Below are 144,179 nucleotides of genomic sequence, written 5' to 3'. Positions count from 1 at the left end.
TTCATAAAATCTCTACAAACAGCACTGGGATTAAGGCCAGTATTATTTCAACCCTTCTACTAATTTAATTCTTATCAACTTAGAAAAGGAAGACCACCAGCTTTCTAAGAGTCAGGGCGGCATCTAACAACACGACTGGAGAACGTTTTTACGGCAATATCTCCAACGGCGAGGGTTTATAATCAAATCATCTTCTATTACGTTTTTTACAAAATTTTATGCACGTACAACTATTGATAGTAAGTATACGGATTGATGTGTTTATTACCTTTCTATGTGAAAGGTTAACACTATCTCGTGAGGGTTTTTATGTGAAAATAAGCATTTCCCACGTGTGCAAAGAAATCGGTAATATTTTATGACAGAGCGATCTTTGGTATACAATAGTATAACTACGTGAATGTATTCACACCATAAAAAACCTCTTTTTTTCTTATTATTTTTATCGACACGATAATAATTTTTATGATAACTTGATTAGTTTAGTAATACCATCATTAAACATCCACGAGTTGAATGATCATTGAAACATTTCAACTTTACAAAAATGCCACATACGATTCACATATTTTTTTCAATTATAAAGGAAAGGGAACATACCGCGTTGCAAGAAGCGGGTAAGTGACGTAACCGTATCTGCGATTTGTCAATAAATGAATCTCACAGTATACAGACAACTCGCATTCATTTAACTACTTATTTTTATACATAACTCTGAAACATTAATTTCACTCACACACATAAACTTCTCACTTATCAGATAATATAATATTAACAGTAAAACACTTAAGCCACTAAAATAATATTAAAAAACACATTTATTCTTCGTAGTTTAGTGATAATTTTCCTCGGGTGTTATTAGCTCAATTAGCCTAACTCTGATAATATATCCAGGGGTAGGTACTATAACTTTACCCCAAAATAAAATTCCAACCCTAATAAATTATTGGTATGCTTTTGGTAGGTAATTTATTTGACTTTAATGCTTTAATTTGTATGTTTTTCTGGATAGAAAATGCAATAATTATAATAGCGTATTATCTAAGGTTGATATTTTCAGTTGCGAACTTACCACATACAAGAGGACCATAAAATAATATTTCTCTGATGGTTTGTGAATAATGTTTTTGTCTCTATTGTTTATATCTCTATTATGATTTGATTTATATCTACAACCTCTCTCCATGGCTATAAATGTATTGTTTTGTAAATTTTTCATTTTATATAATTTTGTTTTGTAAAAATTTTTTAATTCATATTCCTTTCTCACAAATTTAAATAACTTATTCCATATTATGTTGTCTTAGTTAAAGTTACAAGGAGGAAATCAATAATTGGTTTTATTTTACTATATAATACTTATGTACAAACTGATTAAATGTAAACTGTCGATTTCCCGAAAATGAATAAATAACATTGATTGATTTAAAGCCTTCGAATTATGTATTAACCCATGCAACACAAAAAATATATATTAATAAAATAAATGTAATTTTTTTTCTTGTACCTACGTATTCTACCCATTAATCTAAGATTTTCACAAAGAAAAACATAATGTTAATAAACCCAGGTGATGGAAATACATGTAGTCAGTAATCTAATGAAAATAATTTGAGAACGTTTTAGAAGAAATTTAAAAAGTTTTTCCATAGCCAGAATATCAAACAAAAGAACAACAGGCAACAAGGAAACAAAATGCGGCTTATAATTATTATAAATACATGTCTTTGAGTGGCAAGAGACAATGTATGATAGAAAACAATTCACACTGTCTCCAAGAACACGAAATATTGTTGTTTTTTTTTATGAGAATTCCATAAGAGTGGAATTCCACAATTCCACAAGAGTCCCAACTGCTCCCACCTTTCTGGAGCCAGAACACGAAAAAAATTAATGATATAAAATATTGTTAATTTATTAAAAATCTGGTAAAATTATTCGGTTTTCTGGTAAAAACGGGACTGCAGGCCCATTACGAATGAATTGAGAAATTTCATAATAAACTATCTGTAGTGCACGAATTAGGAAGCCGGGACAAGTGTTCTTAAAAATTATAATATTATCGAATCTACTCCATTATATTTATAAGGAAAAGGCCACCTGCGTGAACACGTATTCAGATATATTCTGAATGACTAATATTTTATTAGGATGTGGGCATGCAGTTACATTTTCAACAGTATTTTGATAAAAAAAAGACGTACTCATTTTTCTCCGTGTAAGACTACGACAATCCCAATTTATTGGAGTCACTATGTTGTGGGGAGATGATAGTACCTGACTATATAGCTCTGGTTACCAAACACGGCTAAAGCCACTTCAATCAAAGCTTCAATTCTGAATGAAGGTCCTTCACCAGGGCGATTCTGAGAGCATCTTCCACTCTGGAAAATATGCTATATATATATATATATTATGGTCCTCTTGTATGTGGTAAGTTCGCAACTGAAAATATCAACCTTAGATAATACGCTATTATAATTATTGCATTTTCTATCCAGAAAAACATACAAATTAAAGCATTAAAGTCAAATAAATTACCTACCAAAAGCATACCAATAATTTATTAGGGTTGGAATTTTATTTTGGGGTAAAGTTATAGTACCTACCCTTGGATATATTATCAGAGTTAGGCTAATTGAGCTAATAACATCTGAGGAAAAAAAAATATTTAAATGATATAATTGCGAAAAAATAAAAATTGATAAAATAAAATTTACTTCCGCTCCTTCGGATTCCTAGTCGAGAGTCTCATCCCTTGACTATGCCGACGGATGCCAAAAATAACTATTAACAATTTTAAATCGGCTCTTCAAAATCTGATTATCTGATTTTCTCAATATCTCCCTTTTTTCGTAAATCTCTGAGAAATAAATAGCCTTTGAAAACGACGCTCTTTTTCGAAAATTGGCTTGACAACTGCTTCGCCTTCACAACATTGGATTTTTTCAAGCGTATAATCGAGTAGGTACCGTTAGCAATTCGGGAATAATACGTAGGCGATTATGGAAAATGTAATATAATATTAAATAGCTACGTCCGTCCGACTCACTAAGCCGCTCCCAACTTGCAAATAAATTAATTAATTAATCAGTGAAAGGGGGAAAACACGTGTATCAAATCAATTCTATCAAAAAGTGAGTATAAGCATCCTTTTGATGGCATCAACCAGTTGTAATAGTAATAATATTGCAAATAAAAATAACTATTTTGCGTTCAGTCACTCGAGCTGCGTCACTCTTAAAATATATTTCCCGCACAAAGCCATCACTTGCCTATTCAAAAAAAGGTAAAACGAATAATTTACCAATGGTCATGATTCACCTAATATATTCCTTCGATCCATACTTTTCTACTTGCGGGCGGATTCAGACCAGCGGGATCGGGACGAGCGTCCAGAAGTAACATTCTCTTCCCCAAAAGCGCTGCACTAGTTTGCGGTAAAGGGTCGAAGGAATGTATGAGACGACCCCTGACTGAGAGTACATTTGCTATGCCCTTTTAACAATAACACAGCTCCAGCAGTGAGTAGTCAGTTGAACGCCAATAGTAATAAGGTTTGATAATTTTATAGGAGGGCACGAACACACTGTGAATACAAATAAATTGATTTCATACGTTTTATGTTGCCCTTGTGTCTGCTTATTTTCTTATTTTAAAGTTCGGAGCGGTTTGAGGTATGTTGTGCGCCAATGTGTACGAAGCTTTAATATAATAAATAATAAAAATTTATAATTTTGTGCATCAACCCAATAAAATGTATTTATTATATCGATAGTACATTCATTCGGTTATAATCCAGATGATTAATACATAAATTGCACAGATACTTTACTGATAGTAGGTATTTAGGTAGGTACTCTCAATTCTCGAGAGAACACCTGTGAAGGTATTGCAACAATTGTACTCCCAAAATAACTGGAGCAAATAACGATTATTAACCCAATACATACCATTATTACGCAAAACTAACACTGCAAAATTCTAGTGTTGTGGTTTTGTGGTATACAAAATTGATCGATTTAAACCACACTTACTATTTATTACTCATCGACCTTCGATTATAATCGTCTATCTTTCACTTGGACCGTACTTGTTACAAGCATAATATCCTCTGACTCAGTCAGTCGATTAAATAAATAATTAAGACGATACCGATTTAAAAGTAACTTGCATATTGTATGAAAAACACGAATTGAATATTAGTAATATATGGCCTCATTTTTCAAACTGCAGGTGTCAGTCAACTAGCTTTACTTTCAAAGTGAATTCGAGCAGATTTCAAGGTAAGAAATTTGGACCGAAAGTGTGAATGCTGGATAAACTGTGATTATACAGCAATAATTAAAAGTTACTTATGTACCTAACCATTAGAGACAGAAATAAGTACATTAATATTCGTAGATCTTTATATTATATAAAGTAATGAGTTTTTTTTTTATTTTTATTGAATAAATAATTAATACATATTTTTTTTTTTTTTTTTAAAAGACAAACATTCCCAGGTTACGAATAACCCAACAATGTTTGAAAATCTCCTACTACCACCACAGAAAGCCGAAAATGTTGCTTGTGTTGTGATGGAGGACTTAGCCAGCCGAGGAATCGAACACGCGACGCTCGGGTGAGACCCAAGCGCTATGCCCACTCAACCACTGACCGGTCAATAAACAAATATCAACAAACAAGTCCTGCTAAGCCAATTGAATTGGCTTGTCAACAGGTGCTAAATGTTTAGTTTCATATACATTTTATAAGTTATAATTTACATCTTATATCTACAGAATGAACAATTTTTTCATACAATTTTTCATCCATATTAAAGTAAATATTTTTTTTCCGATAGCCAATTTTTCATCATATATTTAACCTTATTCATAGATTTACATTGCTTTATAGTGTCAGGTAATAAATTAAATATCTTCGGTATGTTGTATTCAAACGTTCTCTGTCCGTATTTATTATTAAATTTCGGAACTATTAACCCGTCATTTAATTATTAGTACTGTATTTATGTTTTTTCTAATTTTTCTTTATGGTGCGGGGTAAATATATACTGAGTTATGATTTTTTGCCATAGAATAGCCTTAACAGGTACAATTTTGGCACTCTGAAACAGCAACGGTGTATTATGTCTCTGTTTAAAAATATTAGGGACCACTAGTAATTTTACAATTGCGTTTTGTACAACTTGGACTTGTTTCAGATTGGTTATACTAGTATTTCCCCATATGGTTAATCTATATCTTATAATAGATTCTGCCATTGACATATAAATTATTTTAAGTGTTTCAATTGATAGGAAAAAATTTAATGTGTACATTCTGCCAGCAATTGATCTGAGTCTTTTACAGGTATTTTTAATATGTTTGTCCCATTTGAAAAAGCAATCTACTGTAACACCAAGATAGACATATTCTGTAACTAATTCTAAGCTTTCACATTTACAATTAGTCGGGATATTTTTATGGATGCAATTAAAATTATGAGATTAGGATTAAATTGAAATCTGGCATTAGGTGATCTTATATGCATAACTTTGGTTTTTTTAGCATTTATTAATAGTCCTGCATCATGAAGTTAATTGACTTTAATCAAACTTGATTAAAGTCAATTTGCATAAGTTCAATTGCAATTTTTAGATCTTTATGTGATATGACCAATGTCGTATCATCTGCAAATACAAAATGTTTAACAAAAGAGAAAAGTTTTTTCATTATAGTTACATAAATTATATACAGTGTAGGTCCCAATATGGAACCTTGTGGAACTCCTGCAGATACATTCTTTGTTTTACTAAAAGTATTATTTATTTTGGTACATATTTTGGTACTAATTTTTGAAGAGTGATGTGTAAGGTGGTAGTATTTGTTTACACTAGTTATAATACTTAGAACGGGTTGTTTTTCAGATTTTCAAATTTCAGCACCATTTTGGTTTTTTTTTACGTTTATAAGGTCCGTTTCAGCTTTCGAACAAATTACGATCATCAGAAGACGACAACTATCATGTTGTTAAGCCTGTAAATTAAATTTAATTACAATTACAATTTCATAGAAGCTGAAATGCACCTGGAAATGTCGTTTAATGGGGATTTTTAATGATTTTAAAAATGGCGCTGATTTGCCATTTGATGACTTTGTCAAACGTGAATTTTAAGATACAACTGGGTCTTAATAGGTGTTATAGTCATAAATATCAATTAGTCTTAAGTAATAAGTGAGAGGTAATACATTGTTTAGACGATTTTTAATTTTAAAAAGTTATTTGTTACTAGCACAGATCCGTGAAAAATTAAAGGATATTATAATTGTAGGATTGATAATAATAATTGCATGTTAGTTGAAGAGCGCAGCCCCTTAAAAATAACATACTCTGACATTATTTGTCACGATCACCACTAAGAAATTTAAACAAAAGAAATACACATTTCAAATATGTAAGAAATTTAAAAAAAACTTCCGGTAAAAAAATATAACATTATAGATTGGCTAACGCTTGTCTGCGTTATAAGTAGGTAGGTACTAACGACACTTAAATTCAAAAGAAATTAGATTTTTTTATTTAGATAAAGATATTAATCGTTATTTAATATTTAGGTATGTGCAGAACTTAAATGAATATAAAAAAACATATTATTTAACCAACTTTCAAAATCGAGTAAAATAGGAAAGAGGAAAGATGGAGGTTTATGCTTACTTACAAAAATTGGTTAAAGTCATTACAAGCAACGCTTCCATCCACCATTTAAAAAAGGACCTCCCGTTAGGCCACAGGGGCGAAAACCAAGCACTGAATTTTTTTTGTGTTTGTTGAGTGTTGTGTATCGTCCTATTGGCAGTATTAAACATCATTTCTTACCTTTAATTCATTTTGCTTCATTTCCGTCTATGGGGTATTTTACTTTAAATTTCACGTCTGTTTCACATTTTATTTTCAGTTAAATACATCAAAATTGTCTTTGTATCATTTTGTCTACGCTTTTACGGGAACAAAGTGTCAAATCGTTCAAATCTTTGAAAAATATTCTCGTTAATTCCGTGCCAAAATTCTTCGATTCCATCTCTGAAAGCCGTACAGTCAGCATCTAACATCATCCCACTTTTATTGCAAGTTCATCTGAACTACTTCTACGTAATAAAAGATTAATTTTTTTACATCAACCCCACGCAGGAGGTACTGAGGAAAATAATTTCTTACAGGGCCTATGTCATCTTTGGGGATTCTGCGTGGAGTATCTTTTTAAGGAAAGGATGGAGATGAAATTCTTGGAAGGTAAAAGGTAGGGGGTTGGGTAGGAATCTAGGGATCAGTATGATAAATATATCCCTCCCACTGCGGCGCAAAGCGATGTGCCGAGAGACAAAGGGTCTCCCCAACCGCCTCTCCCGAACTGGCACGTCACGCAGTTGGTGGGAAGGCGCATCCTGAAAATACCTCACCCGATACCTCAAACGTATCAAACCACTTAAGGTGACGCATGGCAATGGGTACCTAAACCCGCATCGTTATACTATGCGGAAAAAACCCTCGTTTGGAAGACATAGGAAATTATTCAAGGAGCTCGATTTACGCCCGACTCAAGACCTCCTGAGACCAATAAGGGACTGTACAGAAATCACTGAAGCCTACTGAAAAGGAATAAGGTTTGTGCTCAAATTTTTATACCTTCATTCAACGGATTTCAAAAACAATTTCTTTACATGCTGTAAAAACTTTTTCATTTATTAATATTCATTGCTTAATTCGATCATGTACTTATATACTTATCTGGGTCATGTACTTCGAGGGGAGAAGTATCACTTGCTCCAGTTAATATTGAAAGGCAAGATAGAGGGTCGCAGAGGGCCTGGTAGGAGACAAATGTCTTGGCTGCGAAATAAACGAGAGTGGACCGGCATTAGAAGTGTTGAGGAGCTATTCCGGGCAGCGCAAGACAAAGAGACATTTTCTAGAGTGATCGCCAACGTCGGGGGACCTGATACGACAAATGAAGAAGAATTCGATCAATGTTCATGCCTATAATGTTGAATGATCTTTTCATCGTACCCATTCCGATTTTATTCTTTTATCTTATTCAATGATTCTTTACGTATTTTTAGTAATTATTTCCTTTAATCGTTTCACTCCATACTCAGTTAATTAATTTAAAGTATAAATTACATTTGCCGATGAAAACATTACCTGAACATCTTTTGTATTTAACTGGGAATAAAACTGACATGGTAATGCAAAAAATCCGAACGTATGCTTTGCGCGAGCCAATCTCATCTCCATCGGAACTTTCTGCAGTTCAAACTATACTATTCTGATAAAAAATCGAATAAATTTTAAAAATAAAATAATTTGAATTCAATTATTACCACCATCCGATTAATCAATATCGTATACGGGGTGTTCAGAGATGTATCTGACTTATTTGGAGTAGAAAATGCAGACCATATTTTGGGGTCTGGTAACTTTTTATTGTTCAACTAAAATCATTTAAAAAATCTGTAGTAATTAGATTGTTAGGATCTGGGTGGGGGGTTGGGCGTGTTGAGTGTTGTATTGTCTGATTTACTATTTAATTTTATGTTTTCGTATTTATCATTGCAAAATTAACTTTTTCTAATCTCGATGTCTAGAATACTTTACATTAAATTTGCGTCGGTGTGTCACCTTTCCTTTAATTTTTTCTATGTATTGTCTGTTTATGCTACGTTTTGTCTATGGGCTTTATGTCAAAACAACGGGATTGGGTTGAAATATGCAAATCACTGTCATATTATTGTATCCTTACCTTTTACAAAACTCACTTTCATTCGAGACCTTAAAGCCTCTGAGCTAACAACTCGAATCATTGCAATTCATCTGAATTAAAACACAATAAATCAATTTATTAAAACACAAGTGTTTTTAATAACAATATCTCTCATCCATCTCTCTGTGTGCGTATCCCTGCGCAAAAGAACTTCAAGAAAAGCAGCTCGCCTTACAACCGACGGTAGAAGTCCTGGAGACGAACGCAGGGAGCGTCCAGGGCGGTTACGCGGCTGTGTTACCGGTGACTTTATATTAGAAAAAATATTTTGTGATACACAGTAAGTCTTCAAAACAACTATCAATCAATAGTCTTTAACCCTAGATTCATAACCATTCGTCCCACAGACCGCACAAAACGTAAATTTGTTTCTAGTGTCTCGAGTGAAAGAGATAGAATGATGACCTCTCAAGTACCTTCCTAGATCGCTTGTTCATTAGTAACGCGGGTGTGCTTGCCTCGCAGTGAAGTCTTGTGGACAAGTTATAGACCTTTGAACGTCTGAGAGACGAATGTTTATGAATAGTGTAACTTTTGACGACACTGCAAGTTATTTTGAAAACATTGTTTTTGATGAGTTCTGGTTATACAGAGTAAAAGTAAGTATATGATATTATTCTATATGAGTTATTATTTATAGTTACATCTTATTTTATCGTTAAAAATGTATTATTGTGTGTATTTTACATCAAATCTTTTTATTTTATTTTAGATTGGATGATCGGCAAATTGATGACTATTTGAATCGTTTATCTGATTCTGGTGATGATGATTTTACCAGTCAGCAAAAGGATGTAGAAATCAGTGATGTCGAAGATCATGTGGAATTAGATGAAATGGTCCCGACAGATTCCGACAGTGATAACGACATGGTTACGTAAAAGACACGAAATGCCAACATTGAAGAGATGCCTAAAAAGGAAAATCGCCGAAGTTTTAGATGAAATGCCTACCATTGCCACACCTGGTCCAAGTGCTACTCAAAAAAATGTTTGTGGTTATTGTGATTATAAAAAAACGGCATATGACAAGGTTCCAATTCAAGCAATGCAAAAAGTATATGTGCATGGACCATCGCGGCCTCATGTGTGTGGAATGTACCGATGAAATTTAATTTTTACTTGTTTATTATTTTTTTGGTTACCTTATTAAACATATTAAAGTGTGCCATACTTAATTTATTTATTTTATTTACAAGTACCCCAAAACTCGTCACTTAAATTTAGTCGTCTGTGAGACGAATGTTTATGAATAATGCTCCTCTTAGATAAGGTTATGAATCTAGGGTTAAAATACCAGCCCAATTAATTTTTCTCATGGACCATTTTCTATTTAATATTTATTTGGATGAACATACCTACTTATTCAGTTCGTTTTTGAATTTTAAACAACTGATAAAGGAGCAATTTTTTGCAATTATCAGGTTTGTAAAACTTAAAACATGTTTATTAGTATGGACCTTTGTATTTAAGTTATAGGTAGGTAGCATTGGAAATACCTTAAAAGCATAAACACATTTAAATCGAAATACGTGCGTATTCATTTAGCTAAAAAAATCATTAAAATTCACGCTTCAATTAACTGGGCAATAGGATTTACTTAAGGCGAAGCTTAGTGCCAAATCACTATTTAGATTCATCTTTATAACGAATTGGTGTACCTACATTATGAATACCAAAAAATATGCTTTAGATAAATTAATAAAATTCATAAAGGAAACAACTTTGAAAATACAGTTTTATAGCTAAGATTATCTGTGATAGTTTCACTTGATTAACTTTTTTGCTTTCTTATAAAATTATTTACAAAATAAATAAAAACCAGTTTTGTGCTTGAAATCAAACGTTTCTAGACTCCGTTTGTCAAGCGATTTTAATGCCTATTACCTACAATATAAGGTATACCAAGAATATACACATTTTTGGCTTGTAGCTTCCTCTTAAGATAGGTTAAAGGATATGCCTTGGTACTGTCTAGCAACATTAAAAAACTCATCATTAACATTCCAAAACGACAGCTTTATAAACATAAGTGAAACATCCTGGAACATTCGTTTATCACGGACGAAGAGAATTTCATAGAAAAAAACTTTATAAAAAGTCATTAATATTACCTACATAGGTTAAACGATTTGTCTACCTACAGGGTTATTGCAAAATTACTTCAGCTTTGAGAAGAAAATATTCCAATACTCATTTTTAGTTATATTTCAATAGGCAGCCGAAAGAATGGACTTTGCAAAGAACGATAGAGTACTACGTAGTAACTCAAATCGGGTGTTTTTGTTTTGAAAATTTTATCGTTTTGAAATATTTAATATGCTTATATTAAATACCGCGAGTAGAACACATTGTAGACTTTGAAACAACTGAGCATTATTTTTATAAATCTTTCAAGTCCAGAAAAAAATAAGACATTAAAAAACTGCTTTAAACTTCAGTATCTCCTACTTACTCATGCATTTTCGGTTATGGTTTTTTGTATAATGTGACAAATTAAATTCTTTAGAAAATGATCGCAAACAAATGTGCCAAAAGAACAATTTTTTGACAATGTTTCTTTTATTGCATGAATCAAAACTGGCGGCAGAACAGAACAACAGAAAAATTTACTACAAAATCAATTATAAGTTAAAAGATTATACATGTAAGTTTTATTTCTGTTACGTCAGCATACGAATCGATATTACAACAGAGAATCGAATGAAGAAAAAATGGTCTTTCTTTTTCAAATTTCTAAGTCAATTTTATATAAGTACCTACCTCGTGTATGCAAACAACCTGCCGTGTTTAAATTACAAACATTAAGAAATAGTTGCAAACACACAGAAGAGGTGTGAAATGAGTGACTCTTGACAAATTATGTTTGCTTTATACAATATTCATGGAGAAATCAAATCTTTCGAATTTGAGAGCTATCGGTCGGGGAACCTATCATTGAGGAGAGTTGGAATGCTGATAGAAGAATTTTTTGGGTTTTATCCAAATCTTCCGATCTAATCGATAGAGAACGCAAAAAATACAAATAATTTTACAATCATGTTTCCAGTCTCCTACGTCATTTGCCTTTTTGAGTCAAGTCAGGCTATAATCACCAATTTATTAAATTACTTTGTATTTCATCGGCTTTTCTAACTCTAAGGCAGGCCAGGTTTGTAATAGAAACATTGCAATTATTATTCATTTTTCAAATGAGGATTAAAAATTGTTCCGTTTCTTCTCACCTTTTTTAAATTTACGTGACTCTTCAGAGTGTACATTCTGTGGTATAGAAGTGGTAACTTTAGATCATATATTTTTGGTTGTATCTTTCTAAACAAATATCCTCTCTTCTATAAAGCTTTATCTAAAATTGTCTTCACTCCATTCAACATCTCATCTTTCATGTTATTTTGAAATGTTTTTAGTGCTTTTCCGTTTTTCAAATCTTGGAAGTATGTTAGTGTTCACTTGTCCTCTCTCCTTAAGAAAGTTCTGAATTCAAACAAGGTAAGCATTCCTGTATTAGACTTGTATTTATCTCTTTTAAAAAAGGTTATGGTTCAAATAATTCATCATTCATTTATTTTTATATTCTCTTGTGCCCTTTAATATATATTATGTTTAGCAAGCATCTGCTTCCTACTTACTACTAGTAGATGTATGTCAGTCATAAAATAACTGTTTGATTTAATAACATAAATTGATGCTCTCTACATTTTTTTTATATTTTTCCTCAGGAAGCACTGAGTAAAATCATTCCCCTCAGGACCTGTGTTATCTTTGGGGATGCTGTTCGGAAGGTTTTTTTAAGGAAAGGAAGGAGAGGAAGATCTGGGAAAGAAAAACGTATGAGGAGTGGGTAGAAATATGGTGGTCGGTGTGTTCAGGTGTGACGGACTTTTGAATTCATCCCTGCTAGGCTATGGGTCTAGAGGGTCCTGCATGAGAGGTAAACAGATCTCCCTCAACCAAACTCTCCGAATCTGGCCCACCACAGTAAGAAGGCAGATGCATCAACTGCCAAGACCTAGACAATCATACCTACCCCATGAACCCTGGCACTTTTTTATGTGAAACCGCAAAAGAATCCCAACTGCTCTGAGACTATGGCATCTCCAACTGGGGTATGTTTTGAGACTTAAGATAGTGGGGAGGGGAAGGAAATGAGGTAGAGGAATGTGGGGAAGTACCTGGCTATTCAGATCTGGTCACAAAGTACGGCTAAAGCCATTTCAAGCAACGTTTCAATTATAATTGGTGTTCTTACACCATATCTTCAACTCTTGAACGTATACTGTATATTATTTTAAATGATCAATTTGTGAAATAACAAAAACTAGTCAAATAAAATTTACTTTCGATTCGAACCCGCAACCTCCAGCTTGCTTTACCCCTCGACCACGGAGGCCCGCTTGGCTAAGTTATCAAACGTTGCAAACCACCTGGTTTGAACCCCACCTTACACCTGCAGATCTTTTAGGACAAGAAAGGTATACCTCAGGATCTTGAAAATATACCTCTCGTATGAGTGGGGAAACACAGATGCTGGCTGGCTAATTAATAGACAATCAATCTGTTGAAGATTAGAACGAAACTTTCTGGGGAATAGATTTCAATTTAAAATCAAATACTTCGACCAGATTGTTTTATGTAGACCGCAGACCGTCAGAAAATTCTGAAATTCGACAACAATAATATTATTAAGTGTTTTTTCGCAATCCCAAAATTGCACTATAATTCTTTACACAAAGATTGCATTGTTCATTTTCGAAACACTTTTTCTATTGTTAAACAATTTTTGAATCACACAATGAGCGCGTCATGAAGTTCAAATTAGTAAGTAACCTTGACAGTCGACATTGATAAAATTCAATATTCGTTATTATTTGGGAAGAGTTAAATGCTAATTACTTTAAAAAGCATTACCTTTCCATAGAAAAAGCGTAGACTTTGCAAAAACGTGGCTACCTGCTTTAATCACGAATAATAGTCGTGGAGTTCAAATTAAGAGTTAAAAACACGACATGTTTTATTATTACTGACTTTGAAGGTACCTCTAGGATATATTTATATTGAAGTATTTGACTAGTGCAATCTTAGATTACTTACGTATGAATTCACAAGCTTTGAAACTTGTAATAAATTAGATTAAAAAGTGAAACGTGAACTTGGATGCAGTTTAGCATCAACTGAATAAATTAAATACAAAGTTAATGAACGAGGAAGTTAATAAAGAAACGAGTGATTCGACAAAAAGGTGAATGGCATTGGGAAGGAGACATCCGACGGGGGATCAATCTAGTTCAGAGGTTCCCAATCTTTTTTCCCCGTAGAGCACTTGCCAATTTTTTTTTCCGTAGACCCCCTGCCTGCTGAATATTGAGTTTTCCTAAAGCTATTAACGTCCCATGTGAAAATCATTTATTTTTTTCGTAAAAAGACTCCCTTCCCTTGCCTGCCCAACAACCGGGTAGCGATATAGTTCCTCTGTCTTTGCATCGTGCAGACAGGGGCGCCCTTGTGAGGTATTACACCAAATGAAAATGGAGCAGGATAAGCAACGGGAATTTCTTTCTATAGCTGGTCCTACAGAACTGCCCCTTAAGCTCTTTGTTAGTACTTATTCCGATCAGTTCTTCTCGTCACATGATATCCGATTCTTCGACGTTCCATTTCCATAATCAAAATGTCCTCAAACTTAGTTTTGAAGTCTGTGTGAAGTACATTTAAATGTTGAACGTCATTATTACGCTGTAAGTTTTTCAAAAACAAGTTGGAGAACTAGGAAAATTCGCGGCTTCCGATGTGCAATGTTCTGCTTCAATATATTAATTCTGACAAGAAAAGGAACGTAGACTCTATTTATATTCCAAAATTAATAATTTTACGAAATATAAAAATACAAATATCAAATAAGTAATTTCTTAGTCTATTGTTAGTATTACGTAAACTGTGTTATTTGTGTTAGGTGTATTGTGTCATTTACAGAACTCCTACATGTTGACTTGAGGTTAATGGGGTTCCGCTTGTATGTACCCCCATTTGAATCTCGTGGACCCCCAAATTTTTTTCTCGCTGACATGGACCCCCAGCAAGCCGATATCGACCCCTGGGGGTTCATATAGACCACTTTGGAAACCTTTAATCTAGCTCAGAGGTTCCCAAAGTGGTCTATATCGACCCCCAGGGGTCGATATCGGCTTGCTGGGGGTCTAAGTCAGCGAGAAAAAAATTTGGGGGTCCACGAGATTCAAATGGGGGTACATACAAGTGGACCCCCATTTACCTCAAGTCAACATTTAGGAGTTCCGTAAATGACACAATAGACCTAACACAAATATAATAGACTGAGAAATTACTTATTTGATATTTGTATTTTTATATTTCGTAAAGTTGTTAATTGAGGTATATAAATAGAGTCTACGCTCCTTTTCTCGTCAGAATTAATATATTCAAGCAAAACATTGCACACTGGAAGCCGCGAACTTGTTTTTGAAAAACGTCCAGGGTAATAATGACGTTCAACATTTAAATGCACTTCACACAGACTTCAAAACTAAGTTTGAGGACATTTTTACTGTGGAAATAGAACGTTGAAGAATCGGATATCATGTGACAAGAAAAACTGACCGAAATAAGCACTGACAAAGAGCTTAAGGGGCAGTTCTGTGGGGCTAGCTACAGAAAGAAATTCCCGTTGCTTATCCTGCTCCATTTTCATTTGGTGTAATACCTCACAAGGGTGCCCCTGTCTGCACAATGTAAAGACAGAGGAACTATACCGCCACCCGGTTGTAGGGCAGGCAAGGGGAGGGAATCTTTTTACGCAAAAATAAATGATTATCACATGGGACATTAATAGTTTTAGGGAAATTCAATATTTGGCAGGCAGGGGGTCTACGGAAAATGTTTTTTTTGGCAAGTGGTCTACGGGGCAAAAAAGTTTGGGAACCTCTGATCTAGCTGAACGTAATGCCGTACCGCCCAGTAGGAACCTTGAGCTAAGACCGCTCAAAAGCCACTGGATCCACGAAATTCGTTCATCATAATATATTATGGATGTAAGGCATAGACTCTTGATTAAATTAAAAACCTGAAAGGTTTTGGATGCAGTTTACAAACGAAGAGATAGGAAACAAATATTAATGGTTGAAGAAGCAAATAAATCAAACTGACTTAATGATATTTGCACGTCTCTTTGTGTTTGGACAAATATGACTATTTTTATGGTTAACACTTGTGCGCTGCTCGTAGCCACACCTTTTCAACGACCTCAGTTACTTTCTTTTTCTGACGGAAACGTTCGCTTGTTTGATAATTGTTCCACGACCATGGTAAATTGCACATCCTTTATTATATTATCCTATTACTTTCTGTGTCATTTTAAGTCAGTCATACTCAACCTGCGGCCCGCGGGCCGCATGCGGCCCGCCAAGCTATTTTGTGCGGCCCTCAATTCATTTAATATCAGGAACACGATTTACATAATCTGGCATTCTATATCACGTTAATTTGAGATTAATTGCGACTTTGACGTATAGACATTTAAACCCGAAGAGGATAGTCGTTGTCGTGTCAACATCAGATCTGGTATAAGAGTGTTGCTACTGCACACGCTAGATCTATCTAAAAAAACAAATTTTTTGAAATTGAATTCCGTAGCTACACCCCCCCCATGGATTTCGAAAAATTGTTGTGGGGAATTCCCCCCCCCCCCCCCCCATGGATTTCGAATAATAAAGGGGGAATCAAGCTCACGTAGAATATTTGTGGGGAATATGTGGGCAGAATTTATTTGAGTTCATTAGAATTACTGCAACTGAAATTCGGCTACTTAATGTTTGAAAAACGGCGACATTAGGCCAAGATCCGTTGGCAAAACTGATGGTTACTCAAATGGATTTCCAAAAAAACGGGGGTGGTGGGTTTCATGATATTTTTTGTCATACCAGTATAGCGTTGCGGCCCGCGTAGCTTTACAAACATATGAATATGGCCCGCAGAAGAAAAAGGTTGAGTATCATTGTTCTAAGTTGTGGGTTCTTAATCTTTAAACGCAAGACTTTTTAGATTAAAAAAAAACATTTTAATTATATTTTATCTATGTGTGTGTTCAGATTAAACGAAAAATAATAATATCAATCTCCACAATGTTCCATTTTTCTTAAAAATTATATTTGCAGGAAATATGTGTAAAATAATATAATAAATAATTTTAAAAAATATTCAAGAAAAGTTGATAAAATCTACGATTCATTTGTATTGTTTGTTTTATTTTTTTAACGATAAACTAATGTTTATAAGACAAGGTTTATTATGCATAGCATAAAGGATAAAAAAATATTATAAGCAATAATAAGTCGCCTGAAACATCTATACGAATTAAAAAATATCTCGAGTAAAAATAAATGCAATAAGCAGTAATTTTTTTATTGAAATACTAGTACATATTGCATTATTTGGCGTGTTGGGAATAAGCCGAAGTAGCTCAGTGGTTCAGAGCATCTGACCGGACATCAGAAGGTGCGGGTACATTTCCCGTTGGCGGCATTCATTTTTACTCTGGAGATATTTTCAATTTGTATGGATATTTCAGGCGACTAATTATTGCGTATAATAATTTGTATTGTTTTTTGGCATACAAATTTAAAGATTTGAACACTCGCCAGCACACAAAAAAACAACTTTTAAAAAGTTTTTAAAATTTTGTGATGCTGCGTATTTATATGCAAATTATGTAGAAATACAATCTCAAAAAAAAAAAAATTCCAAATAAAATAAATTTCTGCAATAATGTGTAGTATGGTGATATTTTAATTTGAAAAAAAATGTAGACGATATACTAACTGTGTATTGTAGTTCTAACACAAGATGCATTTAAGGGTTAACATTTTGACACTTCTAAATCTAAAGTGTCCTTCCTGTTCCTAAACACAGGGTAAAACTATGTGAGCACATGTAGAGGAAACCTCAAAAAGTCGCAGACAAGACAGACTCCGTTTGTTTTTTCTCTGATATTTTCCTTTACCGGTTTAACAAATAATAAAATGACCTAATTTTATTAAACTCGACAATGAGCGTTCATAATTACATCTCCCTTTGTACTTTTCATAACACACTTACATATTCTTTTCTTAATTCAATCACAGAGTGACAGTTCAAAAATGCATGTTAGTAATGATTGCTTTGAAATGCCGAGATTGCTCCGGAGGATATCCGTTAGCACAGTGAAATAATTATACCTGTAGAAAGATTAATTCGGCTTGTATAAAATTCTACAGGTATATTAAGAAATGTTGTCGGTTTTTTGTTGAAGCAGCAAATTAAAAATTTAGAAGCGTCAGACCAAATCAGAGTTATTAGAAACATTACACATAGTCATTAGATTGCTTCAAAATACTTCTAAATTATGTATATTTAGAATAAATAATGGTATTTAATGGATTTTTCTAAAGTGTGTTTTCGTAAAATCTGATACAAATTTTTCATTCTATTATTAATTTGATTTGGCCGTACAATGCAATCATTTAAGTAAATAAATCTATTTCTGATGATGAAATTTTGATTAACGATAACAATACTTATTGTTAAATAATGTTACGACTGCGACTTCATTTTTGGTAAATTGATCAACTGCGAGATCAAAAATTCGACAAATTCTTCTTTCACATCATATAATATAATCAATGACGCAATCTTACGATAAGGTGAACGATTAACACAAAATAATAATTTGCAAGTATTTAGGTACAACCGGAATTGACTTCAACACAATTTTATCTAAAACATTTTTTTAAATTTAATTTAATCTTGCTCATCTCAATAGCTACTCTCTCTTTGACCTCTTCCTTTGAAAGTTTAAAGTGGTTTTTAGTAAACTCGAGTCAGGTACGTCAGAAATGTATCAATGTTATGTGTAAAATATAAATATTATATATATATATATATATATATATATATATATATATATATATATATATATATATATATATATTATATATAATATATACATATTTTTTTTAATATAAGTTTTTTTGGAAAAAAAGTTTGATTTTATTTATTTGTTCTTGTTGGTTCGTAATACAGCGCAATTCGGAAGGGAGATTATTGAAGTTTTTTATGGCTTGGTAAATATAATGGTTTTGCATTTGAGTTGTTTTAAAGATTGGCGTAATAAATTGATTTCCATTTCTCATCAGTTTGTAAAATTCTTGATATTCTGTGTTATTTTTTTCTTTACACATTTTTATAATGGAAGTTTGCTTAAATATATCATCAATATTTGGTACTGGAAACAATTTAAAAGGCAATTTTGTTGGGAAAGTAGAGTTTTTTTTAAGTATTACTTTTATAATAATTTTTTGTGAGACTTTTACTGAGTGTAGGTTGTTTTTATAAGATCCTCCCCAACCTATGATTCCGTAAATAAGCAAGGAGTGGACAAGAGCATAATATACATTTTTTAGTATTTTCACATTTAAAATATTTCTTAACCTAACAAATATAGGTATATATACATTTCCTTATTCTCTTTACTAACTCCATAATATGGCTTTTACATTTCAAATTTTCATCGATGATCACACCAAGATATTTAATTTCAGAAGAAGAGTTGATTACAGTACAAATAGAATTAAGTAGTTTACAGTTGACATTGTCACAATTTTCATTATGGATTATGATATTTACTTTGTGTTTAGGTATTTTTTGTAGTGAAAATAATACATATGTTGTTTTTTTGGCATTAAGTGTGAGTAGGTTATTATCAAACCATGATTTTAAGATATTAATACATTCATTTGCAAGTTTGTTAACTAGTTCCCATGTTTGACCTTTTATTAATAAGACAGTATCATCAGCATAAGAGATTAATTCACCTTTGATTTTCTGTTGGAAAATGTCATTTACATATGTACTAAAGGTTTGGTTTAATTTTACAATTTGAGGTCTCTCTGTTAAGTAGCTTTCTATCCATTTAAGAGCTAAGTGGTCAATGCCATTTTCTTTTAATTTTAATATAAGTCTTTCATGGGAAATGCTGTCAAATGCTTTCTTTAAGTCAATAAAAATTCCTATACATTTATTTGATTTGTCCAGGGCACTCTGAATACTAGATGAAATTTTTGCAATGGCATCTTGGGTACTTTTTTCCTCTGTGAAACCGAATTGATTTTCATTTATAATCGAGTTTTTTAAGAATGCAGTTAGTCTTTTTTTAACAATTTTTTCAAAAATTTTCGATATATTTGATAAGAGTGAAATGGGTCTATAATTAGAAATGTCCTCCGGGCTACCGGACTTAAATATTGGAGAGATTATGGTTTTCTTATACGTGCTCGGGAAAACTCCTGTCTCAAAGCTATTGTTTATAATATGAGAGATTGGTGTAGAAATACAATTTTTAATGATTTTTAGTGTTTTTACAGAGAGACCGTCAAATCCCGGAGCAGAACCACCTCGCATTTTTGATATAATTTGTACAATTTCAGACGAATTGGTTGGTTCGAAGAGTTCAAGTTTAGTTTCTACATATTTTCAATATTCACAACATAAATCGCGTGTTTCATAGCTTCATGTTTTACTGTATAATATCGATTTTGTTTTTAATTTACGCCGATTACAGCAAGTGAAAACGAAAGTAATCAATTCTTTATACTTTTGGTATCGAACAATTATTTCATTGAAATATACTGCAAATTAACACAAGTCCCCGCACAGAGTTTTGGCGGCCGGCAAGAAAGAGCCGACGAGCCACGAGGCTGGCCGAATGAAGCTTAGAAGCGCGAAGCTTCCTCACAAGAACGTCTTCCAATCTTGCCACGCCTGCTACGCAATAGTTGGTTTTATCCCCCTACACGCCCAAAAGATCATCTTCAGGTTTCACATAAAAATGACATAGAACTAAATATCATTATGATCAGAGATTAACATGAAAACGATTTAAATAAACTCTATATAAAAGCGACAGAAGTTTGACGTGGGCGTGTCCGTGTGCGCTAAATTAGTTCATTTTTGCTAACTTCTGGTGAAATTCATCAAATAAAATATTGTAAGCAATAATTACTCGACTGAAATATCCATACAAATTGAAAATGTCTCCCGTAAAAATAAATGCCGCCGACGGGAACTGAACCCTGCACCTTCTTATTGCCGGTCAGGTACTCTGAACCACTAATCTAGGTTGGCTTATTCCTAACCCACCAAATAATTCAACATGTACTAGTATTTCAATCAACAATTATTGCGTATTATATTTTTTCATCTATAAAATTCGTCAAACTTCTTCAAATATTGAAATTCTTTCCTGAGCAGGAAATTAATTTCATTGGTCTGTCTGATGTAGGTAGATTATCTTAAATCTGTAGATCACACTCCTAGTGATTTTCTATTCAGTACTTGTAACATTTTTATAACTTGTTTCATGTGGTCATTTAATCGTTCAGTTTTCTCTACTCTCATCTGAGTTAAGCAATCAATATTCACACCTTGCATTGCTGTGACGGGAATTCCGTTCTTAGCCTTTTTAAATGCCTTACCTCTTATCTTTGAAATCGTAAGATTTATATTTACATTGGCGACCGCAAAAATATATTTTTTATATCACCAAACTCTTATACATATGTGACTATGACATTTTATGTATTTGTATAATAATAAAAAAACTAATTGACTAACTAACCATCACGTCATTTCTCCGCATGGGTAGGCAGAATGGATGGACTGCAAACAACTTATCCTAATCCTTGCTTCATTCCATTTCATACGTCGCCTCAAAACACCGTTCTGTTACTCTGACTCTTGATATGGCTCAACTCTATTATTTGGGTCACTTGATCGTGCCATTTCTGGGACCGTGCCTATTAGTGGGAAACTGGTGAATTTACATCAAAATCTGCAACAAAAGGGTTTAAAATGCTTTTCGAGCTGGGTCTACGTGTCGACACTTTAAAATACATTTAGGACGGGTTGTTTCGGAGAATTTGAACAATTCATCAAATTTCAACGTTCATTCGGGTTGTGTGAAAGTCCTATTAAAGTTCTGTTATTATATCATTATAGGCTAGTTGCTTGACATAACTGAAATAATAATAGAACTTAAAAAAATCTTTCACAGAACGTGAAAATTAACTTTGAAATTTGAAGAAATAAACAGCTGATATTAACCCCCTAGCGACCGATTTTTTTTCAAATTTAAGCTGAAAAATATCAACTAGGGACTCGATTTAGTCGAAAACGAAAGCTGAAATAAAAAAAATAAAAATTACCGCCCAATCGTCTTCAAAATGTAGGTATTAGGAAACAGAAAACAGAAACCAGTGTTAAATCTCAATGTACCAAAGCGTGTATTCTTTTATTAACTATATTTGGGCCCGGGAAGGTTTCTCAGATACATCTATGAAACGCGTAGAAGACTGATTGAAATTTCTTCGTTTCTGTGCTGAAAATGTGAGAGAAATCAAACATACTTAGAAATGCATTTTATTCCAAATTTAATTTATTTTAACTTTTATTTATTTATTTTTTATTTATTTATTTATTTATTTAGTACAGGTGATGATACAATGACACATGTAGATAAAAAATACTTTGACTGCCCAACTAGGAGGAATTCCCGTTTTAGGACTCCTTCGATACTCTCTCTAGGATCCTGTTACAAATGTATCATCAGGTGAATTCTGCAGTAATCGGAGAAAGACAAGAGAAAGGTCAGAATGCACCGAAATTACCAAAATATGGTAATCACTACTGCTTCTTCTTCCAAAGAAAGCGATAAAAACGTCCGGAATACGAAATGACCATATAAAAACAACAACTTAATCTAACAACGCTATAAAAGCGGTATTAACATATTTAATGCACTGTCCGTTGAGTTATTTGATGTTACAGATATGTTTATGACTTTGGGTATGATTAATTCATGAATTTGTTTATCTCGTGCATTTAACAAAGCACCCCAAATTCGTTGAACCTGTTTGAAATTTCTTGTAAATAATGTAACAACCACAGACATAGGAATTAATAGACGAGAAGATAATGGCGAGGGGTAAAATCAACTGTTGAAGAACGAAGGGAGTGAAGCTGACTGTGATTCGTCAATAAATCAATCTGACAGTAAATAGGCATCTCGCATTATAATATCACCATTTACTTCTTAAAAGTAAAATCTGCTTTTGAATGAATAGACATTTTCACATGGGAGCGCAAATTACTCGCCACGTTATGAACAAATTTGCGAAGTCCAAATTCGGCAAAAAAATTCGGTTCTATTTTCAGAGTCGAATATTTCGTTTAAGTATTTAGTTAAGACACTTTTATAAATGTTCATAATTTACTTCCCAGCAACCAACCAGCTTTGTGTTTCGCGTCCAGACGTTTCTCGATGTGATAGTAACAACTGATTCATATTATACGATGTGAATATGCTTAAAATAAAGTAAAATAATGCTTATATATGGAATGTAATACGACAATTGGGTTTATTCTCTTTTTCACATCTATTTTTACAAGTTTTCATAGTACAAGTCAACATTTTGTCGTGTTATTTCGTAAAATGAACCGATGATGCCTCGACCATAGTTCGCACAAGAATGATGACGTCACGTTTTCAAATTTCACTTGAGGCCATACGCGAGCACAGCCGGCTCCAATGGAACCGGTATGGGGAGTGGGGATAATACGCTTTTAATCACTTAGGGCAGGTCTACTAATATTCATATGTCTATGGTAACAACTAAGTTTTGAGAAAAATCATTATAAACCGGTTGGTTTAGGTTACTTTATGTACGAATTTGTTATAATTATTCAAAAAAATTATGTTCTCTTCGATAATTGATTGAAGAATAAGGCTAGTTTATTAATTGCCTTACTCTTTTACCTAATTTAGTTGGCTTTGATGCTCATTCTAAGGTAACCGATAGAAAAATATATTTATGCTTCGGTAGCGGAGCTGCAATATCCAAAATTTAGATACTTGTGTGAAAGACCGTTAAATGGAAAAAAAACATGCTTTTTAAAAATTTTTAACGGACCATTGTTTTAATTTTTTTCACAGTGTTGTTTGAGGTATATTTATATTTCACGGCTAGTGTATAACATCTAGCTAATGTCTTCTGTCAATATTGCTTTTAGTGAGATTAAGCCAAATGACAAACATTATTTTAGAAGAAGAAAGTACAAAGAGAAAAAATTCCATCGTTATGTTACAAGTTAGTGAATCATTCCAATGTAGACGACTTTCGACATAAAAACCAACCGTCGAGTTATTACGGCCCGACCCAATAATTTGAATCACTTGTGTCATCTCTATCTGAGACTCCCCCAACCTATTCAATCAACCTGGAGTTGAGACTCCTTTTTCCGTGCATCTCTCTAAAAATTTACAATAATATTCGTTTCAAGTATGTTTATTAAGTTTTCTTTAAATATTAGAATAAAAGACAAGTTAAAGATTTGCATACAGAAAACATGATCTAGGGCAAGTCCGTTTAATGAATCGCCCGCAATTATTGGACAGCACGTGTTGTCTAATACATTACACGTTTAATTTTATTCAATATTAATAACAGTATTGATATGACATCATACCAAATAATATAATACCGTCATATATATGCTAATTCAGTTTCTCATCGGGTAATCTATGGCATCATTGATTCTTAGAGAAATTCATTTGAGCTCAGAAGTTCCTCAGTTTGTAGAAGATAGGCATAAAAATTTTGGAAGAAGATCTCTCTTTTTGAATTTTTTTTTCAAAAAAAAATACAGGGCCGTATACTGCTCGGGTTAAAATATTTACTCATAATAATAATCATGCAAGATTTATTTAGACTGGCACCACTTTGTTCCAATCCTCAAAAATACAGTCATTTTCGCATTTCGGGTTTAGTTGCTAACTTCACATGAGATTTGCGATGGCTTTGACCTGGTAAGCTTTGGAGTGCTTCGAAATTTAGCCAATTTTATCCTGGAGTTCGGGCGGTTTAAAAAATGTTCAGCTACTAATACTGCGGTATTACGGCCTGTATGCAAAGTACGCACGCGCGTGATTTTGAGTAACGTTTTCTACTAACCTGTTCTATCCCTCCGTATTATCTATTATAAGTAAGACGGTTGGCGTTTAGTCTTTACTTGTTGCAACCTTTCTATTCGATAGACTCACCGAGATGATATCTATTAACTCTAAACAGGTGTAGGTAAATTCATAAAGCTACATTTTCTTTTCAATAGCTACAGTAGAACAAAGAGTCACTCTGTTCATCTACAAATGATTATACAATCGAATGTTATTTACAAACACGTTCACGATATTTTTTGGAAGGAAGCAAACTTTGTGCATTCTTTTAGAATTGTGTCATTTTTTACTTTCCAGCATTATTGGAACAATCTAACATTTTGTGGCAATCATTTTTAAAATGCAGATGAATGTCTTTTTCTTATCTGATGATGTGCTCTGAAATGTTAGATAAAGCCTGGTAGTAAAACTAATTAAGGAACATCGTAGAAGAATTTTAAATCTCAAACATAAAAATTGCATTTATTTATAGTTTTTGTGTTTAATTCGTAGAACTTCTTTTAATTTTTTTTAATTTAATTAAAATCAAATTTGATAATATAATTATTAAGTTCTGCTAGTATTTTTTGGTTTTTGTTAGGCCATTTTCAAACTGTCCTTGAAAGCCGAAACAGCTGTAACAATATAAAAACCAAAAAATTCATGCAAAACTTAATAATTATTTTATTTAAATTTAAAAAATTTAAATAAATAGAAAATTGCACGATTAAACGTCCGTCTGTTTTGTATTTTTCGAGTTTTTAAAAATAATATCGCAGAAGTCTTGAATTTGATGGAATCGTTATAGTACGAGAGCCCACGACCAAAACCATGTCTCATAGCAATACGGCAAAAACCCTATAAAATCGTTAGATTGTATGATTCTGAACCCGACTAGGTGTGTAGTAAGGGTCGAAAGTGTAGCAACTGCGTGGGAGGCCATTTCTGCTGTGTCAAAAAAAAAGACAGTCGGTATTATAGCAATACGTCTGATAGTGAAAATGTACATAGATTTTATAATTGTATTTCGAAAAAGTTTGTTTTCAGACATTTTGCGCGTAGCATATAGCCTGAGCGCATTTTTGAAAATGTCAACAAATTTAGCCGACCTGTATCATAGCAATACGGATAATTTTTTTTTCAACTTTTCGTATTGCTGCCATGATTACCAAAAACCTGTTTTCAGACACTTTAAGTGTAGCATATACTCCCAAAAACGAAAATAACGTTTCGGAGTCGCCTGGCCGACGCCTCTGTTAAATGTTTTTTTTTTTAATTTACAGCCTTCATAGATATTCAAGAATCTCCCTTGTCTTCTTTGTTAATTATCATCTAATAAATTCAGGGTCGCAACGTATTCATTGGTTTGTAACAGAAAATTCAAGATGCCTCAATACGATTTTTAAATGATATCTGAGTATCGAAAAGTTGTCTGATAGAGAAAGTGCTACACTTAATTTGTCTGATATAAATTTTTTGCACATGTGGACAACTTATTTTATCATGTCCAACAATTTTCAGACATATTGCTATGATACCGATCGGTAAAATTTGTTAACATTTTCAAAACGGTCTCAAAATTTAATGCGTTCACATTTCCGTCTGAAAATTGTTTTGTTCGCATCAAATAACCAAAATTTACTAATAAAAAAGATTTTCAGACGTATTGCTATGAGACATTTTTTTTGTCTCATTTTTTATTTTTTTAAGTGATTTTACGGGTTTGCGCTACACCACTAACGTCTGAAAAATATGTTTCCGGTATCTCAGAACTATCATTCAACTACAGTCTGCAAATCAGACATATTGCTATGATGCAGTTCGGTAAAATTCTTTGACAATTTTGAAAATTCGGTCAGATCAAACGCTACGCGGAAAATGTCTGATATTGGTATTTTCGAGTTCAGGATAATCGTAACTATCGATTTGATGCGGTTTTGGCCGTATTGCTATGAGACAAAAATTTTGGTCGTGGGCTCTCGTACTATTAGTCTTACGGCTCCGTAGTAAGTGTTAAAAAAGAAGAAGAAAATGATTTGAATGTGAAATCTGTAAATACGAGTGTGTTGATATTGAAAAAAAAAATATAATTTTTTAGCGAAATTTTTGAAAATATTTCATGTTAAATAACAGAATAAAATGTGTTTTTAATAATTTTCGAAGGAATTTCATACAATTACCGTTTCGACTTTTCAAATGAATATACATTATCTTTAAAAAGAACCTATATTGTTCATATAAGTTTTCAAGAGAAATATGTTCACAATCGGCAGGAATACCCGTTTTGGAATCTGACATTTTTCTTATGACTCTAATAAAGGGGGTTCGCTCGAAGCTCACATTTTAATTATTTCTGATGAACTTATTACTTAAATGATAAATGTATCTAGAGGGATCCTTACGGAAGGAAGTTATTTATATTTAAGATTAATTAAAATATGACCTTACAATTAAAATATTTTATGTAAAACGGTTTGAAAATTTGAAACTATAAAATTAGCGGAAACAATCAATTTTATTTTTGTTGACGATGAATTAGTAACTTTCCGAAGAATCCCTCTCGAAACATTTGTGATTTTAGTAAGACGTTCATCAGAAAAAATTCACATAAACCTTACGGAAAGAACGAATTTCCAGGCCTGCTAGGACAAAGTCGACCGTAGCTCTGTCTTTTACACCGGGCCACGCGCCGATAGTGTTTTTACCAGAGATGTGCTTTATTTCAAATAAATCCATTTCAAATGGAAATGCAAAATGCATAATGGGTATTTTCAATTTTGAATTTCAAATGCTTTTCTAAAAACCATCTTGCATTTTGCATTTTAAATGCTTTTCTCAATGCATTTTCCATTTTAAATGCTTTTTTGCAACATTCTTCCTACTTTCTCCACTCATCTTTTTTTCATAAGCCCCAAATATCAATCGGTCCTCAACCTCGCTATGAGAGATAATTTACATTTGCCAAGTTGCTCCCTGGTAGGAGCCCTGGCAATTGAGTGATACCATTACAAAAAATACTAATTCAAATACTGAACATGGGGCCATGAAGCTGTAATATTAAATGTTAGATAGCAGTTTCTATGTTTTTACGTTGGCAACATTTATCCCGCGCAAATTTTTTGTGGTTCATAATCCGTAGTAGGCATTTTTTGATTTACATTGTAATATGTTTGTTCTACATTGATATCCATTATTAAATGACAAAACTATTTAAAAATTCTATAATTATTTTAATTGTTTGACCTGAGAAACCATTTTGCATTTTCAATGCATTTTGAAAATAGGTATTTTGCATTTTGCATTTAAAATGCTTTTCTAAAAACCATTTTGCATTTTGCATTTTCAAATGGAAAAGTTTTGACCCATTTCCATTTTGCATTTCAAATGGTTTTGGGTAAACATTTTGTATTTCAAATGGTTTTGGGTACCCATTTTGCATTTCAAATGGTTTTGGGTACCCATTTTTGCACATCTCTGGTTTTTACACAACTTCATCACTTATATCGTTAATATTTCCACATTATTTTAGAGATTTGTCCGCGGTCGCTTCACTTATGTCGTTAAAATACCGGTATTGTCTAGTCTTAATATCATTATAGATTGATATCCTGACTGTATAAATTTTCTCGAGTTTTCGTAAAAACGACTCTACATAGCATTTCACCGTTTGAATGTAATTTTTCTCAATAGCCTGTTGAGTCCGAATTTCTCAGTTATGTTTGGTCACGTGGTTTTCATAAACACCTCACCTTAAATTTAATTAGTATCTATTCCTAGGCATAGGGTTATAAATGAGCGTTTACCGTCAAAGTGAAATTACGTAACACTTACCCATACGCATTAAATATTCATTTTCCATTTCATTTAGTATCTACATAATTAAATAAAGGTTCTATGTTTGTTTCCTCAATCGTTTAATCAAATAATTCATTAGAATTATGAATACGGGTATTTTTGAATAGTTTTTTAAATTTCCATAATATTATTTTTGAGTGAAAGGAGATTTTTTGTATGTATTATTGTGAAAGAAATGGTGGTGTGTATTTACATATTAAATGGTTAGTTACATGTTCATAAAGTGATATCGAGGGTTACGTGTTTATTGTAAGACATCAATCAACAAGTTCAAACATCTATGGTGTAAGAAGATTTCATCACTTCATTAGAGGTCAGAACTAATTTTGAAAACTTAATACTGATTTAAAAATACACCTTTCAATAAAAGGTAACTTCATTTTTTTAGAAGTTTAATTAATCAAAAATAAAACAATTATTTTTTGATAAAAGAATAATGATTAATATTATTAATACTTATATGAAGTAGCTTGTAACTAGTTCATCCGTGGTCAAGGGGTAATGTTCTCGAATAGGAATACGGAGGTCGCGGGTTCAAATCCCGGCGTGCGCTAGTTAAGGCAAGAAGATACTCTTAGTATCGCCCTGGTGTAAGATCACCATTCAGAATTCAAACGTTGCTTGTAATTCATTTTGGCGTGTTTGGTGACTAAATCTAAATAGTTTGAATCAGTTTATTTCCCACCTTCTTCTTCCCCATCTCCTTCCCTCACCATTACCTTCAGTCTCACAACATACCCCAATTGGGGATGCCATAGTCTAACTGGCTCCAGACGGTTTGGAGCAGATGGAACTCTTGTGCTGTATTCACATAAATAACCAAAACCATTTCGTTTTTATAATTTTGTATATGTATTTTCATTTTAAGATGAACTCCCATGAAAAGCTAAGCTTTGGTGTACCCACTATTAGTTTATTTCTATTTAAAGTTTTCAGTATATTTTGCCACCAATTTTTAGTCACTAAGCAGACTACGCAATAATCACAATAGCCTATTATCCAAGGTGGATATTTTCAGTTGTGAAATTATCAAATACAAGAGGTCCACAAAATAATATTTATCTGATTGTTTGTGAATTATGTTGTCTCTATTGTTTATATTTCTATTATGATTTGATTTATATCAACAACCTCTCTCCATGACTATAAATGTTTTGATTTGTAAATTTTTTTTTTATATAATCTTTTGTTTTGTATAAATTTTTTAATTCATATTTTTTTCTTACAAATTTAATTTACTTATTCTTTATTCTGCTGTCTCAGTAGAGGTAAAGTCACAAGGAGAAAATCCATAATTGGTTTTATTTTGGCTATATAATACGTATTTACAAACTGAAATAAATGTAAACTGTCGATTTCTCGAAAATTAATAAATAAATAATTGATTTCATACACATTTTTTTGGTCATTTGACATCTTGATTATTTATTTGATAGTTGGAAGCGGGCTTAGTCTAAACGCAGCCATATACCAACAGTCCGAAAAAAGAAAGTAACATTCGATTGGAATCTTCTTCATCCATTCTTAAGTAATTAAGTCAATCTTTGGGAAAAATCTTGAACCCACTTTAAAAAATGATTGGGAATATTGCTTTCTCACCACTAAACAATAATTTATCCAATTTCTAGGCTTTCATTTTGAATTATGATCAAATTTTAATGTAACATTAATTTCACTGACTGGCCCATGCGACCGCAAGAACGGATGCAATATGCACGCAGCACGTACTCGTATGTTTGATGCAATAATAGGTTTGTAAAATCGGTTTCAGTTGTAACTGATTCATTCTGATTAAAACTCTCTGGCACCGTAATTAATATATATCATTGTAGGTACGTTAAATGATTTTTTTTTCATTAAGACCTAAATAGTAAAAGTTTCGATATTTTTTCGGTAGGTTTGGTTCGTGTGACCGATTCTTTATAGTAAAAATTATGTCGCGCACTACAAACTAACGACTGATTGGCTATGCACAAACATACCTATTCAAATGGGCGGGTAGGTACGGGGGTATTGTAAAGCTAGAAGCATAGTATGACTTCTAAATATTTTTTTTTGCATTTCGATGTTTCGCGGTTGTTATCACCCAATATTATTATTAATAATATTTCAATCAGAAGAAGAGATGGTTGATATCTGAGTGGAATTAGTTACTTCATCCAGTTACTTTTGCAACCGAAAAAGAGGTACCGGTTGCTCAAAAATGCCATATATTTAGCAGCTTCTTTTGTTAAATATTCCAGAGAAAAAATATAGACGGTTCCAGTGACATCAAAGGAACCGGTAACTTGAAATCGGGGAAAGAATATCGACCATCTCTAATGAGAAGGTGGTAAAATTATCAAGATAGATCAATGAGAATAATAATTAGGAAAGCAGAGAAACATTTACCAAAGTAATCAATATGTTAATTAAGCTAAATTGAAACAGATTCTGTCAACAACCTGTTTCCAAAACACTTTAAGGATATTCACAGCCATAACTATTAGTAATTTATTTAATATAATTTAACATAAAAATATAACTTAGTAGACACCACTTTTATTTTTTAAACCTATTGCCGAAAAGGTTTCCCTACAACTGTAGCTGCTTCTGGGCATTACATATATCATACTTAAATCCAAAATCTACAAGTAACATGTGTTATAGGTATATTATGCTTTCACAGTGGGTTGCAAAAATTGGTTGAGCTCCATTAAAGGAGGTAGGATTAGGTGGAGGATAGGGAAGAGTGTGCTCTTTGTCAATAGGGAACAACCTTAATATCAGGTAAGTTTTTAGATTCTCACGGCCAAAAGCATTTTTGTTGTTTGTTTTTGGGGTGTTATGCCGTGTTGCGCTAACTCCTTCTTTAGCCGACGTTTCGGACAGCGTTGCAGTGTCCATCATCAGGGCAGATCCGGCGATTACTATTCTCTATTTTTACAAGTTTTCATAGCACAAGTCAACATTTTGCCATGTTATTTCGTAAAATGAACCGATGATGCCTCGACCATAGTTCGCACAAGAATGATGACGTCACGTTTTCAAATTTCACTTGAGGCCATACGCGAGCACAGCCGGCTCCAATGGAACCGGTATGGGGAGTGGGGATAATACGCTTTTAATCACTTAGGGCAGGTCTACTAATATTCATATGTCTATGTGTAGAATCAACCCCCGAAGTTGTACCTACGTAGTTGTACTGTACGATACTGGCTTCCTACTCGGTATGCTGTGATAGAGTAAGCTAATCCCTCCATAAACATTTCCGTAGAGTTGCAATGCCTCGGGAGTCGGAAGTGTCAGCAATAGGTGTTATTACCGGCAACTTTCAATTTATGCCATTGGGAGGATGTATTGTCGACAGCTCTGAGCTATAGAGAGATGTGTGTTAAGTGCCATGTACAACACGTTATCTAAATCAGCCCATTACATTGCATCAATCTTCACTCATTCCTACATTGCTGAGAATTGCTTTCTTAATGTCAATTACCATAGCGATGTACCTACTCTTAGAAAATCTCTAGAAAATAAAAATTTCATACCTTTTTTGTACTGAGATTACAAATGTAGAACACATACAGGTACAGTGAAAACAGAAATTGAAAAAAAAATCGAATCTTAACTCTAGAAAATTTTTTCTCTGAACTGAGAGTCATCATTTTCCAAATTTGAAGTATTCAAAGAATTCAAAAAAGCGATAAGTACCTACCTATAATATTTTTAACAACAATTCATTTTCATAGCCATTTTCAAAATTGGAACAGACTTTTCGAGAAATCAAACTATCCGTGATTTTACACGGTTTTGCGCCAGGTATATAAACAAAATAAACATCATAACTTAAAGCTGTCGATATCAACAAAATACAAGGATTACAATTATTGTAAGAATTATAGTGAGAGAGTTAGCACTTTCAATGCCTTTCTCATATAAAATAAAGTTGGTTGTTTTCAGGTGAAAAAATGTAATAAGCAGTAATTGTTGAATGAATCACTAGTAAATATTGAATTATTTCGCGGATAAGAGATAAGCCGCCATAGCTCAGTGGTCAGAGCTGTTGACCGGAAATCGAAAGGACACGGGTTCAAGTCCCGTTGGCGTCATGTATCTTTTATCAGGAGATTTTTCAATGTGGATGAGTGTTTCAGGCTAATAATTATTGTTTATAAAAATAATTGTTACCCTTTGTGCTATGCATAAAAAATCTTGTCTTAAACATTAGTTTACCAAAAAAATAATAAAATACAAGGAGCACAGATATGTCATTGAGTAATTCGTGTTTATATCCCTAGTGACTCCGAGACTCGCTTAAAAGCCCAGTGAATTAATGATTTTTTTCACTACCGTTACAAATTCATATATTTTCATTTAACTATGTTCAGTCCATCGTTATTATCACAAATCCAAAGATTCAGTTGATTTGGTCCGGTAGAAGCGGAGAAAATGGCATTAACGGTCAATCCCGAACCTCACATTTTTCCTTGAATTTTTTTTAAACTGTTTTAAATTGAAAATTATTTCATTAAAAAAATATTCAAGACTTACAAATAGACTTTACCCAACTGCTTAAAATGGATGCGGGACTAATTATTAATCGTTAAAAAAAAAACAAATGCATTTAGGTATATAAGATCACCATGGAATTAAGGAATATACCCAAACTGACTAAACTAGGTGCACAACATTTTGAATGTATTCATAGGAAAATTGGGAATAATTAACTTTACAGTATTATGTGTAGTTCACCATTAAAGTCTCCGTCATAACCTGTTTTTTTTTGTTTCAAATTTTCGTTGAAAAATCTCTAACATTGTCCTCAATAATTAAATAGTACAAGGTTTTACTGAAGCTATTCCAAAAATATAAAGTTAATTTTAATTTGAAATTTGTATGTTCACTCATTACCTAAATTAGCATAATTATTAATATAACAGCAGAGAAAAAGTAACAATTACTTCAAATGAACGGATGTTACTAGTCTAGACACAAAACATTCACAAATCCAACGAAGACCCGTGAAAGTTAATAATTACTCTCGAATAGTGATGAAAAAAGAAATATCGAGATGCAGAAAAACCCCGTCGCGTCCATTGTTAAAAATATATATATCAAATTCCTACCTTCTCATTTATCTTTGTTCGAACGATTTTAAATGTAGCACAAATTTTTACTTTCCTTGGGAATGGAATTGTTTAAACTGCGTTTTCCAAATCGTAAACTACACCATAAACCTAAAAATCGTAAAAACGTTATCATTATTAATTTTAATAGTTCATTTTGTAACACCTTTTCAATAGCCTGCGATCATACACGGAGAAAAATGATTACGGATTTTTATCAGGAAACTCTTAAAAGTGTGACTGCGTGACTATTTCCGAGCAGAATATTAGTCACTCCGGTTATGTATGAACACGTGGTCACGCAGGTGGCTTTGTCTGAATTAATGTCATGGACGAGATATGAAAATTTTATTATTTATTTTTATTATTATTATTTATTTAATGCCCAGAGGGCTTTTACATGGTTGGTAGTATTATTTTCATTTGACAAATACTTTGAAACATAAAAAATAAGAATAAAATTACATTTGATAAAAGCTATGCAACAAGTCATACAAACACAAGAAACAAAAACAGAAAATTACAGCTATTTGTTGGTTTACACGATGTGTTTAGAAGTATTGTTGAAATAAATGTTTTAAATGATCCACAAAACTTGCCAAGTTGGTATTGAATATGTCAACATCACCCAAGTAATGATTTCCCGTGGTGTGAAGTCGTTGTATCGGAGAGTGGGCAATGTAGTTACGCTTATGTGTGCTGCTGTAGAATATTGTATTTTGTCGTGTTGTTACTGTGGGTGTATGCATGTTTATAAGTTGCAGGAGTTCACAACAGTCGAATTTAGAGTTAATAAGTATTTTGAATAAGAACGTTAAATCGTTTATTTTACGTCTATCTTCTAATGTATGTATTTTTAGAGTATTTAATAAGAAATTGTATTTTAAGTCTTCGGCAGGGATATTTAATTTAAAATTTATAAAACGTAGAATTTTTTTTTGTATTCGCTCAATGTTGTTAATGTGAATTTATCTATTAATTTATTTATTTTGATGAACACGTGTTCCGATTTCCTCATAACATTTTCAAATAAAATTAAGACTTGTCAAATCATTCGTTATAGACCTGCAGTTAATTTTAAAACAGGAAAACCTCAAATTTTTACCAGATTTTTAATAAATTAACAATATTTAATATTAGTAAGTTTTCTCCATGTAGAATTAAAAATAACACAAAAAGTGCCTTGTGGGTGTGTTTCTTGATCCAAATACTGGTCCAATTTGGGCCTATATTTCCATACAAAACTGTGTTTCACCATGATTACGAAATTAAAATGGGATAGCGATATACAATTTCAGGCAAGTGTAAGGGAGACAAACCGCGTGCAAAATGGTCTAGGTCTAGAAGGTACTTCTATTTTTCATCACTATTTATATTGATTTATGATATGCAGTGATTATTTTCCTAATTAACTCAACCTCACGCCGTTTCTCCGCAGAGGTAGGCAGAGAGTATGGACCGCCAAACAAATCAGTCTTGGCACACGATCATTGCTTGATTCACATCCACACATCGTCTCATACATACTCTTCTGTTATTCTTACTCTCGACATTATTTTATTATTTTCCATTTTCAGAAAATTTCCTGAAACAGATTTTTTCGACAAAACCCGGATGTAAATTGAATTACAAATATCTTCAGATGTTTATGCTTGACTTTGACTCTTAGATTGATATCCGTAACAGCGCTATAAAATAATTAAATGGATCTATTCATTGGGTAGGTTGTTTATTGCTACGACTATTGATTACTGATTTTACATAAATGACTTAACATCTGGCGTAAGGAACGGTAACATAAAAGCTTATAATATGATTTATTAGTTAAGGAGGCCAGGACCATACTGAAAGTACCCATAAAAACGCCTTCGATTATAATTTTCAATATTTTTGATCTACCAAATGTACGACAAATATATGCTAAAAATTTACTATTTATGCTATTCAGAAAATACTGAATCCTCTTCAATACCGCGTATTCATCAAACAAGGTCAAATCACAATGAAATAAAAATATTCCAGGTCGTAAAACCACATTCGGACAAAGAAATTATTTTGCGACGAAACTCCACAACATCCTTCCCCCTGACATAAAGCGAACAGAAAATTTGAACGATTTCAAATCAAGAATAAAAATCTGACTGAAAGAGATTAATGAAAAACTCTGAAAAAAACATTAAAAACGACATAGAAAACTGAAATGAATAACTTTAGTCTGCCTCAGCACAGGTCACTTTAGTGAGGAGGACTAAGAAATACAATTTATCATACATATATTTAATATCATATTTTGTATATACAATGTTTAAATAGTCGCTACAGTAAAAAATATATATATGAAAAATCTGCTACCAAATGCTCTCCTGTCTTGGAGCCAGGGGGACTATTGCAACCCACTTTCAGCCCCAAAATTCACAACATACAGGGAGAAAATGTACTAAAATACTGTTAGTTTGTTAAAAATCTGGTCAGATTATTCGTTTCCCTGTTAAAAACGGGACTGTAGGCCTTTAACGAAAGAATTGTCAGAGTTCCTAACAAAGTATCAGTTTTAAGAGCGAATGTTTCAGAAGGACTGCGGACACGTGTTCGTTCAAATACTGATATTGATATTGACATACATTGTCGCATTCCGTCAGGATGTTTATTAGAAAAAAGAACATGTGTTCTCGATATATTTTGAATGACTAATATTTTTTAACATGCTATCACTTTTTTAGCACAATCATTTTTCTACGTGTACCCCAATTATTGGAGTAGATTCTCATCATACATTCGTGTTTGGGGTATGTCCACAACATACCCTCATTATTGGGTTATGTTCACAACATACTCTCATTATTTTGGTATGTTCACAACTTACCCTCATTATTGGGGTGTGTTCACAACATACCCTCAGTATTATGGTCTGATCACAACATACCCTCATTATTGGCGAATGGTCACAACATACCCTCATTATTGGGGTATGTTCACAACATACCCTCATTATGAAGTTAAGTGTGTTTTGTATTGGGAGACTCAAAGCACTGGGAAAGGAAGTAAATTGTTCGACAATAACAGCGCTGTGCGAATCATCCAAATATTAAGATTATTATTATTCACAAATAATTTCGTTTCATTTTCTTTTTGTTCTAAAATGCATCAACCGCCATAAGTACGAAAATACACAAAACTTAACGCAAGTCAGCTGTTTTTACTTATGGCTTACTGCTATATTCAAATTCTAATTTGCTTAACAACTTAGATTAGTGAGATAAAAATGCGGTAAAAATATTTAAGTACTCACCCACGAGAAAACTGCATAAATTAAGCGAAAAATCAACTGACCAATTCTAACGAAATTGAAATATTCACAAAATCATACAAAATTGAAACAGGGCATTTAAAATTTCGTAAACATTCGGCTAAGTATTAATTTGCATAATTAATCCGCGGTTTAAACCAGTAATTATCATAATTAGTTTGTTATCAATTACTTCCAGTACATAATCATCTTTTAAATGGATTAAAGATGTCGCGGATGCAATGTTTTATTGAAACATAAAAGAATCTTGCAGTTAAATTGGAACAGTAGATGATTATTGAGTTGGTGCATAAATGCTATGAAAGAACGTTTGAGTTGTTTTGAGATTATATTTCATAATGTTCCGATTTCTATTGAAATAATGTTTAAAATCGCTATGTCCTTTGGCATCCTTTTAACTCCAAACAAAGACGATGCGTGAATGGTTAAAATTTAAAAAAAGACTATCACGTTTACTTTCGATCTTCTTCCCCTCTACACAAATTCCCACTCCAATGACGAATCTTAATAGTAAAACAACTCATAAGCAAAAAGGTAAAATCATTATTACAAAAAAATAGGCGCGTCGTATGTTCCGTTAAACTTTTTTCTTCATTCGTATATTTTACTTTCCGGCGCGTTAGTGTTTTTTTCTTCAATCTCTCCATTCGATTTCGTTTGGAGCTCGCGCCATGGAGCATTTGAAAATGGAATCCATCTTCAGACCGCAGAGTATAAAAGCTGGTGCATCATTTTTCTGTAGCATTGCGTTCTTTGCTTCATACAGAGACGCATCATCCTCCCAGTGGTCTGAGAAAAGTGCAAGTGTTCTATTTTTTTTTTACTTCGAGTGATTCCTCATTTCGTGCTTTGAGAATAATCCAAAAACGGTAAGCTTTCAAATTCACTTACTAAATCTAAGCTATCAGATTGAAAAGGAAACGTGTTCTTTTTTTTTAATTATTATAATCCAAAAATTTTCATAATTTTTTTTACGTATTCATTAATAACATCGTGTTATTTTCTTATTAAACCAATTAATTGGGATCATTTTATAGACCTTTCAGCTTCTTTACACGTTCTTAGTATTAATAAAATATTACCACGACTATCTGAAATAATTCATCCTAATATGCTTGCTAAGTTAATAAAATTAATTAAAACAGTTTATTTTTCAGGAATTTCGTTTTCCTAATCAAATAATTATTGTATTAAGAACAAATGCAAACCTCAAAACAAAATTTTACTTGATCCTGTCTAAAATAATGAAATATGTCTTTGTCATTCGTGTTGTATAAATATCGAGATTCAATAATAAACAATCATCTTCTAAGATATTTTTAGTTACTATTTACTTAAATTCTATTTTCCATAAAACTAATTCATTTTCATTGTTTTGCAAACCATTTGAAATATTTCACTTAAATTATAATGTTAATCTTACCTTCTTTGATACTTAACGATACTCCGGCATTCATGAATAGTAAAGGAATAAATCTTCCGAATAATTCATATTAATATCATTCACAGAAATTTATACGAAGAAGTTCATACATATTTACATGGGCTTTGCATTTCAATTTATACCCGACTCAGCTTTCGGCAAAACCTCGGTAACCAATTTAATATTCATAATTAAAAATTTGCTTTATTTTGTAAAAAAGTTTGAACATTTTCTATTCTTGAAATAAGACTCAGAAGAACACGATAAAACTTCAGGTGACTAATTTTATCATCAGTTATATTGACTTTTATTTTACTTTTAATATGCGAAAGAAATTAATAATTTTATTAAACACGCAAATTCAAGTTGATTCTACGATTACTCTTTCATAAATTATTATTTAAATTTTTACAACGCGTATTTAGGTACTTCATTGGTAATTTAAGAAAAACATTTTGACTGCCTACAAAAAAGTATATTGTACCTATTTGCATATAAATACAAATCAGTGGCAAATACAACCCAACTTAACCAAAGTAACCACGAACATAATATTTAAGTTCAAAAGGTCGTGTGGAATTTTTTAACCAAATCAAAAACATAATTAAAACCTTTTTAAATAATTTTACTGAAAAGCTGCACTATTGAGAAGATAATATTATTAATATTTACATAAAAACTATAAAACAATGGTTTTTATCAAAATTTTGGACTTAGCTGTCTTTGATATTTGACCACTGAAATAAAAAAAAAAGCGAAACAAGTGCTTTTAAAACATACATATTATAATATTTCTTCAAAGAGCTTCAAATACTACCGTTAATTACTGAAATCCTTCTAAGTTGTGTGATTTTTAGTGATCTTAGTTAAAAGATCGTTAACCTTCAAATTAAATACATATCTGGATATAATTCTCGAGCAATTTATTTGTCAACACTTCAAATCACGCTTTAAATTCTGTACACGCAATGACTTGTAAATCAGAAGAAGTTAAACACAATACAATGCAATATTATATTATCATAGACAGGTGATTTTTGCCGCAAGTAAGATTGTTCACACGTTTTTATTTGGCATTCTTGAGGGCACAGAGTAAAAACTTTACTGAATGCAATTTCTACAAATATTTGCACACTTTTTATGCATGATGTGAGACTGAATGTATTATGGAGGGGAAGGACCTGGTTATTCAGTTCTGGTCACCAAACACGGCCAAAGCCATTTCAAGCAACTTTTCAATTCTGAATGGTGGTCTCACACCAGGGCGATACTGAGAGTATCTTCCACTCTGGAACGTGCCGCAAGTACACTATATATGTATTATTTTAAATGAGTAATTTGTAAATAAGACAAATTAATCAAATAATATTACTTGCACACATCGGGATTTGAACCCGCCACCTCTAGCTTGCTAATCGAGAGCCTTACCACAGCCCCCGTGGTCATAATCCCAATGGCCAGTTATGACTCTTGAGCGGTGAAAAAAGTAGATCATATTATTTTGTCTGCATTTTAAATTTTTTGTTATTCTCAGTTAGTGTATCTTTCTTCATCTTGTACGTTATACATCCCGTCGCATGTAAGTCGGTTATAATGATCGGATATCGTCAACCCGCAGATTTGTCTAATATTTCATTTCCGTTGCAATTTTCAATTGTGGCATTTCACCTGCCAGCACAACAGTAAATATTGAAAGACGGTGTAATGTGAAATATGAACGTATCTTTTGGTGTCTGGAATCTCCCGGTTTATACATTGATTTATTTTTTTTACTTAAACCGGTGACCAACTTATTATGATTACGAATCTTTGTTTCTTATTGAATAATGTTAATTAGATTCATTCTATCAGTCGCGGGGACTTGTTCCAGGCAGAGCCTATTGGGTGAATATTGCCCAACTCCGATAGGAGAAAATACAAGTAGAATAAGAATGCACAATTTTGAACAGACAATATGTGACGTATATCTTTTTTGACAAAAAAATACTAATTTTGAAGCTCCATCGCTCGTGATGAAAATAACGTCAATTCTATGCAGAAAAACCTTTCAAAAATTCAATGACGCTAAACTTAACTGAAAGATTAAATATTTGTGAAAAAAAGGTACATATTGCCATAGAAATTCTTGAAATGTAAGTACTTATTCTTTCCAGAGAGTATTTAAAAATCTTACGTAAGTACTAAGTGTTAGTGAATTTGGTTTCATTGTTTGTTGATAGTTAATGGAAAAACCACTTTTCCTTTCTTCATCTTCCGGCCATAAATATTAGTTAAGCGATGCATTTACCTGCCGAAGCATTATTATGTCCATAGTGCTTTGCTAATATTTTCCCGGTCATCTGTGTTGTGTGTGCTTAAAAACAATGTGCTAATAATTGCGCAGAAGAAATGTGAATTTCTAAACGACTAGCTGATGTCGTAATTATCACTGTCTATTTTAGTCTCTTTACGATCCTAATGAAATTTCCGACAGTTAAGTTAGTGTTAAACAAGTGACTTTCTTCCGGACACACCCAACTTCTTCTACCTTCAACCTTCTTGCTTTCTGTATATACTGTATTAACTATTGGACCAACCTGTAACTTTCTCAGATATTAGTAGTTCTTCCACGATCCATTCTTTTCTTCGTTTCATTTAACTCTATGCCAAATGAAACAGTCAAAACAATTGTAATGTTGCAAGATTTATCTTTGCTTTTTTGTCTCTTCTCGTTAAACGATCTTAATAAAATTTTCTGCAGTTTAATGCCAATTAAGTGACTTTCTTCCGGGAAGTACCCAACATTACTTTATACATTTCTTTGCATACTTACTTATCATTAGACCAAACCATCGTTTCTCAGATCACTCTAAGGTTATTATATCACTCTCTGGACATACGAAATGAAACAGCCATAAAAATTGATCGTAAGTTCATTCTTTTTCTTCTCGAGCCTGATTCTATTGAATGTTTACTATTATCGATTGTATCTACGATAATAGGCCCTTTGTTCACTTTTCAACATTCTTATATATAATGCTACAGTCATTCTCCGGGCAGATTAGAACTTTGTGTAATTATCGCATTTAGGTAAAACTCAAGTTATCCCCTACAACTATGAATCATCCCTACATATTTCACTTCCCAGAGGGACGAAACTTTTTCCTTACTTCTCTTCATGTTTCATGAATAATATAGGTACCTACTCTTGTACTTTATCACAACTTTGTTTTATATATTGAGCCTTTCCTGACAAGTTGTGTAGTTCTCAGGAAGTCTGGAACTGACCCAAAGTTACACAGTCTAAATATATATACTATATCTATCTAAACCCGGAAAAGACCAATATGTGGTCATCACTTAAAAATAACTTTAAACACCATTAAGAAAAAGTTTAAAGTAAAACTTCTACTTTTAATGTAAGACTAAACGATTCTTTATTTTTCGAAATTCCTTTAAAATTCTAATATTTTATATGTAAATACCTACCAGTAAAACACATGAATACTTTAATTGAATATAAAATTATTTATTATTAAATTAAGCTATTCAATTTTGACACGTCTAAAAACATACACATCTTGCAGAAAATAAAACCGATAATATAATAAATCTGTTTTATCTAAACCGGTAAAACTCCAGAAAGATGAGTTCTGGCGACAGAAAAATTTCGCAGGTTTTCTGTTTCGAAATTAAAAGTCATCACAATTATTTTCCGTTCAAATTTCTAAAACCCACCAAAAAGTGGTTTCCATCATAAGCTAAGGAATTTTTAAAATACCCTTCGAAGTTCGGAACGATAATTCGATAAGTTTCCTAATAAACTGGTTATAGCGTCAATCATCTACTTAAAAGATTCACGATAAACTGGTTATAGTGACAACCATCTTCTTAAAAGAATATTATTGAGAAAATAAAAAAAGACAAAAGAAGATACAGTATACAGCTAGTATTTACTATTGAAAGCTCGGTGTGTATACGTTATTTATTGTATCAAATATGCACAAAGGAGTAAAATACTTTAATACGACAATCTACAGTCCCATTAATACTTTGATTTGATTTGGCAATCATTTTGACCAGGATCTTTAACATAATCAACATTTTTACGAGAAGCCTAACAAGCTGCCAATTAAAAAGTCGTTCCATAAAAAACCTTCATTGTTAATGTTATGATTCTGGATTTCCAGATTAACAACGGTTCCATATATTTTTTTAATTAATGCGTAGAAACTAATTCTTAAATTTTTAACGAAGAAGTCATGGCGCAATTTTATTATTTAAGTAATCCTACTATACAACCGTCAAACTGATAATGACTTAAACCAAATTTATGTCAAAGTCTTCCGTGTCATTTTGAATATGAAATATATAATTATGTTACATAACAGACATCATCGATAAATTCTTGAACACATATTTACACATTTCATCAATGATATCACGACATTTGATTCCCAAACGAAAGTCAAATTATTGCAGGCGGTAATCCGTTATCTCCTCTCCAATAAATAAATAATCGCCATGGCAACCAACAATATAATTGGCAGTTCAAGTCGTACTCCCTTCTATTATGAGCACATTATGACAGAGAAAGGAATATTAAATGAAAGTCCCGACAGTCTTACAAACTTTGATTATGGGGAAATATAAATATACAGATAATCTGTCACGAATCTGCCTTGATAATACTGCATACGATCTTACACTGTTACACCATCTGGGGACGATCACTACCTCTCTAAAATTATATCATCTAGTTACAATCTCTATAATAAGTAAGTACATAATCCAATAGACTACATAATTGTAATAGTGATTTCGCATTAACTGTTCGCACTTAGGCTCGTTTTCAATGGTCGTTATAATTAAGTGCTTATTTTGTACTAATGTTATTATATTCAAATTCTAGCTGATTTGTACCCGTTGTTGCACGAGGCTTAATAAATTTTTGTCGTTGTGAATTCTAGGATAAACATCGACTTTTCTCACTTTATATAAATATAATATACATGTGTTTTATATACAAACCTTCCGGAAGAACTTTTCTAAATGATAGTGAAAATGCTATCAAAATTCGTTGCGTAGTTTAAAAGAACTAAGCGAAAAACGCGGATAGAGACTTTGTTTTTTACTATATAGAGATAGAACTTCTTTGTACAACAGAACTTTCAATGACAACTTGTATTGTAACTGCTTATATAGGTCATACTCAGTTTATAATGTTAATGTACTATCAAAACGAACTGCCGGCCTCTGTGTTTCCTCCCTCCTACAACATGGGACTCTTCAAGACCCATGTTCACTCCTTCCTCTCCAAAAAAAGACCCTCCACACAGCATCCCCAAAGATGACATAGGCCCCGAGGGAAATTATTTTCTTCAGGGCCTCCTGTGTGGAGTAAATATAAAAAAAAAAAATAAAAAAAAAATTGTACTTATTAGTCTATACTTGTTTGTCTATGTTAAAATATGATAATTTTTGCTATACTTTTATCCTGACGAAGAAACCATTGGTTTTGAAACATGTCGATCCTTTTTTTATTAAATCGTGTTGTAACTGTAAACAGGGTATTTTATTTATAAAAATAAATAATAGAATAGTACGAAGAAATGTTGATGAAGGACGGAAAAGGTATCTTTAGCGATACACCCAATATGTCTATCATTTCAGGAAAATATCTGATTTTTATATAGTTAGAATTCTTCAACATTGGGTTTTTGTAATAGGGTTTTTTGCTTGTATTATGCATAATTATTCGTTTACACGACCAAGTGAACTGATTTCTTCGATGAGACAAAATAACTAAAGGTAATTGGCAATACATCTGTAATAGGATAGCCAGTATCACTTACGTTTCGTAATGTACAAGTTTAATACAAGAACTTATTAAGTTTTCTTAAAGGTCTCCAGTGCAGTAAGTCTATTAAATATAATTGTGTTTTGATTGCAATACACAATGCACTGGCATCACACTGCATTATTCTCCCAGTGCACTTTCTTAGGTCAGTGTAAAAATATAAAATGCATGTCAGCATGCAATTTGTTTCTGCCAAACACTGCTTTCTACTTTTTCATATCGACTGTGAAAAGTCACAAGGGAATAAAACTAATAAAAATGACTGGGCTTAATAAATACATGTTTTTGTATATGACGTTTTCTCAGTATAATATGAAAACAAACAAAAAGTGGGTGTGTCAAGCCTACGCAAGACAGAAGTGAAACTTCTAGTTTCAGCTGATGCTTGGCGTGGCGCAGTTCGCTGGTGTCTGAGAGAGAGGAAAGAAGAGAAGAGAGAGAACGTTCGTGAGCGGCTCCCCCACCTCAACAAGGTTTCACTTCAAAAATGCCACAGCCGAGAATCGAACCTCGCTTAACTGATTGAAAGCCAACCACGCTGAGCACCAACTGTAAGCAAAGCCGCATAAATTGATTATATTATGTAGGTTCTGAAAATATGAGAGCTTGTTATGTTTTATAATGTTACCTACATCACACCCAAAATATAATATATTTTTAAAAATAATGTACAATGTACAGAAATAGAATCCCACACAAGATCGCGTAGTGCGCTCTAGCGAACGGATATTTTATCAGAGGGAGATAGTTTTAATTTTTTTTTCTGTAAATTATTACATATTATCAAAATAAATAAATTAATTAAATAAATGTAATACAATTATCATAATATACGGATTAGATAATAATTTTAATCCAACACAATAACGCAAAGCGCGCTCTAGCGGAGTAATGTTTTATCACAGTGAGATAAGTGTTTTTATTATTTTGCAATATTATTTTCTTTTAAAAAATGTTCTGACCTACTAAAAAATAAGATATTGAATGAAAAAGGCGTTAAAAACAAAAAAATAATGTGCGATGGCCGAGAATCGAACTCGGATCAACTGCTTGGAAGGCAACTATGCTGACCATTACACCACCAACGCCAGTTGTCGGGATGAGCTAAGAAGCATTTATATGTTACTTCAAAACTTTGACTAGATCAAATGAACTTTAATCGGTGGTGGGGGTACCCGCATTTTCGTTTCGGTCATGAGTCGGTTTTACTCCGGTCCTCGAAATTGCATGACGCGCGTAAAGAAGTTTCACTTCAAAAAGTAATTACAAATATTATTGTTGGTAATGTAAGTAATTATGGTAATGAATTGTGTTAACCTAGAAGGAAGTGTATTCTGTATTGATTGAATCAAGTGTGGCTTATATGTTTTCTCTCATGATTGGATTGTGAATTAAATGTGAATGAAAACATATTATGTTTTGGTATTATTTCAATTCTCACAGTCGAAGGAAACGTAAACAATCACGGGATATTATAACTGTAGTATTTCTAAAGCTGAAAATATTCGACTCATTACCTTTCAAAATCAAATTTTGTTCATTTTAGAGACGAACAGAAACTTACCTTTCAAATGAATACCGTTAGTAATTAACTGAAAAACCAAGAAATCTGTCAAAAATTTATACAAAAGAAATACACATTTCATTTGTAAAAAAATATTAATTAATAATTAAAACTTAACTAAAATTATGTTTCCCACATTCAGTTGCAACTTTGAAAATAACACTTAAATTCAAAGCAAAATTGAGTTCATTGAACGTGAACAATTTCACGCGGGATTATTTCATACCGCACGCACCGACAACCGAAATTAGTATTTTTGATTACGTTAAATTTGTATGATTACTCATACTATCACAAGTACATACATACCAAGAAAGTCATTGACAAAAAGAAAGTGCCCACCCATAAAACATGACATGGTGATGTGATAACTTTCAAATAGGCACAAATAAATTTTGTTACTTTTCCACACAATTGACCATTGACCTTATGACATCTGAAGACTTTAACGGACTCTTGGGATATTATGAAGAACGTAAAATTTACGCTGTAACATAAAACCATTATTATTTTACATCCATTCTTGTTGAAAACTTTCTTTGTTTCATAACGCAATTTGTGCTTAGCAACTGTCTGTCGGGTGAGAACACGGATTCCCAGCCGTAATAGAACTGATTAATTTGAAGCAGGCAATCAAATAATTTAAGCCTAAATTATAAAAAGTGATTATAGAACATAGCGTTGGGTGTTTTACTATCCACAAACAATGAAGGATCTAATTTTATTATTGATTTTATATTATATTTAGATGAGACATGAAGCGAAACAATAGGTTCCGTTTTTTTACCTCCAACTGACCTCCAACTCTCCCAACGCTCGAACTATAACTACCGAATCCGGTCCACGAGCACCGCTTATCGCGTTCTAATAGTGCAACAATTTTCGGCGAGATTCAAAGTTACTCCGCATTTAAACGTTTAAATATATAAATGTGACAATAATGTCGTAAACTAATTGGTTGCTATGGCCTAGTGGTTAGAGGCAAGTCCCCGGTACAACAGGGATTCTGAGTTCGATCCCAGTTGAGACCATCACTTTTTTTTTTCCAAGTCTCGTTCTGTTTCATGTTTCTTTATGATTTATTAGTGTCGTCTTCTTCTTCAATAATTAAATATATTTTTAATCTTTTCCAAGTACAACCTAAATATTGTTCCAACTATAAGCTACACCAACAATATTCAAAGTTATCTTCAACTTTTTCTCTAATACTCGTAGGTAGTACTTACCCATAAAAATGTAATGCTTCTTGCAAACATTTCCATTAAAAAATCGTGTTACATGATTATATGGACAGGTGGCATCGTGTCACTGTAAAATAATCTATAGATAAGTAGGTATGTGTACCTTTCCTTAGCAAATTCGCATAAAATTTATACTATCACCAATTTAGAATACAATTAATACGCAGAATTTTATTTTGTTATTCGGTAATACCAAACAATGAAGTTTGTGTAGTGTATTATGGAAATACTAATCAATAGTATTATTTTTAATCTCCATAAAACATTTTGTACGGACAACGCCATGTATAATCATATGCCGTAAGCTTAAGTTAAGAATTTTGTCGCCAGGAGGCATCGGCGCCGTGGCTTAGTTGGTTAAAGCGCCTGTCTAGTAAACAGGAGATCACGAGTTCGAATCTCGTCGGGGCCTTCAGAGAACATCCGTTCCTCTGACTTTCTTTTTTTCGTTTTCTTTCTTTCTTTATTTTAAATGTTATTTATCTATTTAGATCAGAATAAATTTAATAATTTTTGTTAGAATTAACCTAAAGTAATAAATGTTTAAACGACTTTTTCGACGTAAAGATATACTCAGTATCGCCCTAGCTATATTCCATCATACAGAACCCTCTGACTTTCTTTTTTTCGTTTTATTTCTTTCTTTATTTTAAATGTTATTTATTTATTTAAATCAGAATAAAATTTAATAATTTGTGTTAGAATTAACCTAAAGTAATAAATGTTTAAACGACTTTTTCGACGTAAAGATATACTCAGTATCGCCCTAGCTTTATTCCATCATACAGAACAGAAATGCTACTACATTATTTAACTTAATGAAGATGCCAAAGTCCTAATTGCTCCAGGCATTGGCACTCGAGTGTCGCCCAGAAAAAAATAGGCGTTACAATCCAATTAGAGAGAGAGAAAGAGAGAGGGTGTTAAAAATTATGATGCATAGAAATTATCTAAAATTGATTGCATTCGATTATTTTTTTCTATTAATTTTAATGTGCTGGTACTTACTGAAACTATAAAAACGGCGTGTTTCTAAATTGAAAAGCCAAAAAAATCTCATTATTAGTACAAGCATTTCTAATTTCGTTAGTTAATTTGCCTTTCATTGGAACATTTTCTCTTCTACGAATCATGGTGATTCTGCATTTTCTTCAACATAATTTGAATTTCTATTACAGCATCCGCACTATTCGATTGTTATATATGAAATAAAAAAGACAAGATAAAATCAATAATGTTACATGTGTATACTTCTCTCTAATAATACTATCATTATCTCATATTTTAAGCACGTTTTATTACGAGATTTGTCTAAATTGCACACAAAATTTGTGTAATATCGATTATTTAAAATAAATCCAGTGTTAATTAATATTGTACTTTATTTATTTCAGATTTAAAAGCCAACTTTACCAGATCAACCTTCTTCAAAATGGCGAGATTCAGTTTCGCGGTAAGTTATCAAATATCTTATAATTTTATAATTCACAACAATAATTTTCGACTAACGACGCTGTGTTAAGACACACCAAATGTAAACGTGATTGTCAGTTGTCGCAATAAAACGTAAAATAGTTTTGAAAGGTAACACTCCTTATCATTTTATTTTATTTTTAATATTTGAATACAAAAGTGCAAATTTTTTATGCAAAGAAACATTAACAAATACAAACTTTTTCTACTTACGGATCTTTTACTAAAGTGACATAATATCATATTTGCAAAAAGAAAATATTTACCAAACAGGTTTCTTTTCGCTAATTTGTAAATAAATTTTGTTTAACTTTTGAAAAAAATCCGGGAAGAATCTTGCATCATACATAAAGATAGCTGATAATAAATAAAATTAAGATAATGTTAGTAGTTCTGGAGTTAGGGTCAAATTAGCTCAATGGAAGAGCAAAGCTAAGGTTCTGGGTTCAATTCCTAGTTACGACCGATTTTTTATTTATTTTTTTCGATTGATTGTCTTTAAATATATTTTTTTATTAGTGTACCTATACCAATCGTAATGAATTGTCTGTTTAAAAATTGGAATAATATATCACAAAAATTATCGGATACGTAAATCTTCGTACCTTCAATTTGAGAAGAGTTATTTTTACTTGCAATTTCACCTGCGCGAACCTTAAGGATATTTATTGCCGCTTTCGACCCAGAACACAGTTTTTTGGCACAATTGCGTAGACATCTTTTTGGTTGTTAACTGAGAGAAACTTTACACATTTGTATAAATATCCAACAAAGCGATGAAAGCTGTTCAAATTAAATCAATTAAAATCCCCCACATCCACTACAAGATTACCCGTATTATCGTTAATATTAAATTATCATGAAATTTGTACCGCTTTTTCTGCCTCTTATTTTTAACGCAATACAACGAGATACAGGGTTACAGGGCTTTGAAAGATGTCAAAAACATATGGCAAAACGACATTGTTTCTTCAATCAAAATTCAGACGAAGACGAATTCAGGTATCAAAATCAGCGTAATTTTCTTATAGTTCTTCTTGTTTCTTTTCCTATCGGAAGTTGGCGGTCATCAGGGCATATTTGCAATCAATTTAATTAATTTACATTTAAATATGTTCCATTTTTGACGACCTCCGTGGTCGACGTATAAGGCTCTCGACTAGCAAGCTGGATGTCGCGAGTTCAAATCCCGGTGTGCGCAAATAAATTTTATTTAATTAATTAGTGTTATTTCACAAATTACTCATTTAAAAGAATGTATAGTATATTTGCAGCACGTTCCAGAGTGGAAGATACTTTCAGTATCGCCCTGGTGTAAGACCACCATTCAGAATTGAAACGTTGCTTGAAATGGCTTCAGCTGTGTTTGGAGACCAGCTCTGAATATCCAGGTACTTCCTTACCTTCCTCTTCACATCTCCTTTACTTCCTCGCTACATTCAGCCTTACAACATACCCCAATTGGGGATGCCATAGTCTCACTAGCTCCAAGCGGTGGGAGCAGTTGGGATCAAAAATCGTTTTGACGCACTCATCTTCGTATACTGTAAGTAACATTTTTCAAGTTACGAAAGTAAAAATAAGAATTAGGTAGTTGTGAACAGTGGATGGGTAATACGCTAAAAAGCACTTAACGCCATCATAACGGTATGCAAATATTGTATAATTACTTCCTTGGAGTATTCAAGTCAGGTGGCCATAGCAGTGACCCAGGTAGAAATAAAATTACCATAGGTAATGAATTAACAGAAAAGGAAAAGCATAGTACACGGTCTTCACTTATTCAATGGCAGAGCACGTACGCGAACAAAAGGAGAAAATACTTCTCTTGATAGTAATAATAAGAAGAAGACGGATTACCACATTTCTCCATTTACATATTTTGAGAAACCACATGATCAACGAAGATTTAATGTCCATTCCATTTAATGGTTAAACTTATTAAAGATCCGTCGTAAGCCATCAATTGTGCATCTTATTTCACAGCTTGACTAGATTAACAATTATTCTTCCCATTGACGATTCGTAAATCGATAGATAAAATATGAAAGTATATTTAAGTTCATTAGAATGATGCAACACCCTGGTATTCCCTGTTTTTCGTTATTATGAAAGAGGTGAGATACGGTCCATAATTAGGTTTTGAAGAATTTAAGCATTATGAGGTCATCTCCTGCAACGAAATTTCATGTTTTTTACAAATTTAGGCGAATGAACTTTTTAAATTTTATAAAAATACCGAATAGTACCGAAGGCATAAGCCGTCAAAATGTTGATATATGCGGCCCACCGAAAAGCTTGTGACATCACGTCGTATGCGTGGAGGGTACTGCAACACTGTCGTTAGAATTATAAATTGTACTGTCTCGTGTGACATCACAAGACAGTTCACTTTGAGCGTTGACATTTTTGATATCAAAAACCTAATTTTACTGTCATTGAATTATAGTACAGGGTTTTCCAATAAGAGGTGTTATTTTGAATAACCCACTATTTCGGTAGATGTTACTTTTGAAGCTATCATTTTTTGATATTTGACAAGTTGAAACTACGCCATTAATAAAAATGGAACGATACACGCTTCAACAATGCATTAAAATTATTAAAATTCACTTGAGTGAATCAAATGCAAATCATCTTGAGTGATGAGGCCCATTTCCACCTCGGTGGCTTCATCAACAAGCAAAATTGTCGTATCTGGGGCTCGGAAAACCCAATAGTTAGTGTTGAAAAGCCTCTCTATCCTCAACGTGTGACTGTTTGGTGCGGTTTATGGTGGCGGCGGAGTCATTGGACCTTACTTTTTCGAAAATGAGGCTGGAGCAACAGTTACGGTGAATGGATTGCGCTATCGAGAGATGATTAATGATTTTTTATGGCCGGAATTGGATGGTATTGATCTGGACAACGTTTAATTTCAACAAGACGGCGCTACGTGCCACACAAGCAACGAAACCATTGATCTTTTACGATTGAATATCAAAATAACACCTCTTATTGGAAAACCCTGTACATTTACATCAAAATAACAAAATAAAATAGGAGACGACATCTTAACGATATTGGTCAATGACCTACATCGACCCCATAAATATTCTGTAAAATTCTACAGTAGAATGTAATTGAAATATCCTGATGATCTTATTTGCACTATCTCGCGTGTATCGCGACGCGTACTTCAGTGCATACAGGAAAAGAAATTGAGAAACAATATTTCCCTCTCTAACATTTTTCCCTCAGTTTTTATTTGTCTATGACATGCGATGTTCTGTTATCGTGTAATCAGTACGCGCCATACAGCAAATAATTATTATCCGATAGAAAATGAATAACACCAATAATTTCTATTGACTGTCAAATATACGAGTTTAGCATGCAGTTAATTTCAAACGCAATCATGGGAAATTTATATTTAGCATAATATTATATGGGAAAAAATTTGCGGATTTCCACACACATAATATGTTGTCTTTATTTAGACACATATAATCTCTTGAAATAAAAATTCTTAATGGCGTTACCATAAGGCAACTATATCTAGACCCATTTGAAAAATATTTGCTTTTCCTAGATCATTCTTTGCCATTAGAGAAGAAATAATATTTTGGGATATAGTTACGTACGACGGACGGGAAATGTTAAATAATGTCCGCCATCTTGGGCTTTGCTAAAATCGGTAGCAAAATAGAACACGTTCTTTTTTTTCATCTCGAATACATACGAAAAAATGACCCGTATGAAAACTGGACAAAAAACTGAATCGTGTGTAACGCCCATAATTCTAAGTATGAAATTGATTTATATTATGGTTTCGAACTGGGTACCAACATAGAGTCTTCTCTTATTGAAGGTTGTCTATTATTATTTGGGTGGGGTACCGCCGCCCCGGGAACCATTTATTGGATAACCAACACCTCTGCCATAGGTCATCCCAGGTGACCAGATTCGGTAACTTAGCAGGGGTGCCCGGGTTCATCGGGTGAGGTGTGTTCTGGATGCGCCTGCCCACCAACTGTGTGGACTGAGAAAGGCTGGTTTGGGGAGACCCTTTGACCTCTCCTACTGGTCTCTCGACCCATCTGAGGAATATATTTATACCTCACTCCTAGACATACTGATCCCTAGATTCCTTCCCTTCATCATACCATTTTCTTCCCTGAACTTCCTCTGCTTAATAATACCCACCACACAGAATTCTCAAAGATGGCATAGGACCTGAAGAAAATTATTTCTCTCGGGTACTAAAGCTTTTTTGTCTTTTAATTTTAGATTAAGAAATATAAATTATCTTAGAGACATACATAACTCTGTAGTTTACCAATTTTAATAAATTTTTAATATCTCTTAAAAATCTTTCAAAACATGTATCAGGTATCACCTTTAAAACATCTGTTATCATCAACTGACAAATTTTCACTTTTGTACAAATTTACATAACACAAAACATTCTTGACATAATGTTAAATTTACAGTAGAGGTCAATACCGTGAAGTGTGTTCACAAAACTCAGTTGATGTCCAACTCCAATTTTCGCAATAACCTTCTCAGGTGACAAAAATATGACGAAAGACTTTTAAACGAAGTGGTCATTAACAGAATTATTCGATATCGAAATTAAAGTTGATAATGGGAAAAATGTCTCTTACGCAACATGTATATTTCATATTCAAAATGACACGGAAGACTTTGACATAAATTTGGTTTAATTCATTATCAGTTTGACGGTTGTATGGTAGGATTACTTAAATAATATGATTACACCATAACTTCTTCATTAAAATTTAAGAATTTGTTTCTACACATTAATTAAAAAAATATTTAGAACCGTTATTAATTTGATAAACCAGAATCATAACATTAACAATGAACGTTTTTTATGGAACGACTTTTTTTAATTGGCAGCTTGTTTGGCTTCTCGTAAAAATGTTGATTATGTTGATCCTGGTCAAAATGATTGCCAAATCAAATCAAAGTATTAATGTTACTGTAGATTGTCGAATTAAAGTATTTTACTCCTTTGTGCTTATTTGATACAATATTAAGCATGAATACACACTGAGCTTTCAATAGTAAATACCAGCTGTACCCCGCCAAGTGTTGCTGTGGCTCAGTCATTTGTCCAGATAGAAAAAAACCTTAGCTCGTGTTGCTTTTACGTCCAACAGATGGCGAGGTTTATAAAAAAATAAGCATGTTTTTACCTGTTACAGGTGACATCTATATAATATAGGTATATAAAAACATACACGTAATCGATTACAACGTTGTGTCAAAATTTCAAAGCAATCGGTGAAGAACTTTTGGATATTTAAGATTTTGAATAAACAAACATTTTTATTTATAAAGATAGATTGGCGTTGTAAATTGTACAAAGAACGTTATACATTTATGTACATTGAACAAACAGTATTAAACATCGATGTACTTCGAACAAGCGTATTAGACATAACCATACACTTCGGATATACTATATTAAGTATTGATAAACATGGAACTTACGCTATTGACTATTGATATACTTTGAACGTATAATGTTAAACATTAATTCACTTTCGATATACAATACTTAAGCATTGATGTACTAATGAGAAATTACATTAAACATCGATTCATTTTGAACATAATAAACATTGATTTTTCGTGTAACGTTGTGCTACATTTGCATCTTCATCCCCGGGATAATTCTGCGCATCTCAATGACAAGTGTCGCGTCGTTAAAACGAGAAAACAGAATAAATTACTTACATTGAACAAACAATGTTAGTTGCGTGTAAATAGAGTTACCAGGTGTGACTTTGAATTCTTGACACACAATGATTTATTTGGTGAATCTCCACTCAACAAATTACAACACCTCTCGAGCATCTACTGTTAACACTCGAAAGCCTTGTGTAAAATGAGAAACTACTCAACTTACTTTAATAATAGGAGTATTACGTATTACGCAATTTTTAAATACAGTAGTTTTTGGTTTGGCTGAAGATTTGTGATCTTTTAGATAAGATCTTTCCATCGTTAAAACAAACAAATTTCACAAAATCTTTTAACATGAGAACGACTACCTACCTCATTAAATTATTCTTTGTGTACGTCAACACTAATGGTTATCTCCCATTTAATCCGTTAACAATATGCTTCATAAAAGGAAAAATATACAAAATATTTAGAGCATTTCTCAAGTCGATGAAATACTGGATAAACAAATGGTTCATTTAATAATATTATTGAGTATTTAAAAGAAATAAACACATTTATTATACGTAATTTAATGTCCCTTTCGAAAGCTCTAAAGCCAATTTAGTAGTGTCCATTGTAAAATCAAGGCCAACCGAAACTTTCAGTAACTACATACTGAATTGAAAAATCAAATCAATATGTATATTTTTGTAATGATAGATTCGTGCTTTAATGTTTAGATCATGTACAGTGACTGTCTTAAAGTAATATGCAAAGATTTGCCATAATTTATCTATCTGTCATAATGTAATTATGCCCGATCTCTCGACTGTATTTAAATCACACCTAAATATTATGTAGATTGAAAAACTATACCTGTGACATATCACAAAATTACTTATCCAGTCATTCAAAGTTCCTTTACATCACAATCATTAAATCAGTAACTTACATCGGTAAACGAAAAGGTTAACTTTCATTTTAACTGAAATACTTAGGCATACGAAACGCCAGTTAATAGGTGGTACTCTAACTCTGATGTTATGTTTATTGAATTTTACCGAAGTCACAAAACCTTTTCAATCACCATGACTTGACCTTTGTCAAGACCTTAGCTATCGCCGTGTGATAAAATAAAAGAGAAATTTTATTTTTCTATAATTATGAACATTTAAATACGATATCTATCAGACATGAACTATGTTCATGATTGGATTGTGAAATGAATGCCATTAAAAGGCTGAAAAAAATTATAAACACGCATAATAAACATTTATAAAAAAATACTTTGTTGTAAAGAAAGTTTAACAAATTGAGAAGATCAAAGGCCAAAACTTTTTTATGTGTTCTAAAATTATCTTGTTACATTTTTATTGAGTAATCGGTGTTTTCTTACGCTGAGAACCATTTTCGGAGTATCTCATGTAAACAGTTCACACTAATTTGTGATAATAACATCATTTTTGTTGATTCCCGTCAATAATTTAGTTTACCTAATTTGCATTTAGGCTTTTTAGGTATAAATTACCTGTCAATATTAATTTAATAGCCCCCTTGAAGTTATATCTTACAAAACGGCTCAGCAAGAAATTTTAGTAATTTTGTTTTCTTGGCAAATTTCAAATTACTCTCTTTTTAGGTCAGAAACAAAAGTAAGATTTAAGTATGTAATATTTTCACAGCATTTCAGTGATTTTTTCTTGTTGTGTTCAGACCACTTTCTCTGTTATTTTTATTTAAATCTCAGATTCATCTAAAAAGTTTACTGTTTCAGCCTCTCTGTCAAGTAGTGTGACTTACGTTAAAGCATTTCTTTGTGAACACTTTTAACCAGTGTAATTGTGTGAAATGGGATTTATAATCATTTATCTGGTAATCCGACGAAAGTCTGCAATGAGATGAATTGATGATAACTAGGACATACCACAAATCATTCTGGCCTTCTATCTGTGTGTGTACTATAGCGTGATACATTGATTAATTAATGGCGCTCCGTGATGTGTATGTTCGGAGTGTACCGTGGCTTACATGCTCGATTATTTCCTGTTAATTATTACGCTGCATAAATAAATAATTTAATACTATACAATACGTACGTAGTAATCTCAGTTCTTTATGCGCGATATCCACCGGGAACGAAGCTTAGCTAATACTAACTTCGTTTAGCTTAGCTCGCATCATACCGAGGCTCTTTCGAATCTTTCTAGCTTTGGATTACCTACCTCGTACAACATAAAGAGCTTTACATTTTTATACTTAAGTACCAATCCAAGACGGAAGTTAGAACGACAAGCAAACGGCAATTTTGTATATAGAGAAAGTTTGTTCTTATTAGAGTCAGGAGTGCTAGCAGTGTGGTTTTAATGGTAGAAGAATTCGGCCCGAGGAAAACTTAACGCATTATCTCAGCAATGAAATGAGTATGTGATATACAGGCGTGAGTGGTAGAACAAGTCGAGGACGCCAGAGGGAGACATGAATCAAATAATAGATGTGGTAAAATGAGGCAGACGTCGTGAAAAAAGATAGAGGTAAGGATAATGCACGACGTGGTTAATGGTAGAAGAAATGGGAGTCACCCAAGGAAGACAGGAGAATATATGACGTGATAAGCAGAATATATTTCGTGGAAGTGATTAATAAAGAAGATAAAGCACGATCAAGTAAAATAAATACTTGAAAAAATGAAAGTTCTTAAAATATTCACAATACTATTAATTCCACCATAAAATTACACCAAGTTAATCAGCTACATTAGAATTTAAAATCTCAAAACTTTACTATAAATTCATAAACCCGAGCAAAGCCGGACACAACTTGCTAGTAATGCAATATAAAAAATAAACAATGATGGAGCAACATATTTGTTTCGCGATTAATTACTCTATCTTCTCCTTCCTGTCTGCTCTCTATCAAAATATACCAAGATAGTAAATGTCATTGTACATTCATAAGAAAGCCTAATGACCGCTTCCGGAAGGAAGCTGACATTACAAAAAATAACTTAATTATTACCTATGCAATATATAATAAGCAATTAGCAAACCGCATTCATTGTCATATGAATCGAACAAACACCCATCACCTGCATAATATAATAACATCATTTCTCTTATGTAACTGATTAAATTCCTAATTTAAAGGCTGTGGTTCGGCAGCCAACGAATGGGAAGATATAAACAACGGGCTCATTAATAAAGCCAATAATAGCAGAGATTGGACGAACTTGGGATTATTGTCTGCGGTGAGAAGAAGAGAAAGTCTCTCTTGACAAGTTAATGTCACATTTAATGATACCTTCGTAAATATTTAATGCTCATTAGCTTCTTTTGTGATTAATATCTTAATTTATGCGCGTCTGTTAATTCAAATTTGCAGCAAAATAACGGTGAATGCTAATTGATTTGAAGAAAATCATAAAAATTATCAATTCAAGTGGTTTTCTAATTAAGTTTGATATCTACGATGATTCGTCTTTGGTTTTTATGATGTGAAATCTGTCATGTGACATTTCTAACCACTGTCGGAAACAAAGGAATTAAGGCACCCGACATTGCCGAGCGTCGAAAGTTGTGGCGTATCAGAAATAAAGACTTATTACTATAATTACTGGAAGAAGAATATTTTTAAAACTTATTAAGGCGATGCACTACGTTCCTTTTTGAATGGAGCCTCTAACAAAAACACCCCTTATGTAGATGGCTATAAGGTTTAAATTCCCGCTTAAGAGGAAGCTACAAGCCAAAAATGTGTATATTCTTGGTATACCTTATATTTTAGTTAATATGCATTAAAATCGCTTGAAACTTTCAGTTTCAAGCACAAAACTGGTTTTTATTTATTTTGTAAATAATTTTATAAGAAAGCAAAAAAGTTAATCAAATGAAGCTGTCACAGATAATATTAGCTATAATACTGTATAAGTTGTTTCCTTTGCGCGTTCATACATTTCTATTGAAAAAATATATTTTTTAGTAGTTTACATTTATATTTTTTTATTGAGTAAAATATATTTTTATTTGTATTCTACTTAAGCGAAACGATAGGAAAAACTTAAATTTATCTAAAGCATATTTTTTGTATTCATAATTTACACCAATACGTTATAAAGATGAATCAAAATAGTGATTTCGCAGCTTCGCCTTCATATCATTAGCCTTTTATTTTATTTTGTGGACTTTCAGACGCAAATATAGAAATGTTTTACAATCATAAAGATCTTAATTTACCGCATTATCCAAAAATAAACCATAACCTAAAAAGGGTTCGTAAATGGGAGTATTTTTAATTTTAAAACAGTTTTTATAGGCCTGATACATAATTATTTCCTGGGCTTATAAAAAGATTTATTAAAAAAATACAATTTCAAAGGCCAAGATGTGTTCTACTCGCAGTATTTAATTAAAGCATTTAAAAAATTTCGATCAAATTTTCAAACCAAAAACACGAAATGATTTTGCATTACTATGCTATGATCTAGCAATTTTTCTATTCTGAATGATAGTATATCAACAGATAATTAATAAGAGTATCTTCCCCCCTGGAGATTAAAAAAATGTGTTTGTAGGTACGTCTTCAGATTTTGAACTATTATGAAAAGATTTTTCCATCCTGTTTCAGACCTCGTAACTAGATTTGGCTATCCAGTTACCAAGTACAAAACTTCCAAAAACTGTCCTTTCGCTGTTATATTCCTTTCAAACGCAACCACAAAATTTGAATTTGAATTGAGAGTGGATGTTCGAAATTATTTACGTTTTATCACAACCACTTGACTTTCATTTCAGTTGATATATAATGCAGAGTAAACATTTTTACAAATGCTTCTTGGACAAAGACCCCGACAGATGTTAGTATTTTATCTGAGACAGGTAGATCATGACCAACACGAAAGGTCATCTCAGAATTCCACTCTTCTAACATAGTAGTTATTATATTATGAAGACCATGTTATGGCGCATTTCTCCCACGGCCGTGGCTCAGTTTTAAGCTCATATTCATGTTCAACTCAGATGAAAGTAAGAGTGGACATTGTATGTAAGATTGGAGAGATATAACAATGAGACATGTAATATTCGCAAACTCTTTCTGAAGTGAAATCTTCAATATTGCTGTTTGGAAAGGCTTCTGAGAAAGTGAAGACATATTGAACTTAGTTATTACAAAATATTATTATTAAATAAAAATCGCACATGTTTATCGTAGACACTATCTAGGTTACCTACCAATTTCACCATTTAAAAAGGTAGATGTCAAAAATATGGTAAAAATTAGTTGCAAAGACGATATTGTTAATTTTAAATTTGTATTATGAAATCAAAAAATATAACGCACAATAAATAGGTCCCGAGTGTTTTAAGACGCCTGTCCCGATAAGACAAAAGATACTATGTTCAATTCCTAGTTGTGACCGATATCTTTTTATTTTTCTGTGTCTTGTTATGTTTCATGTTTCTTTTAGATTAATTAGTATTATCTTCTTCTTCAATGATGTAGTTATTACTGTTTCTTACTACATATAGCACGACAGAAACATAAATTCGATAAGATACTCATCATTATTTAAGGGAAAAAAAACATTAGATACCTATTGAATAATCCCTTTTGTGAATTCCTCACTCAATTAACTTGCTTATAAATGATACCATTAAATTTAAACATCCAATAAAACTAAAGTAAGAACGTTTCATTATGAGAATGGCACTTCACCTTAAACGAGTACTTAACCAAGAATATAATTCAACAAAAACATTAGTTTTATTTATGAATTTTCTCCCCTTTGAGAATATGTATGGCATACATCAAAATATAGTACCTATACCTATTATGTTTTGTCCTATTTCAGAACATTTTTTAATATTGATTTTATTTAAACTAAAAGACTTGTATATATATATCTACCAAAAATCACTACAAAATACCTATCTTACACCCATATTTACTGAATGAAGACTGTTAGTAAAAAATATAAAACATAGAAATTCCCATTCAAAGATTATTCACCTGTCGCCGACAACAGCAATAATTAAAAATTGAAAAACGATGTGATTTGATTATCAGCAGTAATTCATTGTTTGGCTTTTGCAGTATCTCTAGAAAGTAGAAAGATAACATCTTTAAAGCATAATATCGAGTCGTAAAAAAATAATTTATTGAGTTGTCAATTGATTTATCGTGAGATCATGCGAATAGCATCGTGAGAGTTTTATTACTTCGTATGGATGCCGCATGTTTATATGAGAACTTCTCATTTTTTAAGGCATTGCAAATATTATTAGAAATTTCTTATGTGCGACGTGTTGGATTACTCTTCTGTTCTTTAACCCTTTACAAAATCATATGGAAATGGATTTTGGCAAGTTATAAATAATCAAATTTATCAAAGACGTCTACATTTTGTGTATGTTATACAGTCTTCATAGAACTATTCTAACCACAATTTGGGCGATATGTATGTAATCTCCATACAAGGAACTTCACTCACTTGCAGTGGCCCCTCGTGACTTTTGGGTGTTCTAGAGTGCTAATATTACTAAAAATGGCATTATTGATGTTGTTATAGCGGAAAACAATTTTTTCAGTGCCAAACTGAAATTTCCTGAAAATCGTCACATAAAACATCAATTAAAAAAGAAAATAATCGTTTTCAGCTACAATAACATCAATAATGCCATTTTGTAATATTTGCACTCTAGAACACCCGAAAGTCACGAGCCGCCACTGCTAACTGGGACGATACAAAAATTATCCACCGCTCTAGTTAGAGGTGCAAATATACCAATTTTAGATACCTACATGTGAATAAATCCATTAAAAAAACATGTAAACATTTATGAGAAACTGGTTTAAAACTAGGTCCAGATATATTGAGCTTAGCGGTCTGACACCGAAGTCGCAGCAATAAATTAACGTCTTTTTTGATTCTTAAATCTTCTTATTCATTTTTATAACTGACCACCAAAGTTACATCAATTTAATCTGTCAGAACCCAAACGTTTACTATTACTCTTACTTTTACTTTCGTTTTTATGCGGCTTAAGGTATTAATTCCCGGGGCACATAATTTGGCGGTCACGACTAGCGGTAATTCATGTGGTGAAACGGACAGCCATATCTCCCCGACGGCCTAACAACTGCATAACCTGTCTGCGCCCGCGGTAGCGTGTTTCTATGTCACGAACGTAGGTTCAATGTCTGCAGCAAGTTTATGTTGCTTCACCTATTTTTTTCTAAATTATTCATTCGCATCACTTTCTTTCTCTGCGGCCATGATGTTTATAAAGTTACCTAACATAACCTCACCTAACCTATCCTCATATAACCTAACCCAACCTCACATAATCTCACCTAACCTGATCTAACTCGTTCCAAGCACATCGATGAAATCTATGTTGCATTCATTGTTGAGGAAGACAATAAATGATCGGATTATGTTTCGAATTAATCACTCGAATTCGGAAATTGAAAAACGTTGAACTCTTTTATAATTGATGTTTTTTGTAATGGAAAACGTCACTCGATCTTTATTATTTTATTTGTTTCATTTTATCTTCGAGAGACAGGATTTGCTCAAATCAATTTAATTGTCAAAAAAATTCATTCATTGATTGTGTAGAACTTGGCTAAGCGATGAATGGATGGGAACCCTATTTATTTTTCCACTCGGTGACTAACCTTTCTGGTCGTATTCAATGAGTTCAAGAATTACAAAGTAAAACAACGTCCAAAGTTTCCTCAGCGCATTGTTTCATTTTTCCAAATATGCCATGTATTATTACCTTATTTTAATGTGAATGCCACAATAAAAAATAATGTTATAAATCTTGCATAAATAGCAGTGGAATATTAAAAAAAAGAGAAACAATGCAAAAATGTGGCAAACTGGCATCGTTTGATCGAGTTTTAAATGTCTGCAAGTGTGTCACCTAAATTCAACACAATGCATTTATTACACAACAATAATCACAATTAAAGTTGAATCTACAATCTTTATGGTTTTATATTACTTATTTGTTTTTAAATTATCTTCTTCTGTCTGTATTTTAGAATCTGGGTTAGCGTATTAAAGAAAAGTAACGTTAATTTAACAACATTGTTGACTGTAATTAGTTTTTTTAAACGTTCAACACATTTCCTTCTTCAACGAGCCATAAAATCATATTTTTATGGCGGTATATTTTTACGTTTTACTATCTCCATTGGACATTTATATCAAAGCATTTAACAGCCAGAATTTACTACGATCCTTTGACATTTTCATCGACAATAAAAATGTCATAACGTGAGAAATCTGATTGCTTCTCTTTTTGACCCTTCAGAGGAAGTAACTAGTTATTATCAGATATTCAGGCGATGTCATTTGGTATCGCAGTAAAAAATTACGTTAATTGTTTCCAATAACTAGACATTTTTTTAACATATGGTTTCCGAAAACCCTTACGCTAAACATTAGAAAACGATAGTTATTGTGGTTGATTTAAAATTAAATATTACCACATAAGATAGAAGATGATTGGATCGTGTGTAAGCCATCGTATAACTAACTATGCGTTGATTCATATCGAAACTCACCACACGAGAGAAGATGAGGAATTGATCATAATTGAGTTGTTTTGCATAAATCTTTAATTAGTGTTTTTTTTCTCTTTCAGAACGTTGCGGTGGCACTCTTTTTCCTGGCCAGCAGAGCAAACAGCGAAGGTATTTATTTACTTTTACAAAACCTTATCTTATTACTATTCAGTTATATTGTCTTCTCTTTCAAAGCCCATTAATTCTTAGAACAAAAGCGAAAGCTGGCGGTTTTCCTGCGGCCATTTGAATACGAATTACTCCCAAATTTTGACCACGGCGATTATGTTAATCCATTCCATAAATTTGCAATGAAATTGCTAATTTGTTTATCTCAACATAGATTAAACAATAAAATTCAAGCTTAAAATCTTAACCACAGGATATTTATATAATTGAGACTGGATATAGCAAAACGATTCAATTCTACAAAACTATGTTGGTAACTAGGTAAATTTGGTTTTCTCAAAACTCAACGTTTTTGTTTATTGTTTCAGCACCCCTGGGTAACAGCTACCTTCCTCCCTCAACTTCTTATGGAGTTCCATCTTTCGGAGGAGGCGGCGGTGGTAGTTTCAGCAAACCCTCATCTTCCTATGGAGCCCCGTCCTTCGGAGGAGGAAGCGGCGGATTCGGAGGCGGTCATGGGGGCGGCGGCGGTGGCGGATTCGGCGGCGGACACGGAGGCGGATTCAGCGGTGGTGTGATCTCCTCCAAGCCTTCCTCATCTTATGGAGTTCCATCATTCGGATCCGGAGGCAGTGGTGGATTCGGGGGAGGACACGGAGGCGGTGGCGGCGGTGGTTTCGGAGGTGGCTCATTCGGAGGTGGAAAGCCCGCAACCGTATACGGAGCTCCCGGAGGCGGATTCGGAGGTGGACACGGAGGAAGCAGCGGTGGATTCAGCGGCGGACATGGAGGCAGCAGTGGTGGATTCGTAGGCATCTCCAAACCCTCTTCCTCTTACGGAGCCCCATCATTCGGATCAGGCGGCGGTGGCGGCGGATTCGGCGGCGGACATGGAGGTAGCATCGGTGGATTCGGAGGTGGTGGACACGGAGGCAGCAGCGGTGGATTTGTCAGCAGGCCTTCTTCCTCATACGGAACTCCATCTATCGGAGGAGGGGGATTCGGAGGTGGACACGGAGGAAGCGGCGGCGGATTTGGTGGTGGATTCTCTAGCAAGCCTTCTTCTTCTTACGGAGCTCCCCCATCAACTAGCTACGGAATCCCATCTGGGCCATCTTCTTTCGGCGGCGGACATGGAGGTGGTAGCTCAGGAGGATTCAGCAGCGGCGGACACGGAGGAAGCTCATTAGGATTCAGCAGCGGCGGCCATGGAGGTGGTAGCTCAGGAGGATTCAGCAGCGGCGGCCATGGAGGTGGTAGCTCAGGAGGATTCAGCAGCGGCGGCGGACACGGAGGATCCATCGGAGGTTTCGGAGGCGGTATCTCATCAAGCTACGGAGCTCCTTCCAAGCCCTCTTCCAGCTACGGCGCCCCAAGCTCCGGCTTCTCCAGCATCGGAGGTGGATTTGGTGGCTCCGGAGGACACGGAGGTGGATTCAGCAGTTCTGGCAGCTCCGGTTTCGGAGGCTCATCAGGCGGACACGGAGGTGGCGGGTACTCTTCCGGCGGATTCTCAAGCGGTGGTGGCGGCGGTGGCCATTCCAGCGGAGGACAACAATATGACTCCAACGGAGGATACGTCTACTAAATAACATCTTACAATCTAAGACGCGTATTTTACAACACATGGCGTACAAATACAGAAAAAATAGATCCTACACATTGATTACCATACAAAAAACGTAGGACCACAAACACAAATGAAGTATTCTAAACCATTTTCTTAATAATTATTATTTCAACTCTTCCCATCAAGGATCGTTAAAAATGACCATTTAGAAAACAGTTTTAGTCTTCATTTGTGTGAATTTACATTAAATTATTACTACGCCAGATGATTAATATTTAATTATTATCAAACAAACAGTATTTTATTCAATAATTTTATATGAGACGAGAAGCATTTTATCTTTTTTATTTTTTTTTTGTTTTTATAACAAACCAATACTCAAATCTTGCAGGCTTGCCGTACAAAAAAATATTTAACACACGTTTTCAAACGAAATTAAAATTATGCATGTTTTAACCATTTAAAAAGCTACAGTTTTGTGATATATCAATAGATGTTTAAAAGACAAGCCTGCTTATAAGATTAATATATTATTTAATAATGTTTTATTTACACGAATTATTTCAGAATGTACACATTTATTGTAATACATTTTTTGTTTTCATAATGTCTATATTCCGCCAATGAATGAAGTGTAAATAAATTTTTTCTACGAAAAATCCTTACTCTTTATTTCCAACTGTCACTGTCCGATAATAATTACCTAAATTTCTAACTCTTTATACTGTGGCGATATGAAAACATTGAAAAGGGTAGAAAAGAACAAAAAAATGGTAGATGTAGATAATGCAATGCCTTCGTGTTCAAGGGGTAAGACTCTCGACTAGCTAGCCGAAGGTCGTGGGTTCAAATCCCGGCTTGAGCAAATAAATTTTATTTGATTAATTTTTATCATTTTACAAATCAATTAATTTAAAATAAAACATAGTATACTTTCGGCATGTTGCAGAGTGGAAGATACTCTCAGTAACGCTCTGGTGTGAGACCACAATTCAGAATTGAAACTTTGCTTGAAATGACTTTAGCCATGTTTGGTGACTAGATCTGAATAGCCAGGAACTCTCACACCTTCCTCTTCTCCATCTCATTCCCCTTCCCACTACCTTCAGCCTCACAACATACCCCAATTGGTATTCACATAAAAAAAGTCAACCCTTAGGTCAGAATCGTCATCAGGTATCGGAAGGTTGAAGGAACCAAAGCTCTCACCAGATACTAAGCTTGGTGAGTATGTTTTCGGAGTGTCAGGATCTACAGCCTGCAATGGTCTGCCACATGACTTAAGAAGGATCACAGACTTCACAGAATCCAATAATAAACATAATTCTTTTAAATTAAACAATAACTTTGTTTGTAACCATGATTTATTTTAATTTTTTTTAACACCGCCTGGTTTCGCTTAACACAAGCATCTTCAGGGTATAAAATTAAACTGTTTAATTTTAAACCAGTTAATTTTATAAATATAAATTGTGGTTACAAACAAAGTTATTGTTTAATTTCAATTAATATGTCAAACCACAAAGTGACTGCTTTCTACCAAAATATAAACATAATTCTCACCATTTTAGACAGTCATATTCTTAAAGTCAGAAACCTGTCAGCTTCACATTCTGCGACTTTGTATAAAACTAAATTTGTAAAAAAAATTAAATGTAAACTAAAAATTTGCAAGCTTTTTAAGTCATCATCAGGACCGGCCCTGAATGACCCTTGTCAAAATTAGTTAGGTAGTGACTGTAATTAATAATAAGGGATGATTTATTCGTTTGTGTAGCGCCGTTTTTGTGAAAAATTATCTCAAGGGCGACGTGTTAGAACTGTTGTGTAGTGTTAGGTATTATCAGAGCCTTTGCGCATTGACAATTCGGTCTACTCTAATTTCGCCCGCATAGGGCCGGCTCTGGGTCATTTCATAAAGATCTCCAGTCTTCAAAATAAAAATTTAAAAAAACATCGACCATACTTTTGCCATCAATCATCTTATATATGTAATATGAATGTAGAGTGAAATAGAAAATTTTAAATCAATTTCCAATATTTTTACTAAGGCCTGTTTTTCGTATCTGATTGTAGTTAAGGCGATGCATTGCGTCGTGTAATATTTTAAATTGAGCCGCTATCAATAAAAACCCTTACGTAGATACGAGAAGATTTAAATTCCCACTTAACACTATCCACCTGTTTTGATTTATGTAAGAAAAAAACATGGGAAAAAAGTGCCTTTTATTTTATTTTGTGGATGTTCAGGCATAAATATTTAATTTTTTTCGATCATTTTATAAATAACTTAATTTGTCACATTATACAATAAAGTCATAACCAAAAATGGGTTTGTAAGTAGGAGATTTTGAACTTTAAAGCAGTTTTCACAGGCCTTATTCATTATTTTTATCTGGGATTATAAAAAGACTTATCTGAAAAATACTCGATTATTTTAAAGGCCAATATGTATTCTACTCGCAGTATTTAATTAGAGCATCTGAAACATTTCTAGGCGACCAAAATTTCAAACCAAAACCCCATGATTTTACATAACTACGTATGGCATCGCCTTAATAAAATTATATGTACAGCCTTTGTAGCTTGTGGTTGTACTCCCAGCAATACTAGCTATACAGACCACTTAGTTGGCTGGTTGCGTTAATTTAAATTTAATAAATATTTAATCATTGAAGAAGAAGATAATATTAATAAATCCATCGATTACTGAGATCCTGGGTACGATTCCCAGTTGTGACTGTTATAATTTTTTGTAAGCTTCTCTTCCATGTTTCAGTTAGATTTATTATAATAATCTTCTTCCTCGATGATTAAAATTACGTTGATGGGTAATATATTCAAAAGTTATTTTTTAAAGTTATCCCAATAAATTAAATTAATGAATAATAGTTATTAGTATTAATAATAAATACCAACTCACAAAAATACTAAATTTATTTACAAATAAAATTTAAAAAAACACCTAACATAACAGCCATAGACTTATGAAGACGCTGCAATGATGTGGGGATTTTACAAATAAAACACAAATTTCAAACATTCTAGTAGATATTATATTAAGAGTATATATTTGATATGTATTTCTCTTACTACTACAGTTTCGAAGATCAACAACAATAACTATTCTTTCATAATATTCAATATATAATTAATACACATATCGTACACTTTGATACACTTAGACTTGACATTTGCAGGATGCGACTTACAAACGGCAATTCACATTCACATACAAGATGAACTGAGAACTCGAGCAGAACATGGAAAAAATAAATCATAAAATGTTTGATATTTATGGAAGTACGAAATATGATTATTAATTGACATATTAATTAATATCTGAAGACAAAATTAAATGGAATGAATCGTTTATTTGAAAAACTCCCTTTGATCCTGTTTTTTTGTAGTCTTCGGGGCGCTGTGATACCTTTTTTAAATTAAAAAAAACAGTGATTGTGGATGCTGTAAGAGGGATAGATGAATACAAGAACGAGCTGTAAAAACGATCAGTTCGCACGTGTAATATTTCAACTGTTTGACTTGCGGTTGGTATGTATCCGGGTTGTGCACAAGCGGGAATCAATAAAGCCAATTCTACTTAACATCTTTCGTTAAATTGTCAGAGCAAACACAACCCTCCCACCGCATGTCTACTTTCCAAAAGATTCAATATGAACTGTTGTCTCTAATTATTCGTCCCTTCTCTTCTTTGCCTTTTTTCAAAAGTTTTTTTGGATCAACTGCCAACATTTTAAAATTCATCTTCATTTCGTAATATGTAAAACGACATGGAAACAAAAAAGATAAATAAATGATGGCGATAAATTTGTTTACAATTAATGTTTTTCAAATAAATGATTCATCCGAAACTAAGCGATAACTTTGTGGAAAATAAATAATTTGAAGATGATGTTTTCTGTACATGTATTATATACATAGCACAAAAAATGTTCAGAATGTCACAAAATCGAACGTTTTTGTGATTAGGGTAAGAACTTGAGATTCAACTAACTGGATAACAGTAACACTAGTAGGTATGTCAAGTATTTATAATAACAAAAAAATATATATATTCTATAGAACCTTGTGCAGGCATCTTTCTAAAATGATATTTCTTTTATTATTATGATATTTGATATTTTTTTCCTTAATTTCCAATTGTTGTTATGAATGCATCCCACGAACTTTCATATTTTTTTAAATGTTTTTATTTTAATGATATGTATTTTGAAAGCAAAGGGTTTAAGTATTAATGTATTAATAGCCTTTTCAACGTGGAATAAAATAGTAAATAAATACATTCAGTTTCACAATATCAAGATTTGTGCTTGAGGTAACTACGTGATTTTAAATGCATGATTTGAGATTTTGCAAAGTATAAATGTATGACTTTAGGCCGTTATTTGTCATATGATTTTATTATAAATGGATTGTGAAACATTTAAACATTCAGAAAAGCTTTATATTTCTAACATTTCATTTAATGTCTAGTCAAGATGATATGTTTTATAATTAATTATTACATTATCGACTATCTCTAATCAAACTTCAATAACACAGCAACTTCGAAAATTCACATAAGAAGATTTTTTTGAGAACCAGCTGTTTTCAACCTCATAAAAGTATTTGATAAAAATCATAAAATTATTTGTCACTACATTTTATATTCGAAAGTCATTATGATAATAACAATAATAATTTGGATGATTTGTATAGCGCCTTTTTTGTGCAAAATCACCTCAAGGGCGCTGTTCTTAGGTTACAGATATCTTTGATGTATATTAGAAATAATATCTGTCCTAGTACGCTCCCTTGCGGTACTCCATAATACGTATTTGATAAAATCAAACATAAATAGCCAATAAACTGCACGAATTTACAATTATATAGCTATAAAATTGAGTAACATTTTCAAGAATATTACAAATATGAAAGATATTATGTTGCACCTCTTGACAGGTCTTAAACATTTCCACAGTTGGGCCAAAAGTCACATCCACTTAAAAGTTTAATAAATCTTTCGTGGATATGTAGACAGTTTTAATTCTTTCATATTCCAAGACATCCTTTAAACATATGCGATGAAATAAATGCAACGTGCCAGTGCGCAAATCTTTAAGATTTTTTTAACATGAGTTTTCATTGTTTTTACCCAGTGAGCATTAAATAAACTTTAATTTTCATCAAATAAGTTTTTCTTTGATGCGATTTTGGTGTTTTAACAACATTTCATAAATAAAAGTCCCGTAATAAATAAAATTACCTTAATAAATAAAAGTCCCATGATAAATAAAAGTCCCGTAATAAATTAAAGTCCCGTAGTAAATAAAAGTCCCGTAATAAATAAAAGTCCCGTAATAAATAAAATATTTTTTGGGATGTTATTTGAAATACAGTCAATCAATATTATTTCAAACTTTTACGTGAATATCGCACTAAGGCATCCCTTATTAGGGTATGTTATGAGGCTAAAGGGAAAAAGGCGTGGAAGGAGAAGCTTGGTTAATAAAAGAGTATATACAAAATACCACGTAATTAATTTTGAAACAAATTAGAACCGTAAAAGGGTATTTAATTTTTTAAATATGTATTGATATTAATGACATTTGGCTTGTACTGTATTTGTAAAATAATTAAGGTAGGATTCCATCTACTCATATGTGCTTCTTATTTCAAATAAAATATAATCCACAAAACCAGTAATCACAAATATTCAAAGTTCTCCGTGATTTTAGTTATTTATTTTTGTTTTTAATTCAGCAAAATTGGTTAGTAAAAATAGCCGAAGCTAAGAATCAAAAATATTAGAAAGTTCTCCTCTACAATAAAGCGCTTTGAACATTCAACATCCATATAAACTTTAAGGTAAAATATATTTTACCAAATACTTTGAAGCACCCAGAACACCCAGAATGCATTTTCTAAATTAATAATTCGACAGGTGTAGGTATGATTCCAAATCATGTACATGTTAATTTAATTCACTTAGTTTAGTGATAACTATGAAAAAGCGTCTATCTAATACAGTGATACATTAAATACACTTTTTACACCAATATTTTTTTTTCATTCCAAGAATATTATAGGTAAAATATATAATTTATATTTTTAGCAACAAGTATAGATTTTTTAAATTTGTGGTGGAATGTTTTTAAAAATATTACAATATCTCCGTATACACCACTTTACATAATGAGATTTTTTTAAATTTTACATCCATTTGATTATGACTCGTTTTCGTGAATGAATGAAATCATTAGAAACTTCCCGTCATTCAATCAACTTTTCGTGGCCATCATTTGTCTCTCAAATCGGATGATATTACAGCTGTTAATATACGAAATAAATGTCGGTTGAACGCAGTAAAACCATTTTTTAAATAGATGTAGATATTATATTTTAAAATTATAATTATAGTAAAAAACTTTGTTTTTTACGTGTTGATTTTTTTTACATTTGTGAACAAATGACTTCGTTACATTCAAATTAATGTATCAATTAATTGTTGAGTATCAAATAAAAATATATTTCCATTCATTAAGTACGTTAAGTATAAAGAAAAACATGTCAGAGAGAGGAGCAAAAGATAGAGAAAGATAAGGGAGGTTTACTTGTAAAATGTTTTCATTTTGGGTTATTTTGAGGGATCTCTCAATAGAGCATATTTTCTTTAGGTCAAATATTGGCCCCAATACAAAAAATGTGTTTATCTAGTGAAATCTTCTTTGTTTGTTGTTAGGTATAAATTTCAACATAAATATATTTTTTTAATTTTCCCATCTTACTCACTTTCTGTGTTGTGTATTTAGGGTAACCAAGAAGAAAGTAAAAAAGAATTTAATTTTTCCACGAAACTACATTTTATTTTTTTACCACAAATAAAGTGATGTACACAAAAATGTATTTTTTAAACTTCTTTAGAAATTTATTTGCCTTCTTCCACGAATTTCTTAAATTCACACACAAGCATGTTTTTGTGAAAATGAAGACCATGCGTCCAAATTTTAAATTCACGCACGAGTATGTTTTTGTGTAAATGAGGGCCATGGGTCCAAATTTTTGCGACTCCAGCTTCACACAATAGCTTTTTTAACTTATTATGTTTTGAAAAAAAATCTTCCACAATTTGGAAACAAGTTACAATTTTAAATAATTAAATACGTCGACATTTTAAACATTTTATAACATTTATATTTGGACAAAAATTAAGAAAAATATCCACAAGACAATGGATAACTTTTAAAAATTGTATAATGTATATGTATATATATATATTATTATGTAAGCATTAAAATATATATTTAATAAGATAATTTCAGAGTTATATTTTGATATGTTTCGTTACATTTTCAAGCCCATCAAATACTTTTTTTTTACATTTTAAACATTAACATTTTCCCTATTAGCTATTTTTTAAAGATGATATGTATGATTTTCATAAACATTTACACATAAAGGTACGTATATATTAAATTCTTCCATTATTCCATTATTTTTACGAAGCGATTTAGCATTTTTGCCAGTTCTGTATGTGTATTAAATATAATCCATACGACAATCCTATTTACACACACAAGCTCAGCTCGCTAAAATTTACAAAATCTAAATTTTACAATTCTCAAACAAAAGTATTGCCACCTTATGAAAAATGGAAAAAAAATCGGTTAACTAACTAGTGATAGGGAAAATCTCAGTTATTAAAGACGATAATCATTTGTTTAATTTCTTTAGAAGTATTATGCTAACCAACCTTCTGTTACGCGGTGAGTCTTCCACTTCTTGCTTAGAATATCCTTTGTTACAAAATTGCTTCATCGAGAACAAAGAAAATTTAATCATATCAATTAATTGAAAGCCTTAGATTATAACATTTATCAAAATTAATTATCTTTTGTCCAACACCGATCCGGTTTCAAACGGGATTGCAGGCAGTTTCCTTTTAAACTTTTAGTACATTCCTAACATATCGGATCACGTGCTCACAGTATATAAATGACGAAATGCGAAAATATAATGATACATTTGAACATTTACGAAATCGCAATATAACAATTTTTTTACTAAAAGTTTAACAGGAAAATTATCAATTCATTCGTCAAGGGTATCATTTTTAACCGGATTATGAATAATTTGAACAGATTCTTAATAAATTAGCAATATTTTATACTAGTAAGTTTTCTCCGTACATCAATTCCTTATAACCAGCAGCATAGGAACAAGTCGACTAGCGTAGATTGGTCAAATGTGCAACAGCAACACTACGAAGAATCCACAATTTCTACAAAATTTGAGATGAAATTAATTCATCGAATCATTCTCTATAATTATCCAATTACATTGAACTCTACAATGAATGCTTTGATAATTACTGTAAATCTTTTTTTATACCGTCTCTTAATAACATCCGTTTACCAACATTCTAACGATGTCTCTTGTCTCTAGCAAATAATACAATGAACCGGGAGTTCTATTAGAATAACGGAAGCAATCATTTTCATTCCGGCATTTCAATCTTGGTAAACTTTTTATGCATTATTTTAAATTGCATGTTTTATTATATATGGTTTTAAAATCTCATGCAAGATGCAGATTGCCAAATTTTCATCACGGTAGCAGGTGTATGGTATCATAAAAAAGATTATTGATGAACTTATATATTTATGGCTGTGGTTCATCGCTAAAATAGTTACTTGCGTATCATCAAATTATACTGTTGTTGTCTTTTTCTTTCTGTGAGAATCGAGAAATCAAGCATACGACCGGAGACCGTGCAGGTTGATACAGCGAACAGTAAAAGCAAGTACCAGTCTTGGAGATATTATACACGGATAAAAATGAGTAATGCTGATTTATTGAAAATCTCTTCAAATTCATCGTGTTGAAAACGGGAGTTTGTGCCGCTTCCTGGTTCCTAATTCATTCGTTAATGGCCTACAACCCTATTTTTGACAAGACTACGAATAATTTGAAGAGATTTTTAATAAAATAGCAATATTTTTTTTATTTTGAAGTTATCTCCGTGTATATTTGATCTACCAAATAAACTGATCATGATTTGTGAAAGTATCTATTAGCATATGTCCTAAAAATAATACAGTTCACTGCTAGTACTACAATACAACAACATTATTACTTAATATGGGGGTTGACCAAATTGCAAACACTGTTTAGTTGTACCGAAAGCAGTCATTTTTCCTTTAAACTTGTTTAGCTTTCATTGACCTGAATCACCAAATTTAATATCCCTTCTCTTAAAAGTGGCAATACTTATGAATAAACAGAAAGCTTTATTATAAAAAATCATACAAATATTGCAAACGAACAATAGCTTTCTATCTTGTGAACACACATCTCTCGTAACATTGCTATCGTTTTCATTAAATCTCCGACTAAACACATTCCTACGCTTTAAGGTATCGATCTACAACTAATCTGTGCAGAATTTCTTAGTATTTGAGATGTTGTAACACAGTTTTTTCCTTTCCAAGTAATACAAAAAGTTTGATATTTTTATATTATCTTCTTCGTGTTCTTTGTGTGCATTTTTAATTATTTTAAACAAAATTCGTTCAAAAGATACATATGTACAAAAGAAATACAGGAAAGGGTGATTCACGACATACTTGTAATGAAGTGGTTTGATTTTTTTGGAAATCCTGCAATCTATCTTCAACATTGTACATTGATGCTCCAACTATCCTTAAGTCCTATTTAATCCACAAAACATGTAATCTGAAATGGTATACATTAATAAAAAATGTCCAATCAAAACGACAGAAGATAATCTTACTTTATAAATATGTTTCCTGATCTTAGTCCAATATTAGCCAGTTTCTTCAAATTTGTTTAAAAAGCAGTATTAGCCTGTTTGTTAGCTCTGACAGTGTCTCCATGAGTAGGAGCTCCTCTGGACCTTAAATCTGATCCACCACCTCTTTGGGTCTCTGGTGGTGGTCCCCTGGCATGTGATCCAATTTCTTTCACTTCTTCGGCTGGTAGGTCATCGTCGGCTTCGAGGGCTGGGTTAACCCTTCCGTTCATCTCGTCTTGTCCTACCAGAGTGTTGGCTGCTCCGTAGAGCCTTCCCATTGCTCCTGTCGTCATCACTGCCATCTGTTCTCCGTCTTCCGAGTTGTCTCCGACGCGCTGAATATCTTCGGGGATGTTGACGACGCAGCGGAACCAATCGTAGCCAGGAGCCAGGCGACCAGTGGTAAAGAGCCATCTGCGAAAAGAATAATAAAATAATTAGAAGACAAAGAACATTATTAGAAGTTTAAGGGTAGAAGAAAATCTGTATTAGAAAGTTGTGTTGTGAACCTAGGACAAGATACTATCGATTCAAATGCTTATCACGAAGCGGCCCATCGATCTCCTAATTGTATTCTCAAGATACCTTCTCATAATCAAATTCAAAACTTTCCAGTAGAGACCAATATTTCTAATGAATTTGTCATCCCCTTATCTTTCGTGAATATTAAACATGTTTCCACAAAAGCAGTTCCTTAAAATTAATCTGAAAAAATGTTCCGAGATTTCCAAGAATCTTTGTTCAATCCACTAAGGAAGCTTTTTTCACAAACGATTTTTGTAAGTCTGCTTTTCCGCCGAAAAACCGGATGATATTTTATTCAAACCCAAGACACAAACTGCGAACGCAATTTCAGATAAAAAGTGGTTACCTACCTACATATTACTTCTTATTATGGTGAAGCATATGAAGATATTTTAAATTATTAACGACTGACAAATAATATATCTAGAAATATTTTTTCAAACTAGCTAAAAGCCGGTAACACGTAACGTAACAAAGCTGCGCAACATTTATAAAATTGAATAATGGAAAAAGCGTACATTTCGGTGAGTTCAACCTTCAAGAACTGAACTTAAATTGCAAAATTTTACTTATAATAGTAATCATCCGTTTAATACCAACCACCCGTAAAAATAGGCATAGTACCTAAACGAAGAGAATTCCCAAGTTAATTTAAAAATCTGTTCATATTATTTTTCGTTTGATGTTTTATTACACAATAACTCGTCTTGTTAAAGGAGTGTAAATTGATAACCCAACTACCCATCCGCACATTTGTTTAGAATTCATTGAAATTCTGTTCCTTGGTACCAGGGTCGGAGAACACATGCTGGTCAGAATTTCCTATCATTTGAAATAATTGCTGGCTATGATTTCTCGCGGAATAGATGTATCTTTGCTTGCAAGTTGTGACTATTCATTATCGTCTCCAGAATACTCTTAGTAAGTATCCTTTTCACACTATTGGTTTACAGATGACATTGATAAAATAAATATACCTAATGTGTGAAGTCTGCACACAAAAGTCCCAATTTCCCGAAGATAGTGTGACAATGGTATAGCCCACTTGGAGTAGGTAGCGATGCTGAATGAAGTGAGATGATAGGAGATGTAAAGAGGATGGTTCAGAAGTACCTGGCTATACAGAATTGGTTACCAAAAACGACAGATGCAATTTATAGTAGTGCTTTGATTCTGAATGACGATCTGTCAGCAGGATGATACTGTAGGTAGGAATCATTCTGGTACTCTTAGTATCACTCTGCTACCTTAGGTACCTAGGATAGATCCCATTAATAATAGAAACCAAGTGAGATATGATGGTATGGTATTGATGGTAGAAGGAAGCGTGCCGGTTATCGCCGACCTTTGGTCAAACTGCACGGACCATCCAAGGGGAGGAACCAATGAAACTTATGCGTGTATATATGTAGGTAGTAACAAAGCGGATCGCCGCTGATTTGCGTAGATACGATTTAAAGTAGGCACTATGGGCTACATTGTGCGTGCGGTTTCATACTGTGAAAGTTCGAACAACGAGACATAGATGGCTCTGTTGTAGATGGATCATAGATGTTATAGAGTTATCCGACAGGTGTCGGTAGTATATAGAGACGACTCTCTATCATATGCACCAATGTAAATGGAGCCGTATGGTTTCGAGAAGAAGAGATATTGTGAGAGCATACTAGAGAGGACGTTAGCCTCAAGGCCGTCTTACACACTCGTTATTGATTATAAGTGTTTTTTTGTCCAAATAAAGACACATTGTTTTGTTGTTAACAATGAGTTATTATTTCAAGAATATATACTTCAGAACACGTAGAACTTTATATTATCTAAGATGGATCCGGCACTGCTTTGGACATAGTATCGAACGACTGTAAAATTTGGTCTATAATAATCGCATTTCGTGCTTGCCCATAGAAGGCGGGCAATAGCATGAATGAAGTTTGGATGAGCCACATCTACTGCACGGATGCAGAATATTTAAGAATGATTGCCCATTAGTTCTACTAATCAATTAAACGTAATTACGAAAGAATCTGAACGCGTGACCGACATTGCTGCGAAATCTAAGATAGGTACTTTAGATTTATGTAGGTACGGAAAATTGCATAATGGAGTCTAGATTGAAGACATTAACATATTAGTCAGAAACATTGCGACAAAGAGTGTAAGGACCCGATGCTCCAGATGACTCAAAGATAATATAATAGAATTTGTTACGACGACTGTAAAAATGGCATGAACGTATGATGAATTCAAATGGCCTCCGTGGCTGAGTGGTTACAATCTTTGGCTACGAATCTGGAGGTCACTGGTTCAAATCCGGGTGTGCGCAAGAAAATTTTATTTAATAAAATTAATTTGTGTTATTTCACAATTTATTCATATAAAATAATATATAAGTACGTAATATATACAGATTCAATTATTGACTTTCCTGATACTCTCAGTATCTCCCTGGTGAAAGACATTAAAATATATACGTACACCTATATTATAAATGGTAAGTTTTTAGATTCTCACGGCCAAAAGCATTTTTGTTGTTTGTTTTTGGGGTGTTATGCCGTGTTGCGCTAACTCCTTTAGCCGACGTTTCGGACAGCGTTTACACATCTTCGGATCTACCGGATCTGCCCTGATGATGGACACTGCAACGCTGTCCGAAACGTCGGCTAAAGAAGGAGTTAGCGCAACACGGCATAACACCCCAAAAACAAACAACAAAAATATATTATAAATGAACAAAATTAAAAGTTAATAATTTAAAAAATATATATATTATTTTTAATTTAAATTATTTTTACGGTGATAACGGCATGTAAAAAAAAATATTTTAGAAGGTGATGTTGTCATAGTCCCACTAAATAGTAGGAAACTGTAGATTTTTTTAAATTTTCCCCTATCGCTAATAATAAAAATAAGTCGTCTAAACGTAGTTAAAACCACAGTTTGAAAATGGCATTGAAAGCCGAAACAGCTGCAACAATAACAAAAAAAAACAAAAAATACTTGCAGAACTTATAATTATATTATTGAATTTGATTTTAATTTAATTAAATAATAATAATAATAATATGGAGTTCTACAAATTAAACACAAAAATAATAAAAAATGAAAAAAATAAAACTTTCATTATGTTTCTTGTTCCAGGGGAGCTACTATCTCGGGGACATAAGACTCTATTAACGGGGGTTTGCTCGACGCTTACATTTTAATTATTTTTGATGAACGTAATACTAAAATATCAAAGCTATATTTAAGATTAATAAAAACCGTCTTACATAAAAAATGTTTTATGTAAAACGGTTTGTTATTGTTTTTAAACATTTTTCAACTATAAAATTAGCGGTGAGCACCAGATTTTATTTTTCAAGGCGAGGAATTTGTAACTTCCCGAGAGATCTCTCTAGAAACGTTTGAGATTTTAGTAATACGTTCATCAGAAATACTTTAAATAAACCCTACGGAAGATCGATTTTCTAGGCCTGCTAGGGCAAAGTCGACCTTATATCCACCTACTAAGACGGGTCGCAAATATTGTTTTTATATATCGTTAAGATTCCCACTTTATTTTAGAGATTAATTTGATAGGGCAAATTCAATCGCAGGGAACAAAAATGATTCCCACAATTTGAAAATCACCGGCATTTTAAATAATGGAGTTATATTGGTTCAGGGGCCTTAGCATGAGAAGTCGATATAGCCCTATAGCAATACGATATCGTTAAAATACGTCATCAATGAGCACTTAACGACATATGCTAGCACGATCAAAATATAACAACCGACGATTAAAATTCCTTGTCTATGGTCAAAGTAGCGACGGTATCGTTAAAATTGCGAGCATGAGAATGTATCGATAGGATAACTTCCGACCGACGGTTGCTAAAAGCCCGCCGAATATAACGTGGGGTCTTGAGTGTCAGTTAAAACTTTGGTTGGCTGTCGATATACGTATTTTTTTAATAATTTCTTTAATTATGCAAAATTTCTGGCTCAATGAAAGGAGGCAGGTTAGGGAAGATCGTAGGATTGAAAGGCGTCGTTTACGCGATCAATTGGATCCGTTCGAACTTGCAGAGACGGACTTCAGACAATTGTTTCGAATATCTCGTATTATGGCTAGAGATCTCATTGATCAATTAACTCCTTTTCTAGTGTCAAAAAATACATTAGGACTTCCATTAAAGTGAGAGTATTAAATATTATTGATATCTTAGTAAAACAAAAACACAATATAAATCTATCCACCACTGGAACGACCACGTGAAATAAATAAATTTGCTTCGATTGCTAGAGATTTCCAGATGATAATTTTTCGCCGACATTTAAAAAATCATAACTTCGAATTTTAACATGGAAACATAAAAACTTATTAAAGTGCTATATAGTCATTATTCATTGACTATATAGCACTTTACCTGTATTTATCATAATATCAGCATTTTGAATATCTTAAAATACTGCGTATGATTGAAATATTAGTAAAAATAACTTCAAAATTTTGACACAATAGAATGTAAGTATATCTCTTTGATAATAATGGAAATTCTTTCACATAAAAAGATAAATAAATAACTTACCCAGCTACCATTGCTTGCGACATCGTAAAATATTTAAAAAAAAACACGGCGGTTACAATGGTCACGCTTGAAATCTGACGTTTGACGTCTATCCAATTCATAGACAATTCCGTCCCAGTATTGCCAGCGTATATCGATTTGTATTTTTTGCCTTATCGATGTCGTTAGAGATATCAATAGCGTTCTCATGCTAGGGAAGTCGTTATAAAATCGTCGGTAGATACGCTTAGCAATCCGATATCGTTAAGTTCGATCGATTCTCATGCTAAGGCCCCTGATCTTAGATAATTTTTTCAATGTTTTCTTTTATCTTCAACAGATGTAGCAAACGTAAGATCTTTATTTAAATTATCTTATAATTATGACTATAATATGAACTCTATGAAAATTAAAAGAGTTAGACGTTGCCCATTTACAATTCGAAATGCAAAATGCCGCGTCTTAAGATTCTGATTTTATTTTATGGTATTATACGAGTATATGAAGCTTCATGCATTATGTATTTATTCTTGAGCTTCTCACAAATTTGTTTTATGTCTGTTCCAGACACGATCTCTGGAAGTCTGGAAGTGACTCCGGGGAATATCTATTCCAGGAAAGATCTAGACGTTACGATAATACAAGACAGGTGAAGTGAGAAGGGTTAGATCGTTCCAGAAACGTCGAGCCAATTTCATCTTCTAAGCGTGTATTATTTAATGCTGATTTTTTTGCAAATGAGAATAAGTCACGTCGTAAAAATTATTTGAAAAATCGATACACAATGAAATAAGCATTCAGAGAACTTTTTAATTAGCAATTATCGACCTTAAAAAAAGTGGTTCTTATCGTAATTAATTTTTGGATTATTCTTCTTTATTTAGCCAACGTTTCGGACAGCGTTACAGTATCCATCATCAGGGCAGATGTGTAGATTATGGTGAAGTGTGTGTTTATTTGCTTGGCGACAATAGTAATTACGAGTTAGTAATATAGAAAAGCTCAAAGAATCCTTCTTCCATTTGGTGGATGCATTATTTTATATATTTCTTTGATTTTTTGTCATCACGCTTTTAGAAGCTATTGAATGAAGCTCAACATTAAACCATTACAGAAACATGAAAAACTCTACTCAGCATTCTCAGCAATAGTTTAATAATAGTAATTAGTTTTACGTTTCAGATTATACAATTATAATAGTGAAGGCAATTTTAACAGATGTATTCCATCAATAACCTCGTGATTTACGAGAAGGTATAAATTTAATCGTACGCCCAAAGCCTTTAAATCGGGTGAACTGTAGCGGTGATTTATCCCCTAAGGAAATATAGTGGTAGTCGTTAAATTGTTAAACTCTCAAGACATTAAGCACCTACCCAAGAACTGGGCATTTAAGCACTGCAATATATTATTACCTTTAAAAATTATTTTAAACAGAAAGTTAATAAAAGCTACTGAAGTAAGGTTGATGAAGATGAGGTCCATAATTTGGTTCTAAATGATATTATTTTTTTAAATTAAGAAAAAAAATCTTTTGAATATTTTAAAACTTAACCATTTTTCTTCTTCTATCGACCATGTCATTCCCCCATTAACTCCCCTCACTCCCACCCCCTTCCACATCTTCATTAATTCTTCGGTGATTTGGGTTTCTTTACACCCCCTCATCGCTTTCTAACCCCTCTCCCAATGTTAATCTATATTTAACTTTAATGTATGACTCATCTCGATAAAGAAAATATTTTTATAGATTTTTTTCTAATAATCCGCTCTAAACGAAGTAATTTGACTTCAATTTATTGGTTATTTCATCAAAACTTTAAACTTCCTTTGGAAGAACTATTCTTTTACCCTCACCATTTTCACCCCTCTCCCTAGTATTGTCAAGGACCCACTGCTTCAACAGGGCATCAGACGTCCCTAACTTGCACCTTTTCTTTTTTTTAGAATTGCCGAAAGTACTTTGTTTGGTTGTCATACTGTTGCATCCTCACGATATGACTGTTTCTACAGGTATATTATAAATGGTGCTCCGAAGAGCTATAAAATTTTCACAAATTGGTATTTGTTGTTTTTCACTGACCATTGGATTACATCATAGTCGATGCGCCTTGTTAAAATTTGTTTTTGTTGGAGGATCACATTGCTAACTTCTCGATAATACCCCACAATGTAGTAAATACCAAGAAGCGATCAGCCCGACAAGCGTTGTTCACATTAATATTTAATAGGGTGATTATGCATTTCAATCGTCTCTGTAATTAGGCGAGCCTGGTGGGCATTTCCAAGTACTTTACACCTAAATTCAAAGAAACGCCGTGTTTCCGCGAAATGACCTGCTAGTCATAAAATAAAAACAAAAAAATCTGACCTGAATTTAAGGTTTCAATTTTTGTTCTGTACGATGTTGATTACCTCACAAACAGTTTTCGAGTTTTCCAGTTTTCGCATTAAGCAGTCTCCACTACCAGGAGGTATATCAAAGACAATCGATAAACCATCGCCAACTGACCATAGATGACGATTTTTTTCAATATCGTATTGACATAGGACTATATGGATCTGTATAAAATCATCGGTAGTTCCGCCTATCGATTCGACATTGTAAAGTTATCGATTTCTCTGAGCTAGACTCCCGGGAGTTAGGAGAACTATGGCATCCCAAATCTGCGAATTATTGTGAGGTTTTTAAATATTAGATTATTCAGAATAAGTGGAAGAATGGATTTCATTTTTAATTACATCTGTTTTTCTTGATTGAATAAAGAAAATAAGAAATGAATGAATTAATGAAATGGAATCATGGAAGTGAAAATTAACCCTCTCCCTAACATCCGATCGATCTGAAACTTGGCGGATATACTCACACGTGCATTCAAATGCATTTTTTTTCTTAAATACTATTTTAGTACACCAAAAAAAAGTTTTAAAAGATTTTTTTTTAGTTCAAAGCCGTTTAAGAGTCAGTCAAACAAAAAGAATCTTCGAAATTGGCTACTTCCCGGCCCGAGAGATGGCAAAAACAGGTATAAAAATTAAAATTGATGTATTATACGTAGTTTTGAAAAAAAAAAAAATAATGTGTGAATCCAATTAATAACTTAATTACATCAATTGAGACGCAGCCTTGTGTTTAACAAAACATTTATTGCATTTATTAAGGTTAAACGCAACACTTGTTGTATTCTACGTGTTCACAGATGGCGTTAATTAATTAATTTTGTTTAAATACGTTTGCTTTACAATATTAAGACAAATCATTTGTTTGCGCCCGTATATACGCAATATGAATATGAATCAATAGTTTTGTTCGTTTAAAGACTTAATTTTTTCGAGAAAGGCACACAAATACAATATTTTACCGATGATTCAATCCAATATTGTATTTGTATGCCTTTCTCGATAGAATTGAGTTTTTATATGGACAAAACTATTTATTCATATTCATATTGCGTATATGAGGGCGCAAACAAATAATTTGTCTTAATATTGTAAAGCAATACCTCGCAAAAGCGTATTTAAACAAAATTAATTAATTAACGTAATCTGTGAACACGTAGAATACAACGAGCGTTGCGTTTAACCTTAAGTCACTGAAGTTTAACTGAAAAATGTCTACCTCAGAAGAAAGGTGTTTTAAGAGTGTAGTCTCCACAAAGGCATAATCATTAGCAGGTTGCCCTTCCTTTTAAAAAAATAAAAAGCCTGTGTTGCCTAGCTCTGGTGAAGTTATCGGGGATATCGGGCGTAATACGTTTCAGAACATCAGGATTGCAAATGTGTACATTGAGCAGCATAAGTGCTACTAACACCATTGCAATTTTTCTCCCAACGTCTACATTAGACGGTCTAGTCCTAGCTTTCAACATCTGATTGATACAACAGACGGTAGTACTCAAAGGAATCGCATATACTTTTCAGATACGTAACTCCAAAACACCAAAATGAGCCAAGCATATTTGATGTATGGATGCATAGCCATTTTATTTGCTATCACAATATATTTATAAAAATCGTAACATCCGATAACCTTCTTCATTAGGATTGTGAAAACGTTATTTTTCGTAAAATATCTGTAAATCTCTGACATGTATGTCGATGTCCCACGTTTTATGTTAAAACAGGGGATCAGTTGTTCCACGCCGCGCCATAAATCAACACGTTCACGCTTTTTGCATTTGTTACGTGATCTATGCGTTTGCACTACATACGAGTGCTGCATATTTATGGGTGAGGTCAGTCTGTGACGCAAAACCTATTTGAAACACATCTATCGATGTCTACTAATCATAAAGTGACGGAAACAGTCAGTAAAAGCGTTATGGCATCACCTGATAAAGAGTCTAGAGACATGACGAAACATTTCACTTTAGTATTGCACACTATGCATATATTATTATACAGTTAAGGGCTGCAGCCTATCATGCAATCTTCAATAATTACTTTCTTCGTTCATTCGCTTTGCATGCCCAAACCATCTCTAAGCGTCCTTTTATTGATCTTACTTACTACGCTTATATCATCCTTGGGGAACCAAGGAAGAGTGGAGAGGAGAGATGAGACCCTCTTCCCTCGGGAGACTTTTGAGATAGCCAATAGATAGCCGTGAATTATTCCCTTGTTTGGCCTTCAGAGAACCAAAGGGGAGTCGAGAGGTGAGGCTCTCTCCCCTTTTGGGGTCTTCAGGGAACCAAGGAGGATTGGAGAGGAGAGATAAGACCTGGGAAGACACATTGTGGAACCAGAAGACAAAGGCATATATCCAATGACAACACTGGTGAACTTTATAAATGGAACCGGGTGACTGATAAAGGAATGAGGTAAAATGGGAGATAGCACAATGGACTTATGGCCTAAGTGCTCACGGGAACTGTATGTAAACCGTCTCCAATGTATAAATAAATACATCAGTCTTACATTATTTTCGATTCTTCATACTTCTCGCATGATCTTAGAAGGTTTTACTACAAATACGACTCAGGAATCTCATTTCTATAGAATTTAGTCTACTTTTATCCTTCCTCTGCCAGTTTCACGCCTCACAGACATCATGTAGTTACGTTCAGTTAGTTATATAGTATATTCTTATTTTCACGAAGAAATAACCGTAATATAATGTAAGCCCCAAAAACTGTGGTTAGCTGATCATGTAGAGAAAATTCCATAATAGATCACAGAAAAACACGACCAATTGTATACTCCAAACGAAGCGAACTAGAGAAAGACCGACGAAGCAGACTAAGACAGAATTAGAAAGCCTTGTGACCCAAGGAAAAATACTAAAAACAACAATTTTCTGAACTGGTCAATTTATCTAGTCTCTGGTCAATATTCACAAAAGACCAAATGTTCGAAATAGATAAGAATGTTAATATTTTACATATCAGTTACAAAAGTCTGCTATGCGCTAAATTTAATTACAGTGAACAATAAGATATAGTCGTGCATTATTGATTCAGCGAGACTTTTATAAGCCATATTGTATTATAACTTGTTTTTATAATGGTTATTAACCGTTTGATGGTCGATCGTTATTATTCTCATAACAAAGGATTTATCGGTTCTCAAGGTGCACTTTAAATATGCGACTACAATTAATTTCTGATTTAAACAAAATCCATCGCAATTAATATTAGTTTCCTTAACTTGGAAGAGTGATGTGTCTTCGTCTTCATCGGCTTATTGGCGATCAGATTTCTACAAATGCCTACCGTAAAATAATTTTGATTATAAGGTTATTACGGTTTTCAGGAGCACAAAACAGAGTACGAGCGTTATTTTTGACCCAATTCCGAAAAGTCCTTGTCCGATCCTTTGAGGCCTTTTTCCTCCGATGCCAGCAGTTCTTTTTAAGTCTTTAATCAATAGTCATCGTTAGAATTGAAACGTTGCTTGAAATGGCTTTGGCGGCGTTTGTTTACCAGATCGGAATAGCCAGGTACTTTCCCTCTTTCCTCTTCCCCATCTCCATCCCCTCCCCGCTCCATTGAGCCTCATAACATACCCCGATTGTGGATTCCATAGTCTCACACATAGAAGCAGTTGGGACTCTTGTGCGGTTTCACATTAAAAACTTGATCTTATCGATGGACGACCACAGTTTCTCTTCCCAACCATAAACATCTACAATACCACCCAAAGATGATTTCATTTGCCAAATCACATGTTCAGCAAAGTCACACTTTGTCTAGATGGCAAGATTAGTATCAACCATATTGTCTTGCTTCTATTCCACTTAGGTCTAGTGGATTCACAAAAATTCAAATATGCCAAGTTGGAAGGTTCCCGTTATGTACCGATTCTAAGTCCGTTTCAGCTTTTCAACTAACTATAAAATCAGCAGAAGAGGATAACTATCATGTTATTAAGCTGGTCAGCTTAATGCTATTTGATGGAAAGCTGAAACGCACTTATAATAATCGTCGTTTACGGAGACCTTTGAAATATCAAAAAAACAACATGGCGTTGATTGATCATTTTTTGACTATTTCATTTGAATATTTGTGAAACAACTGGGCCTTGTCTCGAAGGGTATAGGTACCTAGTATGTCTCTTTCTGTAGCTTTTCTTGGTTAGGTATTCTCTTTAGATGAATAATATCTACTTCTTAATGATGTTCAAATAATATTATTTCATTTCCGAAAATCTTCCCCATCGTTTATAAATATTTACTTTGTTTTCTTGGATCCAAGTTGTTTCAGCCTGTGGTGAAATATACCCGGAATGGAAAAAACAATACGCGAAGCTTTTGATCGTAATTAATGGGTTTTTCGGAAAACAAATCAATGGAAATATATTACAGCCTCTGACAAAGACCGGGAGAATAATAAAGAATCTTTTCGAAGATACCAGCTGTTTATTTTTCCCAACTTGGATCCGCATCGGCTATTCTATCATTATTAGTGTTACAAAATTTCAAAAATGTTTCATTTTGCACCAACCTATTGGCGCTTTTTATTACTTGCAAAATATTTATTATTAAAATTGTGTTAATAATTTTTTTCCTTATTTTACCTTCTCAATAGAAGGTAAAATAAGGAAAAGGATATAAGGAATAAAAAGGAATAAGGAACAAATTTCAATAAATTGATAAAACATTTACAAAAAACACAATTCTTTCTTGAAAGGGTCATCAATTTCGCTGGCCCTTCTGAGACCTACGGGTTGAAACAATGTCTTACGAAGGTATGTAATTTGGGAATAACCATTTTCAATTCAAAGCAACTACCTATGATAAGTTTGGGGTTTTTATGTGAACACCGCGCAAGAGTCTCAACTGCTGCCAACCCTCTGAAGCAGTAAGACTATATCATCCACAATTGGGGTATATGGCTGAGAGTGGTCATAGGAGAAGGAGATGAGAAGAGAAATATGTGGAATTATCTGGCTATCAAATACGGTTAAACCCATTTCTGTGGGTGGTTTTTAACCAAGGCGATACGGAGAATATCCTCCACTCTGTTGATGCAATAAACGGTTGTCTTTTCCCTGCTTTGCTAAATTGTGATGTACAAGGTTTGATTTCAAGATTGAGGTAGACCGGCTTAGTACATATTTTTTAATACTATTTTTGTTTATCTGGGTATCTATTTCAGAGTCTCTACCACGAATTACTCGCTATGCGCCATCTACGAACGAAAATCTCTACGACTTTTGTCATAAGTTCTATATTTATACATTTTTGAGTGTCGCACGGTTGAAGAGATGACTGTGTTGGCAACCCTGTGAATATTGTCTATGTTTCTGATGTGTTTGAGGTTTCTATGGAGTTAATTTGAAATGTCAAAAACAAACCGTTGCCGCGTCGTTATGTAAACGTTTTTATTTGCTACCGCACTTTTTCTGAAATGAATGGCGGTGGTGGATACATATCGAAATGCCAGAAAAATGGTTAAAACAACTTTGCAGAACTAAACGAATCCGATACCAACTTCGAAAAGCGCGCGGGAAACGATCTTTTTTTTGTATAAGGAAATTCACCAGGATGCAATGAGATTTTGACAGTTTTGCCGATCTCTACTGCTTCGACCCACTCGTTGTTTAAGTCGAATGAACTTTGACGTATGGCGTGTAGTATGTACTTTCGGTGAGACTCAAGAATAACAAACTCTACCAGTGTATGTACTTTCGGCGGAAATTACGAGCGATCGAGACTGGGGAATAGATACCCTGTACGTAACTTCTCCGAACTCTAAATCCCGGCCTTGCTTTGATTTAAGAGTCATTTTCAAAAGTGGAACTGTTTGGTTGAACAAATTCAAACAAGCGATAAAGTACCTACATATAATATAATATTTTATTTAGAAAATTATTTTAATGGTCTAAATTGGAATCATAAAATTCCGTGATTATAAAGTAGAAACGTCAAAACGTGAACCTTTCGAAAAGAACAAAATACAGGGAGCACAGAAATGTCAGGTTAATTTGTGTTAATTTCCTCATTGATCATGTCAAATATTTATGAATAAAAAATGTACAAAATAATAATAAACTTCAAAACACGAACCTGCCGACAAGAACAAAATACCAGAAGCACAGAAAAAAGATTAGGTAATTATTAAAAACCCTTATTGCTCAGTGACAACTGTTGTTGTGGATTAACCATTTGTACACTCTAATCATAAAAGACAATATTAACGAATCTCAAACGAAAGACGTGAAACAGAAAAGGCAGAAAAAGATTCAGTCGCATCCAGGACTGCGAATCCCTAGTTGCGACTGAATCTTTTTTCTATCTTTTCTGTTTCACATATTTGGTGTGATTTGTTCATATATAGTCTTCAATGATTAAATAATACAATCCTAGGTTTTACTCATTAAGTTATTCCACTATAAAAAACCACTTGTATAGTATCTTAACCTTTTATCAAACTATCACTTTAAGAAATAAAATAACACATCATGTGTATTGTGTAGGGCAGGTACCTTGAGGAGAGGCGAAAAAAATACAAATACACTTTAAGGGTGTGCAAAAATGCGAGCAAAAAACCTTATAAATTGGTTGATGTTATACATAGGGTTCCATGATAACTCAACACAGTCACAATTCAACACACTTTTAAAAAGTACTATAAAGTCATTAGAAACGATGAAAAAAAAATTAAACTTAACCTAACCTACTTAACCCGGTTAATAAAGTTTTTGTGTCATCACTTTCCATGACTTTAAATAACTTTTAACTTTTTTTAAATATGATGAATTATCATTTCGATATCCGGTCACCGAACGGTTAGGTTAGGTTAGGTTTAATTTTTTTTTCATCGTTTCTAATGACTTTATATCACTTTTTAAATGTCTTTTGAATTGTCACTGTGTTGAGTTATCATGGAACCGATTCGTATCTGTCTCGTAATTCGTGGTACGGTTCGCGTTTCGGTTCGCAAATATATACGTACCCTTAGACACAAAGCGTACTTTCTACTACATTCCAATAGTTACAATAACAATATTCATAATATGCACTCTAATATGCAACACATGGAGTTAATAATTTTATTAAGCCATAATGTAGACATATTGTATAATAGATAGTTGCAGTGCAGTCATAAATTAATTCAGTCTGAATAGAATATAAACATGCATTTAATTTTCACAACGAAATAGATCACGCCCATCAAGTTTTTAGCGTTTCAACTTAATATTCACGCGTGCAGTCTGCAATAGCAATTTGTCTAGTGCATCTAACTGCAATGGGGACTGCATTCGCGGAACCATAAGGCACGATAGTGCAGTTGCAATACCGTATTATTTACGTAGGGTACCTATTAATAAATGGTTCGCCGTATATTTTCACTGATTATCAGTGGCGGCTTTCTGTAAGGAGCATAACATCTATTGAACTAAAAAAGACAGACAAGGATTATAATTTTTTTTACACACCGTTAAAGTAAAAAGAGATCGGATTAAAGTAAACAGAGAGGTTTTGTCCGAAGCCACTAGGTCTAAGGAAACCGCAAATGGTGTTTGTTGTGAAGAAATCTAGATATGAAAGTGGAAATTTGGAAAGTACCAGGCTATTCAAATCTGGACAACGAACAGGCTTTTATTTATAAGAGTGCAAGGCTGATGTAAGCGTAATGAGGAAGATTAAGAAAGGGACGCTTAGATGGTTTGGGCATGTAGAGCGAATGAGCGAAGAAAGGCGAATGATAACAAGTCAGGGACGCCCGAGGAAGACACTGCACGCTCAAGTGAATCAGATACTCGAGTCGGGCCATGTCAAGAGTCTGAATAATAGAAGAGTATGTATGAGATGATGTATGAATGAGAATGAGGCAAGGAGTGTGTGCCAAGACCGAGTTGTTTGGCGGTCCGTCCTCTCTGCCTACGGGCCCGTTCCCACTTCCGTTTTCAAATCGGAGGCGGATCCCGTTTTAAAAACGGATGGCCATACAACACTATGAGCGAGCGTGTTCCGACACGATTTGAAAACGGACGCGCTGCGCTGGCGATACATCCGACAAAAAATGACGGATCCGTTTTAAAATCGTGTCGGACAAGTGTGAACAGCTCCATACATCCACTACAGCCACTAGGGCATCCGTTTTTAAAACGGGACCCGCCTCCGTTTATAAAACGGAAGTGGGAACGGGCCCTACCCCTTCGGGGAAACGTCGAAATCTCGTCTTATGGAGCGGTGTTGCTTACAATAGGATTTACGAAATTCGCCTAATTCACTTTCGGATAACTTAAAAGGTTATATTTTTTTTTTAAAAATTGTATTCACCCTTACTCACATTTTTATGATTATTTATTGTTAGCATTTGCAAACCTAACAAAAAACAAATGGATTTTTAAATTAATACAGATATTTCAGAATTTATTTTTTCTATATTTTTAAACTCCAATTGAATTTAATTACCACGGATCGCCACTGCTAATAATAGTAGGTATCTTATTTGCGTCATCCGCTGACAGTAATGCAATAAAATGGGTCATAAATAGATCATGCCGATAAATCGCTTCGACTTGACAGGTTGGCTTCAATTTTCATGAAAAGACAGGAGGCATACTTAAGATTGCATGTCAAGGCGGAAAGTTACGGAACTGAAATTGGTAATCTATTTTGATAAGGGCAAATGCTTAAATTTAAATATCTTGGAAATTTTTTTATCAAAACTCTAAAGTGAACGAATCAGATAATTCGTCAATTACTAAAAAAACATGTTTTCACAAAACTTAATAAAATACAGTTATTACTAAAAATATTATTCCTTCCAAATTTATTAACGTAGGTACCATTGAGGTATATTATAGATCGGAAAGGTAGAAACTTATTCCATTCCATAGAATTTTTTCCTCGTGCAGTTTTAACGAATACTAAATAGACCTACACAAGTTTATATGGGATGTTTATACATAACGATGATTGTAGCTAATATTTGTATTAACTCGTAACATCTTATTTATTTTGGATATCTCAAATACTGCTGTCATCTGTATCCGGCGATGTTATCAATCAGTTTTTGTAGTTTATACAAATATTTAAAACATTTCAGTGGTCAAATGTATTGATTTTTCCAGATAGGTACACTTTATCATGTAACCACGTTAAGAATACCTGTACTCATAATTATTGGTCATTCAGTAATTTCAGCACATTTCTGCCGACATTTGTCACCTCGGAAGGCGAATCAAACTTCGTGTATTGAAACATGTTGAAATCTTAAAATAACCAATAAAAATACTCAATATTGTATATATAGCATTAGTAGTCCATGAATGCAAAATAGGTACTCCTTCAAAAAGTATCCTTACGTTAAATAATGGAAACCACAGAACTCAATTGAACTCGAGAAACTAATAGGGCACAAACCATCGTAAGATTTCGTGGGTCCCAAACACCGCAATGAGCTGGCTTAATAGAATATAATAGAATACCAGGTGACAAGACACTGAAAATCATTACCAATCACCAAGTGAAGGCAGACCAAGGAAGAAATGGACTAACCGCGTGAAAGAGCATTGGCGCAGGACGTAAAAGTTTGGAGGACTGGATATATTCGATAGAGTACATTTATGAAGATGGATAAAACCCACCCTGAATATATTAAAACACTTGATGAAGGACTAAAGATAAAAGATAAAGAATAAACAGAGACACAATAGAATATGCAATTGAGTTGTCTTCGGATATCTAAAATCACAGGAAAAGACAAAATAATATATTTTTCACTTACTTAGAGAGCCAAGAGACGAAAGCCAGGGTGAAGAGCGACATGCACATGGCCATGGTCCTGAACGGGAAAAGCTGCCGTCCCCCTTCCTCATCCCACCCAGGGTACTTGATCAGAGGGGGAAGTCCGAGTAGCGCCTCTCCTCCCGTCAGGCGTATGAACAGAGCCACTATATAAGCGCTGAGAGATCCGTAAGTGTTGCAGTGGTGCTTGAAATGGACCACCATGAGGAGCTGCGGGAAGAGGATCACGTAGACCAGATCGGAGCACATGGACCTACGGAATAAAATGATGTATTTAAGACACGGAAAAAAAGGGCCAAGGTGGGAAGTGAAAAAACAAAAGCGAACAAAAAGGAGACAAGTCGTGTAAGGACCTCCATGGCAGAACACAATACTTCTTGGCTTTGGACCCAGTGGTTCAAAACTCGGCATGCTCAAGCTCAAAGTCAAAGTTAATTAACATATTTTTGCCCTTTCTTCCACAGGGATACGCATATATCCGATACTCGTGTTGTGTACTCACGCCGCAAATAACTTGTCGCGCATAGACCGTACAAGTCGCTACCGAAATCATTTGGCCTGCATCGCGTCGCCACCAATGCTTGTTGAATTCTCGAAACGTTAAAACTACAATGATGTCATAACTTCATTCACAACCAAATATTTGGTGAAACTGTATTTTTTTTGAAATCCTGTCATTCTTCGTTGACTGTTCTATTCCTAACATTGATCTAAAGCACCCGCATTTTTACCAAATGCCTGACATAAGGACGACGTGAGTGCGAACAACCTTGTCCGGCTGGTCACGGCACACACAGGCGTCATAGACGACTTTTCTTAAATGTCGGCATCGTGTGCCTTACCGTGCCTGTATATGAACCTCGCGAGATGTATGACTGTAGTCGCCAAGATACTGGAATTTTCGAGTATTGTATACTTGCTTATGCTTGTGGAAGAAGGGCATATCACATATATATAAAATAACAGTATTTTGCGGCATGTTCCAGAGTGATAGATACTTACTCTAGTATCGATCGCTCTGGTGAAACAATAATAGCGGTTAAGGAACGAAACTTTGCTAGAATTGGCTTTAGCCGTGTTTAGTGACCAGATTTTAATATTCGGGTAGTTCCCAACCTTCCTCTACCCCACTTACTTCCCCTCCAACGCACAACACATCCGCATCGTGGATGGTCTGGTTTCAAAAAGTCAGGACTCTCATGCGGTACCTACTCACGAAAAGTACAGACGGTAAATACTAAACGTAGGACAAGTTAGTTTCTGCAGATACTAATTTTATTTTCTCTTCTACTTAATTTTATTCCAGTGCTCTCCTATCGGTGGTTGGCCACCATCAGATCAATGCAACATATATATTTTAATTCTATTGTATATAAAATTGTAAAGACTTACCAAAGGCCGTAAATTGATGGAATGGTGAGCGCCATGATGGTGGATAGAGCGCCAACAATGAGGATACCAACTCGCATCACCCAGATGACCTCCATTTCAGAAGCGCGCTGGCGGAAGATCAGTTTGTATACATTCCTAAAACAAAGTGTTATTTTAATCACTTAAACATTAAAAAAAAAACTTTTTACGTTACATCTAAAATAGCAAAATATCTCTGTAATTTCAAAGCTGATGCAACATATATTAGCTGGCAGTGTCTTTTCCATAGAGAGCTTTAAAATATTCATTTAACTGTCAAAAAATATGAAAAGATGCCATACTTTTGTTCCATTTCTTTATTTACTTATTCGTAAAGAAAAAGGTTTTAAAACCCAGGTAAAGCTGAGCAGTGTGCTATTTTGTGAAAGTTTGTATCTTCTGGAGCACTTTTCACATAAAATACACCTACGCCATAAACTGTTCCCTAACTAAATGGTCTAGTGACAAAGCGGTTCCCAAATTTACCTCAATAAAACCAGTGACGTATGTATGCTTTGGTCAAAATAAACCATTTCACATACATCATTTAATTGTGTTTGCAAATAAAACAATGAAAATTTCGCTTCATTTTTGAGTAAGAATTTATTCTATACAGATGTTACGTTTTCGCCAACACCGAAAAGGGGGATTTTCTTGTTTGTCATGCTTAAATTCAAACTCTTGCCCTCATCGTAACTGGCATTCGTCACGTGAGTATTTTCACAAAGAGTATCCTACCATTATAATAAAAAAGGTTAAGCAGTAGAGAAGAAAGGAAAAACGTTTGGAAACAACTACTTTCGTCAGTAACGTTTTTATAGTACCTACATAAAAAGCAAAAGACTTAGACTCGGGTCAGTTGGTCCTTCGAGCCGGATATGTATGGCTGTTCCACTTAGTCAATCACTTTTATCGCACAAAAATACGACGTATGGAAAGATAAATCCATTCAATTGTATATTATGGTTGAGAAACTGAATATACGTTTGAAAACCTAAAAGGATGTGAATAAGCGAGTTTTGAATGTATAATACTCAAAAAGTATTTCGCTTTGACCTTTGGCAAACCCTGACCGTCAAAGATTAGATTAAGTTTCAACAGAACTATTAACATATTCCTTAGAGAGGGGTCTATGCCGACGTTCTATGGATTTACAAACTAAAAGTGAAATTATTTAACTATATTAAACCCAGATCAGTTAAAATCCTTAATCCACCATAAATTTCGAAATGGTTCTCCGATCCGGACCGGCGGTTCGCAACGCGCTATTCAATATTGCTATACAAGGTTTATTTGGGTTGTTATCACTAGCATTTTAAATTTTTGAGGACCCAGCAGCCTGTGATCGTCAGAATAATGACTTTTTAAAAGTAAACGTGTGATTAGGAAAGAATAATACGGTGAAATCCAACAAACCTTGCAAACATAGAAGAAGCACTCAGCACACTGGAGTCTGCGGACGACATGACGGCGGCAGATACAGCTCCCAGGCCAAAGAAGGAGACGAAGTCTGGGGTGAGGTACTGCAGCACCATTGGCAGGATCATGGAAGTCTCATCCTGGGTCAGTGGGTACGGGCCTTTGTAGTCGGTCTCATTCCAGACTAGAAAAAAAGGACATCATTGTAACTTTTTAAGTTATTTTGGATAACTTATAAAGCGTATAAACATCATTGTAGTGTTTAATCATTGATGAATATAATATCAACAACTCTCAATGAAAATATGAAATAGACAGATACATAAAATTAAATTATAACGACACCGGGTCTTACTAGCATTATCTTCAAGCATTTCCTATTGTGTTTCGGATATACCTATCGGGTTTTATTTGTACGGATCCATTGACTTGTTTAAATCATAATTAAATTAATTTAGAAATAAAATATAGTGTGAGTACTTCAAAAATTGAACATGAGATTGATAAAAACATTCGGAATGTAATTAGGTGACAGTAGCTCGATTGACAGTGCCAGTCCCGGTGAGACTAGAGGATTCGAGTCCCAGTTGCGACCGTTACCCTTTTATTTTTTGTGTTTATCTCTTTCATATTTTCATTGTGATAAGTTATTTATACCCTCAACAACGATCAACGGTATTTGAACTTGTGCAGGTTCTATTGTAAAATCGGTTTTTTGTTTACTAAATATGTTTTGGTACATAGAGACTTGCCACCGGGCAATTGAATATTACCGACGCGGGTATTGAATATAGTCGACGCAACGGTTTGCCTTTAACAAGAATTACCAACCCTTATGGGTATATTTATTTGATAACGATTTTTAAGTTTAATGTCTACTCAGAATGTTCTCATTTCTGAGCACAGACTGCTTCCTGTTTTATATTATGTTTGCTTTTAATGTTCTTGTTTTATCCTTTGATATTTTAGCACTGTTGTTGTTCATTAATCGTTATCATCGCTTTGTGTGTACAGTACGTTTTAATGTCATGGTAGTTATTATTGTCCTGTGTTTTAATAGCACTGTTGTTAGTTTATGTTCTATTGTCATTGCTTTGTACATACTGTATTTTTTTGTTATAATATTTCATCTGTATTAGGTAGGGCGCACTGTAGTAGTAATTTTAAGAACATGAAAACTAATACAAAATTATTGTATTATAAAATGTGTTGTAGTAAAGTGTACTTGAAGTGCAACAATACAAAACTGCCTTATATAAATGTTGAAGAAGAAGATTAGGATGATACTGATTTAAGCCATTTTATGCAATTTTCCGATTCTGAATTATGGCAACTCATCAAGAATCATATATCATGATTATGTTTCTGACGTATTCCTTAGAAGAACAATATAATATTGGGTAATAGTATTTGATGATTGTCTCCAGGTAGATTTGCATATTTACAAATTTAACGGTTGTAAATAGTGAACAACAGATTCATGTTTATTCTCTGGTGGAAAGTTGTCATTTTAAGTGAAAAGTTCTGTTTACTTTGTGTTTATGACACCAGGTGTAAAATATAACACTCTGTATCCATTATGATACACATCTCCTCACAGCTCCTTTCACATTTTTTGGGCTTTTATGGAAACATCCGAGTTTTTTGCACTGTCATCATTTAATACAAAAATATGGTAACATTTACTTTATGATCTGATATTTAAAAAAAAAAAAATCATTCCGATAGTAATATTAAATTTTTAACATATTACTTAAACATTTTTTTGATTTAATTTCCCAAACTCTTGAACCAAAGTTTGCAGGTTCGAACCCCGTGGAAGGTAATTTTAGATTTATAAGAGTATAAAAATTAAATTTCATAATGTATGTAAATTAAATCGAATGATACAAGGTGTTCGGAAACTAATGGAACAACCGGGAAACTGGTAAATCAACGTCACATTTGGAGTCGATTTTGTGGCATAACTTTTTTTGGATTTGATATTTCGCTTTCGAGTAAATCGAACCTTTTAGATCAAATTTGAACCATGTTTTGTTGACTTTTAAAATTCGTCCAAACTTAGTATAAAGGCAAAAATAGTTTTTTTTTTAATATGTATATCAAAATGCTCAGATCGAAAAAAAAAAATTTGGTTCTCTATGTAATATGATGTTTATCGCTTTTGCCATTAGTTTCCTAACACCGTATATATATAGAATATTTGTTGTTCCTTTTTCCAAAGAGAAAGATACTCTTAGTATTACCATGGTATCACTTTGTATCAAAGGGCGATACACCGATATCGAAATCACGAAATGGCTTTACTGTAATTTATGAATAAATTCAAAAAGGCCTCCGTGGGCTCTCGACTAGCAATCCGAAGATCGCGGGTTCGATTCCCGGCGGGTGCTTAAATTTTATTTGTTTGATTTTTGTTATTTTACAATAATCATTTATATAATATAATGTATGTTTGCGGAACGTTCCAGAGTGGAAGATATGCAGATTCCAGTATTGCCCTGGTATAAGACCACCATTCTGAATTGAAACGTTGCTTTTAATGGCTTTAGCCGCGTGTGGTGAACCGTTCTGAATAGTCAAGTACTTCCCCACCATAATCTTCCAAATCTCATTCCTCTCTCCACTACCTTCAGCCTCAAAACATACACATACTCTTGAAAACCATAGGTTCAATAGATCCAGATGTTTGGGAGCAGTTGGGACTCTTGTGTTGCATTCTCATAAAATCACTTTTTTTAAATGTTTCTCTCCACAACTTCATTGACCTAGAATATTTTAGTCATTTTTTTAAAAGAGTTTCACTCGATTCTACAATATTCTACAATATTATACAATATATGTGCCAGCGTCTGGACGGTCTGGGCCCTCTGATTGGTCGAATTCAAATTGACTGTTTCGGCTAAATTCCGCTAACTTGAAAATTAAGACCCGATTTCAAACTAAAATAGGATCACCAGATTTCTTCAAAAGCATCGTTTCTGCTAATATAATTTTTGGATAATATCGAAGAAAATAAGTTTTAGAAAGTTCACAATCCATTGGATTAATTACATTACAGTAAAAATTATCCACAATTACGTTTTATATATTTGACGTCTGTCAAGAATCAAACATTCCAAGGTTCCTTAAAAATGTCAATCCCTCCTTTACCGGCCGCTGGAGTAGTTTCGCTATTGGCCGACAGAGCGCATAATAGCGATATACAAATACGTACAATTTCATTTATTCAAACAATGGTAATTATTTAAGGGGAAACTACCGTTTTAATACGCATTTAAAAATAAAACAAACATTTGATTTAACTTAATGACAATAAACAACAACTATTTGCATGTACGATTTTGAAAAATTATGATATTTAATATTATTTACGTAAATAATAATTTCGCACGATTTGACAGAACACCGACATGAAGTTAACAATACGCGGAAGTGTAGGCACTGCCAACCCAATAAAATAACATGAAAGACAATCGGAAGATAGAAACGCTTCGTTGATTGTAAAATTAGCCAACAAATCTCTAATCTGACATGTACTTATATGTATAATAAAACAATCATTTTGCCAGGTACATAATATATATTAAGTTATTATTCGGAATCGCTGGACAGGGATAATACGAAATATTTTTAAATAAAACCTTCGGATTTACCTTAATTAATATAAAAGGAATCTGAATGCATTTGGGAATTTTTTAATTTTAGCATTTTAATTTTTAATTACGTAAAATTAAAATTCGCTTTCGTTGTATTGGATGACAGCCGGAATAATTTCTATTGATGATATTTTCTTTTTTTGGTATTCCTGATATGAGTGGCTAGAATTTTTACCATTTACTCTATGCAAATACCAGGTAGGTGGTACTATTTTAGCCAAGCTCGAAAAATAAAATAAAGGTATTTTGGTTTCTTTTACAAGTAAGGAAATATTAAAAAAAATGTTATTATAGGTTAAGATAGGTTAGGTTGGGTTATGCTAGGTTAGGTTAGGTTAGGTTGGATTAGTATAGTTCAAGTTAGTTTATAGATTAGGTTAGATTAAGTTGGATTATTATAGATTAGGTTGGATTAAGTTGGATTATTATAGGTTAGGATAAGTCAGGTTATGTTAGGTTAGGTAACGTTTGTTTGGGTTATTATGGGTTAGGTTAGATTGGGTTATTATAGGTTAGGTTGGATTTTTATAGGTTAGGTTAGGTTAGGATAGGTTAGGTTAGGATTGGTTCGGTTAGGTTAGGTTGGGTTAGGTTAGATTGGATTATTATAGGTTAGGTTAGGACATAGGTTAGGTTAGGTTGGATTATTATAGGTGAGGTTAGGTTAGGTTAGGTTAGATTATTATAGGTTAGGATAGGATATAGGTTAGGTTGGATTATTATAGGTTAGGTTAGGACATAGGTTAGGTTGGATTATTATAGGTTAGGATGGATTATAATAGGTTAGTTTAGGTTATTATAGGTGAGGTTAAATAAAATAATAACGATAATAATAGCCAAATAAATCATTTGTGCTTTCTAAGTAGGCACTATTTTGCCGGAATATTGTATTACATTATATTTTTTTAATTTACGTTTTTCAATTGTCTCTAGCCGCTCATTTCAGGAATACCGACAAAAGAAAATGTTATCAACAGAAATTATTCAGGCTGTCATCCCATACAGCGAAAGCGAATTTTCATTTTACGTAATTAAAAGTTAAAAAGCTAAAATTAAAAATTTCCCAAATGCTGTTCGATTCCTTTTATAGTAATTAAGGTAAATCAGAAGGTATTATTTACAAATATTTCGTATTTTCCGTATCCAGCGATTCCGAATATTTACCTATATTAATTTACATTTAGCCATTTAGGCAATTATTCGGGAAAGGTAAAGTTTTACCCGAACAACTGTCATTCTTATTATGCCTAAACTCCTTCCTGTTCCGTGTTTTAACAATATATACTCACCCTCTCTCTGTGAATGACCTAATATCTACCTATTAAATGTAACTGTTGTTAGTATCACTTAAACTGGGCGAAGCCCAACCAAGTGCCGCCCGAAGGGCCTAGCAGAAAAAAACCCGCTCCGCGGGTTTTTAACTGCTAGTTACACAATATTCTTTCATAAGATTTTTCCACACTTTAAATTTCATTATTATGCTCATCATTCAGAATTATGCTCGGTATCAAAAAACATTCCGTCTCGACTAATATTTACAAAATTTGGTCGCCCGCAGCGCCTAGCAACAAGCGAGGTGTATCTTTTCAAGAAGAGCAAGCCCGAAACAAATTAGGGGTTGTTTTACTATAAGGCCTGGGGGAGACAAGGGAGGAGAGAAACGTAAGACTTGTTGAATACGTGGTTAAACTAATTCATCTTAGCAGGGAAGTAGGGTAATGTAGAACAACAAAAACAACTAATATATTGTGAAACTCTGCATATTTTCCATGCTAGGAATGAATTATGCTCAAAAATATTTTGTCTAAAACATTGAATCTCTTTAGTTTGTACACCAAAATTGAACCTCTATTATTTAGAGAACACGTTTCTCTGCTGAAGAGAGAAATACATAGTCAATCCCAATACCAATTTCAATGTTTTCAATAATATAATAACGAAATACTTTTTAAAAATATGAAAGCATTCTTTTAGCAATTGAATTTATAGTTATTATGATGTCAATACATATATCAAGTTACTATGTAAATGATGACTGTATAATGTATTAAAAAAGGAGAAAAAATAGATACAAAGGTTGTGTCAGCACAAACCCGAAAGAATTTAACCGGCGATTTCTGATTTGAAGAAAAAAAATTATTTGAAAACAAAAATAATAATTTTCTACCTCCCGTCACCACCGCTACACGTCGCAACGGATCACGTGATAAGTGCTCCGCCTCGTAATTACGAGGTAAATTAATTAATTAATTAATTAATTAATTAAATTAATTAAATTAATTAAATTAATTAAATTAATTAAATTAATTAAATTAATTAAATTAATTAAATTAATTAAATTAATTAAATTAATTAAATTAATTAAATTAATTAAATTAATTAAATTAATTAAATTAATTAAATTAATTAAATTAATTAAATGAATTAAATTAATTAAATTAATTAAATTAATTAAATTAATTAAATTAATTAAATTAAATTAACTAATTTAATTAATTAATTTTATTAATTACGCGGTGCAACAGGAACTATACGAAATGCGTATCAATTGATGCGCTATAATATACGTGTGATGGTAAAAATAATTGATACAAATTTCATCGTACACAAAATGACATCTACATTTTTTACTTACATTTTATTAAATTTGCTTAGGACACTCTTCATACAAGGTAGGAGAGAGCGGAGACAATTATCTGACACAGGTCAGTTGTACTAGGGCGAATAACTCGCTAACTACATATTATAAGTACGTACTTAATTATATCATTCTTTACTTATTATTAATTATTTTTTTATTAACTCCACACAGGAGGCCCTGAAGAAAATAATTTCCCTCAGGGCCTATGTCATCTTTGGGGATGCTGTGTGGAGGGTCTTTTTGTGGAGAGGAAGGAGTGAACATGGGTCTTGAAGAGTCCCATGTTGTAGGAGGGAGGAAACACAGAGGCCGGCAGTTCGTTCCACAGCCGAGCTGTTGAACTTAAGAACGAATCGTAGAAGCGACCCGTTCTCATGTGACAAATGTCAACTGTGTACAAATGTTGGGCGCGCGTTTGGCGTGTATCCCGACTTATTATACCTATTTCGACTTCAATAATATACAACTATTAAGATTATAGTACTAAGCCTCAAAATAACTCTCAGAATCACGTTAAGATTCAATTTATTGGATAACCAACACCCCTGCTATAAGTTACCTCAAGTGGTTTACTACGGTTGGTGAGCAGGGGTACCTGGGTTCGAGGGGTGAGGATTTAACGAATGTGTCTGTCCACCTGCTGCGTGTTGGGCCGGATCGGGAAAGACTGGTTGAGGGAGACCTTTTGACCTCTCCAGCCGGACTCTCTCGACTCATCGACTTGCACCGCAGCGGGAAGGATGGATTCGTATGTCCATCCCTTCTGGATACATTGACTCTCAGATTTTTTCTTTCCAGAACATCCTCTCCTTCCTTTCCCTAATGACTCAGAGGTATTTTTTTCCCTCAGGGCCTTCTGTGTGGAGCTAATGTTAAAAAGGGTCGGATCGTCGGGAAAGGATATGTTTAAGTTTTTAATATTCAGATTTTTACAACCACATAAAAAGTATTATGACATGTTATACTTCGTAGAGATAACAGTGTTAACGTCAACACATTTAAAAATATACATTTAACCTTGTTCTAATGTTATATTTCTACCCTCCTTGGGTGCGTGTTGTGATGCTATAAAGATAAACGCAATCAAGCTAATGCAAACGACCGACGCACAAATTTTAATTACCGTCTGTATAATCGGAACAAAAAGGTTTGAGTGTGTATATTTAAGGTCCATAAACTTTCACTTTGAACTGAGCAGGTGAAACTGAATAGGTTTTAAAAGACAAATTGTATCTCCCAACAGATTTTTTAGTTCTTCTTCTTATTTCGTGTGGTGGGGGGGACAGAGAGGAACATCTAGGTTAGTGAACCAGTCTAAGGCCTCAGGCGTCTCCTTGTGGACCTCATGTCTTTCGTGTCTCACGGTATTTGACCACATGTTCGGTAGTCTGCACCTCACCACATTCACACATCGTCGACTCTTTAAGGCCCCACCAGTGCATCATGTGGACAGAGCGGCTGTGGGAGGACCTTATCATATTGATGGTAGAACAGAGTTTACGAGGCAGTGAATATCCAGGCCGTCTCTCAGTGGGGTCGTGCAGGAGATGGGCATTGCAAATTGCCACTCAAGCTTCCACCTATCTTCTGGAGTGAGAGTTAATCGGAGGAACCTCTTTCCTTCCACCTAGAAGGCTTTCCGGGACTTCAAGCCGCATGCAAGGTGAGAGACGACATCATCGTGCAAAGATATTGCACTTTTTTGCAGTGCGTTTTTGTATTCCCTCAGCATTGCAATCTCTCTCTCCTGATATTTGCAAAGATAAACGTTTAAATGATCCACCATCTCTCGCATCGTGTAGCGATTGTGCCACATAGCGTTCTTCGGCTATCACTGTCCATTATATGACTACTTATAACATCCAGTTGAACCAGTCATTTTAAAACGTTATAGATGTAATTTAATTTCTAGAAAATCGAGCATCTCTACTGCTGACTAATCTCACTCCAATACACCTTCCATAATACCTAAAAGTACCTAAACCCTCATAGCCAGCAGCGTGAGAGCATGCTGACAAGATTGCATTGAAATTGTTATGTTGGTATTCTACTACAAGTTCTTTCGGCGGAACAAGCACAAAACTGAAAAAAAAAACAAATTAACTAACCTGTAGCCTTGGCAATGGCGCCGATCAGCACAGGCGGAATAGCCATCAGGATGCATCCAAAAGCAGCCACGTAGGAGAGAATTTGGGCCCTTCCAGCTGTCTTGCTGGACAACACGCGCTGGAAATATACCTGGAACAAACAGTGAAAGGACAGAAATTAGCGGTGCTCATGATTTCAAAAAGAGAATAATAAAATGGAACTTGAAAGAAATCACGGAATGCAGCAAGGCTCACGACTGGGACCTTTTTTATCAGTTTTTTTTATAAAACTTTCCACTATTCACAAATTCACTAACATACTTCTATATCAATTTTATTCGCTTTGAACTTATTGTTGCAGATAAGGGTTGCAAAGATAAGACACGGAGGTAAATAACTTCATCTATGACTAAATAGCCATTTATGAAATTATTTTATCTCATTTTCCTTCAGCTCCTCTGTACTCAAACTCTTGAATCCATTAAGAAAAATGCCATCAAAGTTTCTTCCACTTCCGACCGTGAATTCAGCATTTGGGATCCAGATTCAAACATAGTATTTGAAAATTTGACTATTTATTATTGATGTTTCTGAAAAGTAGCAGTTTTTCTCCTTCATATATCCGGTAATGAATAACCAACAATGATCATTTTTACAAACTAGAGCAAAATATTTTTTGAAAATCCAAAACACAACAGCAATAACGGTTTAATATTTGTTCCGAACCAATTCATCCTCTTTGCGATAATGCGCTCTAACAGAATTTCAGCCGATATCCATATAATCACAGCAATCACTCAGCTTTTCAAATTAATACGAATGAGAGACGCATTGAATTTATTCACAAATAAATAAAAAAAATCAGCTCCAGTAGTAGCAAAATAATCAACGGCCTTTCAGCGTTCTATCAAAATACTCCATTTTGCCATTCAACACGGATTTGTTTTTGCCGTTCATATAAATTTTAATCACTGGTTGAAAGGAGCAAAGGGAATTTTCCGCAAACAAATAATTATATTAAAACAAACACGTCTGATATTTGTGAATTAGTTAGAGCGGCTTTTTAGTATAAATATTTATATTTACACTACAGTTAACATTTAGAGTTCCACATAATTGTAATTTTAATTGAAAGTTCAGAACCTGGAAACTTTGTTTTGTTCACATAGGTACATCAATCGATGGAATTTTGTGAGGCTTAATAACATAAATTATTATTATCAATCTGAAAATTAAATTCAATTTTAAGAGGATTTTCTATAATAACAGCATTATTGCCCGGGAAATGTATTGTGAAGCATGTTGATTGTTTACTTATGTTTATAGCTTTTGACTACAGTAAATGTTGGGTGCTGGGTGAAAATAGTTGAGTTGATCATAAAACTTCTATGAATGTTTACACTAAACAATGATTTTAAAATGCCCTTTTCCCCTGTCTGGTTTCTGGTTGTTTCACTCCCTTCAGTCGAAGCTTAATGTTATTTTTTTATTTTTTTTTATTTTTTTATTTATCAACTTTCAAAAATACTGTTTTTACAATTAAGTCCCGTTAAACTGATTGATATCAGTTTGTCAACGGGTTCTTTTAACAATTACTTCTTAAATACATATACAATTTTAACAAGTACATAAAATATACACATAATTACATTAATACAAAAAAATTCTTTCACATAACCATTTTTTTAACATACATTTCCTTCTGTGAGTCAATTCACAGCTTTTTATTGAGTTTGGTAACATGTTGTAAATTATTGGAACGAGGTATTCTAGAGTTCTTTGACCATATTTATTCAGGTATCTGGGAACTACAAGTCCATCGTTTGCAATTAGTCTTGTATTATGAACATGTGTCACTATTTTATTATGTTCAGATTGAGATGTATGCTGACTCGCAATTTTAAGCCACAATAAAGCACGAACAGATAATACATTTACAGAGTTGTATAGTAATGACTTTGGTACGTCATTTCTTTGTTCGTATTTAGTTCTGTTTAATAATAATTTTACCAAAGAATATTGTACATTTTGGACTGAAAGAAGATTTGTTTTTGTTGAATGTCCCCATGAAGTTATTCCGTATCTTATTAGGGATTCCGCCAATGATAGGTATACTATTTTAAGGGTATTTGGTGGAACAAAAAACTTTAATCTATAAAGTTTGCTCACTATAGCTCTAAGCCGTGTGCACACTTTTTGTATATGTATATCCCATTTAAAATAACAATCAATTGTTAAGCCTAGATATACGTATTTTGAAACAAGTTCAATATTTTTGCATGAGCATGGTTGTATTACAAAGTTATGAATGCAATTAAAGTCATGAGAAATAATTTTAGGAGTTATGGTGATGTTATTATGAGGAGATCTGATGTGCATAAGCTTCGTTTTTTTAGCATTGATTATTAAACCTACATCATGTGACCATTTTTGAAGAGTGACAAAGTCAATTTGAAGTAAATTACTCGCTATTAATAAATCCTCATGTGAAATAACTAATGCAGTGTCGTCAGCATAAACGTAATGTTTTACATGAGAAAAAATAAATTTCATTGCAGTAACATATATTATATACAAGGTAGGGCCTAGTATGGACCCTTGTGGTACGCCTGCGAAAACAATATTTTTTTTGCTAAAATGATCAAAAATTTTTACACAAATCTTTCTATTTTGAAAGTAGTTAACAAATAATTTATGTAGGTTTCCTGTAATTCCAATGTTTTCTAGAGTTTTAAGTAATTTACTATGATCAATCGTATCAAAAGCCTTTGAATTATCAATAAATAATACGAGTACATGTTTTCTTTTGTTAAGATCATTATTAATTTTATTTGAAAATTCTTGAAGTAGTAGATCTGTGCTTTTATTTTTTTGGAAACCATATTGATGGGTATCAATAATAGAAAATTTTTCAAGGTACTTTATTAGTTTTACAGATATATATTTTTCTAGGATCTTTTCAATTGCAGGTAAAATACTGATCGGTCTATAGTTTTCAATTTCACTGTGTTTACCACCTTTGTAGATAGGTCGGATTATGCTACATTTAAGATCTTCAGGTATAATTGCCTCCGATAAAATCATATTAATTAATAGAGTTAAAATAGGTCCTAAGATATTAAAGTGTTTTTTAATGTCAGACATTCTAATTTTATCTATCCCCGGCGATTGACTATTTTTTAAACTTCTGACTACTTTTTCAATATCACAAAGTTTTGCTTGTGTTAAGAGCATGCTGTGTGGAAGTCTATGTGTTTGAATATGAAAAGCTTTTTTGTCACATCTATGTAATAGTTGCTTAACATTGTCAGAAAAAAAGTTTGCAAAATTGTTAGATGTTTGTTCAGTCGTTTGTTCTTTTTTTAAAAAATAGTTTGATATTACTTGGTCGCAATTACTTTTGCTCTTCCTCCCTAACAATCTGTTTATTTCGTCCCACGTTTTTTTAGAGTCGGAAAAGTAATTTTTAAATTTTGAGTTGAAGAATTTTAATTTGCATGTACTGATTAATTTTGTAACTTTGTTTCGATTACATTTGTACTCTCTTTCATAAAATTTATTTGTAGGATTATTTTTCCATCTTTTGTAAAGTGTATCTTTTAATTTGATTTTTGATAATAAATCTTCATTTATCCATTCATTTATGGCATTAGGTCTGATTTGAGGTTTATAAGACTTTACTACAGTACTTTTTTCATAGATTTCATTAAATTTATTTTTAATTTTATTATACAGAGTAACGCAATCCACTTCTTTCAAAAGAATATTCCAACTATATTTTTTTATTTCTTTATCAACACGTTTTTGAGACAGAATTGTGATTTTTTCATTTTGTTCAATATTTTTGACGTCATGGTATTGTAAATTTAGTCCCGTCATAAAATGATCAGCAATTCTCGAATCAATTACACACGCGGACAAGTTACATTTATTAGATCTAACATATATGTGGTCAATACAGGATTTGGTTATTTGACCAGCAACGATTGCTTCTCTAGTCGTATCATTAATACATTTTGTTAAGTAATTACTGGTAAGTATATTTTCATAAGCTATTATATTTGAATCACTTTGATTTAGTATGTTAAGATTAATATCCCCAAAAAATATTATATTATCATTAAAGTTTACATTATTGCAAAAAAAACAAGAAATTTCATTTAAGAATCCCTTTTTATTGAGGTTAGGTGGTCTATAAATTGCTAAAATATAAAAATTACATTTATTAGGTAATGTCAATATTCCAAACACATTTTCAAAGTGAATGGTTTCAACTATTTTTTGTTTAAAATTTAAATGTTCCCTTATATACAGCAATATTCCACCTCCTTGTTTATGTTTTCTGCAATAATAATACGATTTATATCCTGGAATATCATATAATTTAATAAGTTCCTCGTTAATTGCAGTTTCGCAAAGCATAATTACATCTATGTCTTTCAAACAGTTTTTCAAATAGGCATGAAGAATATCCCAATACTTGTTTAGTGATCTTATATTTATTTGGACACAGGTTAGGTTAGTATTGCTTTTATTAATATTTTGTGCGTGAATCCAACATTCTAAATTGCTTACTCGGGTAAATTCTACATCAGAATCATTTTCAATATAGTTGAAAGCCATTTAAAAATATAATATAATATTATACTCGTAACATTCAGTATAATGGTTGGAAGTTGAAATATAGCATCTATTAATAATGTACAAAATAATAATGATGTACAAAATATACTTGAATATTTTAAAAAATGCTTGTAAAAAATCAATTGAAAAATAGATTTTAATTTTGTGCACCTAATAAAGAAAAATATCGAACTGTTTGTAATAATAGTATTATCCTCGTATATTTTAATATTATGGTTGTTGGGTTTAGTATTATTTGATACTATTTCCCGAGAAGCTATGTACAACCTAGTATTGAGTAATACAAAACAAACTTGAATAATATCGGCGTGTAAGTAGAATATATAAAAAGAGATATGTTTCAATAATAATACGAGAGAATACTGCTGTAGAGTTATGTGCAAAATACTACTATAGAGTACAAAATAAACTTCAAGAATATGGATTTGTAAAACGTAGTTAGAAATGTCAATTTTATGACATCCTGATGAAGAAAACATTAAAACATTACGATTTTCAATAATCGATTTTTTGGTGTGCAATTTCAAGCATTTTTTTATAAAACTTACAATTAATCTTGTCATTTGCTCGGTGATTTGATGGAAATGTCAGTTTATTTTTTAGGTTATGTTGTTCACAGTTCAGACATTTGGGTGCTTGGCTTATATTAATACAAGTCGTATGTGTGTGAGGGCCTCCACAATAGCTGCAGCTAGCTGCGTCCTTTTCTTTCCCAAGGCATCTACTTGATGTGTGTCCAAAGCGTAAGCAATGGAAACATTGTACCAGCGGGTTTGCATCTTCGGCGTAAATTCTTTGATATCCGATATTTATTTTTTCTTTTTGTATTATAGTTCTTCGGATGTCCTTGTCTACCTCTACAATGAAGTTCATCGTGTCGTTGTATTTATTTTTAACAACCTTTTTCACATTTATTAGTGATTTGATATCTGTAGTGTGTGTAAAAACTTTAAGATATTCGTTTTGTTCAAATAGGTCATCAGTAAAATCTTCAGTGTTGTAGTCATTGAAGATGCCTTTGAATATAAGTGTAGGTTTTTTTTTCATAAGTTCTTTTGCTTCTACATCCTGTAATTCTTTGGAAATTTCTTTTTGCAGCATCAGTGCGTCCTCTTTTTTAAAGCATTTTATGATTAATCTGTTTTGAGAAATTTTTTTAATGCTGTCAATATTAATCCTTAATTTTCCGTTTTTAATTTTTTCTTGGATTCGTTTTTGGAGTTTTTCATTTGTTTCTTTATTATTTTGATTAGGGGTAATCATTAGGGAAAATTCGTTTTTTCGATTTAAGTATCGTTTTTTATCTACTGATTGGTCATACGACTCAAGTTTGACATTGTTTTCAGTCATTTCAATGGCGACGTGACCCATCAGTGCCAATATTGTATTCACTTTTAATGTAATTAAGTTTTGTTGATCCTTGGTAAATTTTTTTGTTGGATCTTGTACTGCCTCCAACAGGTCTTGAATTGCCGTCTTGCATGATTCCATAAATTGGTGGTTATTTGTGTGCGTCATGTTTACCCCAATTTACACTGTGTTGTTTATTTCGTTGAGTTGTGTGTTATTGTCACAATCACTGGTTGAGCTCTAATGGACTCCAATAGAACACAGTTAAATTTACAAAATGCACCGTGATAAAGCACTTGAATGACAGTATGTTTAGCCACCTTTTTAAGGAAAACTTTTTTAATCAGTAAGTTCACTCACTTGAATATAAATCTTCAGATTATTCACTGTTTTTAAGCGGTTTTAGTGAGAGCACAAATATCGCGTCTACTCGCTGTTACGTACTTGGTTGAACTTAAATCACTATTTTCGATTAAACTTAATTAAAAATTAGTATACATTATGAATACCAAAAAATATGCTTTGGATAAATTAAAGCTTTTTCTATAGTTTCCCTTAAGTAGAATACAAATATATTTTTTAGTTACGCAATAAAAAATATAAATATAAACTACTAAAATTTTTATTTTTTCACTAGATATGTATGAACACAAAAAAAAATAAACAACTTTAAAAATACAGTATTATAGCTAAGATTACCTGTGACAGTTTCCATTGATTTACTTGTTTTGCTTTCTTATAAAATTGTTAACAAAATAAATAAAAAGCACTTTTGTGCTTGAAATCGAGCATTTCTAGACTCCATTTGCCAAGTGGTTTTAATGGCTATTACCTATATTCGTGACGATATAAGGCATACCAAGAATGCACACATTTTTGCTTGTAGCTTCCTCTTCACCCTAATTGCTATTTATTTGTTCTCTTGGGAGATTCTATTGTTTGCTGACCTTTTCAACTACTAAAATCCTATCACTATGTTGGGTTCACATGGCCTACTCGCTATACTTTTCAGAACACTACACCTTAGTACCGCATGATTTTAAATTATGAAACGATAATCAATATATAATAAGAGTAAGTGTACAACATGCGTGCCACTAAAACTCAGAAACGAGTCCCGGTACGATCAAGAGAGTTGTATATTGTGTGGTAGACCTCTATCCCTAATACATGAAGAAGGTTCCCGTTTTACCTAAAGGGCCTGCTTTTGAAGATATAAGAGCTGGAAGAATCTCCTTCTAGAAATTTCTACAACAGTCCAGAACATCCAAGGGTATTCAAGAGCATTCCACAACATTCCAGAAGATCTCGGAACATTTTGGAATGTTGTGGAAAGTTCGGGAATAGTCGGAAACGTTCGGAAACATCCCGAAACATCCCACATCACAATGAACTAAAAACGGGATTACAGGCCGTTTCCTGATAAACTTTTAGTAAATTCGTAATCTTGACAATGATTTCTTATTTCTAAATAACATGAAACAAAGTCACTATCCGCGTCTGCGCTTAGTTCTTCTAAATTATGCAACGGAGTTTGATAGGGTATTTATTATTAGATAAATAAATAAATAAATTATGCAAAGGAGTATGATAGGGTTTTCATAAATATATATAATATGTGGATATTATATTTATTGAAAATAGAGAAAAGCGGAGCAACGCCAGGTACACGTCAGCTAGTGCAAAATATATTAAAGTTTCAAAACGGACTCATAAAATTATGAATTTACTTTTGGGAATAATAATAAAACCTATTCACCTTCATTGGGTGCAACGGGCAAAACTCAACACTTTTCAATACACTACCTACTACGCAACCAACAATTCATGATTTTAAATTAGGTAACAATAAAATCGTTTGTTAATAATTTGCAAGCATAAATTTATGATAAAACAAAGTTTATAATAATAACTCTTTTTAAGCACTATTTTGATCAGAATCATCTACCTTTTTCAGAACCAAGGGTTCTTTTATCAGAATGCAATGTATAAAGATAAATATAGTGGTTTAAAAAAAGTAATTATATAAATGAAAATAAATAATTTTATATACACCAATATTTGATCAACATAATCGACACGTTTAGAAACAAATTTCGTCTCGTCTTCTGATAAACGTAAAGTGAAAATTAACAAATATGAGAATAGACCAAAGATATTAGAAGAACAATATCTTTGGAATAGACAAATAAATACTGATAGAAATAAACATTAAAATCAGCTGTGATTAATGATTTATTATTACTTTTTAAATATTATAATTCATGCAATTATTGTCATTGTAGGAATTTATGTGAAAATGAATTTGGGAGTTCATTATTTATTTAATATTTGGTTATTAATATTATTTAATTGACTATTTACACTTAATCAAATTTCTAAGTTCATTATCTTTATCAAAGCACAAACAGCGCCCCAACCGAATTTGCGATTTTCGTAGAAATGTTAATTACTTTCATTTAATTAAAATTATGCCACAAAGTTAATTTACAATTACTGAAGATACACAATATTGAATTAACATTTAGGAAAAAAAACAATTTTGAATCACCTCCGTTGGTAGCAAAGGGCAAAACAGTAATAGGTATTATAAGAACAACTTTGTTATAGCTACTTAACTATAAAAGCCTGTCTAGAAACTCATTGTCAAAACAAATTTACAAGATTTTTTTTTATTTATTTAGAAAAAATGTAAATATTCACAAGAGATAAAAATATATTACATTTCATATCAGACATCACTTTTTTTGTTTAATCAATTTGTAGAGAAATACTCTCGGGTCAAACTGGGGAGCTAGTCTATGTGCTTATATACACGGTGTCCGAAAACTCGTAGTACAAGCGGGAAACTGGAGAATCTACACCACATGGGGAACCCAAATAAACATAAAGTTTTTGATTTGAGCATTTTCACAAAAAATAAAAAAAACCAAAAATAAATATTTTTCGGCTATTTTAGGGTTAAAGTTTTTTCTGGTGTTTAGGGTTGAACAATAGATGTTTTAACCCTGCTGAGCAGAAATATTTTATGATTACACCGGATTAAATGAAGGGTGATTTCAAAATAATGCTTCAAATCCGAATTTCTTCATTTGTTTTACTTTCAAATAGTTTTAATTAGTTGGTTACTTTGATCTTCAGTAATAATTTATAAGAATTTGATAAAAAAAACTTCTAACTCGATTTACTCGATAACGAAAGCTCAAATCAAAAAAATATATACTACAAAATTGACTCCAAATGTGATGTAGATTCACCAGTTTCCCGCTTGTACTACGAGTTTCCGGACACCCTGTATATAGATAATAATATGTACAGTTACAAAAAAAAAAAAATATATTTTCAAAAATACTACAAAATATTGTACAATAAGAAAATTACAAATAATTATAGAAACAGAATATCAACAAAAATCAACGAATCAACGAGATCCGACGATTAAGAGAGCAATTACCTAATCATTCCATCTGGGTGCTTACAAGTTTACTAGGTGTACCCACAATGCCTCTTAAATCGATTATATTTTATTACAAGCTTTGGGGTAATCACACACGGAGAAAAATGAAAATTGATTATATATATTTAAAAAAATTCTTCAAATTATTAGCAATTCGGTTTAAAACGGGATTGCAGGTCGTTTTCTGATAAACTCTTAGTAAATTCCTAAGATATCGGAACACGCGTTCATCCTTGATAATTTACAATTCGGAAATATCATGATTTTTACGAACACGTCTTCCGGCATCGATTATTCATGCATATCGATTAATTCGTAAAGGGCCTGCAATCCCTTTTTAACTGGATTATGAATAATTTGAAGATATTCTTAATAAATTAGCAATATTTTTTAACAGAAATGTTTCTCCGTGTAGAGGGATATATTGTTCATCTTCATGGTTAGGTTTAAAAAATGTAGGTTAAAAATTAGGTTAAAGTTAGGTTTAGAAAATTTAAAAATATTACCATTCGTAAATCTTAACTTCTTTTCAATATTTTATAATATTCTAAAACTTTCTTTATTGTACCTTTTTAAAATGATTCTCATTTCTGAGCACAAACTGCCTCCTGTTTTATATTATGTTTTAGTTTTAATATTCTTGTTTTGTCCTGTCCTGCTGTTATTGTTATTCTAAGTATTGTCATCACTTTGTATAAACAGTAAATTTAGTGTTATAATATTATATCTGTATTGGGTAAGGCACGCTGTAGGAATAATTTTAAAAACATGACCAATAATACTAAATTACCGTTTTTAAGCTTTACTTTTACCTTTAGTAAAGCGCACTTGAAGTGGAATGACACTAAACTGCGCTATATAAATGCCATGTTATTATTTTTATAAGGTATTTTTAGTGAGCCTACAAGTGTGAATACGTACATAAAGCCTCTTAATCGATAAAAATACAAGCCTTGGGACATTCACAAAGGAATATTTTTTTCTATATTGTGACGTTCCAAGCTTAATTTAAAATGGTTCGATTTATCAGGTTGAGGTAGATTCAACTCCCACCCTAAAGCGATCAGATATGGGTAGTTAGAAAACGTGTCTTCTTAACAGAAAGATCGATGTTGGGAAATAAGGTTTATACTATAATATTGTAATGTTACCAGTGAAAGATGGAATCAACCATTAGATCGAATAAGTGGGCAATTTGTTTACTAACGGTGTAATCCTGTATTAAGTCAAAGTTATTATTACTAATTGTGGAAATTATTTAGTTTTAGAATAACGTAATAGGGTTGTGAAGAATTGTTGACAGTTGTGAACAGTTTTCTGATTATTTATTAACTTTAGTTCCCGGTTTTCACAGATAATTTAATTTAAATATACAGAACAAAGAATGTAGTGACCTGTTTTATTTTCCGACAACTTAATGGATATTTAAAGTTCCATAAATTAACAAACAAACAAAAAATGTTTGCATTGACTTCATTGTGGCTTCAAATAAATAGTTTTTTTTAATTTATAATTACTATTTAAAGAAATGAATTGGATATACAAGAAATAGAATTAATTTCCGTTATTGAATTACCATCGTATCGGAACTTTGCTTAAAATGGCTTTTGCCGTGCTTGATGATCAGGTCTGAATAGCCAGATACTTCCAACCCTTATCCTTTTGACGGCCTCCGTAGTCTTAGGGTGTGGCTCTCAACTAGCAAGCTGGAGGTCGCAGGTTCAAACTCCGGCGTGCGCAAGTAAATTTTATTTTAATTACTTATTTAAAATAATATATATTTTATATTTGCGGTACGTTCCAGATTGGAAGATACTGTCAGTATCACCCTGGTGTGAGACCACCATTCAGAATTGAAACATTTCTTGAAATGGCTTTGGCCGATCAGTTTACATGTTCACCTATTCGGTGAACTGAATAACCAGGTGCTACCCCACTTTTACCTGTCACCACCTCAATTTTGGATGCCATAGCCCCACTGGCTCCGAATAGTTGGGAGTAGTTGGTACAGAAATGCCAAACATTCCAACAATCTTCTCTCAACCCAACAGATCAAAGTTATTTGAGGAACAATTTTCTTCAGGAAAAGAATAAATTTCAAAGATGGCTTTCTGGATTGAAAAATCTCTTTCGAAAGAAAAGTTTTCCGTTAACCTCGAGAAAATCTCAATCTCCCACGTTGAACTTCTTAAGCGCGATCGTTTACGTCACCTACGTGGAATAATATATAAATTACGCAAATTGCGAAATACTTACAACGCGTGGAAATATTTATTTGATTCTTGGGGAGTTTCAACAAATTTAAATCATTATTGGTTCGTTTTAACTTATTAAGGCGATGCACTACGCCGCGTAATATTTTGAATCGAGCCGTTATCAATAACACACCTTACGTAGATGGCGATAAGGCTTAAATTCCCGCTTCACACCATCCACCATGGCCTTAAAGTGCCTTTTATTTTATTTTGTAGAAGTTCAGGCACAAATATTTAAATGTTTTTCTATCATTTTATAAATAACTTAATTTGCCACATTATACCATAAAATTATAAACGAAAATGGGTTCGTAAGTAGGAGATTTTGAACTTTAAAGCAGTTTTCATAGGCCTATACATTATTTTTTCAGGGTTTATAAAAAGACTTTTGTAAAAATTACTCGATTATTTCAAAGGCCAAGATGTATTCTACTCGCAGCATTTAATGAACACATTTGAAACATTTCTAGGCGAACAAATTTTCAAACCAAAAACACATGATTTTAAATTACTACGTAGTGCATCGCCTTAAATGATTTATACATCTAGTCAATACAAATTCTGTGATTGAAAATTAAGTTCTTTCTTTCAAATAAAAGGTCATTTCTGAAAGAGTATTACAAACATGATCTATTCATCCTTCCATCGTCAGCTGTAGCCTGTTTGCATTGAGTTTATTAAAAATATAATGTAACACACTTATCACGATAACTTTTATATTTAAATGTTATTTTCACAGTGGAATTACTTATACGGGTACACTACCTTGAGATTTTTAAAAAATTGTTTTTTTTTGACAATATAAATTGTTTTTACTTTTAAGAATATTTTAAACATTTAACCAATTCAAAATTCAGACTATTTCCGAAACCAAATAACTAACTAACCATCACGCCGTTTCCAGACGGACCGCCAAACAACCGGGTCTTGGCACACACCCCTTGCCTCATTCACATTCATGCATCGCCTCATATGTACTCTTCAAGTATTTGATGCACTTGATCGTGCCATGTCTTCCTCGGGCGTCCCCAAATTCTACCATTCACATTTGCTTCATATGCTTCATATTCTCCTTACCCTCCTCTCTTCGTTCATTTGCATCTAGGAACTGAACCCAGAACATCTTTCTTGCCGGGGAAGTGCTCTGACCACTGCGCCGATTCGACCATATCAAATTACATAATTTTTAACTGTATCATACTTCGCCACTACCAACATTATCTTAATTTTCGTAACACAGATTTTTTGATTGATATCTTTATGTATGATTACAAAATGCAATCAAGATAGTGTCGTGGATAAATTATCTATTGACTTTTCTACAAGACTAGGATGAATATTTATCTAGAGAAAGGTTCTGGGTTCAATTCCGAGATGAGATTATGTATTTTATGTTTCACATCTTTCGTTCGAGAGTCGTTAATATTGTATTTAATGATTTAGAATTATACAGGGTTTTCCAATAAGAGGTGTTATTTTGAATAGCCCGCTATTTCAGTAGATGTTACTTTTGAAGCTATCATTTTTTGATATTTAACAAGTAGAAACTACGCCATTAATAAAAATGGAACGATACACGCTTCAAAAACGCATTGAAATTATTAAAATTCACTTGAGTGAATCAAATGCAAATCATCTTGAGTGATGAGGCCCATTTCCACCTCGGTGGCTTCGTTAACAAGCAAAATTGTCGCATCTGAGGCTCGGAAAACCCAAGAGTTATTGTTGAAAATATCCTCAATTTGTGTTGTGTTGTCAACAGTTACGGTGAATGGATCGCTATCGAGAGATGATTAATGCTTTTTTATGGCCGGAATTGGATGGTATTAATCTGGACAACGTTTACTTTTAAAAAAAACGGCGCTACGTGCCACACAAGCAACAAAACCATTGATCTTTTACGATTAAATATTAAAATAACACCTCTTATTGGAAAACCCTTTATTTAACTTCATTAAATTTATAGAGACCACAAATTTCTGGATAATATGTGATTCGGCTGAATCTTAATCCAAAAAAAAAAATTCTCAATACCGACTTATTAACACCAACCATTTTTGACCCATTAGAATATTTAACAATAGTTAAGAAATTACTGAAAAACCACAAAGCAGAAGTTTTCAAAGGAATTAGTTATTCAAATAAGTAAAAAAAAAAAATAATAATTTAATTTAAATAAATTTTAATTAAACCCAAACTATACATAAAACAATGGCCACAAAGTGAACAATCTATTTCAATTTGAATGAAATAACTATTAGTTACTGAAATAGTTGTTTCTCATTGTTATAACTGATAGTGTTTTTTAAATAAAATATGCCTATCAAGCATGTCCCACTTTTCTGAATATTTAATGCTATTATTTGGTGTTTCGCTATTTCAGATATCTCTATTAAATGGTTGCCTTTTCTTTTATGTAATATTCTGCTAAATCTGCAAAAAGTGAGTCTACCGTCCAAACAGTGTCTGGTTCTTTCACATGAACATCAGGATGCACAAATTTCAACAGTGGAGACATATTGACACCATCCAGGGAAGAATATGAATATTGCTTTAGTAATTCTGAATCCAGTTCTTCATACATCAAAGCTGTATTCAACATTTTTGGGAAATTTTTTTTTCATCTCAATATATGATTTTTTCAATTTGATTTCTTACAGAACTTTGTGATGTCAGTACTTGATCACATGCGGTTTTCTATCTTGTGTTTCAACTTTGTACGCCTACATAAAAATAATATGTATATTCTGTTTAACATTGTATGTTTCTTTAATAATATGAATTTATTGTTTTTTCTTTGAATGTTCCATTAATAATATGTTTTCTTCTTGCTTGTCCTTCCCGGAATGAGTTTTATACTCGTTGGGAATAATACAATAAAAACAATGTTTTTTTATAATATATTATCATTTTAAATAAGCCTTACATATTTATCGTTTTCTAGTAATTTGACATATTTTATTTATTTTCATAGAATCCAAAAAACACTTTATGTTTCCGATATTGTTTGTTTAAATAGGTTTCTTTTCAGGACCCTGTGGTATACCTACCAATGTTTGAAGAGTTAAAACATTTTGGGATGCTTATTCAAAATGTGACATATTATGTATCAAACCTTGAAACTACAAGGTCACGTATAAAATCAGAAAGTTATTTAAATAGATGTCTTTTCATTTTAAATAGGTTTTATTTTAGTTCCTTGTGGTACTCCGGTGATAAAAAAATTGATAAAATGGGTTTATGGTAATATTCAAATAACAAATTCTTAAAAGTAATTAACATAACTAACTAAAAAAATGTTTTTTACCTGCCAGGGGATGCCACCGAAGATAAGCAGCAACCCATAGTCTAAATAGAACCAGTGTTCGTCCGGACTGACGGAGCCTATCCAATCCACCTCCATGGAGCCGAGTGACTTGACGTGCTCGTTGGCCCAGGCGAAGGGAATACACATCCAGAGGCCGATGAAGATGCAGAACAACTGGATGACATCCGTGTAGGCCACGGAGTAAAGGCCGCCGAAGAGGGTGTAGAAGACGGCCACGCAGGCAGAGAAGATCACGGATGTGCGGTGGTCCATGTCGATGATGACGGAGAGGGTAGCGCCTGGGAAATAAAGAAATGACTTCCATGATCATCAAGATGAAATAATAATGTATGCATATATATATGTCACAACATGGGTGTCGAAATGATATAATTAAATGGAAAGATGTGACATACAACGAAATATTTTTTTTGTGCGATTAATTTTAACCAAGCTAATATTTTTTAAGTGGACTGCAACCTGTAGAAATGAGATCCCTGAGGCGTAAGTGTAAAAATGTGAGATTTTCAAAGCTGATAAAAAGGTAATGAGTAAGATTAAGATAGGAACTCAACGATTTTTTGGGTGCGTAGAAGAGAAATCAGAAACGGCCACCGGATAATCAAGTGAAACAAATACTTGAGTTGAGACACGTCAAGAGTCTGAATAATAGAAGGGTATATATGAGCTATTAAGGAAGGAGTGTGTGCCAAGACTGAGATGTTTGGTGGTCTATCCTCTCTGCCCACCCCTGCGGAGGGAGGGCTTTAGTTCATTTTAGTTTTTGTCATTTCTTCGATCTATATAACGATATCATTTTTTTAATATAAATATTACTAAAATTATGTGTCCTCACTTATTGGTCCATATTTTTATGGGCTGCCGCCAACTTTGGGATGATTGCAAAATTCTTCAAAGAATATATATACAGCGTAAATGGTGTCTCGGATATCCTATCCGATATTTATTGATTAAAATCAGGTTATTTATTACATAAATAAGTTAATCCTAATACAAAAAAATGTTCGTTTGTTTCGTCGTGCCTTTGTACCTATAAGATGCAGTTAGCACCGTTACGTCAAACTTAGTTAAAAATACTGATTTTGGCTGTGTGTCTCTGTGTTACCCTGATTCAATTAACTTTTGTTTTGAATTGTGTCATTGTTTTCAAAATCGGTGTTTGTTTGGAGAATCCAGACAAGCGATAAACTACATCCTTATAATGTAATATTTTTAACAGAAAATTATTATCCCCATCGATGTATTAATAAGATGCGACACGTGGTGAAAAAAATTGACTTGAATCGTTCTTAAGCCGAACGACCGGAAACTACCGTGATGATAGTGGTATTCTCAAGTTGTTCTACCGTATAGTTATATTACTTGTGCTGAGGCGATATGACATTAAACTTTATTTTAAAACTAAGGTATTGGAAGCAAAGCTTCTTCCATTTCACTTCCAAGTACCCAAACATCGATTTTTAGACACACGACTTTGTCGCCGGGTCTAACGTTTGGCGAGAAGCCAACTTTCCTGAATTTATCATAAAGCTCATCTCATCCTTCTGGCCTGCTCGTTCACTATCGTACTTTAACAATTTATCACTTAGTAATTTATTTATTACAGGGGTACGTAGAATGTATAGAGGATAGAACACCACAAAACTCTATACTGGTGTATTACTTCTCACTTCATTCAAATTCATTTATAACATATTTATTTACCTGCATCATTTTCACATTAAATTGTAAAATGGGGGTGTCAGCGCGGGTAAAGCACCCAGTGAGGTTAACATAAAGAAATAATATTTTATAAAAAAAAGTTTCTAACTTATCAATAAAAATTTAATATTATTTGGAATCTTCGCATGACCCAAACCGGGCGATTCTGACTTCTTCTATTCATTTATATATTTTTCCACACAAATCTGAACAGCAACAAATGTTCCATTTAGCCCAATAGACCAGCGTTCCACCTCACTTACAGTAACATAGTATATCTCCACACCATTTGAATTTTGTAAACACATTTTTGTATCGGAAATTTAATCCTCGATTCGGCCCACAATGCTCTTCTTGTGTTATTCTTTATTCTATGCAGTATTCTCCACTTTTCCTTAGTACATATACTCCTTTCAGTTCATTTGCTTTACATATAAAAAACATATACTTACGTGTGTACTTTAGTCTCTCTTCCTTAAACTTGTTAATTTCGCTAACTCTTACCTAGCACTCTTTTTGATCTCATAATAACTGGTCACTCGTGGTTTTACGTCATAAAGTATTTTGTTTACTTGATCGCGCCATGTCTACCTAAGGCTGCGTGTAAACAGGAGAAATTTACCGCGAGCCGAGTCACGAATAGGAAAGGAACGAAGCAAGATAAGGAGTTGTTCTTAACCTTAAAATTAACTGCGTTTCCAGTTCTTCCGGATGACAGCGAAACATTAATTAATTTTAAAGTTATGGACAATTCCTTATTATTATCGTAATCGACCCTATGAGTTCTTACAGCATTCGGTCAACTTTCATCCTTCCTGTAACAATTCCATTCCATAAGTTAAAGAACATCCAACACCATAAAAAAATAGTTTAATTTGAAAACACCACCATGTAAAAACATTAAAAAATATAAGTTACCAAGAGCAGCCAAGATTCCAGCAGCCCAGAACACTTCACCGCAAAGAGCTGGCAGGAACAAGAGTCCTCCCATCCTCTCTCCAAACAGGTCTTGCAGAGGGTCCAGCATGGTGACGTATCCTTGCTTTCTCATTGGATTTGCGAAAAACACACCACCTGAAAAACCATAATTTAGTACTACGAAAAACAAAACCAATCCTGAACGAGATAGGCAACAAAAGAAGTACACTGTCACCCCAGAAAACGCTTGCGGCTGTTAGGAGTGGAAAAATAAAAAGCTGTGCTAAATGGGAAGATTGTGAAGAAACGCCGATTCGTCTATGCCAATGTTTCGCCATGATGGTGAGAAATTCAGATACCTGGGAGCCAAGTTATAACTTATAAGACCAGGAGAAAACACGCAAAGACAACCCTAGTAACTGCATTAATGGGACCGAAACATGTTATACGAAACATAGTATAGTGAGAGCTGTCCAGACAGTCTTTGTACCAATTTAATAGTAAAATAATAGACAGGTACGCTAATAAAAAAAACAGCAAGGAATAAAATAAATTTAATAACGCTTTGTCATGATATTCTTCACAAAAACTGTTTCTTTCTGATTCTTGGACCATTTTTCTTAATCTGTGTGAAGTCTGCTTGGTTTTTTATAACCTTTGTGAATTGTACAATGGCAGAATACTAATCTCAGATAAACTGCTGGCTCTAAATGTATTCCTGGCAGAGGCTCAACAAGGAAAATCAGAGGAGAGGTGTTGAGAATCAAATATTCAAGAGAACTCGGAATGTTACAGCTTTGACGCAAACAGCACAAGGAGGAATAAAGATAATAGAAAGATACAATAAAGAAATGAAGGATTTTTTTCATTCGTAATTTATGAGGATTTTATAAGTTCACATTTTCTAAATATAAGTCTATGAGATAAAAACATGTGCCAGTCATTTAATGTTCGTGCCATGATTAAAAGATTGTTCGAAAAAGAAAAACTTTTCAGAATTACGATACATAAATATGTCTAACATTCTAGAAAAAATCTCGGAAATTTTGTAAAACTGATAATGGTTTCTTTACTCACAATATCGCCTAACTGGGAGGAGATATTATAGTACCTACTTCTGATTTTGAAACTAGATGACATCTTATAAAGTGAAAATAAATTTAAATTAATTTTGCCAAAACACTTCAATCAAAGCTGTTTCTTAAAAACTTTCAGGCATAAGCTAGATAAAAATCTTATTGTTTATTTTAAAAAATTGTGAGATCATTAAAAGTGTACATTTATATAAGGTTTTATTTTAATTGGACTGTGAGTTGCCTGGAATCCTGTTACTAAAATTGTAGAAACAAACCTTGTAAAATAATTTCTCGTAAGAATGTTCAGTTGTTGAACATCTGTAAATGTATAATAATTATATTGTATGTAAACAAAGAGAAGACGTTGTTTATGATTAATTTTTCAAATAAGTATTTTGCTTAAATGTTAAAACCAGTTAATCTTATCAAATTCGCCACGTTGTCAAGTTGGTAAAATGTTGGGTACTTACCAAAAACAAGAGACAGGGCGTAGCCAAATGGAGCTTGGCACCACACAAGACCAGACGTATAGATGGCCTCCGCTGTCCCGTTTATGTAGCCTCCGCCAACCCAAGTTGCTGGAACAAAAAAATACAAAAATAAAAATAAAATGCAAATAAAAAACTTTGGCAACATCCTTTATTATTGCAGACCCAAGAGACAAAGCCACAAGAATTTTGAACAATATTCGAATTAAGAAAAAGCATAATTTTTATGATTATTTTATTTTACAATATCGACGGTATAAATATATCATACATGATAATTATATGTTACAAAAAACAAGCATAATCAAACACTAGTAAAGTATTTTAACAAAAGTAACAATTAACTGTGCAATACAAGCTTTAGAAGGAGATACAAAATATTATAAACAAGTATGAGTAGACTTAGGTTTAATTAGTAATGATTTGGAAGATATGATAATATAGATTTTTGTACCTAGCTTCCGTGCAAAAAACCGTGCGTTAAACATATCCGCTACATCTGCGTACCTATTACTAATTTCTTGTAATCTAGGTACAAGCGAGTCTTTGAAATGCTCAGCCCTACAATTGTTACAATTAAACATGGTTTTAGTACGAGTAGCTCTTATGGGTATATGAAATTCAATGAGGTTAATTAAAACAAGGCTGCCTACACTACCATTTACAATTTTGAACATAAATATTAAGCCGGATATAATTCTTCGTCCTGAGAGTTTTATTATATTAAAATTTTTCATTAGGTAATTATAATTTATACTTTCAATGGGAATACCGAGTTTCAAATTAATGTGTCTTAGGAATTTGTGCTAATTTTTTTTCTATTGAATCTGAATTCATTTTATAATAGAGCTCTGCCGGTTTGTGAATACAATACTGTTATTTGCTAGTAAAGCAATAGTTATCCCATGAAAATCAATTTAACATACCTTTGAGACGTACACGACATACAGTGCTATTCCATACGCTAAATTATAAAACAAAAGCAGCATCTAATTCGACAATTAACCGAGCTCTCCATACTCTAAATAATATTTGTCTTAACTCTGACATTGACATTTTTTCGGATTCACTGCCCAAATTCAAACGTGGCATCATGTCAATAATTTGAAGTATTCAATGCGCATACATACAGACACACACACACACAAACACTCACACATACATTACACACGTCACACACACACACACCTATAAACTACACAAGTCACCTGGTAATTAAGGAATAAACAAACCACTTAGCAGACATTACAAGGAAACATATCATAGGTACACAACATGAATTATCTTATTCCTGTATATTGTTTCATCTCTGTAAATCATGTACTGTTTGTTTCTATAATATAAAATAAAAATTTAAAAAAATCGACATTGTGCGAGGCATCACAATATGTCTTGTACATTCAGGATTCAAAGATCTTCGTATAATAAATACATAAATAAGGAAATGTAACCACTCAATGAATCCGATTCCATCTTGAATTATTTAATGATTTTATCTTGGCATACGTTCAAGAGAACGCTTAACATCCATATACTCTTTTGTAAATAAGTTTGATTTGTTTTTTCTCAATCAATGTACCAATATCGTCGAATAAAGTGTAACTTGTGGGGTTATAAGTAATCTGATGGCAATCATGAATAGAAATCATATAGATAATAGAAACGATCAGGAAAAGATCCTTCGAAATCGAAAATTCTATTCGTTTGAGAAAAACATTTAAAATCGTTTCGAAATTCTATTCATGATGGATTGCTTTCAAAACATTTTATAAATTGACGAAATCCAGTACCTCCCTAAAGATAAATTTAGAGTTTTTTTTTTTTAAATCAAATGATTCCTTTTCAAGTAAGTACAAAAACTGTCGCCTTTTTGTTCAATCTTCTAGAAATTTAAAAGACTTTCAAATCCGTAAACGTCGTTTAAATTCATTTGCAACTTTTTATGAAAGAACTCTTAGCATCTCTCTAAGCTTCCGAATGACTTCAATAAAGAAGCCTCCTAATTCAAAGTAATTTGTGTTATATTTGTTGTTTATTCTCCTGGGACAATACCGCAGACTGAAGAGCCCACTCGTATAATAAAACATTCGTCCTCATTACGTTTAACATCTCCGTCGTGACTGTTTTACGAAGCGGTTTATTATGGTACATTTGATCTTCCATGCGTATCTCAGCCATATTTTACGCCTATTCACTTATTTGAAATATTGCCGTTTTCTTTATGTAGACATAAATTGATGTTCAAATATTTGGACGATGTGTTCAAAGTTTATTATATGTTTAATATTTCGCGGTTCGCGGAAATTGTGTTACTCACAAGTCATAACTCACAACCCCGACTGATGGGATGTGCCAATATTATAACGTGGTCTTGAAACTTTTGTGTCCAAAATAAATAGATACATTTTTTTAAATATTCTATTTTTTACATTCGCTCCATACAGGAAGCCCTGAGTAAAAAAACACCCTCAAGGCCTATGTCATCTTAGGAATGCTGTGTGGAAGGTCTTTTTAGGGAAAGGAAGGAGTGGATGTGGGAAGGAAAAGGTATGAGGGGTGGATAGGAATCTGTATGTCAATGGAGGGACGGATGTATGAATCCAACTCTCGCGCCGCGATGCAAGGCGATGGGTCGAGAGAGTTCAGCTGGAGAGCTCAAAAGGTGTCCCACAACTAGTCTCTCCTGATCCGATCCACCAAGGAGTAGGTGTGCAAACGCATCCACCTCCAAGACCTAGGCAAACCTCACCTCATGAACCCGGCCCCTCTGTGACTTTACCGAAAGTAGCAAACCATTTGGGGTGTTCTATAGCAATTATGATCTAAATACGATTCAAAGGGCAGAATCAGGTTAGATTACCATGTCTATTCCCGACTTTGCTATGATTTCGAAATAGATTTAATTATTATATTTTCATAGGAAGCAGATACTTTTTGATGTGACATTATAATTTTAAATAAAGCAATTAATTTTTTAACACTAATTTTATTTTTTTACACCTATTGCCGACCAGGTAACACAGTGTAGTATAATGTACTGTATGTACTGTTCTGACGGAGCTACGATGCTAGCGAGGCCTTAATCAATATTTTGTGGAAACATTAGTCGGCAATGGATATAAAAAATAAAATTGGTGTTATCAGAGGCATTAATTAATTTAATTAGATTTAATTCTCTAGGTTTCATGTGAAAGATGGTCTGAAGAAACTATTGGTTACGGATAACCTAAAGCCATCAAAATCGGTGAAATTAGAAAAAAAAGTAGATTGGTTTATTGTGCAAAGCATTACCAAGACAAGACAAAAAGGCCAATGAACTGTATTTGACTAAGGTCAAAATGGCCTCTTTCTCTTTTATAATGGATGTGGAACAATTAACTGCGATCATACTGTCTAATCCAATTATTTACTCGTGAATTCATTAAATACGCCTTCAATTTAACTTCAAAACTATCTTAGGTACCTAGGTTAACCTATATATAAAAAATCTCCCTTTCATTTTAAACACGCCACTACAATTAGACTGTATGGCAAATGATATCCCCCATAGTTGTCGTGATAAGGTTCCCATACAAAACATGGGCGATAAAGAACCAATTTGGCTTTCTTCTCACTGCACGTCGAATTTCAGACACGCAACCGTAAGCTATATACGATGTAATTATTAACACAATAGTATTTATTGTGAATGAGGTAATGTAATGGTCGTGTCAAAGTATAAGTCCAGGGTATCGATTCTCCAATCCAGGCCGCTCGCAATCGCCGTCGAAAGTAATTAGTCGACGTTCTTATTCTTGAGTCTTATAGGTACATTACGTACACACGCCAAACGTCAAAAGGCATTTCACTTGAACAACGAGTGCGTCGAACCACGATGGAACCAAAAACCAAGTGGAATGACAAGAAAGTGATTTCGAGCGGTCTGGATTGAAGAATCAATACGCAGATCGTACTCCAGATATGTATGTATTTCTTGGATTTAAGAAGAAAAAAAAGTTAGTTATTAGAAGCAATGTGCTGGAAACACAAAATACTTAAGATATCTTAAGAAATCCCAGTAGATAAACCTATGACTCTTTTCTAAAGGGCATTTTTTTTTAATACATACACATGATTTGATACGATTTTTAGGCTATATCTCAAGAATAATTCACAATAATGTGAAATTTAATAGCTTAGGTGAAAACAAATACCTATTTATCTATGAACGTATAATATTACGAAATATGCATAACTATATACTGTAGGAAATAGTCGTAAAAATAAAACCTAATTTTAATATACTACAATACGCATCACGTAAAATTTTAGTTGCTAGAAATAAATGTAATTTTAATTCATACCGCAACATTTATCAAGTAAAACATAAACTTAAATATTAGAATTAAAACGTGCTGAAAATGTCTTAATTATATTAGATTAAATGTATAAAAAGAATGAGAGATTTCTTACAATCAAACTGAATATTACTCAGTTTTGAGTTATATATTGAGTTAGATATTAAAAAAACAATTTTTCAAAATAAACTGAAAAAAAAAATTGAAAAGACAACTGAATTTTTGAAACCATACATGGAGAAAAATGAGAATGGCTTTTTTTATCAAGATAGTGTTAAAACATGACTGCATGATTATTTCCCGTAAAATATTAGTCATTCAGAATATATCTTAACACGTATTCACGCAGAAGCCCTTGTCTGAAAAAGTATAATCGATGATATGCGAAACTATTATTATTTTGATGAAAACGTGTTTCGACTTCCTCATAACATATTCGTGCTTTATTGAGTTTGTTATGAAATTCTTAGCCTCCGGTACCATTTTTAACAAGAATACGAATAATTTTTCCAGATTTTTAATAAATTAACAATATTTCATTTCATTAAGTTTTTTCCGTGTTCAAACACAGTACTCACATGTATATTCAATTCACATGTACTCGTACGTATTATAATCAAAAAATGAACGAAAATTATCCAATTTCCTGTTTTCCTTTCATCCCTTCAGATATTATACGTATTTCTCGTATTTATGGATATTTTTAAGGTAAATGAATGTATGTTGGTTAAAGGGTACTTACACAAATAAAATGAATGTGAAAATAAAATATTGTTCTCGGAAAATCAAGAAAAAAATGAGCATTAACTTGTATCCCTAAATTGAAATGAAAAGCGTAAAAGGATTTTTTACTAAATTTAATATTATTTTAAAGATAATATGGAGTAAACATTTGAAAAAAATGTTCACAGAGTGGTACTTTTTTCTTACAATATTGGATTTCTATGCCATCATTTCAAATGATAAGGATAGGGAAGGCAAATTTATTTATTAATGTTATTTAAATGTGCAAATTTAACAATTATATGACAGACAGATAGATGAGATGTTGGGAAGGAAGTCGATTCAGACATAAGAGAGGATATTTGTTTAGAGAAGGACAACCCAAAAATATGTGATCTAATCCCAGTTCTTTCCCATTTTAAAACGGTTAGATGGAACGGAGCAATGTCCGATTCTGTTACGAATAAATAGAGTCTTCTTTATAAAAGCTCTTTGTATCGAGGTATTTGTATTGAATTGATCTGCTCTGCACAAACACTGCGGGATCTATCTTTGAAGATGAAGAAAATTGTATTGAATTGATCTGCTCTGCCCAAACACTGCGGGATCTATCTTTGAAGATGAAGAAAATTGTATTGAATTCATGTGCTCTGCCTAAACACTGCGGGATTTATCTTTGAATATGAAGAAAATTGTATTGAATTGATCTGCTCTGCCCAAATACTGCGGGATCTATCTTTGAAGATGAAGAAAATTTTATTGAATTGATCTGCTATGCCCAAACACTGCGGGATCTATCTTTGAAGATAAAGAAAATTGTATCAAAAATTTATGTAAAAATTTATCTAGTCCCGTGTTCCTCAATTACACAATACCATACATTTATATATAATACATTATTCGATTATTTACTTAAAATTACTCCAAAAGTTGTGACTATTACCTACTTCGTTAATTAGATTATGTAACCAACACACTATGAAAGTACAAACTATAAAATCTTGCAAACATTATTTACACTGAACACCCTCTAAACAATGTTATTCCCGCTTGTTACTCCCCCCCCTACCCTTCAACTTCCCTGCTCAGGGCTCATCACGCCCCGGGTCCCCATCACCCTCCGTCTCCATTTATGTTTCTTTGGCAAGTCCATAGCTTTTCATACAATATTTAAATATATTATTTATTTCTTCTTCGATGGTTGCAAAATATTTTTCAATATTTTCATATAAGTAGTTTATTTTCTGAAAAATAACAGCTTCCAGTTTCTTAATGGATTCTGTCTCGAAGGAATAGTACAGATTTTGTTAATGCTCATTTGATTGAAGTAGAGCACAGATGAATTTGTTATAAATTAATTGAACCAATTAAAGTTTTATGAATAAATTGCATCTAATAACACTGTCTGAAAGGAGAATTATGTCAGTCTGGTTGTGTTACATAGAGTCATTAACAACTTAATTGACAGTCCTGCCATCATTGCCACTATTAAATTTCATGTGTTGACTAGGAATACAAGACAAAATATAACATTTTTCTGCAATACATACAACTATCAGACACACTCACTAACCAATAGGATGCATGATCTGGGCAAAAAGTGTGCGGGTACTATTGATATATTTATTGACTCCATTTATAAAATCAAGCGTAATCTATATAAGCACTTTGTTAAATCCTACAAATTAGTGAAGCGTTGGTAATTTAATTACAGTAAATTGTCTTATATGTAGCATTGTTCTAGTTTCTATATTATTTTATGTTACTGTTACATGTTTTACAAATTTAGTTTTATATTCAATTTATTAGTTTACCGATATTTATTTATATATATATATATATATATATATATATATATATATATTGAAAATTATACAATATATATATATAAATATATATAATTATACTATATATATATATATATATATATATATATATATATATATATATATATATATATATATATATATATATATATATATATATATATATATATGTGTATAAATATATATATTTTGTATAATTATCAATTCTAAAATCTAGCTCCTAAAATATATATATATTTTGTATAATTTTCAATAGCTTACTAGACACATTCTGTTTTTAAAATTCTTTTAAAAGCCCGGCTGGTCTTAAAACCAAATAAAATATAATAGAATATCGATGAGTAGAAAGTAAAAAGAGGTTATCTAAAGATGACAAATGGATTGTTTGTTTAAAAATTCTAGTTGACCGCCTAACGCTGATCTGAGATGATCAATTAAAATTCTCTTTCATTTAGTTTTCAACATTTTATACTTAATTTCACTCCTGAATTGCCGCTAATATAAACTTTATCTCCTATTTCGGCAGACAATATGAATGTGTGCATATGATAAACAACTCTTGTATTGTTCCTGATATGTAGTATAATATGATATGTGTTTCTTCCACTAAACCCATCGTGAGAAGGGCCGTAGTCTAATAATGAGCGTTGGTAAGGGCATACAAATTATTCACGACTGACCAAACAAATACACATGTTCAGGCTACAGAAAGCTTCGTAATGTCTTGGTATCGATGCAATTTTATTTTTATTTTATTTTAATATTACATTTAGTTATGTACCCATTATGTCACAAGATTAAAATATTTGCATATGTCAGATCATATCAGTACCATAACTGCAGTTTTTGTTTCTCCAACATAATATTATAAAAACAAAACCCATTGTATTTCTAGATTTTACATACTGATTTTACATATTTCTAGATTTTACATACAAGTTCTTCTCACACAACTAGTTAAGATTGGAAGAAAATTATGAAATCGAATGCAATCGTCATCTCTGTGTTAAGGAACTGAGCCAGGGTGATTGCGCTTTCTCTCTTTTACATACACTATATATGACAAAAGGGTTGGTACAATCATCGCCTAGATAATGATAGAAAATGTACAGAAACGTTTGTATGAACTATTCATTATGATGACTAAACGTAACATACAAAAAATGTAAGGCATTATTTTTCACCATGATGCACGGAGATCACTTATTCTTAAAATATGGAGAACAAGATCTATAATCTTGAAAATAGGACACAAATAGCGCTTCAACTATTATACTTAACAGTAGAATATCAATATATATATATATATATATATATATATATATATATATATGTATAAATATATTTTTTTAAAAGAAAGACATACATTCCCAGGTTACGAATAACCAGACAATATTTGAAAATCTCCTACTACCACCACAGTAAGCTGAAAATGTTGCTTGTGTTGTGATGGGGGACTTAGCCAGCCGAGGAATTGAACACACTACGCCTGGGTGGGACCCAAACGCGATGTCAACCCGGCCACCGACCGGTCCGGTCGGTTTATATAACCTGCGAAACCTATGCAATCAGAGATACAAGCTTCGGCTGTCTCTAGAGTGGAAAAATCTACCAAAATAATAGTTAGTAAGTAACGAAGAGACGAAGTCTAAAAGAACTGACCTGTCAATAAAGGAGTACACAATGTTAAACCTATACAAAAATAAAGATATGATCTCTCAAAAATAAGTTTAAAAAAATACTGACCTGTCATGGTGAAGATACCCACGAAAAGTCCGATGCTTCTCCCAGCCAGCATAACCTCTTCCTCGGAGTCGTTGCCTGCTGGCTTCTTCTTGGCCGCCCAGATGCCCACAGCGAGGATGAGAACGTAGAAGATAATGATGGAGATCACACCGCCTACGTTGATCATGGTGAGGCTGTTAGGTCACCTGGAGAAGAAATTCCATGGTTAGTTTTCATATTGATGTATTATGTAGAGTACATTGGTTTAGTCTCCGTCTTTGCTGTCAGAAGATAGCTTACCGTAGCATGCTTTTATGTTGATCGTCTTTACAGTTGATTTTTTTTTAATTATGTAGGTACTTATTAAGTTATTTGATGGACATCGTCAAATTTAATCAATACTGCCGTAAACGTTACCTTAAAACCAGTGAAATAGAATCTTCGTAGAAAGACGGGAGACAGATGAAACATAATTCAACTTATATATAATGTAAGGTATAGAGTATACGATGTTAATCATACGACAACACCACCTGAAATTTTCGCTAATACATTTCCTGTTCAAATATATAAACAAAACTATCTTACAACACAACTACACCACCAGAACAATAACCAACGGTTACCTTCACCACATACCACGTCAGCTCAAAGACAATTTTTCTTTCTAGCTCCTAAAATCTTTAACCTTATCCCTGAAAACCTAAAAACCGTTAGTCAACCCCATTCCTATAAAAAAACAAATTACGAAATGGATCCTTACACACGGAATACATTACAACTACAATACCCATTCATTCTTCACTCTATCAATTTAATCACCTTTAGACAAAACATAATAAATCCTTATTCCCTTACTTAGCGGTATAGTATGTACATAATTAATTAGTGTGATCTATTTACTAATAATTTCTCAAATTTTTCATCTTCTTATAATTCTTTTCTTGCAACCCAAACTAGCTATACATCATTTTTCTTATTTTTCTTTTTTATATTATAGTAATGTATAGATTCTATGTCCGCAAACTGTAAAATTCACCCGCCATAACACAGGGTCATCCCTAGCATGGAGGGTGAAATATTATAAAAAACCACATGTACTCTCTAAATCATGTATGTATCACTAAAATAAATATAAAATAAGTAGTGTTAGTTACAGAAGTATTGCTTTTCTTTGACGATATCTTAACGAGTAATAGGACGGAGGAAACACAAACAATTTCAGATCCTTCCAGAGAATGGCAATGGGAACGGTTCTCAAAAACACTCCTCACGGGTGCTTCACCGATGCCAACGGGATAAAAATAATGACACTATTCATTACTTTGCTGATAAAATAAACACAGCAATATCAGCTGTTGTCAGTGTTTCAACAGTGATTCCAATTTAAATGATAACGCACTCACGATTCGGTAATTTTTTTGTATCTAGACTAGAGGGATTACTAACCAGTTGAACGCTTTTTCGGCTCAATGAGTATTTTCAGAAATTATGAATAGGTCCCTTTAAAATGTGTGGAAGATTTAAAGTTTATTTTTCTAATATGTAATTTGAATATTTTAAAACATAATTCTTTATTTAAAAATGATCTATAACCGCACATTCCGAAACGGTTCCAACTGGCTACAACGTCACTATGATATAGAAACCATCCGTCACCAACATTATTCGGCGTAGCGTCCACGCCGCCGAATAAAAACGAACGAATGTCGTTTTGGCTACATATCAAAAAGTTGGCGCATTTCCAATCGTTATGTAAATTTTTTTGTTAAAATAAAAAAAACTTCAATCTCGTTTTTTTTAGAGAATTAAAAAACAGTGAAAATACCCTATTCTTTTACCTTATATTTTTGTTATTTCCGTCTAAATTAATAATAAATATTGGTACTGAATTGATACACTATCGACCAGAAAATCATACAAGATTGGAAAGAATTATACATTGGAGTTAACGAAAACTGAAAGTGAAAATATTTTCAGAAAAACTATTCATTCGGAAGAAGTAAGCTAACCTTTACATGCCTAACCTTTATCAACTTAACGGAACAAACTAACTACCCACCTGTGGAACAAATTGTCTTTTGCTAAAATATCTTGTTTCTATCATATTAAATCCTGTCTTTTAGAAAACCCTTTTGGATAAAATATGAATTCATGATACTAAAATCCTCCGTAGATCCTCTCTCAATTAAGCTTAATTTTAGTCTAGGGAATATTTATTTAAATTTCAATATAAAATTAATGACTACATTTTATGTGGACTGTTGGAATTTTGTTAACAAAAATTCCATGCGTGGGAGGATTAATTAATAAAGGACTTTTTTAAATAAATCCTTTTGCTTATTTTGTGGGAGAGATAAAATCGCTGTTATTTTTAACGATATTTTTACACGCGTCGGTCTTTTGATGAGCAGTTTTCCGCTAGCGAAAAACAAACAGGGTCGTGAAAAATCTCGCGTTGGAATATCGTGAAATCACAAAGGATAAATCACGCTCCATTTGATTTATGTTTTAAGGGTTTATTTTTTTCAACTCATCTTTATTATTTGCTGTCAACTCTCAAATGTTAATTTAACGATATTATTGTCAACAAAAAATATTCACACTTACCTTAACACGTTAACAGCTACATAAAATTTATCTTATTTGGTACATAAATTCACCACTTTTTTACATCAATGAAACATTTTTTTATATACTCTCTTTGATTTAAAGTAGGTACTAATAAAACCCATTGTTTAGATTAGATAAAGTTACACAAAGAAAAATGATCTTAGGTACTAACTAAATACGATGCCAACCCATTTATTATGTATCAATAAATTACTTCCACTTGAGTCTTAATCATATGATTCATTGAGCGAATGAATAGACAGAGTTCCTAACAAAGTATCAATTAAAAGCGAATGTTTTATGAGGTTCATACAAATACTGATATTGTCGTGTTCCGTCATCATATTTATTAGGAAGAGAACACGTATTCTCGATATACTCTGAATGACTAAATTTTATCAAAAAATTGGCATGCTATTACTTTTTTTGACAGGATCTTTAGGATTTATTTTCTACCATTATTCGAAACATGGACGGAAAAAGATTTTCGAATGAGTCTAGGACGGGTTGTTTCGGAGAATCTGAACAATTCATCAAATTTCAACGTTCATTTTCAAGTTCTGTGAAATATTTTTTCAAGTTCTGTTTTTATTTCAGTTTTGTCAAGCAACTAGCCTACAATGATATAAAAACAGAACTTGAATAAGTCTTTCGCAGAACCCGAAAATGAACGTTGAAATTTGATGAATTGTTCAGATTCTCCGAAACAACCCGTCCTAAATAGCTATTTTAAATTTACAGAACTAGGTACGTAGATTTTTGATCTATTTATTCTTATTTTCTAACAAAAAGTATTTATAATATACCGTACCCTTTCATCAGGAATTATACAAAACAGGACAAATTGCCAAACCGTCCGGGATATCAATACCAATATTTGAAACGGGACAATCACGTACAAACTTTGTTTTGGCCAAATAATTTAATTTGTATTATGTTATTCAATTTATTATTACTTTTTCCTGTGCAATGTTGGAAAATCAAGGCCATTTTACATTTTGAGGACGCTCGGAAAAGTGGTCGGGTAATGTCGCTAAACCAAATATGCAAAATTTCACGATATTCCTGTAGGGAGAATACTTTTAAGGTAAAGATGGTCATGGAAAAGGTAGGTAAAGCGCTAAAACTATCGACTAATAGGAGCGTCGACTCTTTCAGCAAACCTCTCAGATAACCAAGTTACCGAAGTCAATAATTAATGTGTAGGTATTGTAGCGCTTTCGGTAGATAAGGCGAAAAATAACACGAACAATATTAAAAGATTTATGTCTACGTCGAAAACATTTGTTGCAGTAATTTGTGCTTCTTTTCTTCGTAGATGACATGAGGAAAGACTTTATTCTATTCTATTCCTTTATTCTATTCCTTTCTCTTTTGAGGGACTCTTTTGTCCTTTTCATCACGGGTTGGATATTGTGAGTAAAAATTACTCTGCAGACAGTAGCAGCAACCAGTTTTGTTTCCTTCCCTTGGCTATATTTAATGCTGGGTATAAACTTATTTTGAATATTTCATGTTTTGAACTTCTATTTATTTTAAATCGTCGCGATATATCTTTTTGGTGACCTTTATTCCTCTGTTCACTAATTTAACGGGGCGTTGTCAGCAATTTATCTCTTGTTAAATATGTATTTTATTTTTTACTTTTTTCAATAAAAAATAAACCACGCGTTGATTTGCTTGCATTCAACAACTGCTACAAGAAGTCTAGTATTATAATTAAAAATACACTCCGTATGAGTGTGCGATGATTTTATGTAACTTACCAAGGGATACGTTTGACAGGAAAGGGTGGGAATCATATTTTTTTAGCACACGAAGTTAAGGGATGGGGGGATGTTCAGATTAAAGGGTGAACTGATTGAAATCGAAGAATTCAATTTGTAACTCGATGTATCAATCTTATATTGATGCTTCTGATAATTGAAACGAATACTTTTTAACGTCTATACAGGGATGATTTATAATCATAGAGTAACTAGAATTCAATGTGATATCGTGCTGCGATATTTTTTCAATATTCATGAATTTTCAGAACAAAAAAATTTGATTGGCATTTTCGAGCACAAATAAAAATCAACTGAAAGATACATTTTTAACGACCCGATTCGAACCTCTGCACTGTAAATTAATCCATTTCATTTTATTTTCACATTATTCTAACGCCAAAAAAACATATTCTAATCAAACATAACTCGATTCGAACTTTGCTTAAAATGCTTTTAGCGATGTTTATGAACTAAAATTGAATAACTAGATATTTCCCAAGATGGAAAAATTATCTCACTGAAACTGGTTTAACGAATTTGAAGTAAGCTACGCTCAACGTAAGCATTTAGCATTATCAAAATCTGCGTTATATTTACAGCTTAGCACGCGTATTTGAGCTTCAAGCAATAAGTACGTCTGATAAGACATCGATTTATTAGTGTATAGTGATGGATACGCTAGGTTGGATTTTACCATAAAAAAACTCATGTCGACATGAAAAACATTCAAAGCTTGAAATATATTGTCCGTTACCTGAAAAACTCGTATTATAGATTTCGTGCCGTTTCACTAGAGACGCCTATTTAAAGGCAATGTGGGCAACACGTTATCGCATATTATGGATTATTAAGACCATTTTCAAAACGTGTTTGAATTTTTTCTTTTATGTAATTCTGTCCATTTCTTATCGAAACGATTTTTTTGGCATAGCGTAAAAATGTACCAAATTATAAAATCGAGTATATTTTACCATTGAAACAGAACGAAACCCGTAAAATAAAAATGTAACGGTTACAAGAGACGTTATCTAGGAACAAAAAAATACAGGAAAAATTAGTTAAAGTTAATATTTATAGTGATTCTTCGGTTATTATTCCGTGTTGCGCTAACTCCTTCTGTAGCCAACGTTTCGGGCAGTATCACAGTGTCCATCTTCAGAGCAGTGTAAATATTGTGGTGAAGTGTGTGCCAATGTATAAATATGTGTTACCGTGTCGCCAACTCCAATCATCAAAGAGGTGGTAATAAAAAATAAAATAAATCACTATAATAGTTTTGGCCGTGAAAATCTCAAATCATATCTGAGGATAATATTGGTAATTACGAATTTGAAATAGTTTAACGTTCTTTGTCCATATTTACTTATATGCTTAGGTACAATAAGTCCTTCATTAAAGTTAAAACGAGTATTATGATTGTGTTCTAGCCTGTTTATATATAAGGGGATATTTATGGCTGAAATATAATTTTGTACCACAGAATTGCTCTCACTGAAAGAATTTTGAGACTCTGATAGAAGTATGGAATATTATGCCTTTTTTATAAATTTTTTTCAGCTAAAAATTTAACCTTTTTAACATGTTTAATTAGAGTTCTTAAATATTATGATAGTGTATTTCCATGAATTTCATTCATGAGAAATTTTACCACTCGGATGTGGGTATATGGTGGGTGTGTGTATCTCAAATGTGGATTTATTACCTAGTGGTTATTTTTATTCCTACCAAATGAAATTCAGGTTGGAAAATTTAAAAAAAAACACTGTTTTTTGAATAAAAATTTCAATATTAATAAATGATGAAAATCGTGAAAATAAGTGAGCTCGGCAAAGGATATGGAAAGGAGTTGAACTGAGGTGGGTGGTAGCGAAACTTCGAGCAAAGTGGGAGCGGAAATAGCCTCTGTAATTTCACTTGAAGTTGGTATTTGAGACGACAATCCAAAAAAGCAGTTCAAAGGCGTTATGAAGTGTTCACTGTTAAGGAAATTGTCAATGATTCAGAGCGGTGGGTGTTTCAAGGGTTGTCTCCAGGGACATATGTAAGAGGGTGTTTAGGGGGTCTGACCCCCCCCATACTTGTCAATTACATTCCTGTAAAATATATGCGCAGACCCATACAAAAAATCACAGGATAGTGTAAATTTTTGACACAATCAGTTCAGACACACCCACAACAGAAATAAAGTATTTAAAAAATGATTTGCACCTGTAAATAATAGATCCTTCTAAAAGACGGAGCAGATACCCCCAGTATTTAGAGTATATATTATGAGAAATGGTATGTAGAGGAATACCTACTGATTAAGGGAACTTAGACTCTTCATTTGAGAGTAGTCTTTTGGAAGTGGTATGTAGTGAAATACCTACAGATTAAGAAAACATAGACCCTTAATTTGACAATAGTCTGTTAGAAGTGGTAGATAATGGAATACCTACTGTATAAGGGAACTAACACCCTTAATTTGAGAGTAGTCTCTTAGAAGTGGTAGGTAGTGGAATACCTACTAATTAAGGAAACTTAGACCCTTAATCTAAGAGTAGTCTGTAAGAAGGGGTAGATAGTCTAATACCTACTATTGAGGGAAAATAGATCCTTAATCTGATTCTGTGATCTTGGAAGGGCTTCAGGAAACCCTGAAGAAGATCATTTCCTGTAGAGATGCCAGCACTGTCTTTGTAGGGAAATAATGGAAACAGGTAAGAGTTGCGAGTAGGTATCTACGGGTCAATGTGTCCATTTCTCCCCCTACGGTGCAAGACGATGGGTCGATAGAGTCCTGCTGGAGAAGCAAAGAGTCTCCCTCAACCAGTGTCTTCCGATCCGGCCCGACTCGCAGTAGGATGGCAGACGCATCCGCCTCCAAGACCTTGACAAATCTCACCCAATAAATCGGTCACCCCTGCTAAGTCACCAAACGTAGCGAACCACTTGGGGTGACCTATGGCAGAGGTGTTGGTTATCCAACACCTCTGGGGGCAGCATTACCCATACCCGCCTCCCAAATTGTTTTAAATTTAATACAATGTTATTGTATCTAAAAATAAGGCGTAATAAAGAAACAAAAAGGAATCTTCCACGTGAATTATTCATTGCAGAGCATCGATATATAATGGCTAGATTTGCCGAGTCTTCAAAATTCGTTCGAATAATTCGGCTCACCCGAATAATTTTATAACCAAACTCCCCATCTGATTCCCTCGGCTCGCATCGAAAGCATAATAATAGCTCGGGAGACAAATTTGGTCCATGCAGACCAACAAAAGATAAAAAAAACAATAGTTCTTACGCTCTTTTGATTGCGAAATAATGCACTTTATATTGGTTAAATGTTTTCATAACGCAATTTTTGAACCAATAATTTTGGTTTCGGTGTCATTTTTAACATCCCCTCGCCTTGTCTAGACTTTGTTGGTCTATGTTGCAGAGCTAAGATTTTAAACGATTTTTTTCTGTTTTTGCGCTTCTCGAGAAACGAACCCTTAACATCCCGTCTCAAAGTTAAACGAGTTTAAGTAAAAGTCAACGATCTTAGTGTTCCACTTATCCGAAACAAAGGTAACTTTCACAGTCCAACGTTTTTGAACCCACGCTATCGAAATATCTCTGACACCTTCATTTAAACCTGCGTGTATTTCAGTATACCCACTAATCCCCATACATAATACCTTATCAAGTGACCTTGAAATTACACGTAAAAGCTTCGAAAGCTTAGATTTATGACATTGGAATACAACCTAGATCGTAGAAGGCTTTTGTGAATGAGTTCCAACTAAAAGGAGTACAGCCTTAGGCGTATTTTTAGAATGAAGACCAAACCGTAGGTAGGACAGACATATTGATTTTCTTATAAAGCATCATCTATTATTCGTTTTACTCTTCAGAATCGTAGAATTTCATAGTTTCTTTGTGGGTTTGATAATATTGAGTGAGCGACCAGCTAATTTTATGAGGGTCGTGATATAATTATTGTTTTGAAACTCACCCGCTTCGCATTATTCGAAATTCTGTAATCGCTAAAAAAAGTTTGTTGCGGCGAGGAACTTTTCATGTGAATTTCTTTTTTAACTTTCCACGCCCAGCTGGGCTTTTGAATTTGGAATCAAACCGCTAACAATATCACTCCTTATGTAGATGTCAATATGGTTTAAATTCCCGAATAGCACCAGCCGCCTGTTTTGATTCATGCAAGAAAAAATCCCTTAAATGTGTTTTATTTTATTTTACGTTAAGTTAAGGCTTAACTTCGGTAACATTCACATACTTACTTTAGGCGATTATGTTAATTTTTTATGATGATTTTCTAAAGAACTTAATTTGCCACATTATACAATAAACCACAGCCAAAAATGGATCGTAATTAGAAAATTGTTAAGTTCTTTAAGGCAATTTTTATAGGCTTGATTTTTTTTTTGTCTGTGCTTATAAAATAACTTAAATTAAATAAAAAATTATCGAATATTTCAAAGGCCAAGGCACAAGCAGTGTTTAATTAAAGAGTCTAAAAATTTTAAGTGTACAATTTTTCAAACCAAAAACACTTGATTTTGCATTACTTCATAGTAAATTAGGAAAGGCTAGCAGTCAATGGCGTTTAATCTTTTAAATAAAGTTGATTTTCTCTTTGGGGCGGGTGGGAGGCGCGGATTTGATTTGTATACAAATCTACAGTATTATTACTAGGTTGATGAAAATTTTGACTTTCAAAATAAGAGGAAGGTCACTGTCTAAGTCTGGGAAGCCCGAGCAATGACGGAGAGTTCAGTTATAATAAAATATATATAGTTTTAAGTCACTAGTAATAAGTTGTATTTGTAACTCACAGGCCGATAATCTTAGTTATAAGCCAATAGTTGTAAGAGTTAGGTGTTAGTCACTTAAGCCACCAGTAATAAATTGAGGTTAAAAGTCTAAGTGATAGAGAATATGTTAATTAAGTTGTTAAGTGCCCTTCGGGTGATATTCTCACGAAAACGGGACTATAGAAATGATCCAATTACTGTTATATTTCAGTGATACTTAGAACTGCCTGAGGACGGACTAAATTAGATTGGTCGAAAGTAAATCCATAGTACCTACAATGTGTAGTAAAACCACATACGACCATCTGTATTTTGATTGAAGTTTTGAAAAGCACAATAAACATAAATAAAAAAGAAAGCTTGGATTCTAAAATAACAATAAACATAAATAAGAAAAGAAAGCTTGGATTCTAAAATAACAATAAACATAAATAAGAAAAGAAATCTTGGATTGTACGAAAGCTCAGAACGGACGGACGGAGAATTTCGTATTAGAAAAATATACGTCACGCCAGTCAGAAAGACATGACACTTTCAAGTAAATAAATACATTTGTACAATCGTGTTAAGAATAGTAATAAGAGCACGTATTGTACTACGGAACATGTACATTTTTGAATAAACCAAGAAATATATAGTAATCGCAGTAAGAATATAGTATCATTAATCATAATCTCAACGGAAACTTTATTTTCTTTCTGTCATATTTATCCAATTTTCTGCAAGGAATGTTAATAATATGGATATATTAAGTTTTTTATGCACAACCTCTTTGAATTAAATTTTTTTATTTAAATTAATTTGATGGATTAATATTTTGGCTTAAAATTACAACCATCTATAGTAGTCCATTAGTTTTATTACTTTACCTGAGATATTTACTGTTACAAAATTTATAAAATATTATTTTACATTATGAGATTTAGACTAAAATATCGGCATGCTGTCAAAATAAATAGAATAGATGAGAAGGAAGAAGAATATAAAGAAAATAAAAAGAAAGACGAAAGTTAGAACAGTAAAAATAGAGGAAAGTGGACAAAAAACTTAAATGCATTTAGGATAAAAGAGGAGCACAGAAAAGGAAGAAACAAAGGGAAGAATGGAGGAAAATAAAAAAAGCAAAGGGAATCGCATGAAGAAGAAAATGGAAAGAAGAGAGTAGAAATAAGAAAACAATAGTAGAAGGAAAGTGGAATACAATAATTAAGGTAAAACTGTCCACACAATACTTCTATTTTAGTGTTTATATCGATTGATGAAATTCCAAACTCTTTCTGAACCCCAAAGATGCTCTAAGTCTACAAAATGCAATGCCTTCAGGGTCTGAAGTACCAGTCGTACCGAGATAGAAGGACTCCTTACTTAGTATGGTTCAATTGTAATCAATCGAGCCATATTGTGGCAAGACAACACAACAGCGAACTTACGATACATTACCTACCATTGGCATATTGTGGCAAGAGAACACAGCAACGAATTTCCCATAGATTACCTACTATTGGCATATTGTGACAAGAGAACACAGCAACGAATTTCCCATAGATTACTTACTATTGGCATATTGTGACAAGAGAACACAGCAACGAATTTCCCATAGATTACCTACCATTGGCATATTGTGGCAAGAGAACACAGCAACGAATTTCCCATAGATTACCTACTATTGGCATATTGTGACAAGAGAACACAGCAACGAATTTCCCATAGATTACCTACTATTGGCATATTGTGACAAGAGAACACAGCAACGAATTTCCCATAGATTACTTACTATTGGCATATTGTGACAAGAGAACACAGCAACGAATTACCCATAGATTACCTACCATTGGCATATTGTGGCAAGAGAACACAGCAACGAATTTCCCATAGATTACCTACTATTGGCATATTGTGACAAGAGAACACAGCAACGAATTTCCCATAGATTACCTACTATTGGCATATTGTGACAAGAGAACACAGCAACGAATTTCCCATAGATTACCTACCATTGGCATATTGTGGCAAGAGAACACAGCAACGAATTTCCCATAGATTACCTACTATTGGCATATTGTGACAAGAGAACACAGCAACGAATTTCCCATAGATTACCTACTATTGGCATATTGTGACAAGAGAACACAGCAACGAATTTTCCATAGATTACCTACCATTGGCATATTGTGGCAAGAGAACACAGCAACGAATTTCCCATAGATTACCTACTATTGGCATATTGTGACAAGAGAACACAGCAACGAATTTCCCATAGATTACCTACTATTGGCATATTGTGACAAGAGAACACAGCAATGAATTTCCCATAGATTACCTACTATTGGCATATTGTGGCAAGAGAACACAGCAGCGAACTTACAATATATTACCAGCGCCTTTGAGGTGATCAGCGCCCTTGAGGTGATTTTGCACAAAAACAGCGCTTTACAAGTCATCCAATTATTATTATTATTTATTATTATTACTATTAGCGGCTCGTCCACCAATAGCGGAATGTGGCTCTAAGTCTCGAGCACCGCAACGGGCTGAGCTAGTCACAATCCATTCATTCTGTTCCTGATTGGCGTAAAAAATGATATACTTTCATATCATAAAATGAAATACTGATTTACGATATATTACTAACTATTGGCGGCTCTTCCACCAAATAGCGAACAGTCAGAATCGATCGATTCATTCAGTTTCTGACTTCCGACGATACGATAACTCACGAGGTGCTCCCGTGTTCAAGATCCACCAAATAATATCAAATTGAATTACGTGTGTTAACAAATTGTAAATAAACATGAAAATAACTTTAAAAGCGTTCTTATTTGGTTTTATGGCAACCTTTGACGCCCCATAATGTAATACTTACAATTTTTTATGCAAACTTGAAAGAAGACAACTTATGTATAAAATTATGTGAAATAATTACTACATTTTTTGTAAAAAATATTACATGAAATTAAAAAAAAAAAAATTAAGAAATTTATAAATATGTAAAAAATATTTATTACTAACCTTTTTAACAGCGAATAAAGTATTTCCCCAGATGAAAGGTTAGTTTAAATTTGATTATTTATAAAAATCATTTTTAAGGAAAAAAATCTTATTAAAATATTATTACGTTACACGATTTATATATGATATGTTTTATTTTCACAACTGTATTTTTATAATATAAGTATATTATATTTATGATATATGTATGATTTTATCACAATATTATTATTTGCTCAATTAACAGTGATTAAAATTTAATTAAATTTAACGTTTTTATTATTAGATATATTATGAATACAACTTGATATGTGCTTTCTATCACGTTTATTTAATTGCGTCAGTAAATAGTGAACTATTTTTATATTCAATCTTACAAAGAAATATGTATTCTCTAAAGTCGATCAAAAATATATATATATATTAGTTTAGTTCAGTGCGGATTCTATAAATCCTAAGATGTTTTGGCTTCGAAAATAAACCATATTAAATTAAAAGCTTCTGATTTTGAAATTTAAGCACCACGTCTTTTAAAAATAAAAATTAAGTTTTTTATAAATTTTCACTTATATACGTATTGTTATGAAGAAGGTTAAATTCCCATGAACGGACAGCGTTTGTTTTTTGGACAGTTTATTTTTATTTTATTTTAGCGGAATTGTCGTTGTTTTCGTTTTAATTTCCCACACAACAGTCGCCCCACCTCAAGGAAGTTTTTGGCGATGGACTGTTTCTTGTTTTAAAGCCTAGCCCACACATGGGAGCTCACTGGTTCGGGCATCCGTATGCTTAGGGTCCTTGTTATGGTGAAAGTCCTGTGGCAGGCACAGCTCACGTACCTGGAAATAAATAAATAAAATAATTAATATTATTTCAACTTTATCATCTTGAATAATACGAACAGCGGTGTTCCTGTAATGGTTGCAAATAGAATGTATTTCCAGTATAAAATATCCACGTGATACGTTGATTTATAATATTTGGATAAGACATGAAGCGAAAAAATAGTTTCCACTTTTTTTACCTCCAAGTGACCTTCAATGCTCGCACCGCTCTAACTAAAACTATTCGATTCGGTTTACGCGCATCGCTTATCGTTTTCTAATAGTGGAAAAAGTTTGATGAGATATTAGCACGTAATGGCGCTTCTAATTGTATAGCTCTATGACATAATATCTAATTACCAATATTTAATTACACACGCATGGAATTAAGCACGAACAAAATTATATATTGAGAGAATTACACATACTTATTGTACTACATTTTAAGTAAGGTTAGATTTTT

General features: G+C 32.9%; 2 protein-coding genes and 1 non-coding gene across 4 annotated transcripts; 2 read left to right on the top strand and 1 right to left on the bottom strand.

Annotated features, from left to right (window-relative positions):
* The first annotated feature begins 37,822 nt into the window (after positions 1-37,822).
* LOC149418118 (uncharacterized) lies at positions 37,823-65,118 on the top strand. 2 transcript variants are annotated; one of them, XM_089639338.1, is made up of 5 exons: positions 37,823-37,971; positions 48,564-48,622; positions 62,970-63,018; positions 63,387-64,232; positions 64,272-65,118. In XM_089639338.1, the coding sequence occupies exons 2-5, from the start codon at positions 48,602-48,604 to the stop codon at positions 64,604-64,606; spliced, it is 1,251 nt and encodes a 416-aa protein (XP_089495464.1). In that variant the 5' UTR covers positions 37,823-37,971; positions 48,564-48,601; the 3' UTR covers positions 64,607-65,118. The 2 variants fall into 2 exon arrangements, with proteins under 2 accessions (XP_089495464.1, XP_089495463.1); XM_089639337.1 differs by having other exon boundaries at positions 63,387-65,117.
* TRNAT-AGU (transfer RNA threonine (anticodon AGU)) lies at positions 47,508-47,581 on the top strand. The gene has a single exon. It is a non-coding gene; the product is annotated as a tRNA-Thr (tRNA).
* Positions 65,119-67,694: 2,576 nt separating the features above from the next.
* Positions 67,695-143,202, bottom strand: ChT (choline transporter). Its single transcript, XM_089639658.1, has 10 exons — positions 142,914-143,202; positions 130,742-130,926; positions 122,092-122,199; positions 120,546-120,701; positions 117,906-118,204; positions 102,914-103,043; positions 94,503-94,689; positions 93,069-93,203; positions 91,657-91,929; positions 67,695-74,816 (listed from the first exon to the last, which is right to left on the bottom strand). Exons 2-10 carry the CDS (start codon positions 130,905-130,907, stop codon positions 74,438-74,440), a joined length of 1,833 nt encoding a protein of 610 aa, XP_089495784.1. The 5' UTR covers positions 130,908-130,926; positions 142,914-143,202; the 3' UTR covers positions 67,695-74,437.
* Positions 143,203-144,179: the final 977 nt, after the last annotated feature.

Source organism: Hesperophylax consimilis, chromosome 14 (assembly GCF_061612785.1).
Source record: "Hesperophylax consimilis isolate HC1 chromosome 14, BYU_Hcon_1.0, whole genome shotgun sequence".
In the NCBI taxonomy this organism is placed as follows: Eukaryota; Metazoa; Arthropoda; class Insecta; order Trichoptera; family Limnephilidae; genus Hesperophylax; species Hesperophylax consimilis.
The sequence above is the reverse complement of the archived record's forward strand: the minus strand, read 5'-3'. Positions and strand labels throughout refer to the sequence as shown.

Coding starts and splice junctions, on each gene's coding strand:
- ChT (XM_089639658.1), bottom strand. CDS start 130,907: ATGATCAACGTAGGCGGTGTGATCTCCATCATTATCTTCTACGTTCTC. Junction 120,702..122,091: donor CGCCCTGTCTCTTGTTTTTG/GTAAGTACCCAA, acceptor ATGGTTTTTCAG/GTGGTGTGTTTTTCGCAAAT. Junction 93,204..94,502: donor GCTTCTTCTATGTTTGCAAG/GTTTGTTGGATT, acceptor ACTTTGTTTTAG/GAATGTATACAAACTGATCT.
- LOC149418118 (XM_089639337.1), top strand. CDS start 48,602: ATGGCGAGATTCAGTTTCGCG. Junction 48,623..62,969: donor TGGCGAGATTCAGTTTCGCG/GTAAGTTATCAA, acceptor TTTCTCTTTCAG/AACGTTGCGGTGGCACTCTT. Junction 63,019..63,386: donor CAGCAGAGCAAACAGCGAAG/GTATTTATTTAC, acceptor TTATTGTTTCAG/CACCCCTGGGTAACAGCTAC.